This window comes from Ovis canadensis, chromosome 12 (genome assembly GCF_042477335.2).
Source record: "Ovis canadensis isolate MfBH-ARS-UI-01 breed Bighorn chromosome 12, ARS-UI_OviCan_v2, whole genome shotgun sequence".
NCBI lineage: Eukaryota > Metazoa > Chordata > Mammalia > Artiodactyla > Bovidae > Ovis > Ovis canadensis.
In genome coordinates this window covers 52189577-52331168 of record NC_091256.1, presented here as the reverse complement: position 1 = coordinate 52331168, position 141592 = coordinate 52189577, and the positions used below count along the sequence as shown (strand labels likewise).

The 141592-nt window shown below is 49.7% G+C and overlaps 3 protein-coding genes and 1 non-coding gene across 7 annotated transcripts; 3 read left to right on the top strand and 1 right to left on the bottom strand.

Moving 5' to 3' along the window:
* Positions 1-41720: 41720 nt before the first annotated feature.
* Positions 41721-41836, top strand: LOC138416720 (U5 spliceosomal RNA). The gene has a single exon (XR_011247836.1). It is a non-coding gene; the product is annotated as a U5 spliceosomal RNA (small nuclear RNA).
* Positions 41837-62899: 21063 nt separating this feature from the next.
* Positions 62900-69884, bottom strand: KIAA2013 (KIAA2013 ortholog). The gene is made up of 3 exons (XM_069544724.1): positions 67025-69884; positions 64520-65373; positions 62900-63147 (listed from the first exon to the last, which is right to left on the bottom strand). The coding sequence occupies exons 1-3, from the start codon at positions 68055-68057 to the stop codon at positions 63130-63132; spliced, it is 1905 nt and encodes a 634-aa protein (XP_069400825.1). The 5' UTR covers positions 68058-69884; the 3' UTR covers positions 62900-63129.
* Positions 69885-71568: 1684 nt separating this feature from the next.
* PLOD1 (procollagen-lysine,2-oxoglutarate 5-dioxygenase 1) lies at positions 71569-103603 on the top strand. The gene is made up of 19 exons (XM_069544723.1): positions 71569-74074; positions 82612-82703; positions 82864-82994; positions 84011-84174; positions 85304-85416; positions 87121-87184; positions 88134-88231; positions 89538-89639; positions 90194-90325; positions 92236-92357; positions 94255-94359; positions 95167-95292; positions 95594-95735; positions 96655-96768; positions 97749-97814; positions 98444-98548; positions 100010-100156; positions 100979-101104; positions 102714-103603. The coding sequence occupies exons 1-19, from the start codon at positions 73999-74001 to the stop codon at positions 102867-102869; spliced, it is 2181 nt and encodes a 726-aa protein (XP_069400824.1). The 5' UTR covers positions 71569-73998; the 3' UTR covers positions 102870-103603.
* A 6884-nt stretch (positions 103604-110487) lies between these two features.
* MFN2 (mitofusin 2) lies at positions 110488-138106 on the top strand. Of its 4 annotated transcripts, none has more exons than XM_069544721.1 (20): positions 110771-111009; positions 112263-112401; positions 112808-112875; positions 117116-117294; positions 120847-120982; positions 123802-123964; positions 124586-124710; positions 125648-125756; positions 125833-125940; positions 127265-127418; positions 127588-127655; positions 127798-127919; positions 129365-129491; positions 129887-129991; positions 130244-130346; positions 130772-130992; positions 131587-131742; positions 133288-133484; positions 134534-134668; positions 135947-138106. In XM_069544721.1, exons 4-20 carry the CDS (start codon positions 117120-117122, stop codon positions 136014-136016), a joined length of 2274 nt encoding a protein of 757 aa, XP_069400822.1. In that variant the 5' UTR covers positions 110771-111009; positions 112263-112401; positions 112808-112875; positions 117116-117119; the 3' UTR covers positions 136017-138106. The 4 variants fall into 4 exon arrangements, with proteins under 4 accessions (XP_069400820.1, XP_069400822.1, XP_069400823.1 ...); XM_069544722.1 differs by having other exon boundaries at positions 110917-111009; positions 112791-112875; XM_069544719.1 differs by lacking the exon at positions 112808-112875 and having other exon boundaries at positions 110488-111009.
* Positions 138107-141592: the final 3486 nt, after the last annotated feature.

Here is a 141592-nt window from a genome sequence, read left to right as displayed (position 1 = left end):
AGGAAGGTCTGGGTTTGGTAGCCTGGAAGAAAATAGCTATTAACTCTTCCCACTCCACGTCTAGCTTCCCGGTTGGTGCAGTGGTAAAGAATCTGCCTGCCAATGCAGGAGACAAAAGAGACATAGGTTTGATCCCTGGGTCAGGAAGATCCCCTGGAGAAGGAAATGGCAACCCACTCCAGTATTCTTACCTGCAGAATGCCATGGACAGAGGAACCTGGCTGGCTACAGTCCATGTAGTCGCAAAAGAGTCACAGCACAACCGAGCACGCATCCCAAGTCCAGCTTCAACAACAAAACTCAAAGCATCTGACTATGGTTGCCTGTGTGTTGCAGGGTAATAGTGTCTCTCTCTCCCCTTTTCTCCCTGTCTCTCCTTTCTTCCCCTCTGTTTCTCATTGTTATAACCTCAAAAGGAAAAAAGAATTCTGAAAGGGTCACCTTATCCTTCCCCTCACCTCCAAAAAAGGTTGTATTCATTCTTTGTCCCCATAGCTGACATTCTAGTGACATCATTGGGGCCCCTGGACTCAGCAAATCTTGAAGTCAATTTGCTTTCAACCAATAAGTATACCCCTCCTTTGCCTAGACCAATTTAAGTTAAATTTCTATCACTACTGTCTCAAAAATTCCTAACTGACACAGTCCCCAAAAGAAACTGCAAATCTTTTTCTTAGAAGTGTATCTGGAGAATAAGCTATCTCAGCCCTGGGTAACAGCCCAAGGTCTAGAGCCTGTGCAGACTAAAGTACTGAGCAATGTCCAATTTAACTCCCTCCTCTTGTAATATGAGTTAATCCCCATGGTCAGACAAAGCAGAAAACACATTCAATAACTTTCCAAAAGGCTGGAAAGTCTGAGCTGTCTCAGCAGGTGGGAGGGATACAGAAGGAAGGATGAGAGGTACACCCCAGAATCCACACCCTACAAGAGTTCTGTTCTGGCACAGTGGGGAGAGATGGAGGAATTAGAAGGTCCAAAGACTGCCTTCAAGTTGCCTACAGTCTTAACAAGCAGACGGACTTCCCCCTTCAGCAGGTTGAGGAGGGGTCATTAAGAAGCAGGACTGAGGATGTACATGTTGACCCCCACTGACCAGCTGGACATTTGTACATCTTGTGATGCTGAGCCAGAGACACCATGGGAAAGAGGTCCCTCTGCCTCCTGAGGCGGTTCCCTCCCAAGGTTGTCTTGGTCTAGGAATCTCACCTCCTTACCACAGGAGACAAGACAAAGGATTATCTTAGCTCAGAGCCGGGAGCCTGGAAGTGGGTGTGACAACCGTTCTCTGGCCCTGCTAATCCGGGGGGGACACGGGGTCTGCACTCAGTGCCCTCAGTGTTCTCTGCTTTCTGTCTGACCACAGGGGATCAACTCACATTACAAGAGGAGAAAATTAAATTGGACAGTGCTCAGCAATTTTGTCTGCAAGGTTCTAGACCTTGGGCTGTTACCGAGGGCTGACATACCTTATTCTCAAGATACATTTCTAAGAAAAGGTATGTAGTTTCTTTTGGGAACTGCCTCAGTTAGGAATCTTTGAGAGAGAAGTGATAGAAATTTAACTTAAATTGGTCTAGGGGATGCGGCTCTTAACCTCTGAGGGTGGTGACAGGACATTGGCTTCACCCAGCCTGTCTGGTTTGAAGGCTCAAGGTCACCAATTAAAGGACTGGCTTTGGCTTCAGGGGAAAAAGCCATATTGGGGAGCCCCTGGAGAGATGCTCCATGGCCCAATCAGCTGACCTCACTGGGTCAGGAGCTGACCCTGGACAAGCTTGTGCCCTGTCTCTAGGTGGGAGAGTCTGTTCCCAGACCTGGGACTCCCTGATGAAACAAACGTCTCCTCCTGTCTAGACTGGCTGGGATAGAGAGCATTAATGAGCTGAAGAAATGGCAACCCACTCCAGTACTCTTGCCTGGAAAATCCCATGGACAGAGGAGCCTGGTAGGTTACAGTCCATGGGGTCACAAAAAGTCAGACACGACTGAACGACTTCACTTTTTTTCACTTTTTTAAATGAGCTGAGCCCAAGAGCTTCCTCCTCCAGTACTCTTTCAGGAGGGGAATTCCTGGGGGGCACAGCTCAGCCCAGTAAACTGGGGCTTCTTTACCCTAAAATATTAGTACCATGTTGTCTGACACTCAGACTTAACTGGACGTCCTATATCAATCTGGCAACAGGACACATGGAGGGGAGGGTGGGGCTTGGGGGCTGCTCTCTTACCCAGGTTCTTCTGTCTGCAGATAGTGGATGTGGGAATCAAGACAAAGGGGAGCTCTCCAATTTTCATTAGCATCCCCACCTGGTTCCACCTCACTGTTCTTGGATATCCTCCGCCGGCCTTCACTGTGAGGGTCTCCAGCTGCCTGTCCTCAAGAGCGCTGACATCCTGGGTCTGACCACCTCACCGCCATCTGGGGTGAGACAGTGCAGCCCTTGGCTAAGAGGGTGGAGAGGATTCTGCTGCACGACAGCACTGACCCCCAGCCCAGGGGGCTAACTACAGGACCGGACCTCTGCAGCTGCAGCAGGCCAGCGTGCCTCCCAGCTCATGGCCATCATCGGTCAATCAGCAGGCTCCTTGCACCCCACCCCTCCTCCAGTATCAGGAGAAAGAGCACAGGCTCACAAGCCCCCTTCCCACCCCCACACCATCAACCCTGCCTGGTCATTGAGCTTCCGGCTCTGTGCAAGCTGCATCCCCTTGGGGCCTCAGTCTCCTCATCCACCCTTCGGAGGTGGGGCAGAGGGATGGGCAAGATTCCAGCACCCTTGGTGTCAAGAGCTGTGCCACCTCAGGAAAGTCACAGACTTCTCCGCACTGCTATTTTCCCATCCATGAAATAGGAACAGTGTGGACTTGTGGGAGGATTAAGGGGCTTCCATGGCGGTGCAGTGGTTAAAAAATATACCTGTAATGAAAGAGATGCAGGAGACACAGGTTCCATCCCTGAATCGGGAAGGTCCCCTGGAGGGGGAAATGGCAACACTCTCCAGTATTCTTGCCTGGAGAATCCCATGAACAGAGGAGCCTGGCAGGCCACAGTCCATGGGGCCAAAATGAGTCGGACACGACTGAAGGGACTGAGTACCCACGTGTGCACGTGAGGATAAAAGGAGAATGCCAAGCGGATACAATCTTTCAGAAACCTTGGCTGCTGGGCTGGCTGTTTTCCAATCCCTGCGCTCTGCGTTTCCCCACAGTGCCATCTTAGACAATGGTTTTTGGAACTTCCATCCTGTCCTTGCAGGAAAGACCATGGAATCTTTCCCTAGAGATCTTTCATGTTATGACTAAACATCATCAAACATTTATCATACTAACTGTGTTTGGCTTATGTTAGGCTCTTGGTCTTGAGTGGTCCTTTTGCGAGTGAGCATTCTCTAAAATTCCCACAGTCAAACAGCTTAGTTTCTTCTTGGAACTTGATGCCCTTTCTGCTCGGCATCAGATCAAGGTGGAGTTTGCTTTTCCTGCACATTTAGTTCATCGTCACCTTCTTGCTTGGGGCAGAGTTCCACTCCCACTAGGCAGAGAAAGCATCTTAGGTAAGAGCGGAATAAAGAACAGAACGGAATTTAAGTTCATCCTTCCTTTAAAATCCAGCCCAGGTCAGGTCACGGGGGCTTCCTTGTTGGCTCAGATAGTAAAGAATTGACCAGCAATGCAGGGGACCTGGATTTGATCCCTGAGTTGGGAAGATCCCCTGGAGAAGGGAATGGCTATCCACTCCAGTTTTCTTGCCTGGAAAATCCCACCAACAGAGGAGCCTGGAGGGCTACAGTCCATGGGGTTGCAGAGTTGGACATGACTGGGTGACTAATACACACACACACACACATCAGGTCAGGTCAGTCCCAAAGAACCAGGAGCTGTTGCTGCTGCCACTGCAGGGAAATTCTAAGCACCCCCTCCCTCCAGCTCTCTTCCTCCTCCTCCTTTCCCCAGTGCATCTCCACCCTTGCCCTGGGAAATGCAGCCACTGGTCCCTCTCCTCATTTTACAGATGGGAAAACAGAGGCCCAGAAAGACAAAAGTCCCTGTCCAGGGTCACACAAGAAGGCAGTGATTCAACTGATTCAACCATGAGATGGACATGAGGCCAGTATCTGCCCTGCAGGGAGGCTGTAGGAACCCATGGACCAGTCTATACAAAGGAAACATCATCCCGGGTGACACCCACACTCTTGGTGTACTGAAGGCTTTCTAGGGCCAGTTGCTTTTTATTTTGAACTAACTTCCAACCTATAAGGAAGTTCTGAAAATAACTGAGAGAAGTTCCATATACCCCTTACTTGGATAAAACCATTCTTTAATGTTTTGCCACATTTGTTTTTTCACTCTAGGATTAGGTAAAATAGGATGACTAACACACAGGCAACCGAAAAAAAAATAGATGAACTAGACTTCATCAAAATTTTAAATTTTTGTGTATCGAAGGCACTATCAAGAACATGAAGACAGCCCATATTTGAAAATAATTGTGGATTACATATTTAAATGTCCAGAATACATTTTAAAAACTCTTAAAATACAGCAACAAAAACACTAATGACCCATTTTTCAAATGGGCAAAGGATTTGAATACATATTTCTGCAAAGAAGATGTACAAATGGCCAATAAACACATGAAAAGTTGCTCAGTGTCATTAGCCATTAAGAAAATGCAAATCAAATCCACAGTGAGATGTCACTTTATACACTAAGATGGCTCTAATTTTTTTTTTAAAAAAAGGAAGATAGTATGGGTTGACAAGGATGTGCAGAAATTAGAACTCTTACATGTGGCTAGTGGGAATGGAAAATGATGCAGCTCTTTTGGAAAGCACTTTGGTGGTTTCTCAAAAGTTTAATAAAGAGTGATAAATTATATATGATAAATATATGTGATAAATGTGATATTGTTTAATATAAAGTTACCACATGAGAAACTCTATACCATTTCTTGGGAGGGGCTCAAAAGGTAAAGTAACAGAGCTAAACAGCAGACATGTGAGGGTGTTTTGGCTAACATAGTCTTTCCCCCAGAGTCATTCCCTAGCCTTGGTCTTGCCTCCCAAATTCCAGCCAGACAAGTGGAATCAGAATCTAAATGAACACCAGAGTATCACCCAGTTTCAAGTTCCCTTAAGAAAGAGGCTGATTAAGAGGAATGGAGAGGATCAGAGAAGTTAAATTCTACCAACAGCTAGATACCATTTAATATAGAATTACCACGTGATAAATGCTACATTGTTTAGTGTAGAATTACCACATGATAAACTCTATACCATTTAATATAAAGATACTATATGATAAACTTTATACCATTTAATATAGAGTTATCATGTGACCCAGTAAATCTACTCCAATCAATACACTCTGGAAAAATGAAAATATGTCCACACAAAAACGTGTATACAAATGTTTATATTATAGCAGCTTTATTTATCATAACTAAAGAGTGGAAGCAATTCACATGTCCATCAACTGATGAATGGATAAACAAACATAGCCTAGCCATACAATGGGATATTGTTTAGCCATAAAAGAACAATGATGATTCTTGCTACAATATAAATGAACCTTGAAAATAATCACACTAAATGAAAGAAGCAGAAACAAAAGACCATATATTATGTGATTCAGTTTCTATGAAATGTTCAGAATAGGCAAATCCATGGAGACACGGAGAAGATTAGTGGTTGCCAGAGACTGGAAGGAGAGGAGCAATGGGGACTAGCTGCTAATAGGTATAGGGTTTCTTTCCAGGGTGATGAAAATGTTCTGGAACTAGTTGTGATGGCTGCACATCTTTGTGAACATTCTCAATGTGTGGTTAAAAGATGGGGTGTGAATTGTATCAGTAAAAACATGTGAAATTGCCCTTAATTTTCTATATTCTGAAACAATGCAACAGTGGGATTATCTTGACTCTAAAGCTGAGGTAGGATTTCCCCCATGAAATCATATGGGACTGGGTTTTTTCTGTTGTTGTTTTTTGTTTGTTTGTTTTTGGTGTTTTGGTCTTTTTGCAGGAGTAGTTTTCTGCCTCTTCTATGGAAATAGGTTTATTTATAAGTTCATTCTACCTCAGTCACACTGATTTTAGAAAACCACATTCCTTAATAATTTATCTATTTCATCTAGGTTTTCATATTAATGTGTATTGAAATGTACAAAGTAGTGTCTTTTGACATTTAAACTTTCTCTCTGTTGATAGGTACTATTCTTCCAATCATACCCCCAATATTTTGTAGTTTTTGCTCAGCAAATAAATATATTAAATGCTCACCATCAACCTTTTAACCTAGGTTTCCCCAATTGCCTCTTGGTTGGATCAAGCTCATCATCTAGTTTTGTTGTTGTTTAATCATTAAGTCATGTCCAACTCTTTTGCAACCCCATGGACTAAGCCCTCCAGGCTCCTCTGTCCACGGGATTTCCCAGGCAAGAAGACTGGAGTGGGTTGCCATTCCCTTCTCCGGGGGATTTTCCTAACCCAGGGATCAGACCCACATCTGCAGCGCCTGCCTGCATCTGCAGGCATATTCTTTACCACTGAGCCACCAAGAAAGCCCCCAGGACAGAGAGTTCATAAAAAACACAATTACAGGCACATTCCAGGCTGACTGTGCTGTCCTGACTATTGCTGCTGGTGTTGGTGAATTTAAAACAGGTGTTTCTGAGAACGGGCAGACCCATGGGCATGCCCTTCTAGCTTACACACTGGGTGTGAAACAGCTAATCGTTGGAGGTAATGAATGGATTCCACTGTGCCACACTACAGCCAGGAGATTTCTCTGATAGGATGCCTGAGGACTATATTCTTTGAGATCTTCAACCTTTGATACTTGAAGGACAATTTAACTAGATAGAAAGTTTTTACTTCACACTTTATTTCCTTGGTGCTTCCCTGGTAGCTCAGACGGTAAAGCATCTGCCTACAATGCAGGAGACCTGGGTTCAATCCCTTGGTCAGGAAGATCCCCTGGAGGAGGGAATGGCAACCCACTCTAGTATTCTTGCCTGGAGAATTTCATAGACAGAGGAACCTGGCAAGCTATAGTCCATGGGGTCTCAAAGAGTCAGGCACGACTGAGCAACTAGCACTAACACACTTATTTCCTTAGTCTCTTGAAAATGTTGCTCTGTCTGTTGTTGCTTGCTTTGTATGTTGCTCTTGGAATGTCTGATCATAGCCTAATTTATTATCCTCATAAAATAATTCAGTATATTCTTTTAGCCTGGGTGACTTGATCATATTTTCTAATAATTTTTATCAGTGTATATCTTGGAGTTGATAGCCTCAGGTCAATTCCTCTATTTTCTGGGAATTTGTATATTTTTTAAAAAAATCTTTGTGTTTTATATTGGAGTATTGCCAATTAACATAGTTGTGATAATTTCAGGTGGACAGCAAAGGGACTCAGCCATACATGTGCGTGTGTCCATTCTTCTCCAAACTCTCTTCCCAGCCAGGTTGCTATAACACTGAGCAGAGTTCCCTGTGCTATACAGTAGGACCTTGTTGGTTATTCCCTTTAAATACAGCAGTATGCACATGTCCATCCCAAACTTCTTAACTATCCGTTACCCCCATCTTTCTCCCCAGCAACCATAAGTTCACCCTCTAAGTCTGTGAGTCTGTTTCTGTTTTGTAAATAAGTTCATTTGTATTATTTCTGTTTAGATTTCACATATAAGGATGATGTTTCTCCTTCACTGTCTGACTTATTTCACTCAGCATGACAGTCTCTTAAGTCCATCCATCTTGCTGCAAATGGCATTATTTCATTCTTTTTAATGGCTGAGTAGTCCATGGGGTCGATAAGAGTGACCAGTCACATGACTGAGTGACTTCACTTTCACTTTTCACTTTCATGCCTTGGAGAAGGAACTGGCAACCCACTCCAGTGTTCTTGCCTGGAGACTCCCAGGGACGGGGGAGCCTGGTGGGCCGCCGTCTCTGGGGTCGCACAGAGTCGGACACGACTGCAGCGACTTCGCAGCAGCAGCAGCATAATCCACTGTGTGTATGCGCCACTTCTTTATCCTTTCCTCTGTTGATGGGCATTTACTCGCTTCCATGTCTTGGCTGTCATAAACAGTGCTTGTGTACAGGACGTAGTATTCCATGTCTACTCTTTCATAAACAGCCCCCTTTTTAAACCTCCTTGAATTATTCTAAGCCTGCTTCTTTCTGCTTCCACCGTCACCAATACCTTTTATCATCACTGTCATGACCATCACATAATGTTTTTGACCTTGAGTGTTTATTCCTCCTGGTTATGGCTGCTGTGTCTGCTCTTCAGACAAGTCCCATGGTTTGTCCAGGTTCTGTCTGGTTGAGATGAGCCCTCTGTGTGAGGGAGAGGAAGGCACCCCAGGCCTGAAAATGAGACAGAAGAAGGCAGGACAGTCACAAGGCCCTGCTGCCAGGGACTTATCTTAAGGCAGCCCTCTGGCCTGACACCTGCTCTCAGCCACCGTCTCCCACTAGGTTTTTAGGATCTGAAGGTGGGAGGGCAACAGGTAACACACATGCCTTGTACCGAGCTCTCCTCCCTGGCCTGGCGAGCTCTGGCCAGCGTCCCCCAGGAAACCACACCCTCTTCCTGATTGGATGGGGCCGCAGAGGGCTTGGAGGCTCTAGATGGCTGCAGGTCAGGAGTGACTGGCCAGTCTCCAGTTCTGCCCAGGACAGAACAACCTCAGCAGTCCGCTTCCTGCCAGGGGTGGGGAGGGCAGGCCAGGCCATTTGGACATGACGAGCCATGTGTTCTCTTTTTATAGCACCTACATTTGAACTGGGCAAGGTTCTAACTCATTCATTCAACAAACATTCATGGAATGCTTACTCTCATCAAGGTGTTCAGGGTATAGCAGTGAACAAAACAGACAAAGCCTTATATTTGGGAAGTTTACGTTCTAATAGAAGGAGATAGACCCATAAGATGAAGTAACTAAAATATATAGTATACTGTGTGTGTGCTCAGTTGCTCAGTCATGTCCAACTCTTTGTGATCCCATGGACTATATAGCTCACCAGGCTCCTCTGTCCATGGGAGTCTCCCAGCAAGAACACTGGAGTGAGTTACCACTTCCTCCTCTGGGAGATCTTCCTGACCCAGGGGTCAAACCCACGTCTTCTGCAATGGCAGGTAGAATCTTTACTGCTATCACCACCTGGGAAGCCCCATTTATTATTTTAGAAAGTGATCACTCTAAAATAAAGCAGAGAAGGAAAATAAAGCAGAGAAGACGGAGGGCTGTGTTAGCGGTTGTTGAGTTGTTGGCAGGAAGCTCAGGAAGCACTCACCAGGGAGGTGATATTGGAGCAAAGATTTGAAGGAGGTAAGGAGGTTGCCTCAATGGTTTTAGGGGAAGAGGGAGCCAGGCAACACTACAGTGTGTTGCAACATGCAAGAATGGCAAAGAGGTCAGCATTAGGGAGTGGAGTGAGTGAGACGAGAGAGAGAGGAAATGGGATCAGAGAGGTGGTGAGGGCTGAACAGAGCAGAGCCTTCAGGTTCAGGCTTGGACTAACTTTACTCCAAGTAAGATGGGGCCATCAGAGTTTAAGGCCAAAGGTGGATATGATCTGATTCATGACCTAACACTCAGCGTGTCCATGTCTGGTCTGAAGAGCTGGCCCCAAGGACTCTTCTGCTTCTTCTCCATCCTCCTCAGAGTTCTGGGTCTCAGCCCCATGGGGCCCCTCCCCCAAGCTTCTAAGTTTTAACCAATTCCGGGGGGCACAGTTTCTTCTTTTGGTATCTCCCTCCTTGACACCTAGTTTTAACCAATGCTGGGGGGCACAGCTTCTTCATTCAGTGTCTCCCTCCTTGACATATAGAGTTCTCATGATTTTTCAGGTTTTCAAGGCTAATTAACAATTTTAGGGGCTTCCCTGGAAGTCCAGTGGTTAAGACTCCACACTTCCGCTGCAGAGGCCAATGGATTTGATCCCTGGTAGGACTTCCCTGGTGGCTCAGATGGTAAAGCATCTGCTTACAATGCGGGAGACCCGGCTTCAATCCCTGGGTCAGGAAGATCTCCTGGAGAAGGAAATGGCAACCCACTCCAGTATTCTTGCCTGGAAAATCCCATGGACAGAAGAGCCTGGTAGGCTACAGTCCATGGGGTCGCAAAGAATCGGGCACAACTGAGCGACTTCACTTCACTCACTTAACTGGGGAACTAAGATACCAAATGACACACATATAATTATATATAATATTCATTTCTTATATAATTTTAATATACTTCTCTATGTTGCTAAAGCCACCAGGGCTTCCCTAGTGGCTCAGAAGGTAAAGAATCCGCCTGCAATGAGGGAAACTTAGGTTCAATCCCTGGGTCGGGAAGATCCTGGAGAAGGCAATGGCAACCCACTCCAGTATTCTTGCCTGGAGAATTCCATGGACAGAGGAGCCTGATGGACGACAGGCCATAATGTCACAGAGTCGAACACAACTGAGCGACTAAGCACAACATGTTGCTAAAGGGCTGTCATATTTATCCTTTTAAATGGCTATTTTATAGCTCACTGAATTTAATATTCTTAATATAATTAACTGTTCTAATTTTATAGTGCCTAGATTTTTCTTATTAGTTTAATTAATGCTACTATAAAAATCTTTAACTATGTAGACTTTTTGTCCTTTTAGATCAATTTTCCTCAGCCTCAGCCCTATAGACAATTTGGGGTCAGACAATCTTCTGTTGGGGTCAGGGGGCTGTCCTGTGTTTTGCAGGGTAGTTGACAGCATTCTGGGTCTCTAGCTCCTTACCCATATTGTGACCAAATGTATCTCCAGACATTGCAAAAATGCACCTGACTGAGAGCCATGGTCTTAGATACTTTACTCAAGATAAACTCCCAAGGGGACTTCCCTGATGGTCCAGTGGTTAAGACTCTGCTCTTTCACTGCAGGGGGCTCGGGTACAATCCCTGGTAGGTGAATGACGATCCCGCATGCTGTGTGGTGTGGCCAAAAACATTAAATATATAAAATAACAAATGCCCAAGAATGAGATTCACTGATAGAGGCTACGAGTCTGTTCATGGGTCTTAATGCCAACCAGTGGCCAACCATCCAGGGATGGCAGCAGTTCACAGCCTCATCACAAGGGTCAGGAGAAGGGGATGAAGGATCCTCGTGGACACCTATGAAAGGGCAGACCTCACCAAGACTGCCTGCCCACTGCTGCTCACACACTTGCAGGGGGTGCCTTTCACAGGGCAGCCCCTGGGAGGTGTCCTAGACTGACCTCATTCATTTGGAGTACAGTGCATGATGTGAACGCAGAGCCTCTAGCTTGCAGTCAAGAGGAAGCACACAGTGGCTTAGATCCTGCAGGTTCTCTGCAAACAGAGCAGAGGAGGGCGGGAAGGAGCAGAGAACAGAGAGAGGACACGGGAGAGGGGAGGGAGCCAGCCCTGCCTGGAGGGCGACACTCATGAATGGTGGAGTGGGGGACACACGTGAGGACGGGCGCATGAATGGCTGGCCCAGAACGTCCACATGAGGGATATTAATAGAGCCGTTCCAGGAGAGGACACCCTGTGCTGGACACGGTCAGACACAGGAGCAGGCCCGGGTGTGCGGGAACCAGGCCCTGTGAGAGTCCCACCATGGGAAGTGGGGGAGGTGCTGGCAGGGTTCTGATGTCACCCTGGTTGGCTCTTTCCCCTGACACTACTCCCCAGGGAAGGCAACCACCCCTACAAAGGCTAGCCACATCCTCCTTGATGGCCTGGACCTGGAGCTGTGCTCCCCCATTTGAATGGCTGTGTGGAGTGATGAGAAGGACTGGAAAGTAACTAGGTGTGACTGGAAAATCAGAAAGGGTTATTGTACTGGGCTGAGCTGCGTCCCCTAAAACTCACACCACCCAGAACCTCAGAATGCAACCTTATTTGGAAATAGGATCTTCGCCAATGTCATTAGCTAAGATAAGATCATACTGGAACAGGAAGGGCCTTAAATCCAACATGACTGGTGTCCTTATAAAAAGAGGAGACAAGGACTTCCCTGGTGGTCCAGTACTTGAGAATCTGCCTTTCAGTGCAGGGGACTTGGGTTCAATCCCTGGTCAGGGAACTAAGATTCTACATGCTTCAGGACTTACATGCACAAGAACTACTGAGCCCATGCACTCTGGAGCCCATAGAGAGAAGTCTGCACCACAACAAAGATCCCCCCTGCCATAACTAAGACCCAATGCAGCCAAAACTAAATACATAAATAAATGAAGAGGAGACACACAGACACAGACAGACATGTAAGGAGAAAGCCATATAAAATCAGAGTCAGAGATTACAGCCACATGTCTACAAGCCAAGGAACACCAAGGAATTCGTGAAACCACCAGAAACTGGAAGATGCAAGGAAGGATCCTTACCTTGAGCCTTTGAAGAGAGCGTGGCTCTGCCAAGACCTTGGTCTCTGACTTCCAGCTTTTAGAACTGTGATAGCATGAATCTCTCTTGTTTTAAGCCACCCAGTTTGTGGTGCTTTGTTGCAGCATCCTCAAGAAAGGACAGGCACATCTAGTATTTGCAAAGGATCTTTGATCTGAACTTCTACATCCTTTTGTTTATGCCTTAGGTCTCTGGGGGACTTAGCCTTTACGGGGCAACACAGTACAGAAAAGCAGAGTTTGGGGTCCAGGAATCAGCCTGTTGGCATTCAGATTTCAGTCCCTCCTCTCACTAGTGTGACAGATTGAACTGTCAAAGAGGGCTGCAGGATCTCCCACCCTCCATGCTTCTCCTACAATGGGACTTGACTCTCCTCCCGTTGAAAAGGGGGTCCATGTTCCCTCCTCTTGAATCTGGATAAGCTTGTGAATAAGGCAGAAGTAAAGCCCTGTGACTTCTCTGGCTGGGTCATAAAAGGTGGAGGCACTTCTGTTTAGCTTGCCAGCAGAACACTTGTACTGAAGTCCTGAGCTGTCATGTAAAGAGTCCAACAGCCTCGAGACTGCCATGCTGTAAGGAAGCCCAAGCTAACCCACCTGTCCTGAGGCCACATGGAGATGGATGTTCCCCAACTATACCTGCTCCACCACCATCTGACTTCTGGGACAAAAGACCTTGAACTAGCCCTCCTCATATTCCTGACCCACAGAAATTGTAAGAGAGAAGAAAACATTTTTTAAGCCCCCAAGTTTCAGGGTGATTTGTCATGCAGCAATTGATAACCAGAGGCTAGCTTTCACTTTTCACTTTCATGCTTTGGAGAAGGAAATGGCAGCCCACTCCAGTGTTCTTGCCTGGAGAATCCCAGGGACAGAGGAGCCTGTTGGGCTGCCGTCTATGGGGTCGCAGAGTCGGACACGACTGATGCGACTTAGCAGCAGCAGCAGCAGCAGCAGCAGCAGCAGCAGCAGCAGCAGCAGCAGCAGCAGCAGCTGTATTCCAGGGAAAGCTACTACAGCCTCTCTTTGCCTATTGATAATACTACCTGACTCATGAGGCAGTGGAACAATTAAATGAAATATGTAGAGTGCTGATCACAGGGCCTGGCACAAAGTTAAGTACTCAACACAAATTAGCAATTTTGCCCATTATTATTATGATTACTATATATAACTGCTTTATATACAGTTACTGTATATACTTTCCAGAAGAAACCAGTTGTGCAGAGAAAGACAAGCATCACATGATACATGTGGAGTCTTTTTTAAAATGGTATAAATGAAGCTATTTACAAAACAGAAATAAATTCACAGATGTAGAAAACAGACTTACGGTTACCAGGGTATAAGGGGGACTGAGGTGAAGTGAAAGTCTCTCAGTCATGTCCCGACTCTTTGCGACCCCATGGACTATACTGGGGTGTAGTCAAATCCAAGACTCCCGTATTGCAGGTGGATTCTTTACCAGCTGAGCCACAAGGGAAGATAAATTGGGAGACTGGGACTGACACATACATACTACTATATATAAAATAGGAATTCTCAGGTGGTGCTAGTGGTAAAGAACCTGCCTGCCAATGCTGAGTATGTAAGAGATGAAAGTTCAATCTCTGAATTGGGAAGATCTCCTGGAGAAGGGAATGGCAACTCACTCCAGTATTCTTGGGTGGTGAATCCCATGGATAGAGGAACCTGGTGGGCTACAGTCCATATGGTCACAAAAAAGTCAGACACAACTGAAATGACTTAGCATGCACATACACACATATATAAATTAGATAACTGGTAAGAACCTACTGTAGAGCACAGGGAACTCTACTCAATACTTGTAATGATCTATATGGGAAAAGAATCTTAAAAAAAACTGGATATATATATATATATATGTATAACTGATTCACTGTGTTGTACAGCAGAAATTAACAACATTGTAAATCACTATACTTCAATAAAAATTAATAAAAAATCAGTTGTACCTATTCTGGGGAGCAGGAACTGATCTTCCAGCTCCAGTTAAGCCTGCAGACATTGCAGCCCCTGTTGACATCCTGGCGGTGACCGCAGGAGAGATGGGCCAGAACCACCCAGATTCCTGATCCACAGAACCTGTGGGATTATAAATGTTTGTTTTTCAAGTCATTGCATGCATGCTTAGTTGCTTCAGTCATGTCCGATTTCTTTGTGACCCTATGGACTGTAGCCCACCAGGATCCTCCATTAGGGTTCATTTGTTATGCAGCAGTAGATAACTAATACAGGTAGGTATTGCTCTATTTTACAGATGAGGAAAGTATGGCATTCATTCACCCCTCCAACAACTACATTTTGGGTGTCTACTATATGCCAAGCACTGTCTAACTTCTGGGACCTAACAGATAACAAGGAATACAGAGCTCCCCTCCTCACCTAACATAGGACACATGCAGGGTAAGTGATGTAGTCTCAAGTCACAGTGAAATGACAAAACCAGGATTCAACTTCAGTCTACCTGTCTCTAATTCTGTGACCCCAACACCCAGGGCTTTCCTCACCCCACAAATTAATTTCTTGGGGTCTGATGAGCTCATCTCCCACTGCCCAGCCCCTAGAGTAATCTAGAGAGAGACATCCCAGTGGAGGTACAGATCTATGCGGGGTGCAACTGGTGAAGAGGGCAGGTGGTGTGCCCTCCCTTGCCCCCTACTCTCAGAGCTCTGCTGGGTGCTGGCAAGTCAGGCACTTGGGCCCCAGAAGAAACTCTGGGGAGGGGAAGAGAGTGGCAGGAATGTCCCCAGGTTGGAGCACTCAGGGAATAAAACCAACCAACTATAATGTCCCTTCTCGGCAATCAACTTACTAAGATCATTTTTTTACATGGGGGCGAGGTAGTTTTTGGATAGACTCCCACGCCTTTTAAAGATCATTTAAAATACTCTTTGTTCATGGCCAACAACAGATGACGCCTGCTCTCGGGGTCCACCGGTCTGTTTCAATCTGTCTGGCTTGGAGGTGAGGCTCATAATCTTTTCTTCTAGAACCACACAGTCCCCACGTCTTCACCCCATCACCAGCATTGAACTAAATCTCGGTCTTCAGCGGTGTCTGCTAGTGTGAGAGTGGGGTAGGACCCACCCCTGGCTGAGTGGGTTTAAGTTTCACTGGACTCCTGATCTGCCGTGTGTGTGAGCAGTCCAACAGCCCTGAGACTGCCAGGCTGTCAGGAAGCCCAGACTAGCCTGATACCAGTCAGGGTTCTTGACCTTCCCCAGTCAATAGAAACTGATAAGAAGCCAGACAAGAAATGCAGGCAAGGCTTTACTGGTTCTTGCTGCAGCAGGGGGACACAAAAACAGGTAACAGGTTCCCTTGCTCATTCCCCAAAGTGAGGTGAGCTGGTTCCTTATATAGGGTAAGGTAGGGATATGTTTAAAGAGCTTCTTGATCAGGGTGAAAGAGGAGAGTGAAAAAAGCTGGCTTGAAACTCAACATTCAGAAAACTAAGATCATGGCATCCGGTCCCATGACTTCATGGCAAATAGAAGAGGGAAAGTAGAAGCAGTGAGGTTTTATGTTCTTGGGCTCTAAAATCACTGCGGATGGTGATTATGGCCATTAAATTAAAAGACACTTGCTCCTTAGAAGGTAAGCTATGACAAACCTAGAAAGTGAAAGCGAAGGTGTTAGTCTCTCAGTTGTGTCCAACTCTTTGCAATCCCAGGGGCTATAGCCCACCAGGCTCCTCTGTCCATGGGATTCTCCAGGCAAAAATACTGGAATGGGTAGACATTTCCTTCTCTAGAGGAGCTTCCCAACCCAGAGATCGAACCCAGGTCTTCTTCAATGCAGGAGATTCTTTAGGACAAACATAGACAGCATATTAAAAAGCAGAGACATCACTTCACCCACAAAGGCTGCTATAATCAAAGCTCTGATTTTTCCCAGTGGTCATGTTCTAATGTGAGAGTTGGACCATAAAGAAGGCTGAGCACTGAAGAATTGATACTTTTGAATTGTGATGCTGGAGATTTTCAAGAGTCCCTTGGAGTGCAAGGAGATCAAACCAGTCAATCCTAAAGTCATCCTGAATACTCATTGGCAGGACTGATGATGAAGCTGAAGCTCCAATACTTTGGCCACCTGATGTGAAAAGCCAGCTCACTGGAAAAGACCCTGATGCTGGGAAAGATTGAAGGCAAAAGGAGAAGGGAGGGGCAGAGGATGAGATGGTTAGATAGCATCACTGACTCAACGGACATGAATGAGAGCAAACTCCAGGAGATAGTGGAGGACAGAGGAGCCTGGCCTGCTGTGGTCCACGGGCTCGCAAAAAGCTGGATACGACTTAACAACTGAACAACAACTACAGGGATGTGTCTAAGGGTGGGGCTGGAGGGGTAGCTTAGGGGGTCTGCCCATCTCTTTGGTGATGTGTGCAGCGGGCATGCACAGCACCCTGCTTTTGCTCCCAACACCCTATTTTTGCTCCCAGCTCTTCAGAAGTGGCAGTTGAAATTTTTTTTGTTCATTTTGTATCTTGTTTTCCATAATTTGCCCCCAACTGATTAGGCACACAGTTACTTTTAGTCCCTTACAATTTGTTCGTATTTTGTTGCTCCAGGAGAGTTTGTCCACGTGCAACCATGCAGCAAAGGGTCCCAGATCCCAGCCTGTCTCAAGCCCACCTGGAAAAGCCCTGAGCCCACCTGAAGAGAGGGAAATACCCCTAGCTTAGCCCCTGTTGCTAAGACAGCTCAGCTGCTGTAGGCCTTAAAAACAAACAAACAAGAATGAAGTGGACTTTTAAAAATTATCCATTTTTCATCCTCTTGTTTAAACAGAGAAAGAACCAAGGCCCAGAGAGGGGAAGCTAGTGTCCAGGACACAGAGCCAGCTTCCTGCCTCTGTTCCCCGCTTACCTCCTGTGCTCAGACACACGCCCCAGGAGCCTTGAGAGCCCCGTGGACTAGTTAACATTGACTGAGCACATTCCGGGGCCCTGTGGCCATGGGATGCATCTCACTTATGGGAGGAGAAAGTGAGCAGAGCCCGGCTCTGCAGGGCAGGTGAGGGGTGGGAGAAGGAGTTCAGATTTCATTCCTAGTGCATCATCTTCCCCACTTCTTCCCTCGTTGACTTCCTCGCCTCTCTCTCTAATGGGCCCCAATTACACCCCACCCGTTTTTAAATAATTCAACTTGTTTCCATAAAGAGCCATCAGCTTTGAAATTGTACACACATTTTTAAGTCTGTGAAGGCAAGAAAAGTGGGGAACAAAGCAAGCCTCTCTCATCATCTCTTTCTTTTCCTCCTTCTCTGCCCCATCCTCTCCTCTACTGTCCCGGCAGCGTGCACCTCCCGCCCTGTAGCGGGAAGCCAGGATTCTGAGCAGAAGTTGTGCTCCACCGCCGGCCAGGCTCCTGGCTGTCAGCACCCATGGCCAGCAGGATTGTTGCAAACCCTGTCACTCTAACGGCTGATAAAGACCCACAAACCGCTCGCCTGCAGCCTGGGCTCCTGGTCCTGATAAGTTGGGCCTGTCAGCACTGCGTCCACACCTTCTCCTGGCTCAGCGTCCCCAGGCCCATCCCTGCTCTGGGCTTCCTGTTGCCTGTTTACAGCCAAGCCCTGGCCACCGTGCCTAGGCCAGGCCACAATCACCTTGAGATGACCCTAGGGAGCCAGGCTTGCAGCAGCAGTTTGGGAAGGACAATTTGCTCTGGATATGGAGGGGGTCCAACTGTGATGGACACTTTCTGCCCCGAGTACTGTTCAGGCCCCTATTTCCAGACTGGGCCATGTGGGATTCTGACTGTCTGAGGCAGTTCAGCACCCTCCTAGCCCTTCCTAAGGCAGCCAGCTAGACCAGGGCTATGATCTTGACCCCAGGAAGACTTGACCACAGCTTCCCTGGTGGCTCAGCTGGTAAAGAATCCACCTGCAATGCAGAAGAACTGGGTTTGATTCCTGGGTTGGGAAGATCCCCTGGAGAAGGGAACAGCTACCCACTCCAGCATTCTGGCCTGGAGAATTCCACAGACTATATAGTCCACGAGGTCGCAAAGAGTCGGACATGACCGAGTGACTTCCACACAAACACAAGACAGTACTGGTAGTTGTAACTATGGAAGGGGTACCATCTGCTTCTAGTGGGTAGAGGAAAGGGATGCTGTAAAGCACAGGACAGCCCTATGTCAAAGAATTATCTGACCCCAGGCTTCCCTGGTGGCTCAGTGGTAAAGAATCCACCCTGGAGACATGGGTTTGGTTCCTGATCCAGGAAGATCCCACATGCTGCGAAGCAACTAAGCCCGTGTGCCACAATTATTAAGCCTGTGCTCTAGAGCCTGGGAGCTGCAACTGCTGAGCCCATGTGCCACATCTACTGAAGCCCAGACGCCTAGAGCCTTTACTCAGCAGCAAGAAAAGCCACCACAATGAGAAACCATCGCATTGCAACTAGAGAGTAGCCCCCACTCGCTGCAGCTAGAGAAAAGCCTGAGCAGCAAGGAAAACCCAGCACAGCCAAAAAAAGAAAGAATGACCTGGCCCCAATTGCCAACAGTGTCGAGACTGAGAAACCCTGAGCTGGACACCTCAGGGCAAAGCCTGGAAGTGGGGTCTGCAAATGTCTCACCCACAGATGCAGAAGCCAAGCCCAGGCACTGCCTGGGAGCCAGGCAGAGCCCTGTCCTTAGGTACCAAATGACTTGGGACAATTTAGACTAAGGCAGCATCTTCCCAAGACTGGCCCCACCAGGTCCTGCCCTTCCCTCAGCCATCATATTCAGGTACATCCTGACCTTGCAGCCTCTTATCAGAGCTCATCCTAGGAAGGACATAGGAAATAATAGCAGCTGTTTTCCTGAGCTCCAACTATGATGTGGGCACTGGGCCAGGCATTTTATTTCCTCTAACGTTTCTACAAGGGGCTTCCCTGGTGGCTCAGATGGTAAAGAATCTACCTGCAATGTGAGAGACCTGGGTCCGGTCCCTGGGTCAGGAAGATCCCCTGAAGAAGGAAATGACTACCCACTCCAGTTTCTACACAGCAACTCCAGGAGGGACGGGTTATTACCTACCATCCCCTTATAACAGACAAGGAAACTGAGGCTCAGAGCTGTTACCTGATTTACCCAAGGTCACTGTTATGGCCATATTGAAGTCCCAAACCCTAGTGCTTGAGAATTACCTTATTTGGAGGTAAGGTCTCTGTGGGTGCATGCTAGTCACTTCAGTCACGTCTGACTCTTTACTACCCCCATGGACTGTAGCCCGCCAGACTCCTCTGTCCATGGGATTCTCCAGGCAAGAATAACTAGAGGGGGTTGCCATTTCCTCCTCCAGGGGATCTTCCCAACCCGGAGATCAGACCTGTGTGTCTTATGTCTCCTGCATTGGCAGGTGGGTTCTGTACCACTAGGGAAGCCCCAGAGTCTCTGTAGAGGTGAGCAGATGTAAATAAGGTCTTTGGGGTGGGTCCTGACCCCATAAGATTGACCTCCTTATAGAAGGGGGAAATTTGGACAGAAATGTGCACACACGCAGACCTAAAGGCAGAGATCGGGGTGATGCACCTACACGTCGAGGAATGCCAAGATTGCCAGGAAACCACCAACAGCCAGGGCGACACGAGAGATTCCCTCACAACCTGCTGACACTGTGATCTTGGGCTTCTGGCCTCCAAAACTGTGAGACAAGAAACTTCTGTTGCTTCAGCCAACCAGTCTGTGGTGTTTTGTACAATAGCCCTTAGGGGACTAATACAGTCACACAGCTGCTAGGCGTGGGCCCCTGGTGGAGCTCTGAACTGTCCAACTAAAGGCAGCCTCTGACCACGTTTCTATTATTCCTTCTGGGCCAGGTGCCCTAGCACCCAGCAGGTCCTTTAAAGCAAGACTTTTGCTGACAAAGGTCCATCTAGTCAAGGCTATGGTTTTTCCAATGGTCATGTATGGGTGTGAAAGTTGTACCATAAAGAAGACTGCGTGCCAAAGAATTCATGCTTTTGAACTGTGGTGCTGGAGAAGACCCTTGAGAGTCCCTCAAGACCCTCCTTGGGGTCTTGTCCCTCGTTGGGGCAAGGAGATCAAACCAGTCAGTCCTAAAGGAAATCAATATTCCCTGAATATTCATTGGAAGGATTGATGCTTCAGGATCAGCCACCTGATGTGAAGAGTCTACTCATTGGAAAAGACCCTGGGAAAGATTGAAGGAAAAGCGAGAAGGGGGGGACAGAGGATGAGATGGTTAAATAGCATCACTGACTCAATGGACATGAATTTGAACAAACTCCAGAAGATAGTGGAGGACAGAGGAGCCTGGAGTGCTACAGTCATGGAGTTGCAAACAGCTGGACATGACTTAGCAACCGAATAACAACAACAAATTATGATTATTCCTGTGGTATGACTCTGTCTTATGGTCCCAGGAAGACGGAGGGTCGGGCTATTGACGATGATGAAATATCGTCTCTGGGCCCCCGTGCCCTGTTTCCCAGCACCCCATCCTGCTTCTCAGAGGTGGGAAAAAGAGGACCTTGGAGATTCACCATTGGGATGCTGGGGCTCGCCCGGCAGGCTTTCCTTCACACGGGTCCCTGAGGAAGTCACGTGGTTGATCACACACAGAGCGTCAAGTGCTATCAGCAGCTCTGCCACGTTCCAGGGATTCTTCAGCCCTGTGTGGGACCCAGGGGAGTGTGCAGTCTGACGAGAGCCTGGGCTGCCATCACACAGCATGGCTTTGCACCCCACCCACCTCCCATGCAGAATAACCTACCCCCGTTTGGGCACATCATTCTCGAATCCTACATCCCAGCAAGTGCCCTTGCCAGGCCCAGGGCTGCTCCCTCCAGAACCTGCTGCCAGATGGAGCATGTTTGCCTCCTAGTAGGAGGGCAGGACAGCTCAGGATGGTCACCTCTAAGACGTCCTCCCAGCCTCCTGCTTCCGGGAGACAGATCAGGTCCTCCTCCATCCCTGGGACTCAGTAAACATCTGTCAACACCCACCACGATCCTGACACTGTTGTAAAGGAGCCCCCGAAACGTCCCTGATTTCAGGGAATTTGTAGTCAAGAAAGAGAATGACCAATTCATTTCTTGTGGCCAGATCTCACAAATTTTCTGGCCAAAATCCAGAAATAAGTGGTAGAAAAATAACCAAGGAGGGACTTCCTTAGTAGTCCAGTGGTTACGAATCTCCTTTGGCATGCAAGGGATGTGGGTTTGATCCCTGGTTAGGGAACTAAGATCCCACATGCCGCAAAGCAACTACTGAGAACACACAGCACTCTGGAGCCCGGGCACCTAGAGAGTCAGTGTGCTGCAACAGATAAATAAACATTAAGACAAAAAATGAAAAACAACCAAGAAGAACTCCCTATACCATAAAATCAAAACTAGAAACACAGACTGCGGGGAGGGGCTGGATTGGGTGAGGAGTGGCATGTGACCAGCCTTTTGTTTTCTTTAAGTTTATTGTTTGAGAAAAAGTAACACATGCCCACTGTGATAGGTAAGAAAATCGGGATAACTAGTGGGAACCTACTGTATGCACAAGGAGCCCAGCCTGGCACTCTGTGGTGACCTAGAGGGATAGGATGGTGGGGGCAGGAAGGAGGGGACATATGTATGCCTATGGCTGATTCATGTTGTTGTATGGAAGAAGCAAATGTGTATGTGTGTTAGTCTCTCAGCTGTGTCTCCTTGCGACCCTATGAACTGGAGCCCACCAGACTCCTCTGTCCATAGAATTCTCCAGGCAAAAATACTGGAATGGGTTGCTATGCCCTCCTCCAGAGGATCTTTCTGACCCAGGGATTGAATCCATGCCTCTTACACCTACCTGCATTGGCTAGTGGGTTCTTTACCACTAGTGCCACCTGAGAAGCCCAAATTATTAAGCTAGTCAATTAGTAAATTAAATTACTGGGCTTCCCAGGTGGCACTAGTGCTAAAGAACCCGCCCACCAATGCAGGAGATGTTAAGAGATGCAAGTTCAATCCTGAGTTGGGAAGATCCCCTGGAGGAGAGCATGGCAATCCACTCCAGTATTCTTGCCTAGAGAATCCCATGGACAGAGGAGTCTGGTGGGCTATAGCCCATAGAGTCACAAACAGTCAGACGTGACTGAAATGACTTAGCGCTTATAGACCTGATGGTATAATCATGCAACATAAAGTCCACACCAGGACGCTTTTGAGCATGAAACTTGGTGGAGTTAAACCAGAGGGTGGACGCTGACTGGACAGCCTGGACACCATGTCTTAGAAGGAGTCATGAGAGGGGACCAGATAAAGCTGAGTTGGACATAGATCAACAACCAAACACATCTTTCCGAGTGTTTCGTGTATTTCCAAGCAGGTGATGGGAGGCCTGAGGCTGGGAGACACCTCAGTTCAGGCTCTGAGCTCCCCCGAGCTCTGAGCCATCAGCCTTCACATCTGAGCGACTCCTGGGGTTCAGAGGGGACCAAGTTCCCAGGCTGTGGGGAAGACTCAAGCATCCCTCTCAAGATTGTCTCCTAGTTTTGCTTTGAAAATTCCAGCAGAACCCTGAGCAGTGATTCAAACTCCATCTGCTTGTTTGTTCTGGTCTTAGAGATTCTCCAGAAATCCAGGCTACAGAGCAAGGACGGGCTAGGAAGGCCAGGTGGGCGGGCCGGTAGGAGACGAGCCACCCCTGTGAGGGAGCCCAGCAGAAGCTGCCCGCTGCCCCACTCCAACTGCACCCTCCCCCACATCCCCTTTCGGCCTCCCTCATGGCCTCCATCCTCCTTTACCCGAGCAGCCAGTCTGCAGAGGGATATAACCAGTTCCCCAACTTCCAGGATCCTGCTGTCCAAGAGCGACCAGGGCACTGCCCTCTCAAGTTCCACATCAGCTCGACTACAGGTGTTTCGAGCACCTACTCTGCGTTGGAATTTGGAATCACAGGAGCAGCAGCAGCAGCAGCAGCGGTACTATAGCCCAGTTTACCTGGGCTTCCATCCCTGTGGGGACCACAGGCAACGGGCGTGATGAGTGTTAGCAAAGGAGAGAGAGTCACAGAGAGAAAGGAGCCTTGAGCTAGTGTCAGGCTTTTCTGAGGAAGTAATGTTGAAATGGAATGCTTGAGGCTTAGTGGGGCAAGGAGGAGAGATGAGCCGGTGGCAGGCCCCATGGGAGGAACTCAGGGAGTTGGAGAACGGGAAAGAGGCTGTGAGGTTGGGTATGGGGTGAGAGGTAGGTGGGGCGGACCCTGTGGGCCTTCTAGACTGTGTGCCAAGAAACGTGTGTGTGTGCTCCGTTGCTCAGTCTGACTCTTTGCAACCCCACAGACTGTAGCCCACCAGGCCCGGCTGTCCAAGGGATTTTCCAGGCAAGAATACTGGAGTGGGTTCCTCCTCCAAGGGATCGCATCTCTTGTGTCTCCTGCATTGGCAGGCAGATTCTTTATTTCTACGCCACCTGGGATAGGGCAAGAACCACGAGCAATTGTTAAAGGAATTCAGACAGGTGTTGAGATAAGATCTAATCTGCCACCTTCCCTGCCCTAGAAAACAGCTTGGGACAAGAGCAAATGCAGGTGACAAAGTCCTGTATCCCAGGCCAGGGCACTGGGGAGGGGGTGAGAGAAGCCATCTCAGGGCCTGGGGCCCACTAGAATCCATCCCTGGCTTGTTTAGCAGCCATATCACCTAGGTTTGGAGTGAAGCCTCAGGACTGAGGGAGGAGACAAGGAAAGAAAGCTCAGAGTATCGGCTTCCCTGACCTGCAGGCCCAGGCCCTGCATTGGCTCATACTCCCAGTCCAGGCCTGGGAGCCCCAGCTCAAAGACGGTCACTTCTGAGCACTCCCCAGTACGCTCCCCTCAACACACACCCCCAGGATGGAACAGAAAGAATGCACTGGAGGCAAAGAGACAGTCAAAAAAGGAAAAATGCAGCCAGGTGGCCCCGGGACTGGGCGGTTTTGCCCCCTCGCCTTCCTGCGCGTGCACTGGGTGCAGACAGGAAGCAGCTGGAACCAGCTCCAGAATTTTGCAGGTGGGGTGGGTTGGGGAGAGGTGCCCGTGACCACCAGCCATCGGGCGGTGCCGTTGGTCCCGCGGACTGACCTCACTGCCCAGGCCCGCGGAGCCCCTCCTGAGGTCACATTCCGCACTGGAGAGCCCCTCTCCAAGGCCTTGGATGGCGCCAATATCTTTTTAGGAACCAAGGGTCTAATTTTAGTGTCCCAGCCTTCGACACCTTCCTGAAATAGCTCCCTGTTTTCCCTCCCGGCCCTGCCCCTTCCTTGGAGAAGGTGAACCCCCTGCATCCCCGTGATCCGGGCGGGTGAGCGCAGGCCCACGGCCTTGTATGGGTCTTGGTAGAGGGACTCGTGTCTCTGTAGTCTGTTCCTGGTGACCTGACCCAGAGGGCTCTACTGGGGAGGGCAGCTCAGCACCCACCAGGCCAGGGGTCCCACGGAGCTCACCCCTGCCCTCTCCCTGTCCACTGGCCATGCTCAGGCATGTCACAGGCCTATGGGGCCCAAACTCAGGTCCCCAGCCCCCTGGAAATCAAGCCTGCTGGGCCCCAGCCTCTGCCTGTGGGAACAGTGGGTCAGCAGACACCTTGACACAGCAGAGCTTCTGTTTTTCATTCCGTATGTTCTGTGCCATCCTTGTATCAATAACTCTTAGTAGCAGTATTTTCTGAGCACTTACTAGGGTGTCAAGTGCTTCTCATGCATGATGTCATTTAATCCTCTCAACCACCCTATGAGATAGGTACTATTACTGTCCCCAAGGTATGGAGCCAAGTTGGGGGGGGCGGTGCACCTGAGATTGGAACTCAGGGGATCTGACCTCCAGCCCCCTGCTTTATTGTTCACATGGCATCTCCACCCAAACACCTCCTTGGACCCTCACAACAGCCCTCTCTCCCCTGCCTTTGTCCCAGGCACTTCCTTGGAGTACTCCATTCAGATTCTTCTAGGCTTCCTAAGCAAGCCAGAGAGGTCATCTTGCCTGTGAGAAGTCACACAGCACACTAGTGGTGGATGAAGATTCAACCTCCAAATTCTAAGAATAACAGGGCGTTTCCTGAAGGAGGCTGCAGCTCCACTAACAGCTACAGATATGTTAGCCGCATCCGGACAAACAAGGTGGTCCCAGTAATCGCTGGGTGTGTGCATCTGGGCCGGGATGTTTTCACCAACATCCCACTCCCTAAAAGGCCCATGTGCTCATCTGCAGAAAAGCTTCCTACAGGGGCCACCAGCAGGCTGAATGATGGGTGGCCAGGAAGCATGATTCACCAGGCATCCAGAGACACGCCCCTGGGGACATATCATCCTGCTAGAAAGTGGACACATCAAAGGAGAAAAGCCAGAGTGGCCTTCTCTGGCCTCCTCTTGCTGCAGTCAGAGCCCAAACCCCACACCTACGGGTGTCTGCGAGTGGCAGCAGCTCCCTCCTGGGGCCCCGAAGCCCGGCTCCCTCCACGGGCTCCCGCCCGCCTTCTGACCAGGCTCAGCAGTGACCAGGGTGGGGTGGAGGGAAGAGCAGTGCAGTGAGTCAGGCAAGATGAGCTGCTCCCACCCAGGAGAGCACGTCAGGACCTTGGGAAGTGGGAAGCACCTTCAAACCCCACACCATCCGGCTTTGTCCAAGCAGCCTTTGACTGTCAGAATAGGAAATGCAATTATTGTCTGAGTGGATAAAGAGTCACTCTTCTGAAACCAACAACTCTCCTTACATGCTGCCACCTCCAGAGTCAGGGCTAGGGCCTGGCAGGTGGACACACTTGCAGGGGGCAATGGAAGAAGGGGGCTGTTGCTCACGTGCCAGACTTTGAAATGGCCAGAGGGACTAATGATCAAACACTTGTAAGTGGGTGATGTAAGGGGCGTAAGTAGCAAGCCAGGTGACAAACAGGACCTGACCTTTGAGCTAGGTGCTGAGGATGTAACAGGGCATGTGGAGGACTGTGGGGGCCTTGTCTGAAGGAGAAGCTCAGTGCACCTGAGTGCCGTCTTGGGGGCGAACACCTCTATCATCCTGATGCAAAGAGCCAACTCACTGGAAAAGACCCTGATGCTGGGAAAGATTGAGAACAAGAGGAGAAGAGGGTGACAGAGGATGAGATGGTTGGATGGCATCACCAATTCAATGGACATGAACTTGGGCAAACCCTGGTAGATGGTAAGGGACAGGAAACCCTGGCACTGGCAGTCCATGGGGTCACGAGGAGTCGGACATGACTTGGTGAGTGAGCAACAACAATAACAAGCTCTGTTTTCAGGTGAGGAAGTAAATTCAAAGTCTTCTGAAAAATCTGATTTTTAAAAATCTTGGCCAACATAATACCAGTAAATTGTTTTATATTTATTATATCATTAATAAATAGTATATGATAAGGTATTATATTTTATTTATTTTTAATTGGAGGATAATTGCTTTACAGTGTTGTGTTAGTATACGTATATATACTCCCCTCCATCCTGAGTCTCCCTCCCACCCCTCTAGGTTGTCACAGAGCACTAAGCTGAGCTCCCTGTGTTATACAGCAGTTTCTCAGTAGCTATGTATTCTACACATGGTAGTGTACAAATTATTATTACATTTATTTTATTATATTATTAGTATTTATTTGTAATGATTCCCTGAAAGCGTTAGTCGCTCAGTCATGTCCCACTCTTTTCGACCCCATGGACTATTGCCCGTCAGGCTCCTCTGTCCACAGGACTTTCCAGGCAAGAATACTGGCATGGGTTGCCATGCCCTTCTCCCAGGGAGCTTCCCAACCCAGGGATCAAACCTGGGTCTCCCGCATTGCAGGCAGATTCTTTACCATCTGAGCCACCAGGGAAGCCCATTAGTAATGATAAGAAATTATTGTCATTACCATTATTACCACTGAAAGTTTCTAACAAAAGGTGTCTGCAGCCCTGGAGAGGTCTGGGGAGACAGCCTTTGCTGTGAAATTATGCTCTTCTTATTTACAAAGTACATTGTCTGGTGTAATTGTCACCCCAAGCCTGGGAGCAGCCTAGAAACATCTGTTGTGCCGACCTGACAGATTAGGGAAACCAACGCCCAAGAACCAAGTGGCAAAGCAGACACTTTGACTCAGGTCTCTGATTCCCAGAGGGTGAAATCTGTGTACTAAGGGAAGGTAGTGGGGCTGCCCTTAGAAATGGGGGCCACTGCCTGCACTTTCGCACCGGCAGAGCTGACCCCACTGGGTTACCTGAACTTCCGGCTCCCTGCTCTCAGCACCCCGAGAAAAGCTAAGGGTGGAGATAAGGTGGCCGAGGTGCTGATGCGCCATGTGACACGCAGATTTTTTGCAGCTCCAAAGCCAGCCCCCACCCTCCCGTCTGGCCAGAGGAATGCAGACGAGAAGGTCAGGTGATGGACAGGGCGTCCATGATGGGCAGATTCCAGTGTCAATCCCAGGGGCTCCGGGCTGAGACCTGCCTCACTTTCGAGGCCACCTCCCAACTTGTGCATTTCCTGTGTCAGACCAGCCCTGGCTCCTCGACTTCCAAAGGGTCCTTCCATCACTGGGGCTCGCCTGCCTCTTGGGGTCCCACAGCTCTGAGGTCCCCGATGCCTCCCACTGGACTCATCTGTCCTCTACAGCAGGCAGGAAGCTTGCTGTGAATCCTGCCTTCGAGACCAGATGGCATTACTGATGTCCGAAAGGAGACCCCAGAGAAGCTACTTGGAATCCCACCAATTCAACCCATCGATGCGGGAGACTCCAGCCGCAGAACACCCAAGGCATAGATATTCCTCTGAAACACCTGTCTAGCAGTTTCCCTGGCTCTCTGCCCATCCTCCCTAGTGTAACCACTCACTGCTCTTCCCCGGGCTGGCAAACGTCTGTCCCAAGTGGATGGAACTCTGACTGGCCCCGGACATTCTGCTGCGCCTGCTCAGAAGCAAGCCCCAAGCCCCATGGTTTACCAGTGGGCCAAACACAGCCTTTTCAAGGGAGTGGAACTGAACCCCCATCTCTAGGACTGTTGTTTTTTCAGAAATCCCTCATCTTTTAACTTCCTATATTACCACTAATGATGTTTGCCTTAAAACATCAAGGTTTTTTTTTTCTAGAAAGCAATGATTTTTTAAGTAGAGTTTTTCCCTCCAACTTGCTGTGAGAGAAGCAAGAGTTATTGAATGGGACTTCCCTGGTGGTCCAGGGGTTAAGACTCTGTGTTTCCACCACAGGAGTCACAGATTGGATCCCTGATCTGGGAACTAAGATCCAGCATGCTGCATGGCCAAAAAAAAAAAAAAAAAGTTATGGAAAAGTTATTGGAAAATCAGGGTGATGCACCCAGGTCTCCCAGAGTGGGGACAGACATGAGTGTGGCCAGTAGTGGGCTTGAGGAAGCAGTTTCTGGGACTTTCCTTGCTTGGCCCCTCCGTTCCATCTTACCAGGAGCTCAATTCTATCCTTGCTCAGGGAATAGCATAGTGTAGCAAGAAATATAGGCCCCATGCTGGGCTCTGGCTGCTCAAGGGCCACCAACACAAGGCCTAGGAATGGAGAGAGAACCAGCTGACCATTTATTAGGATTTGGTGCTTTTGCATCCTGACCCATTTAATCCTGCCACTAACCTGAACATTACCTCCATTCTGGGCTTGCCAGGTGGTGCTAGTGGTCAAGAACCTGCCTGTCAATGCAGGAGATGTAAGAGACGTGGGTTCGATCTCTGGGTTGGGAAGATGCCCTGGAGGAGAGCATGGCAACCCACTCCAGTATTCTTGCCTGGAGGATCCCATGAACAGAGGAGTCTGGCTGGCTATGGTCCACAGGGTCGCAGAGAGTTGGACACGACTGAAGGGACTTAGCACGCACACACCCCCATTTTACTGGAGAAAACTGAGGCTCAGAAAGATGAAGCAAGTTGCCCACAATCACATAGCCCATAAAATCAGAACTGGGATTTGAACTGAGGTCTATGTAACTACAAGGTCTCTGCCCTTTCAAGGCACCAGGCATGACTCTCAGGGAAGACAGAGTGAGATTGGTTTTGACTACTGTGCAGCTGATCCCAGACCAGAAGAGAGATGGGGCCTTCTGAACTGTCTAGGAACTCCCACAAAAGAACTAAGATCTATCTCGTTTTATATTTATTTTATTAATTTATTTGGCCGTGTTGCGGCACATGGGATCTTTTAATCGTGGCATGTGGGAACTTGTTTCCTGACCAGGGATCAAACCTGGGCCTCCTGCACTGGGGGCATGGAGTCTTAGCCACTGGACCACCAGGGAAGTCCCTAAAATCTCTTGTGAGTTTCCCTAGTCGGCAGGCCTTGGACAGAGCCACTGCTCTGTGTTCCTACCACCTGGCGGGCCTGCTCCTTCCCAAACTGAGGACCAAATGAACAGGTGAACAGAGAGCCTTCAGCGCCACCTGCTGGAGATACAGTAGCAGTATCTCTAGTGGACCCTGCATCCCCAGAACACGTCATCCCTGGCCACTGAGGAAACTGGGGTTGGGGAGGTATGATGGACAGCAGGGAGCAGGGCAAGACTGCTTCTCAGGAGATTAGTCCTATACTTGATCCTACAAACGGGTATGGGTTCCTCCTGCCAGAAACTTAGAAAGCTGCATCTGGCGCTCAAAATACACCTGACGTTGCAAATACAGATGGCTGGATGGAGGCATGTCTGCTGCTGAGGGCCAGGCTAGGAGGAAGGCTAGATAATTGCTGTATCATGGAAACAAGGCAATTTTAGGCAATTTTCTGCACAATGCCCTGGCTGTTTAAGTCCAAAGAGATGATTGGAGAGGCCAGCTGGAGACTCATGTCAACTCTACTTCTGATCAGCCTGAAATTTTCACAACAGTCATGACTATTAATGAGCCTGTGGCCGCTGCCACCATAAACCTCCCCTATCTTTCCTCTCCCAGCCTGAGTGTCTACAGCATCCACTGAGCAGGAGGCTGGGGTGATTGGCCCCAGGAACCCAGGAGAAGCAAGCAGCTTAGCCCCAGGGAGGGAAGGGAAGAGATCCAGGCTGTTCCCCCACAGCTAACATCTCTCAAGTGTGTCCTTGGTGTCAAATCATGCGCCTACACACTACATACCGGGTCTCATTGACCGTGGCTGTGACCAGTGAAGAAGGAAGGTTCATACCCAGAGGTATCCACACTAGTCTCTGCCTAGATGGAGGGCCCCATTACCCAGTCCTGCTGACCGCTTTCTGCTGTCCAAGCCACAAAGGAGGAAGCATGATGGCATGGTCAGGAGGCAGCCTCTTGAGCCAGACTGCCAGTCCTGGTCCTCACCGACCAGCACTGTGATCTTGACCAGTTACTTGACTTCTCTGAGCCCCACATTCTCTGCCTGTGATATAGAGGTTGTAACAGCACCTACCCAGGTCTCCTTATTCCCTAGCTGGCACAGCCGGTGTCAGTTCTGACTGGTGACTCTGCCATATAGTTGTTACATTGTTTTTTTATTAATTATTATTTATTTATTGACTGTGCTGGGTCCTCACTGCTGCACAGGCTTTCTCTAGTTGTGGTGAGCAGGGGCTCCTCTGGAGTTGCGGTGTGCAGACTTCTCATTGCAGTGGCTTCTCTTGTTGAAAAGCAAGGGCTCTAGGCGTGCAGGATGTGGTGGTTATATTACAACTCCCAGGGTCTAGAACACAGGCCTAGTATCTGTGGCTCATGGGCTTAGTTGCTCCATGGCCTGTGGGATCTTCCTGGGCCCGTGGTCAAACCTGTGTCTCCTGCATTGGCAGGTAGATTCTTTACCACTGAGCCACCAGGGAAGCCCTTCACTCCACATTTGATGTGTTAATTTTATTAGCATTGAGACTGCAAAATAATTCCTAATTTCCCTCTTGATTTCTTCTTTGGACCATGGGTTATTTAGAAGGATATTGTTTAATTATCAAATATTTAGGGCTTTTCTAGACTTTAAATTTAATTCTCTTGGGGTCAGACAACATATTCTCTAAGATTTTAGTGTTCTTCCTTTAATTCTGTCAGTTTTTGCTTCATTGCACTTTGAAAGTCTATTATTAAATAATCATTTAGGATTCTTATGCCTTCCTAATAAATTGACACTTTTATCATTATGAAATATCTCACTTATCTCTGATAACATTCCATGCCCTAAAATATACATTGCTTCATATTACTACAATCATACAAACTTTATAATACCTGCTAAGTCACTTCAGTCTTGTCCGACTCTGTGCGACCCCATAGACGGCAACCCACCAGGCTCCCTCGTCCCTGGGATTCTCCAGGCAAGAACACTGGAGTGGGTTGCCATTTCCTTCTCCAATGCATGAAAGTGAAAAGTGAAAGTGAAGCCACTCAGTCATATCCGACCCTCAGCGACCCCATGGACTGCAGCCTTCCAGGCTCCTCTGTCCATAGGATTTTCCAGGCAAGAGTACTGGAGTGGGGTGCCATTGCCTTCTCCTTATAATACCTACTAATGCATAATTTTCCATCCTTTTAGTTTCAACTATCTGAGTCCTTACATTTAAAATGTATTACAGCAGCAACAAGCTGAGTTTTATTGTCTTCATCCTATTGGATAACCTCTGGCCTTTCCTTGGAAGATTTCATTCATTTAAATTTAATGTGATTGCTGATATGGTTGGGTTTAAGTATAGCATCTTACTATTTATTTTCTATTTAGTCTACTTCTTTGTTACTCTTTCCTTGACTTCTTTTAGGCTAATTGAATAATTTTATATTCCACTTTATTTCTTTTACTACTTTTTAGCTATACCTTTTTATATTGCTCTAGTGAATCTATTATGCATTACTGATTTCCCAGAGTGAACCTAGAATTAATATTTTAGTACTTCCGGTAAAAGGTAAATACTTTAAGACAGTATAATTCCATTTAACCTCTTCCTTTGTGCTCTCAGTTTTATATATTTCACTTCTAAATATGTTACAAACTCCCCAAAACAAAATCACTAGTTTTGTTTTTAAACAATTGCCTTTTTAACAAATTAAGGTCATGAAAGATAGTTTTCTGTTTGGCCCTATGTCTGCCTTTTCTGGTGCATTCTTCCACAAGCATCAGTGTCCAAGTCATTCCTTTCAGTTTGAAGTACTTCCTTTAGCACATCTTGGCATGCAGTTCTGCTGGAGGAAGATTTTTCTCAACTCTTTTCTTGTGTGTCTGAAATAGTCTTTATTTCACCCCCATAGTTGAAGGATATCTTAGCTGGATACAGAATTTTGCATTCACAACTTTTTTTCTTTCAACACTTTAAAGTGCCTTCTAGGCTCTTTTTTTTTTTTTTTTTTTTGATAAGTCCCCAGTTATCTCCAAAATGACTTTTTACCATTAACTAGCTCAAATCACGGAGAAGGCAATGGCAACCCACTTCAGTACTCTTGCCTGGAAAATTGCATGGGTGGAGGAGCCTGGTAGGCTGCAGTCCATGGGGTCACTGGGAGTCGGACACAACTGAGGGACTTCACTTTCACGCATTGGAGAAGGAAATGGCAACCCGCTCCAGTGTTCTTGCCTGGAGAATCCCAGGGACGGGGGAGCCTGGTGGGCTGCCATCAATGGGGTCACACAGAGTCGGACACGACTGAAGCAACTTAGCAGCAGCAGTTCAAATCAAGATCCAAAAAGGACCCTCATATTGCATTTTGTCATTATGGGGTTTCTTTTGTCCCTTTTAATCTGAACAGCTTTGCTTCCCAACACTGTGTGTGTGTGTGTGTGTGTGTGTGTGTGTGTGTGTGTGTAATTTTTGAAGGACTGGATCATTGTCCTAAGGAATGTCCTCATCATGAATTTGTCTGAATTTTTCCCTCGTGGTAGGTATTTCTCCCTCCAAATTTAATTTGTTCCTGTATCCTCTAAGCTTCTTGTAGACTGGACCTCAGACCTATAAGATTCTAGACCTGACTAGATTCAAGTTTGTCATTTATATTTTATATTGTCTGACATTAAATATATTGAACAATCTCTCTCCATCTGCCTCATAAGGTTGGCAGGGGGATTAAAGGATCATAAAGCATCAGCACCTAGCTTAGAGCAAGTGCACATAAATGCTAGCTAATGTCATTATTATCATTCAGTTAGTTATGCCACTGGGTATGCTGCTGGCAGCCCACTGATTAAATGCTGACTACAGATGTATCTGGTCTTACTTTTTAGTTTTGAATTAATTCTCAATTTTTTTAAGTGCTGGAAATTTTAAATCAAATTCTAAATTTATAGCTTCTCTGGAAAAATGAGAAATAGCAACACTGGGTCCCTCTTTCTTCATAGCCTTGATCAGTTCAGTTCAGTTCAGTCACTCAGTCATGTCAAACTCTTTGCAACCCCATGAACCACAGCACACCAGGCCTCCCTGTCCATAAGTATTGGAGTTTCAGCTTCAGCATCAGTCCTTCCAATGAACACCCAGGACTGATTTCCTTTAGAATGGACTGGTTGGGTCTCCTTGCAGTCCAAGGGACTCTCAAGATTCTTCTCCAACACCACAGTTCAAAAGCATCAATTCTTCGACGCTCAGTTTTCTTTATAGTCCAACTCTGACATCCAAACATGACCACAGGAAAAACCATAGCCTTGACTAGACAGACCTTTGTGGGCAAAGTAATGTCTCTGCTTTTAAATATGCTGTCTAGGTTGGTCATAACTTTCCTTCCAAGGAACAAGCGTCTTTTAATTTCATGGCTGCAATCACCATCTACCGTGATTTTGGAGCCCAGGAAAATAAAGTCAGCCACTGTTTCCACTGTTTCCCCATCTGTTTGCCATGAAGTGATGGGACCGGATGCCATGATCTTAGTTTTCTGAATGTTGAGCTTTAAGCCAACTTTTCCACTCTCCTCTTTCACTTTCATCAAGAGGCTCTTTAGTTCTTCTTCACTTTCTGCCATAAGGGTGGTGTTATCTGCATATCTGAAGTTACTGATATTTCTCCCGGCAATCTCGATTCCAGCTTGTGCTTCCTCAAGCCCAGTGTTTCTCATGATGTACTCTGCATATAAGTTAAATAAGCAGGGTGACAATATACAGACTTGACCTACTGCTTTTCCTATTTGGAACCAGCCTGCTGTTCCATGTCCAGTTCTAACTGTTTCTTCCTGACCTGCATACAGGTTTCTCAAGAGGCAGGTCAGGTGGTTTGGTATTCCCATCTCTTTCAGAATTTTCCACAGCTTATTGTGATCCACACAGTCAAATGTTTTGGCATAGTCAATAAAGCAGAAATAGATGTTTTTCTGGAACTCTCTTGCTTTTTCCATGATCCAGCAGATGTTGGCAGTTTGATCTCTGGTTCTTCTACCTTTTCTAAAACCAGCTTGAACATCTGGAAGTTCACGGTTCACATATTGCTGAAGCCTGGCTTGGAGAATTTTGAGCATTACTTTGCTAGCATGTGAGATGAGTACAATTGTGTGGTAGTGTGAGCATTCTTTGGCACTGCCCTTCTTTGGGATTGGAATGAAAAGTGACCTTTTCCAGTCCTGTGGCCACTGCTGAGTTTTCCAACTTTGCTGACATATTGCGTGCAGCACTTTCACAGCATCTGGACCTAAACTATGAGTGTGACTCTCAGAGAGGGCCCATTTACCCCAGGTGACAGTCATTGCCTCTTGTAATTCCTGGTCCAGGCTCATCCCATTTCTTGTCTTGAGAGCTGGGGCCATTTCTGAAGTCCTTCTCCTGTTGTTTCAGTACTCCAGTCTTCAGGGAGGCTGTGGCTGCCACTGCTGAGAGAAGTTCCGTTTCAATTCAGCAAATGCTCATTGAGTCCTTTAACCAAGCAATCAAAATAATTAAAAGCCATTCTCAGCAACCATATTGTCAATATTCCAGGGCTTTCCAAAGGTTACTATCAAGGGCCAAGTGAAATAACCCCTGGGGGGAAAAAATTAACTCTATCAGTAAAGTATTCCATCTCATGCTAAAAAAATGGACAAAACTACCAGTTGACCAAAGGTGGGAAAATAGGAAGGACTTGCTATGATTCGTGGAATTTATTCTTTGTATAAAATAAGACCAAGATAGAAGTGGCATCAGCATCATGATGGAGTGAGATGCACTCTTTGTCTCTCGCCTTCAATGTACAACAAGTAAAACATTCACAGCTCAGCAGAGATGTCTCTGCCCAACTCACCTGAGATTTCCACACATTTGTACATCTAACAGGGATGGACTAGAGCACACAGAGGAGGTGGAACTAGGGGAACAGTAGAGGTGGCACCTGCCATCCCAGACTCCCAGTTGGGACGGCTGAATCTGCAGCCCCAGAGAATCCAGGAGCAGCAGGGGCAGGGGGCGGGGGGTGGTATACACAACTCCCGCCTCCTGGCCCTATATGGCAACTCCCACCTCCTGGCCCTATATGGCAACTCCTGTGGCATACCTCCAGCTGTAGAGGCATCCACGACTCTGGTCCCCTGCCCCCACCCCTAGAGGTGAAGCTTAAACCTGACTGTATGACAGGGTGTGTGTGTGTGTGTGTGTGTGTGTGTGTGTGTGTTAGCCACTCAGTGATGTCTGACTCTTTGTGACCTCGGGCTCCTTTGTCCATGGAATTCTCCAGGCAAGAATACTGCAGTGGGTAGCCATTTCCGTCTCCAGATGATCTTCCTGACCCAGGGATCAAACCCAGGTCTCCTCCATTACAGGCAGATCTTGTATTCCAGGCAGATTTTGAGCCACCAGGGAAGCCCTAGACATATGCATGACGAGGTATACGCACCCACAATCTGGGTTCCCCCCCATCCTTCCCCTTTCAAATGCAGTGGAGCCTGACTCAATGCCCACCATCCCGTGTCCCAGTGATGCCAGTGACACCAGCAGCAGCAAGGCACCAGTAGCCTCTAGAGGCACAAGCAGTGATAATGATGGCGCTGGATACAGAGGCAGTGGAGGATGGAAAGTGCTGACTCTCAAATATAATCTGAGAGAGTGAAGTGAGTGAAAGTCGCTCAGTGGTGTCTGACTCTTTGCGACCCCATGGACTATACAGGCCATGGAATTCTCCAGGCCAGAATACTGGAGTGGGTAGCCTTTCCCTTCGCCAGGGCATCTTCACAACCCAGGAATCGAACCCAGGTCTCCCTCATTGAGGGCAGATTCTTTCCCAGCTGAGCAACCAAGGAAGCCCGAGGGAGAGCAGCTAACAAAACTAAAAAAAAATAAAAGTGCTATAGCGCCACCTGCTGCTGCTACTAAGTCGCTTCAGTCGTGTCCGACTCTGTGTGACCCCATAGACGGCAGCCCACCAGGCTCCCCCATCCCTGGGATTCTCCAAGCAAGAACACTGGAGTGGGGTGCCATTTCCTTCTCCAATCCATGAAAGTGAAAAGTGAAAGGGAAATCGCTCAGTCGTGTCCGACTCTTAGCGACCCCATGGACTGCAGCCTACCAGGCTCCTCCGTCCATGGGATTTTCCAGGCGAGAGTACTGGATTGGATTGCCATTGCCTTCTCCGATAGCGCCACCTACTGTAAAACAAAAGAAAGAAAGTGAAGTCGCTCAGTCGTGTCCGACTCTGCGACCCCTTGGACTGTAGCCTACCAGGCTCCTCCATCCATGGGATTCTCCAGGGAAGAATACTGGAGTGGGTCGGCATTTTCTTCTCCAGTAAAACAAAAGAAAGCCCTCTAATTTCTAATCTGTTCAATTGTTAGAATGATATTTTTTTTTAAAGCTTTATGGGAGTTCCTTGGCAGTCCAGTGGTTAAGACTCTGCACTTCCACTGCAGGTGAGAAGTTCAATCCCTGATTGGGGAACTAAAATCCCACCAGTAGTGTGGTGCGGCCAAAAAAGTAAAAAGAAAAGAGAGATTGAAATGCTGTAAAAGAACCAAACAGAAATACTGGAGTTGAAGAGCTCAATAAACGAGATAAAGAATGCATTAGAAAGCATCAGAGATGAAGAAAGCGTTGGAAAGCAATTTAAATAGAGCAGACCATATGGAAGAGAGAATTAATGAGCTCAAACATGAAAATCTAGAAGCGACACAAGTAGAAGAAAAAGTAAGCCCACCACAGAGGGGGTGTTGAATAACATCCTCTGAACTGAAGAGGAACTTTGAGACTGAAAAACAGAGCAGGCAACTCCATAAAGTGCAATTATGACGTTTATTGTAGGTAACTGACACCCAGGCAGGAGATTACCTGGAGGCATTTGTAGCTACACTTTGCACCAACAAAAGGGGTACAGGGGGATTAGAAGAGGCCAAAGCTAAAAATAGAACCACTTCTAAAATAAATAAAAATAAACATCTAAAAATAGAAACATGTCTGCATAGGGAGGACCCAGGAACGATTCCTCCCTCCCCACCCCCACCCACCCACCCCCCCTCCTCCGCGGGGGATCATGTGACCATTATTCCTAAGGGCCATTAACCATCTGCATCAGTAAAAGGCATTCTTCCAGTTTCCTATCAGATAAAGACAAGGATTAAAGTTGGTGAGGAGCTTATCTGACCTAGATGCATTCCTGGTGAGTAAGTGAAAGATCAGTCTTGCAGAAATGGGTCTGTGGTTCTATTAATAAGGTGGAGCTGACAAAATGGAGTGAGTGTAGTTCAGCCACACAGATAGCCACCAGCCATCTCGAGTGAAGGGGCCAAGGAGGCTGGCCACCAGTAGCATGCTGGCTTTCAGGCTGACAGTAAGAAGGCAAGGCTGCCCCTAGACCAGGGCCAGGGGAGGGAAGGGTTGACTTTTGCCCTCCAGAAAGCCTGAAGTTGCTCAGAAACTGCCAAGTATAGCCAAAGTGGTTGGCACTGTGGTACCTGGGTTCCTCCCCACCTTGGAAGCAGCTGCCAGGCCTAGAGTAGGAACATTAGGGTCACCACAGCAACCAAGCCAGAGCTGTGAGGGATTCCTTCAGGGTCTTCCAGGAGCTTAAGCAGCTCAGGAATGATGCCTGAGAAAGGCAAGTTGGGCTCAGGAGCTGTCAGGAGCCAAGGGCACATTGGCGGGGGGGGGGGGGGTGCAGCGGGGGCAGGGGGACAGTCCCTGCTGCCATAACCACTTGTTGCTCACAGACTAAGTCTGATTTTCCCCCACCCCAGACATGGTGGGCTCACACCCTCCCAACTCCACCTGACAGAGGGCCTCCATCCTCTGGGCATCAACCTGCCCAGAACCAGAGCGCAGCATCGCCCAGGAGGTCCCAGCAGCAGAGGACCTGCTCTGCTTGGAGGAAGCAGATCACCAAGGCTCAGAGAACAGGCCTGCAGGACAGAGTCCCCAGTGGCCTGGTCCATGGCTGCCTTTGGCCCAGGCTATTCTTCAAGTCCTCAGTTTCAAGATGACAGCCCCCACCAAGGTCATTGGAGAAACTACACAGCTGGCCAGAATCCACATCTGACTGGCTCCAGGGATGAACAGGAGGCATCTGAGGATGGAAAACATCACTGAGATGCCCAGGGATGGGCTGCTGGATACTTCAATGAGGCCAGGGAGCCAGGAGTAGAAGAAGGAGAAGCTAATGATTTTATAGTATTTTCCAGGGAGGGCAAGGATGTATGGAAAAGTCAGGAGCCCACATGAGAGTCAGCAAAGGTCACAGATCCAGGACTATATCCAACGTGATGGCCCTGACCAAGTGACATTTCCTCATCTGCAAATCCCTAATGATGGTAGCATTTATCCCATTAAGTTGTGAGAAGAAAGGAAAGGATATGCGCCATGGGAGCGGCTCAATAAATGGGAGTCTGTAGATTACGACTGAGAGAGGGCAGTGTCATGGTTAGGGGATGGACTCTGGGAGTCTCCTGGATTCACATCCAGCTCTGCTACTTACCACCTGTGGGCTTTCACCACTGTGAGCCGGTTTCCTCATTTGTAAAGTGAGGATGTACTAATGGTACCAAACTCATAGGGTTAGTTTAAGGATTAAAAGAGTTAAAAGAACTCAGGATGATTAACACTCATGTGGTCATCCGAGTGTCGACTCATCCTCTCTTGATCTGAGGGTGGGAAGTTACCAGCAGCAAATTTCTTTTTTTTTCCCCTAATATTTACTTATTTTACTGAATCGGGTCTTAGGTCGTTGCCCTCAAGATCGTTGCAGCACGCGGGCTTCTCTCTAGCTGTGGCACGTGGGTCAGCGGTTGCAGAGCCCCGAGACACATGAGATCTTCGCTCCACTGACCAGGGATCAAACCCGTGTCTCCCACGTCTCCTGCTGATTCCAGATTTTTAACCACTGGGGAAGTCTCCCAGCAGCAAATTTCTAATACTAGACCCTCCCTCTCTTAAGCCATCTTCTGAGAAATGAAGAGGAATTCTCTTATCTCTGAGTAAACCAAATATAAAGAGGAAACGAAACTACTACAGGGTTACAGCATGTACTCCCAAGCCAAGGCAAAGCGGTTTAAATTCCTTGAGGTTTTTGTTCTGCCCGCTCTGTCGGTGTGGGTGATGGAAAGTGAACTGGGTTAGTAGGTGGGAGCTGGGGTGGGCAGGGAGTGGGGAAGCAGTGAAGTGGGAGGAAGCCACCTTTCCCTGGATGCCCAGGGTCAAAGTCAGACTAAGAGAAGCACAGGTGGAGCTGCAGAAGAAGCGGCCCCCTCTCCCCTCCCCACAGCAACAGCACAAGGTTCAGGCCAGAGACTTGAACGCTGCAGATTTCCCACCCTTAACCAGGTTTTTATAAAAATAACTTGGACTTCCCTGGTGGTCCAGTGGTAAAGAATCCACCTGCCAATGCAGGGGACAGTTCCATCCCTGGTCTGAGATTTCACTTGCCGAGGGGGCAGCTAAGCCCTTGGGTTACCACTACTGAGCCTGCGCTCTTGTGCTGTGCTGTACTTAGTCGCCTCTGACTCTTTGCAAGCCCATGGACTGTAGTTGGCCAGACTCTTCTGTCCATGGAGATTCTCCAGGCAAGAATACTGGAGTGGGTTGTCATGCCCTCCTTCAGGGGATCTTCCCACCCCAAGGATCGAACTCAGGTCTACCGCATTGCAGGCGGATTCTTTACCATGAGCCACCAGGAAGGACCAAACTCTAGAGCCCCAGAGTTGCAACTACTGAGCCCCCACGTGCTGCAAGTACTGAAGCCCCTGAGCCTAAAGCTTGCGTTCCGTAACAAGAGAAGACACCACAGCGAGAAGCCCAAGCACTACAACGAAGGGCAGCCTCCCACTTGCTGCAACTAGGGAAAGCCCGTGAGCAGCAATGAAGATCCAGCGCAGCCAAAAATAAAATAAAATTAATTAAAACAACTCTTACTTATGGCCGGAGAAGGCAATGGCACCCCACTCCAGTACTCTTGCCTGGAAAATCCCATGGACTGAGGAGCCTCCTAGGCTGCAGTCCATGGGGGCGCGAACAGTCGGACACGACTGAGCGACTTCACGTTCACTTTTCACTTTTATGCATTGGAGAAGGAAATGGCAACCCATTCCAGTGCTCTTGCCTGGAGAATCCCAGGGACCGGGGAGCTTGGTGGGCTGCCGTCTATGGGGTCACACAGAGTCGGACACGACTGAAGCGACTTAGCAGCAGCAGCAGCAGCTTACTTATCGCTGGGAATCAATTGTTTATTAACATTTTAATGTTTATTCTCAAGCCATTCATATACACACACATCTTTTTTCTACCTAACTGGAATATACTTTTGTATCTTTCTTTTTAACTGAAAAAATGGTAAATATATTCATATATTATATATTCTTTGGAGAAAAACATTTTAGTGGCTTCAGAATGGTGCATTTTATTGACCTACCACAATGTAGTTAATTGCCTATTGCTAGCTGTTCATGTGATTTCAGATTTTACTTTCATTGTGTAAAGTACACTTTTTCCCCAGGTATGATTTTCTATATTTGATCATTTGGGTCCATTTTTAAAATACTTTTGCTTGGCAAAAATGATAAACAGAAAATATTCTATGGACAGAGGAGCCTGGCGGGGTACAGTCTACGGAGTCGTTAAGAGTGGAACACGACTGAACGCTCATGCCCCACCCCACCCCCGCTTCACACCTAAAAGTCTTTTTGTAGCTGAATCAGGCTCAGGTCTCTAACCTTCTAAGTCTCTCCTCGGCTCTGCCCTCTGGTGGTGGTCTTTGTCCCTCACAAGAGGAATGAACTATTTAAGGAATTTCCGGAAACAGGGGCGTGACGACTGAGTCATATTTGCATACCCACAATGCACTGCACCTAGGACAATTTTTCGATCTAAAAGTGGCTATATTCTTCTTTTTCTTTGAACTATTTTCCCCAAGAAGTGAGAATACTTTCATAGAATTGTCTGAGAAAAGAAAGATACGAATGGCTCTGTAAGTCAAATAATCACTCTTACTGTGTTAGGAGTAACAGTTACCTGAGCAATGCGTGCCCCGAACTCAAGGCATACTCTGGTTTCTCTTCAGATCGTATAAATCTTTCGCCTTTTACTAAAGATTTCCGTGGAGAGGAACAATTCTGAGTTTTTACTCAATTTTTTGAGGCCTTGCTTTTGCAAGGCTACCTGTGGTGTTAAAAAAACAGACCGAGCTTGTTATTGCTTAGTTTTGACTACAGACTATGGAGTAGATGAGTGAAGTTTAGTGTATGTTCAAAACGAATAAAAGAAACTTAGGTAAGCAGTGCTGTTAGGTTATTCAGTCGGTGATATTTCTCCAGCCATCCCAAGACCGATATAGTACTGCTGGTAAGTCGCTTTAGTTGTTATCCGACTCTGTGCAGCCCCATAAACGGCAACCCACCAAGCTCTGCCGTCCCTGAGATTACTACAGGCAGTACACTAGAGAAGTGGGTTGCCATTTCCTTCTCCAGTGCATGAAAGAGAAAAGTGAAAATGAAGTTCTCTCAGTCGTGTCCGACTCCTAGCGACCCCATGGACTGCAGCCTACCAGACACTCCTTCGTCCATGGGAGTTTCCCGGCAAGAGTACTGGACAGACAGATATGGGTGCGTTTAAAATTAAATTTTAAAAACTGTAAACTCATTGCTTTTCCTGTAGTATATTTGTGGGTTTTTAATGATGAGATAGTTTCGTTTTAAAACTGGGAGACGAAATTTTAAACCTATTTGTTTAAATTTAGGCGTCAAGAAAGAATTTTTTGATGGTGCTTATAATAGACTTAGCAAAACACGCCAGGAAGTAAGTTGTTTAACCTATCTCATTCGCCAGAACTGAGCTTCCTGTTCACAGCTTAGCTGCAAGGTAGGCTGGGAAATGTAGTCTTTCCCCTAGGCAGCCATGAGCTTTGCGAGATTTGCGCTGGCGGTAATAAACACGCCGGCAAATGCAGGAGACTTGAGACACGTGGTGGATACCTGGGTCACGAAAATCCCCTGAAGAAGGGCTTGGTAACCCTTTCCAGTAGCCTTGCGTGGAGAATCCCATGAACAGAGCAACCTGGTGGGCTACAAGTCCATAGCATCCCAAAGAGTCCGACATGACCCAATCGGCCTAGGAAGCGTACAGGAGAAAGAGAGGGAATGTTCAGTCGCTAAATGGTGTCTGACTCTGTGACACCCTTCCCGCGCCCCCACTTCCCCCGCCATGACTGCAGGATGCCAGGTTTCCCTGTCTTTCACTGCTGCTGCTGCTAAGTCGCTTCAGTCGTGTCCGACTCTGTGTGACCCCATAGACGGCAGTCCACCAGGCTCCCCCGTCCCGGGGATTCTCCAGGCAAGAACACTGGAGTGAGTTGCCATTTCCTTCTCCAATGCATGAAAGTGAAAAGTGAAAGTGAAGTCGCTCAGTCGTGTTCGACTGTTCGCGCCCCCATGGACTGCAGCCTACGAGGCTCCTCCGTCCATGGGATTTTCCAGGCAAGAGTACTGGAGTGGGGTGCCATTGCCTTCTCCATGTCTTTCACTATCTCCCAGGAATTTGCTCAGATTCATGACTCAACTCAGATTGAGTTGGTGGTACTGGTAAACCATGTCGTCCTCTGTTCCCCTTTCTCCTCCTGCCCTCAGTCTTTCCCAGCATCAAGGTGTTTTTCCAATGAGTCAGCTCTTTGCATCTGGTGGCCAAAATATTGGAGCTTCAGCAACAGTCCTTCCAATGAATATTTAGGGACGATTTCCTCTAAAATTGACTAGTTTGGGTTGTGTTCAGTTCATGTCTGACTCTTTGCAAGCCCACGGACTACAGCCCGCCAGGTTCCTCTGTCCGTGGTCTTTCTCAGGTGTGTTCTTTACCACTGAGCCCCCTGGGCGGCCCTGGCCTTTCCCAAGGAGGAGGGAATTCTGCCCGCAGACTGCCTGAGGATTTTTGAGCTGCAGCATCAACTCTGCCCTGGTTCTCCAGCCTCCTGCCTACCCTGACGACCTTGAAAATTTCATTGAACCTCTCTGAGTGTCCCTCAGTGTGGAGAAACTTTTCATCTTTAACCTAGATGTTTTATCATCGGTGCTGTATAGATGGAGAAGTCTAGAGGCTACTGTAAAAATAAAACTGAAAACCAGAAGCAGGAGGCTTAAATCCAAAGCCTGAAAACATTAGAGAACTCTTGAATTCAGGGAACATTAAGCAATAGGAGCTCATCAAATGCCTTCATACCTACACTGAAACCAAGCTCCACCCAAGGGCCAACAAGTTCCAAAACAAGACATACCACGCAAATTCTCCAGCAACACAGGAACACTAGCCTGAGCTTCAATATACAGGCAGCTCAAAATTATTCCAAAACCTTTGATGTCTCATAACCCGTTACTGGTCACTCCACTGCACTCCAGAGAGAAGAAACCCAGCTCCACCCACCAGAACTCCAATACAAGCCTCCCTAACCAGGAAACCTTGACAAGCCACTGATAGAACCCCACCCACAGTGAGGAAGCTCCATAATAAAGAGAACTCCACAAATTACCAGAATATAAAAAGGCCACCCCAAACGCAGCAATATAACCAAGATGAAGAGACAGAGGAATACTCAGCAGGTAAAGGAACAGGAGAGTTGCCCACCAAACCAAACAAAAGAGGAAGAGATAGGGAATCTACCTGAGAAGGAATTCCGAATATTGATAGTGAAAATGATCCAAAATCTTGAAGTCAAAATGGAATCACAGATAAATAGCCTAGAGACAAGGATTGAGAAGATGCAAGAAAGGTTTAACAAGGACCTAGAAGAAATAAAGAAGAGTCAAAATATAATGAATAACACAATAAATGAGATCAGAAACACTCTGGAGGCACCAAATAGTAGAATAACAGAGGCAGAAGATAGGATTAGTGAAATAGAAGATAGAATGGTAGAAATAAATGAATCAGAGAGGAAACAAGAAAAACGAATTAAAAGAAATGAGGACAATCTCAGAGACCTCCAGGACAATATGAAACGCTCCAACATTCGAATTATAGGAGTCCCAGAAGAAGAAGACAGAAAGAAAGATCATGAGAAAATCCTTGAGGAGATAATAGTTGAAAACTTCCCTAAAATGGGGAAGGAAATAATCACCCAAGTCCAAGAAACACAGAGAGTTCCAAATAGGATAAACCCAAGGCGAAACACTCCAAGACACATATTAATCAAATTAACAAATATCAAACACAAAGAACAAATATTAAAAGCAGCAAGGGAAAAACAACAAATAACACACAAGGGGATTCCCATAAGGATAACAGCTGATCTTTCAATAGAAACTCTTCAGGCCAGGAGGGAATGGCAAGACATAATTAAAGTGATGAAAGACAATAACCTACAGCCCAGATTACTGTACCCAGCAAGGATCTCATTCAAATACGAAGGAGAAATCAAAAGCTTTACAGACAAGCAAAAGCTGAGAGAATTCCAGCACCACCAAACCAGCTCTCCAACAAATTCTAAAGGATATTCTCTAGACAGGAAACACAAAAAGGGTGTATAAACCTGAACCCAAAACAATAAAGTAAATGGTAACGGGATCATACTTATCAATAATTACCTTAAACATAAACGGGTTGAATGCCCCAACCAAAAGGCAAAGACTGGCCGAATGGATACAAAAACAAGACCCCTCTATATGCTGCTTACAAGAAACCCACCTCAAAACAAGGGACACATACAGACTGAAAGTGAAGGGCTGGAAAAAGATATACCACGCAAACAGAGACCAAAAGAAAGCAGGAGTGGCAATACTCATATCCGATAAAATAGACTTTAAAACAAAGGCTGTGAAAAGAGACAAAGAAGGACACTACATAATGATCAAAGGATCAATCCAAGAAGAAGATATAACAATTATAAATATATATGCACCCAATATAGGAGCACCACAATATGTAAGACAAATGCTAACAAGTATGAAAGGGGAAATCAACAATAACACAATAATAGTGGGAGACTTTAATACCCCACTCACACCTATGGACAGATCAACTAAACAGAAAATTAACAACGAAACGCAAACTTTAAATGATACATTAGATCAGTTAGACCTAATTGATATCTATAGGACATTTCACCCCAAAACAATGAATTTCACCTTTTTCTCAAGTGCTCATGGAACCTTCTCCAGGATAGATTACATCCTGGGCCATAAATCTAAACTTGATAAATTCAAAAAAAATCGAAATCATTCCAAGCATCTTTTCTGACCATAATGCATTAAGATTAGATCTCAATTACAGGAGAAAAACTACTAAAAATTCCAACATATGGAGGTTGAACAACACACTTCTGAATAACCAACAAATCACAGAAGAAATCAAAAAAGAAATCAAAATATGCATAGAAACTAATGAAAATGAAAACACAACAACCCAAAACCTGTGGGACACTATAAAAGCAGTGCTAAGAGGAAAGTTCATAGCAATACAGGCATACCTCAAGAAACAAGAAAAAAGTCAAATAAATAACCTAACTCTACAACTAAAGCAACTAGAAAAGGAAGAGTTGGAGAACCCCAGAGTTAGTAGAAGGAAAGAAATCTTAAAAATTAGGGCAGAAATAAATGCAAAAGAAACAAAAGAGACCATAGCAAAAATCAACAAAGCCAAAAGCTGGTTCTTTGAAAGGATAAATAAAATTGACAAACCATTAGCCAGACTCATCAAGAAGCAAAGAGAGAAAAATCAAATCAATAAAATTAGAAATGAAAATGGAGAGATCACAACAGACAACACAGAAATACAAAGGATCATAAGAGACTACTATCAACAGTTGTATGCCAATAAAATGGACAACGTGGAAGAAATGGACAAATTCTTAGAAAAGTACAATTTTCCAAAACAGAACCAGGAAGAAATAGAAAATCTTAACAGACCCATCACAAGCACGGAAATTGAAACTGTAATCAGAAATCTTCCAGCAAACAAAAGCCCAGGTCCAGACGGCTTCACAGCTGAATTCTACCAAAAATTTCGAGAAGAGCTAACACCTATCCTACTCAAACTCTTCCAGAAAATTGCAGAGGAAGGTAAACTTCCAAACTCATTCTATGGGGCCACCATCACCCTAATACCAAAACCTGACAAAGATGTCACAAAAAAAGAAAACTACAGGCCAATATCACTGATGAACATAGATGCAAAAATCTTCAACAAAATTCTAGCAGTCAGAATCCAACAACACATTAAAAAGATCATACACCATGACCTAGTGGGCTTTATCCCAGGGATGCAAGGATTCTTCAATATCCACAAATCAATCAATGTAATTCACCACATTAACAAATTGAAAAATAAAAACCATATGATTATCTCAATAGATGCAGAGAAGGCCTTTGACAAATTTCAACATCCATTTATGATAAAAACTCTCCAGAAAGCAGGAATAGAAGGAACATACCTCAACATAATAAAAGCTATCTATGACAAACCCACAGCAAACATTATCCTCAATGGTGAAAAATTGAAAGCATTTCCCCTAAAGTCAGGAACAAGACAAGGGTGCCCACTTTCACCACTACTATTCAACATAGTTCTGGAAGTTTTGGCCACAGCAATCAGAGCAGAAAAAGAAATAAAAGGAATCCAAATTGGAAAAGAAGTAAAACTTTCACTGTTTGCAGATGACATGATTCTCTACATAGAAAACCCTAAAGACTCCACCAGAAAATTACTAGAGCTAATCAATGAATATAGTAAAGTTGCAGGATATAAAATCAACGCACAGAAATCCCTTGCATTCCTATACACTAATAATGAAAAAGCAGAAAAAGAAATTAAGGAAACAATTCCATTCACCATTGCAACGAAAAGAATAAAATACTTAGGAATATATCTATCTAAAGAAACTAAAGACCTATATATAGAAAACCATAAAACACTGATGAAAGAAATCAAAGAGAACACTAATAGATGGAGAAATATACCATGTTCATGGATCGGAAGAATCAATATAGTGAAAATGAGTATACTACCCAAAGCAATTTACAAATTCAATGCAATCCCTATCAAGGTACCAGCCATATTTTTCACAGAACTAGAACAAATAATTTCAAGATTTGTATGGAAATACAAAAAACCTCGAATTGCCAAAGCAATCTTGAGAAATAAGAATGGAACTGGAGGAATCAACTTGCCTGACTTCAGGCTCTACTACAAAGCCACAGTCATCAAAATAGTATGGTACTGGCACAAAGACAGACATATAGATCAATGGAACAAAATAGAAAGCCCAGAGATAAATCCACACACCTATGGACACCTTATCTTTGACAAAGGAGGCAAGAATATACAATGGAGTAAAGACAATCTCTTTAACAAGTGGTGCTGGGAAAACTGGTTAACCACTTGTAAAAGAATGAAACTAGATCACTTTCTAACACCGCACACAAAAATAAACTCAGAATGGATTAAAGATCTAAATGTAAGACCAGAAACTATAAAACTCCTAGAGGAGAACATAGGCAAAACACTCTCAGACATAAATCAAAGCAGGATCCTCTATGATCCACCTCCCAGAATTCTGGAAATAAAAGCAAAAATAAACAAATGGGATCTAATTAAAATTAAAAGCTTCTGCACAACAAAGGAAAATATCAGCAAGGTGAAAAGACAGCCTTCTGAATGGGAGAAAATAATAGCAAATGAAGCAACTGACAAACAGCTAATCTCAAAAATATACAAGCAACTTATGCAGCTCAATTCCAGAAAAATAAACAACCCAATCAAAAAATGGGCCAAAGAACTAAATAGACATTTCTCCAAAGAAGACATACAGATGGCTAACAAACACATGAAAAGATGTTCAACATCACTCATTATTAGAGAAATGCAAATCAAAACCACAATGAGGTACCACTTCACACCAGTCAGAATGGCTGCGATCCAAAAATCTGCAAGCAATAAATGCTGGAGAGGGTGTGGAGAAAAGGGAACCCTCCTACACTGTTGGTGGGAATGCAAACTAGTACAGCCACTATGGAGAACAGTGTGGAGATTCCTTAAAAAATTGCAAATAGAACTACCTTATGACCCAGCAATCCCACTGTTGGGCATACACACCGAGGAAACCAGAATTGAAAGAGACACGTGTACCCCAATGTTCATTGCAGCACTGTTTATAATAGCCAGGACATGGAAACAACCTAGATGTCCCTCAGCAGATGAATGGATAAGAAAGCTGTGGTACATATACACAATGGAGTATTACTCAGCCGTAAAAAAGAATTCATTTGAATCAGTTCTGATGAGATGGATGAAACTGGAGCCGATTATACAGAGTGAAGTAAGCCAGAAAGAAAAACACCAGTACAGTATACTAACACATATATATGGAATTTAGAAAGATGGCAATGACGACCCTGTATGCAAGACAGCAAAAAAGACACAGATGTGTATAGCGGACTTTTGGACTCAGAGGGAGAGGGAGAGGGTGGGATGATTTGGGAGAATGGCATTCTAACATGTATACTATCATGTAAGAATCAAATCGCCAGTCTATGTCTGACGCAGGATACAGGATGCTTGGGGCTGGTGCATGGGGATGACCCAGAGAGATGTTATGGGGAGGGAGGTGGGAGGGGGGTTCATGTTTGGGAACGCATGTAAGAATTAAAGATTTTAAAATTTAAAAAATAAAAAACTAAATAAATAGATAAATAAATAAATAAAACTATTAGAAAAAAAGAATTAAAGATTTTAAAATTAAAAATAAATAAATAAATAAATAAATACAAGAGAAATTAACCTAAAAAAAAAAAGATAACAATATCAAAAATACTTCTAAAACTTAAAGAGCAAAGAAAGGATCAATATTTTTTCTATTGCTGTCCTATCCTAATCCCCTAAGACAAGAAATATCTTTGAAATTATAAGATTCTGGGTTTGCAAGATTTCAAAGGAGACCAATCTTGGTGGTACCAAAAAAAAAAAAAAATTGACTAGTTTGATGCCACTGCAATCCAAGGGACTCTCAAGAGTCTTCACCACTGCAATTTGAAAGCATCAGTTCTTTGGGGATCAGCCTTCTTTATGGTCCAACTCTCACATCCGTACATGACTACTGGAAAAACCATAGCTTTGACCAGACAGACCTTTGTTGAAAAGTAATGTCTCTGCTTTTTAATATGCTGTCTAGGTTGGTCATAGCTTTTCTGCCAAGGAGCAAGCATCTTTTAATTTCATGGCTGCAATCACCATCTGCAGTGATTTTGGAGCCCAAGAAAATAAAGTCTGTTGCTGCTTCTGCTTTCCCCCCTTTTATTTGCCATAAAGTGATGAGACAGGATGCCACGACCTTAGTTTTTTTAAATGTCGACTTTTAAGCCAGCTCTTTCACTCTCTCTCCTCTTTCAGTCTCATCAAGAGGCTCTTTAGTTCCTCTACTTTCTGCCATTAGAGTGGTATCATCTTAGAGAGTGAATACTGGAGAAGAAAACCAGCCCTGTCTGCCCCAGTAAAGGAGGGAGAGAATCCATCCCTAAGTTCATTCCTTGGGCTCCATTCCTTTGCTTTCCGGGCTCCTCCCTGTGGTCATGTGCAGGGAGCCTCTCTGAGGCTGAAACAGGGTTGTGGGGATTACCCCTTTCCAGGGCCTTTTGATATTCTTTTGTAGAGAACCAGGACACCAAGCACAGGGAGCCTAAGGGAACTGCCCACAGTCTAGCCCTGCTCCACTGGGGAGGGTAACTTACTTTCCTCTCCCTTAGACAAACTGCTCCTCTCACAGCCAAATCTGTTTAAGTAGAACTAAATGCTGGTGGCCAGTGATTTCTTGGGCTCCGAAGGCTGGGTGTCTACCTAACACGGGGATTTTAACTTGCTTGTTCAACTTTGGCAAAACAAACAAACAAACAACCCTGTTGTAATGAGCGCTTCTAGCACCCAGATTACATTCTCCAAACACCATTCTCGATTGAAAGCTGTCTCCTTGGAGAAATGGCTGTCTGGTTCTTGGGAACCTCTTCAAGATGCTATGTTTCCTGGCTCATGGCTGGAGTCAGCCATGCCCAGACAGACCTAGACAATCAGCTGCTAAGGTCAGAGAAAGAGAGAACTAGATATTCTATGCCCCCAGGTGAAAGAGCGTTCTGCTCCCATTAAGTAATCTTGCCAGGAAAAATTGAAGTTGAATCTGATCAAGACTAGATCTGACTACCAATTAACAGAAGAGCAGAGCACAGTGGAGCTTTTCTGCAGCAAGTGGGGCGGGGGGGGGGGGGTGCGGAGGATGGATGCAACCAGCAAAGTCCTTACTGCAAGGAGCTGTTTGGAGCAAACCACCAGATTTCTTCAATGAATAAATTGCAAGAACAGAGAGAGAAAAAAGGGAAACTTATATGTTAAAACAGAGTTAAAAGCAACCTGTCTCACTGTGCAGAACTTAATGGGATCCTGGTTAAAACAAACAGTATTTTCAAAATTTATTATATTTGTGAGATGTCTTTGTTTTTTAATCTTAGTGGGTCTTTGATGATTCTAAGGAATTATTGGAGGATTTTGGATATGATTATCATATTGTGGTTATGGTTTTTGTTGTAACCTCCTTAGAAGTACATACAGAAATATCTACAGATGAAATGAAATTATTATATCTTGGGTTTGCTTCAAAATTATAGGACTGCAAAAATTGTGCCCCACAAAAATATTATTTATGAAAAAGGTAATAATGTGAGTGGGAGAGAAGCAGTTGATGGTTGTTGGACTTGATGATGGGCACACAGCTGCTTAGTCACTTCAGTCGTGTCCAACCCTGGGGGAACCTATGGACTGTAGCTTGCCAGGCTCCTCTGTCCATGGGGACTCTCCAGGCAAGAGTACTCGAGTGGGTTGCCATGTCCTCCTCCAAGGGATCTTCCCAACCCCGGAATCGAACCCTGGTCTCCTGCACTGCAGGCAGATTCTTTACCACTGAGCCACCAGGGCACACAGAGTTTCTTTATTCCATTAGGTCTACTTATGTGTATGTTAAACATGATTCATAATTTTAAAGGTTTGAATAGATTTTTTAAAACAAATTTGTGATTGGTAACACATGTGCCTCTGTATTAATAGATGAAATACTGAAATCTAGAGGCAAATCTCATGACTGCCATAATTTCAAAGTCCATAATGAACATGAACAATATTTCAAGGTGCTTGCCACCCCTGGGCATGTCATGAATGTGTCTGTGATGACTGACAATGATGCAAATGCCAAAGTTAATCATGGAAGGAAAGGCTGAATTTCAGTTAGAACTTAGTGAAAATATTTTTTTTTCAATCCAGCTTTGCAGATCTCCTGAATGCTATCCCTGGAGCCCATGTTTAGAAGCCCTGATTTACATTCCCTTGTCTTCAGGTACACTATACAAATGATTCCCCCTTGGGTATGGAGAAGGTTTCTAATTTATCAAAACACTTTCACATAGTCATTTATTTCATGGGAATTCCTAACTGTCTTCCAAAGCTGAAAGGTTTATTAGACCCATTTTACAGGTGGGAACCTAAAGTGTATATACTTAACTCACTTGTTGAAAGTTACACAATGATAATGACAGACCTGGAGATGGAACACAGGTCCCCTAACTCCCAGCCCACTCGCTACTTTTCCCACATCCAGTGCCCACCCCCCAAAATGCTGCTTAGTTGCTTTTTCTCAAAGTTTTCCTTTGAGATAGGCCACAGCTTTTCTCTCCTGAACTCACCCACTCAGTCTCATCTGGTCATCTCTCAGGAGTCTTCCCCTGCTCAGCCCCACCCCATCCCACCCTGCCCTGGCCACCAGCACTCATGTTGATTCCTCTGGTGCTTGCAGGCAACTGGGAGCTCTGATTTCCAGCACTCCCCTTCACATACTAGCAGAGGTGATAATTAACCTTCCAGTGGGTGAGTGTGTCAACGCTGCAAGGTTTCAGTGACTTCTGGCAAGTCTCTTTCACTGTGTCTGTTTCTACTTTTGTAAAACAGGGTCGTGAACTGTCCTCCTTGGTTTTGGGGGAAGCTGTGAAGACTGGATAAAGTTATGATGGTAACCAGGTGAGAGAAAGTGATCTATCCATGGGAGGAATTACTGCCTGTAAAGTTATCATTGCCATGGATTAGGGCCAGAGCCCATCTACCCCCTTGCTTTTTACGGGTCAGTGAGGTGAACCCTCCCTCCTCTGCCTCCTGTACGATGTCGCAAATCTCCATCCATAGTTCTTCCGGCACTCTATCAGATCTAATCCTTTGAATCTATTTCTCACTTCCACTGTATAAGCATAAGGGGTTTGATTTATGTCATACCTGAATGGTCTAGAGCTTCCCTGGTGGCTCAGACAGTAAAGCATCTGCCTACCCAGGTTTGATCCCTGGGTTGGGAAGATCCCCTGGAGAAGGAAATAGCAACCCACTCTAGTACTTTTGCCTGGAAAATCCCATGGACGGAGGAGCCTAGTAGGCTGCAGTCCATGGGGTCGCAAAGAGTTAGACACGACTGAGTGACTTCACTTTCTTACTTTCTGTCTTTTGAATAGTCTAGTGGTTTTCCCCACTTTCTTCAATTTAAGTCTGAATTTGGCAATAAGGAGTTCATGATCTAAGCCACAGTCAGCTCCCAGTCTTGTTTTAGCTGACTATATAGAGCTTCTCCATCTTTGGCTGCAAAAAATATAATCAGTCTGATATCAGTGTTGACCATCTGATGATGTCCATGTGTAGAGTCTTCTCTTGTGTTGTTAGAAGAGGGTGTTTGCTATGACCAGTGTGGTCTCTTAGCAAAACTCTATTAGCCTTTGCCCTGATTCATTCTGTACTCCAAATTTGCCCGTTACTCCAGGTATTTCTTGACTTCATACTTTTGCATTCCAGCCCTCTGTAATGCAAAGGACATCTTTTTTGGGTATTAGTTCTAGAAGGTCTTGTAGGGCTTCATAGAACTGTTCAGCTTCTTCAGCATTAGTGGTTGGGGCATAGACTTGGATTACTATAATATTGAATGGTTTGCCTTGGGAACGAACAGAGATCACTCTATCATTTTTGAGATTGCATCCAAGTACTGCATTTCAGACTCTTTTGTTGACAATGATGGCTACTCCATTTCTTCTAAGGGATTCTTGCCCGCAGTAGTAGGTATAATGGTCATCTGAGTTAAATTCGCCCGTTCCAGTCCATTTTAGTTCACTGATTCCTAAAATGTCCATGCCATCTCCTGTTTGACCACTCCTAATTTGCCTTGATTCATGGACCTGACATTCCAGGTTCCTATGCAATATTGCTCTTTACAGCACAGGACTTTACTTCCATCACCAGTCACATCCACAGCTGGGCATCGTTTTTGCTTTGGCTCCATCTCTTCATTCTTTCTGGGGTTCTCCACTGATCACCAGTAGCACATTGGGCACCTTCCAACCTGGGGAGTTCATGTTTCAGTGTCTTATCTTTTTGCTTTTTCATAGTTAATGGGGTTCTCAAGGCAAGAATACTGAGGTGGTTTGCCATTCCCTTCTCCAGTGGACCACGTTTTGTCAGGGATCAAGACCATCCCCAAGAAAAAGAAATGCAAAATAGCTGTGAAAAGAAGAGAAGCAAAAGGCAAAGGAGAAAAGGAAAGATATACCCATTTGAATGCAGAGTCCCAAAGACTAGCAAGGAGAGACAAGAAAACCTTCTTCAGTGATCAATGCAAAGAAATAGAGGAAAACAACAGAATGGGAAAGACTAGAGAGCTCTTCAAGAAAATTAGAGATACTAAGGGAACATTTCATGCAAAGATGGGCACAATAAAGGACATAAATGGTATGGACCTAATAGAAGCAGAAGATATTAAGAAGTGGTGGCAAGAATACACAGAAGAACTGTACAAAAAATATCTTCAAGACCCAGATAACCACGATGGTGTGATCACTCACCTATACCCAGACATCCTGGAATGCAAAGTCAAGTGAGCCTTAGGAAGCATCACTATGAACAAAGCTAGCAGAGGTGATGGAATTCCAGTTGAGCTATTTCAAATCGTGAAAGATGATGCTGTGAAAGTGCTGCACTCAATATGCCAGCAAATTTGGAACACTCAGCAGTGGCCACAGGACTGGAAAAGTTCAGTTTTCATTCCAATCCCAAAGAAAGGCAATGCCAAAGAATGCTCAAACTACTGCACAATTGTACTCATCTTACACACTAGCAAAGTAATGCTCAAAATTCTCCAAGCCAGGCTTCAACAGTATGTGAACTGTGAACTTCCAGATGTTCAAACTGGATTTAGAAAAGGCAGAAGAACCAGAGATCACATTGCCAACATCTAATGGATCTCCGTAAAAGCAAGAGAGTTCCAGAAAAATGTCTACTTCTTCTTTATTGACTATGCCAAAACATTTGACTGTGTGGACCACAACAAACTGTGGAAAATTCTGAAAGAGATGGGAATGCCAGACCACCTGACCTGCCTCCTGAGAAATATGTATGCAGGTCAGGAAGCAATAGTTAGAACTGGACATGGAACAACAGACCGGTTCCAAATAGGAAAAGGAGTACGTCAAGGCTGTATATTGTCACCCTGCTTATATAACTTATACGCAGAGTACATCATGAGAAAAGCTGGGCTGGATGAAGTACAAGCTGGAATCAAAATTGCTAGGAGAAATATCAAAAACCTCAGATATGCAGATAACACCACCCTTATGGCAGAAAGCGAAGAGGAACTAAAGAGCCTCTTGATGAAAGTGAAAGAGGAGAGTGAAAAAGCTGGCTTAAAACTCAACATTCAGAAAACAAAGATCATGGCATCTGGTCCCATCACTTCATGGCAAATAGATGGGGAAACAGTGGAAACAGTGACAGACTTTATTTTCTTGGGCTCCAAAATCACTGTAGATGGTGATTGCAGCCATGAAATTAAAAGATGCTTGTTCCTTGGAAGAAAAGCTATGACCAACAACAAAGGTCTGTCTGGTCAAAGCTATGGTTTTTCCAGTGGTCATGTATGGATGTGAGAGTTGGACTATAAAGAAAGCTGAGCACCAAAGAATTGAAACTTTTGAACTGTGGTGTTGAAGACTCTTGAGAGTCCCTTGGACTGCAAGGAGATCCCACCAGTCCATCCTAAAGGAAATCAGTCCTGAATATTCATTGGAAGGACTGATGCTGAAGCTGAAACTCCAATACTTTGGCCACCTGACGTGAAAAACAGACTCATTGGAAAAGATCCTGATGCTGGGAAAGATTGAAGGTGGGAGGAGAAGGGGATGACAAAGGATGAGATGGTTGGATGGTATCACCGATTCGATGGACATGAGTTTGAGTAAACTCCCGGAGTTGGTGATGGACAGGGAGGCCTGGCATGTTGCATCCATGGGGTTGCAAAGAGTCAGACACTACTGAGCAACTCAACTGAACTGAGGTGAACCCATAAACCCTAACCCTCTAAACTTATCACTACTTTCTTCCCTTCATGGATTGTATACTCCAGACAAACTGATGTATTACTATTCACTTGCCTCCCTAAACTTCCCCATTTCTGTATGCTTACCCATGCCCTGCCCACTGCCTGGATGGTCCTCTCACACCGCTTCACCTAGCAAACACCCATCATCCTTCAGGAAGCCATCCCTGAGCCTCTAGTGGTGGTTAGATGTGCCAGCCCTATACTTCATAGCCCCAATCACAGTATAATTGTCCACTTTCTTATCCATCTCCCCTTTAGACTGTCCATTCCTCCAGCTCAGGGTCTGTATCTGACCTCTTTCCAATCAACAAGATTGCTAAGGGGATTTGGTCAAATACAGGGACTGAGAGCCCCACAGCAGATAAACAGGATTGGACGTGAGTGTGTGCGTGCTCAGTCACTCAGTTGTGTCCTACTCTTTGCGACCCCATGGATTGTAGGCCGCCAGGCTACTCTGTCCATGGTGTTCTCCAGGCAAGAATACTGGCTGGAGGCAAGTACAGTTGAACCTAAAGTCTGCCCAGAGAGACTTTTTGATTAGAAAACAAAGCATCCCTGCATAGAAGAAATTAGTGCAGCTTTGAGCAAATATGTAAGCAGTTATTTCCAAAATACATCCACTGTGACTTGGCCAACTGGTAGGAGCCTTTAGTTTTGGAGCTGGCAGACCTGGGACACATCCCAGACTCCACAATTATGTGACTTTGGCCTAGTGCCTTATCATCTTGGGGCCTCACTTTCCTCATCTGTAAAATGGGAATAAAATTTGCCTTCCAGGGTAACCAGAGGCCTGTGCTTTGCTGCCAGGCATCTATTTCCCCTCCTTCCTGACAAGAAAACTCCAAATTTCTTTTAATGAGTCATTCCTCTCCTGTGGGCTTCCCAGGTGGCACTAGTGGTAAAGAACTCACCTGCCAATGCAGGAGACATAAGAGACACAGGTTCCATCCCTGGGTCGGGAAGATCCCCTGGAGTAGGGCACGGCAACCCGCTGCAGTATTCTTGCCTGGAGAATCCCATGGGCAGAGGAGCCTGGCAGGCTACAGTCCACGGAGTTGCGGAATCGGACACGACCAAAGCAACTTAACACACGAGCATGTACATACGCGTTATTCTCCGTGCAGTGGCTTGAGATTGACCCAGTGCCCAGCTCTGAGGTGGCCTGAATGGTCTAACCTAGTTAACATATCTCTTGCACCCTGGTCATGGTAATTGGCTCAGGCATCGGCTGTCCAATCGGAGGTGAACCTCAGCACTTTGGGTAGGAATGCTGGGACTCGGACTCTGCTGGCCTCTTTAAGAGGGCAAATGGCCATAACTGTGGCCATTTTGTTTCCACAAGGGTGGCCCATCTGAGGATGGAAGCCAATTATACGAAGTAGAGCTAAGAGATGGATCCTACTGAAATTATTTGATTCCTGCCTCAAGCCATTCCTGAAGTCCTCCTGGACTATACTGTTAAGGAACCAGTACTTGTCTTTTGGTTTAAGCCAGTTAGAATTAAGTTTTCTATCACTTGCACCCCCAAAGTCTTAACTGAAACACCAGGATTGAATGACATAAGGCATACAAATGTAATTCAACAAGTATTCTTTAACCACCCACCCTGTGCCAGGCATTGTGCTAGGCTCTGGTCCATCCAGAGTGAAAGACAGGTATAGCCACTGCCTTAGTGGACCTTGAACTAGTGGGGAAGTGCCCAGCATGCAGATGTTTGTCAAAGGTAACCATTCCCCCTTTTGCACCCAAGGGCCAGATATATGCATGCCCTGCTAAAAGAATCACCATGAACATTTACTGAGTCGAATGACTTATTTGAAGCTTCCATTGGTGAAAGTCCAAAGGAGAGGCTCCAGGAAGCAGGATTGTGAGACTAGGTAACTTGTTCATGGTCAGGCTGTTTGTGCAACTGTGGGGGCGCTCCGCAGAAAGAGAGAGGCAGTGGAACTTCCCTCAGCAAAGCCGAGGGGTCCCGAGGATAGGTGAGCCTGCTGTCCGCCGAGCCTGCTGTCCGCCAACCCAGCCCCTCGGCGAGAGAGAGACAGTCACACGTGACAGGGGATCCCGTCTAAGCAGTTCTGCTTTATTGCCACAAACTCTTCGTTTATATAGGCAAGCAGGGGGTTTTGCGAGGGACTTTCTATAGTTGCACCAATCACGTTAAAGGTCTAATCGTCATGTGCCTTCATTATAACAGGAGTCTATGGTGATCACACGCTGTCCAAGTGCACGGAAATCAAGAGAGCCAATCAAAAACTGTAACATAGACCACGCCCCTATCTCTTCCACCAGGTGCCATCTTAGTTTCCAACCGCAAAGCTAACCCATCTTTTTTAAGGTTTCCCATTTAGGGCCCCACATGCAACCACCACCTGCCTGCTGAGATAAGCCTCCTTTCTGCAAGGTGGCCAGTTCCCTCAGCAAGTGGGGTGATCAGCCCAATCACCAGACCCCTAAGGAGATGGCAGGTCAGACCACTGCTGCTTCTTGAGGTTTGTGGGGAGCTGAAAACAAGACCCCAAAGTGCAGAGTATTTGTTCTTACAGGCTTTTTTTTAAAGGTCAGGAATCCTTTCAAGAATCTGAGGGAAGCTACAGGAACTCTCCTTGTGAAAAAAAAAAGAAAATATATACATATATATATATATATATATATATACATACATACATACATACATTTTGCAATTCTAGGGATTCACAGGTCTCTTGAAGCCAGGTTACAGACTCTTAAGCAAAAATAACTCTAAGAATTTTTTAAATCTAAGACCCTATGAATGTTTGTATTGGCTTATTGTCACCTTGAAAAGTTGCATTTCCCCACTGGAAGAATATGCTTGTCTTAGTCCATTTGGGCTCCTGTGGCAGAATACCACAGACTGGGTGGTTCATAAGCAACAGAAACCTATTTCTCACAGTTCTGGGAGCTGAAAGTCTGAGATCAGGGTGCTGGCATGATCAGGATCTGATGAGAGCCCTCTTCTGGGCTGGAGATAGTTGTCTTCTCTCTGCGCCCTCACTCAACAGGAAGAGGACGGGAGAGCTCTCTGGGTCTCTATTATAAGGGCACTAATCCTGTTCATGAGGGCTCCATCCTCATTACCTACTCACCTCCCAAAGGCTCCTCCTCCAAACTTCATCACATGGGGGGTTAGGTTTCAACATATGAATTTGGGGATCCCCAACACTCAGTCCATAACAGCACTCACAGGAGAATTCAACTTCCCCTTGGAAAAATTGTCCAGAGCTAATCATGGATGCTAATCATGGACCTCATGATCAGTGTCTTACTGAAGCAAAACTCATGTGAAGGCAGCTGATCTAGGAAGAGCTCCCAGGGGACAGCAGAGGGAGACTGGGAGGGGGTAAAATGGGGAAGCAAAAGCAAATCAAGGGCATCTTCCTGAATTCCCCACCACTGTGGAGAAGGCAATGGCACCCCACTCCAGTACTCTTGCCTGGAAAATCCCATGGATGGAAGAGCCTGGAAGGCTGCAGTCCATGGGGTCGCTAAGAGTCAGACACGACGGAGCGACTTCACTTTCACTTTTCATTTTCATGCATTGGAGAAGGAAATGGCAACCCACTCCAGTGTTCTTGCCTGGAGAATCCTAGGGACAGGGGAGCCTGGCGGGCTGCCGTCTATGGGGTCGCACGGAGTCAGACACGACTGAAGCGACTTAGCAGCAGCAGCAGCAGTGGGCAGCAGGGGCCTGATCCCATCTGAGAAGCAGTTTAGGAGGTCTCAGAATGGTCCACCCAGGGTATGGTGGAGGGAGCACTGGCTCCAGCTCCCATGGGAGAAGGGCTGCCCTGAGCAGTGTTACCCTTGGCCTGCTTCGAGGCTACACACATGCTGAGCGCACAACAGCTTCCTGAGGTCAGAGGGAAGCTGAGGCCAGCTGCTGCCAGGAACCCACCCCGGGAAAGAGCTGGTGGCTGCAACCATGGCAGGAGTGAAAAGTAGCCTTCGAGGACGCGAGCTGGGGCATGAGATGCTGAGGAGCCTGTCGGTCTTCAGGGAGTTAATACCTTTCCAAGCCAAACTTTTAGCTGCTGGGAAGTGCTGGATAGTATGTGACTACATTTTCCATACCAAGTGTCTGCCCCTGAAAAGCAACTTGACCTGGCCTCTTTGGATGGCATCACCGATTTGATGGACATGACTTTGAGCAAGCTCTGGAGTTGGTGATGGACAGGGAAGCCTGGCATGCTGCAGTCCATGGAGTCGCAGAGTCGGACACGACTGAGTGACTGAACTGAACTCTGTGTGTCCAGCCCAAGAAGAAAGCTCCGGTGCGTTACTGGACCATGGGAGGCAGACCCACTAGGGTTATAGATGGCCTGCTCCCAACTGAGGCCAAACTGGAGGCACTGTAGAGGCTCATGGCAAAAAATGCGTTACCCCACTCCATCCCACAGGAGCCATCAGAGGAATTTGAAGGGAGAGATGGGGTGTAGGGGCTGAGAGAGGCTGGGCCAACAGCGAGCCCCAGCTTACATCCCTGCTTGAGCTGTGCGGCCTTGAGCAAATTATATTTTTAAGTTTTATTTACTTTTGGTTGTGCTGGGCTAGGTCTTCGTTGCTGTACTGGGTCTTTCTCTAGTTGCAGTCTTTTGTTGTGGAGCTTGGGCTCTAGAGCGCAGACCCAGTTGTGGCACAGGGGTTTAGTTGCCCTGTGGCATGTGGAAACTTCCCAGACCAGGGATGGAACCCATGTCCCCTACGTTGGCAGATAGCTTCTTTTTAAATTGTATTATTTTGGCTACTCTGGGTCTTTGATGCTGCACGGGCTTTTCTCTAGTTGCAACAAGTGGGGGCGTCTCATCACGGTGGCTTCTCATTGCAGAACACAGGCTCTAGGGCACACAGGCTTCAGTAGTTGTGGCGCACAGGCTTAGCTGCTCCACAGCATGTGAGATCTTCCTGGACCGGGAATCAAACCCCTGGGTCCTGCATTGGCCAGGACATTCTTTCCCACTGAGCCACCAGAAAAACCCTGGCAGGTGGATTCTTAACCACTGGACCACCAGGGAAGTCCTGAGCAAACTATTCAGAGGTCATTTCCTTATCTCCTAAATTGGCACCTTAGCCCTCAGCAACCTCCTCCCCACATGAGGCTGTGTTGATGTAAAATACCTAACACACGTCCTCACTTCAATGAGACCTATAAATCAGATACTTGTCTACTGAAATTAAAATTGCTAGGTCAGTTTTTTCCAGGCACAGGTACGTAGGCTCATTTTGACATGTACAGGAGCCCACACCGTGCCTTGCTGCAAGTTAAACAGGAGGAATGGGAGCCATGAAGCACTGCTTCTGTGGCCAAGTGGCTTCCAGTTTAATGCAGTGACTAGAGGCCACGTCACTCTGTGAACTGCAGTCTACCTCGCCCCCCGCCAGCCAAGGGTCCCCTGGCTGGAGTTGGGAGGCATTCAATGCTCTGCACCCTGAGAGCAGGAGAGGATGGTACTCAGGACTGAAGCACCTGGTAAACCAGGGCTACTCAATGGCAACCCACTCCAGTATTCTTGCCTGGGAAATCCCATGGACGCAGGAGCCTGGTGGCCTACAGTCCACAGGGTCGCAAAGAGTTGGACACGACTGAGCGACTTCACTTTCACTCGTAGAAGAACCTGAGGCACTTGTTTTTTTTTTTTCTCTCCCAGCTGCCTGCTGGGGGCCAGACCTTTGGGACCTTGGCACCGAAACCAGCTGAGTCAAGCTGCTCAAAACACACACCTAGGAAACAGGGTGATGGTCCCCAAGGTGGACTGCCATGCTCAGCACGGCCCCTTTGCTCCATTCTCCCCACAAAGGATTCAGACCTTAGCTTCCAGAACTGGCAGGCGGCCTGCGTCCCAGGTGGCTCAGCGGTAAAGAACCCACCTCCCAATGCAGGAGACTTGGGTTTGATCCCTGGGTCGGAAAGATCCCCTGGAGTAGGAAATGGTAACCTGCTCCAGTATTCTTGCCTGGGAAATCCCACAGAGGAGCCTGGTAGGCTACAGTCCATGGAGCTGCAGAGTCGGACACAACTGAGTGAATAGCAGCAGCAGTCCTACGGGCAGCAAGACCAGGGCAGGCAACTCCAGGCTCTTCAGGGCAGGCTGGGGGTGCGGCACCACAGCAGGGAGGGACCTCGGTGACGCTCCTCGAGCAGCCCCTCTGCCAGGACAGGCAGCAAACCCTGAGGAGGGTGGCAGAGGCCACATCCACATGCTCTGAGGGGCTCTTCTGAAGGGGAGAGGACGTGGGAAAAGAGCACTGTCACCACGGCAGGGCCTTGTGCTGCGGATTCTCCCCAAGTCTGGTGACTGAGGAAGGTCTGACGTCTCCAGAGGTTTTAACCACACACAAACCGCTCATGGAAGTTTGAAAGAGATTTATTTAAAAACAGAACGACAAAAAAAAAAGCTTTGGTATTCCAAAACCCAACAATCAACAGTCACTGGAAAGTTAAACACCTCCCCTAAGGCCCAGAGGTACAAAACCACGGTCTCCACAGGCTCATGGTAAGGACACGATGTGCAAACTCGAGGGTGACGGAGACCCGCCCCTCCACACAGGCAGCCTACGGGGCTCCAGACCTCCCGGAAATCACCACCAAGATTCACTACCCAAGAGTGGATGCAAAAGCCATCCGGCAAATCTCAACAATAAATTATTAATAAAAACTCATTCAAGAAAAGAGCACATTAAATTAGGAAAAGAACACATTTTTTCCTAGACAAGTCTTTTCAAAAGAGGGTCTATTTCCTGGGATAGAAGAAAGGGGGAACGTGGAAGGAGTGAGTTCAATTTCAAGTATTTTCCATACAATTTCATTTTATTGAATCAAAAGCTTACAAAAAGTCCGTCGGCCCCTCCCCTCCCCTCCCCGATGCAAACTCCTGAACATCCACACGCACTTCTGAGTCACTGGTGTCCCCCAACAAGGCACAAAAGGCTGGGTGCTTTCACAGGATCCCTTGTTCGCAGCAGCAGGACTTTCAGTGCTGGGCATCTTGTGCAAGTGGCGACTGAAAGCAGGACTGACGTCAGACACTGGGATCTTCCTGTTCAACCAACAAGACAGGACGTTACTGCGCATGCCAACCCCAGGGGACAGCTACAGCAATCTCGAGGGAAGCAGGTGATGGGAACACCCTGCTGGCATCCCACCCTGGCTCACAGCCGGCTGGGATGATGGCGCCCAGCCCAGAGACAGGCTACAGCCATCCTGGACTTGGGGCCTGGGTGTCTCCTTAGGCGGGTGCAGCGAGTTCACAGGCTCTGCTCTGGCCAGGCCTGGCTTCAGGGGTGGGAAGTCACTGGGCAAGATCTGAGAAGACTGCCTGGCCTGTCCCCCTGATCAGGTAGGAACCATGGGTGGATGGGGCTAGGCCAGATTAACAGCAGAGAAGTCCACCACCCAGCAGGGAGAAGCAGCCTGCCCACCTGCTTCACTGAGGCTGCCAGACCCACGCAATGCAATGCAGCCCGTGACAGACACCCGGGAAGGCCATATGCACATTTGCCTTTGATCTGACTTCTATGTTCCTCACGCTTGACAAGTTCAGACCTGCCTCTGACCCTCCTCCCACCCCTTTAGGTCAAGTGCTACTTCCTTCTCTGAACCAGAAGCCACTGGGAGCACAGACCTGGAGTTAAATGTACCCTCCACCTACCCTCCACCCCACTACAACCTAATGAGAGGAATGGCAGGCGGCCTCCCCCTGGGACACCCATCCTGAACTCCAAGATATGTTTCGATGAGAGTCCGACAGCCACCATGGCCCAAACCATGTCTTCCTGGGAGCAATGATGTTTCAGGAAACAGGAGGGAAATGATCTTGTCCTGGCTGATGAGACGACTGCCTGAGGCTGGCTCACCGCAAGGGACTGACCTCTGAACTCGGTAAACAGGCTCTCAGCGGTGGGGGTGAGGGTGAGGGTCTCATCAGCGGTTTAGGTAGAGGCTTCAGGTCCATCTAGGGGTTTGTGGCACGTATTTTTAACTGTTGAGATTTAGGATGGGGTGACAGGACTGCCCACATCCCTGGGAGGCCAGCAGACATATCTACGTACGCCTGGATTCCACAGCTGCCCTTCCAATGGGCTCCTCTAAGAAGGTACTTTTAAATGTCCTCTCAAAGCATACCTGCTCCCCTCTGTGATGAGGACAGAGGACACTAGCTTAAAAAGACACTTCATGGGAGGAAGGTTCAAGAGGGAGGGGACATATGTATACCTATGGCTGATTTATGTTGCTGTATGGCAGAAACCAACCCAATGTTGTAAAGCAATTACCCTCCAATTAAAAATAAACTAAAAAAAAAAAAAAAAAGGATACCCCCCCCCCCCACTCCCCCAGCCTCACCCTGTCCTAGACTTGGGACAGAATACAAGGCTGGCGCCCTGGGTGCTGGAGACACAGGGGCTTTCTACCTTATTCCTGAAGAAGGGCTTGGCACCAGGCCCACAGTACTCATTGTAGATGAGCTTGAAGAGGAAAAGGTGGAAGAGGGTGATGAGGGAGGCCACGCTGAACCAGAAGAGGAAGGGCAGCCCCGGGTCCTGCTGGGCCATGTGCTCGTCGTGGGCCAGGATGGCCTTGAGGTGCAGCGTGTGCCGCAGGTCTTGGAGGTGCGTGAGGTCGGTGGAGATGTAGAGCAGCGGCGTGATGGGCTGCGTCACCATGACCGAGAAGGTGTGGCCCTGGGGCGCCGAGGTCAGCTCCACAGGCTCGTCCAGGCAGCCCGCTTCGCAGGCGTAGATCTTGACAAGCTGGCCTCGGGACTCTACAGACACGTGCAGGTACGGCTTGCCCTCAGCGTCCGCAAGCACAGCCAGGTTGATGTGGTCGTTCTTATAGCGGATGCCGTGGAGGGCGTAGCTGTTGTGCAGCACATCAGGGTCGGCTTGGAACTGGAGGTGGTTCTCGGTGAACTGCAGGCCGCCGAAGCTGAGCACCATGCCCTGAAGGATGCCGGGGGCGCCCGCCCGCACCAGCCCCTTGCAGCCGCGCTTCTGCAGGGTCAGCCTCCACAGGTCCCAGAGCTGCAAGATCTGCTGGACGGAGGACAGGCGGCCTGGCCAGAGGTTCTCAGCGTGCATGGTGGCGTGGCCACTGAAGCAGTGATCTTCATAGTTGAGCGTCGACTCCATCTGGTCCCGCTCCCTATGGCTCAGGTCGGGGCTGAGCAGCGGGGCTGGGGAGCAGGACAGCATGTAGTACAGCGTCAGGTTCACGGTCAGGCCAGATGGAGTGTGGGCATCAGTGATCTTCTTCATTTCCACACCTGTCATGCCATAGAGGTTGCATGTTAAGGAGGACCAACACAGCTGGGAGGCTGAGGTTATGAAACAAAGATCAAGAGCAGCAGAGTCGGGGACTCCCCTGGTGGTCCAGTGGCTAAGACTCCGTGCTCCAAATGCAGGGAACAAGGGTTTGATCCCTGGCTGGGGAACTAGTTCCCATATGCTGCAACTCAGTGTGTGCTGCAAATAAAGAACCCGCATGCTACAACAAAGATCAAAGATTCTAAGTACGGCAACCAAGACCTGGTGTAGCCAAATAAATATTAATAGCAACAATAACAACAAGAGCAGCGGACATGAAGTTTTTGTCCTTAGGGATAAAAACAGCAGTTCCAGTATCCCTAGGTTCGGGGGAACATTATCCTGCCTGGCTTCCTCACAGGACCACGTGGAGCCCTGAGGGCCTGAAACCTGCCAGTGGGGCTCCTGCCAGAGCCCAGAAGAACACCGACTTAGCCAAGCCTATGACGTCAAGTCAAAAGGCCAGTCCCCTGTCTCCAGAACGGTCACCTATGCCCTGGCCGGTTGTGGGCTGCTTCTCTCTCCTGGGCTCGTAGCCTCAAACAACATCTTATCAGAAGAGCTCCCAGATTTGTATGAACACTAGCCTCAGACAGCTAACCGCACATGTGGTGTCTCTACCTGGATGTCTGACAGGCATTTTGAACCTGACAAGGTTTGAATTCAGTCCCCGACTAATCCTTCCTTAAATCATCTCCAGACACCTACTGGAACCCTCCCCATAAACTCAGGAGTCACCCTCACGTTCTCACTCTCCACTGCCAGTCCACTGAAAGCCCCAGTGGCTCCAGCTCCGAAAGTATCAGAGTCATCCACCTCGGCCTCCACAGTCACGGCTGTGGTCCCAGCCACCCTCCTCTCACCTGGTCTCCACACTCTACTGCAGCCCCGCCCCCGCTTACTGTCTATACCCTGAGACAGCAGCCAGTGGACCCTTAAAAATGTGCACCAGGGACTTCCCTGGTGGTCTGGCAGTTAAGAATCCACCTTCCAATGCAGGGTACAAGAGTCTGATCCCTGGCTGGGGAACTAAGATTCCACATGCCATGTAGCAACTAAGCCCATGGGCTCTGGAGCCCATAAGCCACAACTGGAGAAAACTGCATGCTGCAACAAGGACCTGGCTCAGCCAAAAAATAAGTAATTTTTTTTTTAAAAAAGAGGCCCACGCCTGTCACCAGCTGAAACTATGGGGAACTGAGGAAAGAATCTGGGGACAGGCCAGGCTCTTCATTTATCCTTTACCAACTGATCCTCCCCCCAACCCCCAAACCACTCTGCTCAAACCAGGCTTCATCTACAAGTACAAATAACAATAACACCTGCCCTTTACGCACTTCTCTCATAAGACTCTGCTAAATGTCTTCTGAGGTAGGCATTACTATTATTTTTGAATACAGGCCAAGAGAGAGTCAGCGACTGGTTCAAGGTCACGCAGATAGTAAGTAGTGGAGCAAAAGAGTCAGCCCCAGACCCAATGCCAAGCCCAAGTATGAGCCACCCCAGGACCCTCCTGCAATGTCAGCTCTGCTGACTTTGCAGAGGCATCCCCAGGGTGGGCTGTGCTCACCCTGCTACAAGGAGTGGAGGGCAGACAAAGCCGGACCTCACCTGGACTGAAGAGCTGAGCCCAGAGGCGCTGGTGATCCTGGAGCAGCTCAGCTGCTGGCATCTCCAAGAGCTCCAGCATTTCCTTCCGGGCCAAGTCCTGGAGCACCTTGAGCTCCTTGGCTGCTTTGCTTTTGAGCACCTGGGGGTTAAGAGGGCCGGAAACGTGCACCACCCACAGCACAGTCTCATCCAGCTGCGTCCTGGGAGCCACCTGGAGACGGTCCACTAACTTCTTGGCGGCCACCACCACCAGGTGCACCAGCCCCGTGGGAACAGGCGGGGACCGGCCAGAGTAGAGGAGGAACTGATGGTCTCCGACCTTCTCCAGGGTGCTGGTGAAGGCCCTGGGGGCCGGGCCGGCAGTGGGCCCCACAGTCTGCAGCGCGGCCACGCGATCCGTGGGGTTGTTGAGCTGGATGCGCTGCAGATAGACGTGGGGTCGGCCCCGGTGAGCGAGAAAGTCCTCCTGCAGCAGCACGCAGTCTCGGCCGGATCCCGTAAGCAGGCCGGAGGCCGAGGCGGGGCCCGGGCCGGCGGCCGCAGGGCCGGGACCCGAGGTCCCCAGCTGCAAGCAACGTACTCGCCGCAGCAGCCCTTCCCGCAGAAGCAACACTGACTCCCCAGCTTCAGGGAGCGCGCTCAGCGGCCGCAGCTGCACGAAGGGCACGAAGTCCGGCGCCACGGCGGGCTCCCGCTCCCCAAGGGTCACCCACAGCCGGTTGGCGACCACGTCCAGGGCCAGAAAGCCGTTGGCCACCAGAGACGGCACTCCAGGGCCCAGGGGCACAGCCTCGCCCCGCTCCCGCAGGCTGCGCCAGGCGTGGGTGGCCGCCTCCAGACAGGCAGAGGGCTCGGCAGCGCCCGGCTCGCCGTGGGGCCAGGGCAGCAGCTGCATGCCGCCCGCCGCCCGCCGCGCCCCAGAGCCTGCGAACCAGAAGAGCAGCACCAGGAGGCCGAGCAGGCAGAGTAGGCGGCGGGCCCAGCTGCTCGACAGCAGTCCCGGCAGCCCCTTAAGCCGCTGCTGCAGCCACATCGGGCCGCCAGGCGCGGGCGCGGCGCGGGGGCGGCCGCCGGGCCCGCCGCCCAGCCCACTGGCCCGGCCGCCCGCGCCTCACTCCAGGGCCCGGACCGCAGCGCCCACCCGGGCTCCAGTCGCAGGCGCCGCGGCCGCCACCACAGCGGCTTCCTCCTCCTCGGTTCCCTCCGGCCGTCAAACAACACCGGCCGTCAAGCGCCGCCGAATCTTTTGCGACAAATGGAAAAGAGGCGGGTGGAGGAAGGGGAGAGAGCGGGCCCTACAGGAGGCGGGGCCCCAGCGAGGAAGGGGCGGGCGCCGCCGGGGGATGGGCCACGGGTTCTTCAGTTCTGCCAAGTCCGAGAAAGAGTCCAGAAAGAGCCCGATAGGGTTCTGTGGAAGACTGGAAGCTTCCAGCTCATGGAAGAAAAAAAAAAAAAAAGCCACGGCGCTAGCCAAACCTAACACGTGTTGGGCCCCATCTGCTACTGATGGATTCAACAGCCCTAAGATTTTTTAAAAATAATTTAAAAACTTTTCTGTGAAAATGATCCTCACTGCAAAAATACTTAACAACATTGCAGAATAGTACCCCCCCCCAAAAAAAAAGAAAGAAAAAGAAAAGAAAGTAACCACTGTCAATCAGATTTCCTAGGATATATTTTGTTGACACTTTTCCAGACCAGTCTGGCTGCATGTACAGTACATGAGACACAAACCAGTTCCACAAACCACTCCATTTCTCTACCATACCAAGTCATCTTTTTCTTTTAGATAAGTAACTTCCAATTATTTATTTATTTGGCACGTGTCAGCATGCGGCCTCTCTAGAGGGCTTACCTGCCCAAGGCATGTGGAATTTTCCCAGACCAGGGATCGAACCCACATGCCCTCCATTGGAAAAGAAAATGAAAGTGATAGTGGCTCAGTACTGTATGACTGTGAGTCCATAACTGTAGCCCATCAGGCCTCTCTAGGGAATTCTTCAGGCAAGAATACTGGAGTGGGTTCCCATTCTCTTCTCTAGGGGATCTTCCCGATCCAAGGATGGAACCCTGGTCTCCTGCACTGCATTACTGTCTGAGCTGCCAGGGAATTCTTAACCACTGGACCACCAGGAAAGGCCCCTAAGTCATCGTCTTGATGTCAGCTGTGAGTTTTAACTTATTAAATAACATAAAACACTAAAGCTGCATGCTTTGAAAATGCTTTTCAATCGTGAATTATCAATGCAGAAGAGAAATTTTGTTTCTGGGGGAAAAAATTCAATCTGAGCACAGGAGCAGACAATGGGACGATTGTTTCCGTTTTAGTTTCAGGACATTCCAAAGTCAGACAGTGTGCTTCCCAGTTGTTGAAAATTATATGGTCATTTGAGGTGGCTCCTTGTGAGCTGTGTGCAGACACAGATGTGTTTGCTGAGTTCTAGGGCCAGCACCCTAAGAGAAGGCGACTCTCCAGGTGATCCTTCAGTATGCTCACCTTTTTACTTTTTTAAGATCATTATTAAAACATATACACAGAATTCTTAACTCCCACAAGGATTTCACAAGCCCCACAGGACAGCTTCATGAATGTGCAGTAATCTGGAACCTACAGTTAGAGAGAGAGAATCCATCCAACCAACTCAGCAAGGCAGAAATACTTGGGAGGGACAGTGAAATGAGAGCAAAGGACTAAACCAAGCTTGATCCCACCTGTAAAATGGGGATGACCAGAGAAACTGCCTCTCAGATTTCTGAGGAATGAATAAGCTAATACAAGCAAAGCAAGCAAGGTGCAAGTACACAGTACATGTAAACCCATGTAATTGTTTTTGCTATTACAAACATCTGTGTGATAGACATATAGGTTGGTCTACTTTTGAGATTGTTTCTGGGGGAGCAATTTCTGGAAGTAGATTTCTACATCAAAGAGAAGGGTCATTGTTGGTGCTCTTAACTCCCTTGTTGTAATTATTGTTGTTTAGTCGCTAAGTCATATCCAGCTCGACTCTTTGTGACCCCATGGACTGTAGCCTGCCAGGCTCCTCTATCCATGTGGTTTCCCAGGCAAGAATACTGGAGTGGGTTGCCATTTCCTCCAGAGAATCTTCCCTACTCAGGGATGGAATCCTCATCTCCTGCATTGGCAGGTGAATTCTTTACCACTGAGCAACCAGGGAAGCACCCCCCCCCCCACCTCCCCCCCCCCCCCCGCGCCTCTTAACTTCTTATCACTCTCAAACACCCCAGGGAAAGGAATCACAGGGTCAGCAATATAGCCACAACAAAGAAGGTCAGGAGAAAGGACCCTGGACTTCCCTGATGGTCCAGTGGTTAAGAATCTACTGGCCAGTGCAGGAAAGATGGGTTCAATCCCTGGTCCAGAAGATCCTACATACTTCGGAGCAATGAAGCCAGTGAGTCACAACTACTGAAGTCCAAGGCTCTGGAGCCCATGCTCCACAACAAAAGAAGTCACTGCAATGAGAAGCCCATGGACCACAACAAAGAGTAGCCCCCTCTTGCCTCAACTAGAGAAAGCCAGCGTGCAGCAACAAAGACCCAGCGCGGTCAAAAGTAAATTAAAAAAAAAAGAGTGAGGACCCTGGCATGAGGCTACCTGGGTTTTGAATCTTGGCCTTGCCCCTTGCTAGCAAGTCAACTAACTTCCTTGGGCCTCGGTTTCTCCATCCATAAAATCGGGATCATAAGACAACGCTGGATTGGTCTGAGACTTAAGCTGGACAAACAAGTTAAACATTTAGAATATTTCCTGGCTTAAAATATGTTCCCCAGTGGCTCAGTAGTAAAGAATCTGCCTGTGATGCAGGAGACGCGGGTATGATCCCTGGATTGCGGAAGATCCTCTGGGAGTGGCATGGCAACTCACCCCAATATTCTTGCCTGGAGAATCCCATGGACGGAGGAGGCTGGAAGGGCTACAGTTCACAGGGTTGCAAAGAGTCAAACACAACTGATTGACTAATACACACACACTCACTGGCTCAAAAAATAACACTTTTTTTTTTTTGCTAGGAAACAGAAAACACACGTACATGATACAAAATTCAAAATATACAAAATGCATGGACATTAAGTCTTCCTCTTTCCGGGAGCTCCAGCTAGTTAGTTCCTCTTTCTAGGTGGAACCACTGCTTCTTGTTCCTTGGATACTTTTCCAGAAACTCTGCTGCTGCTGCTAAGTCGCTTCAGTCGTGTCTGACTCTGAGCAACCCCATAGACGGCAGCCCATCAGGCTCCCCCGTCCCTGAGATTCTCCAGGCAAGAACACTGGAGTGGGTTGCCATTTCCTTCCAGAAACTCTATTCACTAACAAATACATAGACAGAGATCTATATTTTTTCCTTCACAGAAATTATAGCATATGATATACACTTGCATATTACTTTTTTCATTTAAGAAAACAGCTTGGAAATTCTATTATTATTATTAAAGGGAGTGGAAGCCAGTGGGACTTAGCATATTACTTGCATGTTACTTTTTTCATTTAAAGCAACAGCTTGGAAATTCTATTACTATTTATTATTATTATTATTATTATTATTATTAAAAGGAGTAGGTACCAGTGGGACCAGCTGATGGCTGTAAAGGGGGCAGAGGCTGAGAATCGGCTGGTAACACAGAGAATGTAGCTGTTCACTGAGACTATCACACCTCCTCAGGTCAACAAAAGAAATGATAAAAATGGATAAAAGCAGAGAATGAAAGGGAGAAAAGCCTCTTGTGGCACCAGACCACCACCCTCTAGCCCAGCTATCCTTTCTGTACCTTCCCAAAAAAGCAGAGTCCTGTTCCTTTAAATGTGCACAACACGTGCAGCACGTACGGGAGTAACATCTGGGCTGCTGCCACCCCTGGCTGCTTAAAGAGACAGGCCTTCCTTTCCGATGAAGCTTGGACAGAGTTCAAGTTTCAGCAATTTAGTGAAGGGGGTTGGGGGGAGAGAAGAATGGATATCGAAATTGGGGAGGTGGGGTAGGCTTCACCAGGGTGATCCTTTCTCCAAGGGAGGCCACCAGCCTCCAAGATTGATTTCCCCTACTGATTTGCAATAACTCTGGGAACCCCACTGCCCTAGGATTTTTTTCTGTCCAGAGTACATCACCATCATCGAGATTCTTCTTGGGCCCAAGCAAAAGGGAAGTTAGAGAAAAGTTGCCTCCCTTTCTGTGATCCCACGTCAGCTGTGTGACTTTGAGCAAGTTGTTCCACTTCTCTGAGCTCTGGTTTCATCATTTCACAAACAGGGGCAATACTGCTGCCCAAGTGGCAGGGCTCTGGGGAACGGGGCATGAGCCAGAGCTTTGAAAACTGAGCCAGTCAACACATGCTCCTTCTCTTCCCCTCTGCTTATCCTTCCATTTCCTCCTCGAAGGAGCTGGAATTTCAGCCTGCATCCTCCTGAATTCAAAAAACATCCGGTGGATCCTGGCATCAAGTCCTGTCCCCAGCTGCAGAAACTCCCCGCCATGGGTCCCAGGTCCTGTTTGGCTGGCAGAGGACCTGGTTGGCACACATGCCTCCCTTCACTTGCCTTTCGACCTTGAGCTTGCTGTGGGGGCCCCTGGCCCTCACTTTTATCATCTTTACCATGAGTGAATCTCCGTACAATGAGATGATCTCCCAGTTTCCCAGGGACTGTACCTACTTTCTAAAAGAACATGTGGGATTCCCTGGTAGTCCAGTCGCTAAGACAGAGCTCCCAATGAAGGCGACCAGGTTCGATTCCTGGTTGGGGAACTAGATCCCACAGGCCACAAAGAGAGTGCGCGTGCTGAAACTAAAGTGAGTGATTCAGGGATGATCGTTGAAGATCCCATGTGCTGCAGCTAAGACCTGACGTGGTCAAATACATACATACATAAATAAATAATGTGTTGACTTTGTTTGGATTGTACAAATAGTATATATTCATTGTAAAATGATTCTAAAAACAATAAAAAATATAAAAAAGAAAATAAAAACTGCCTGGGAATAACATACACATGTTCCCGCTGCTAACATACACATTTCCTAAAGCTGGAAATTACGACAGTAAACGTTTGGCTGCCATTTTCTTTTAGCATCATATCTGTAAGGATATATTTTTACTGAGTGGGGCCATAGTGTATATACTGCTTTCCCCTCATGACATTCTATCAGTGGTGTATTCCTCATGCTGAAGCAGTCCCACATGCTTGAAGCACTCACTTCTGTGAAAGACCCTAAACAATTTCATTCATTCATTCATTCAACAATGACCTCAGGGACAAGACCATTCTAGGCTTAGAGGTTCCCTTTACCTCCCAGAGACAAACAGGCAGAGTTAAGTGAGCCCTTATTGTGGGTCGGTGATGCGCTTTCTACATGTCCGTCCAGCAGCCAGGAGGGTTCGCAAGGGTGTGGGTGCCTCTGAACACATTCCTGCCGGCCTCGCCTACTCCAGGCTCAGACCCTCACGCCCACTTTCGCTTTGAACAGGACTAATGAAATCTGAAGGGCTGAGATGTACTGAGAGCTTATCACGGAGCTGTTCTAAGTGCCCCGCTGATAACGTCACTAACTCGTGCAAGATCCAATGCATAGCGGCCATCGTAAACCCGACTTTTCAAGCGTGGAAACCGAGGCTTATATTGATCGTTACCATCAAGGCTTGGCGCAGTGTCCTGGGTATAGAAACTGTTGCCTCGCCCCGTCTCGCCTCCTTTTCCCGGTCGGAATGAAGCCCCGGGAGAAGAGAAGGAGCAGGCCGGCGGAAGGACCCGGGAGGCGCGGGAACAGGCCGCAGGGAGCTGCCTGGACTCGGAGAGGCAGCTGGTATGGGTTAGTCTGCAGGAAACCCTGCCCCCAGGCCGCGCGGCGCGACACCGCCCCCGGGGCGGGCCCAGTGCGTGGCAGCGGGATCGCCTACCCCATCGCGAAGTTTCCAGCCTGCGAGCGCCACTGGACGGGCCGGACGTTCCCAGACCCCAACCATGCGGCTCCTGCTGCTCCTGGCCGCGCTGGGCTGGCTGCTCCTAGCTGAAACGAAGGGTGACGCCAAGCCGGAGGGTGAGGGCTCCGGGCGGGGGCTGGGGGGTGGTGCGGGAGGAAGGCATTAGGGGCTGGAGCGGGAGGATGGGGGCAGGAGGGCTGGTCTAGGGGCTGCCTCCGTTAGGAGCGGTCTGTAGGGAAGTCGTAGGCTTCGGAGGGTTTTTGGGTTCAGGCTGCTGGTCCTCTGACTCGCTGGTGACTTGGACAAGTCACTTCTTCTCTTAGGGTTGCGGTTCCCACTTTCATGCCGCTGGAGGGGAAGAATGACCGCAGTCCCGTTCAGTACTCGAGGGTCAAATAATAATAGCACTCATAATAATAACAGTAGCTACCACGTATGGAGCACTGGCCACGGCTCAGACGTCAGTTAAGCCGATGCCAAGCTGAAGCCCATCCTTCTATTATTCCCATTTTCCAGCTGGGTAAACTGAGTTGAGTTTACCCAGAGTTTACTCTAGAGTTGAGTCACTTGCCCAAGGTCATTCTGCTTGTGGACTTTGGAACCTGGATTCACACCTAGGACTCACAACCATGCAGTGAGGGGCCCCTGGGCAGGGTCAGGGGTGGAAGGGGTGGCTCAAATGTCAGAACCGTTGGTACTTGCCTCTGTCCTCTGTGGTCTGGTCTGCCCCTGCAAGGTGAGTCTTAACTCTCTTTGGGTTGCACATGAGGAGACTGGGGCCCAGACAGGTGCAGTGACTGCCCAGGGAGGTCCAGCCTTGGAGTGGTAGGTCTCAGATCTGCTGGATTCTGGGTCTCGTGCTCCTTCTACATCCCCAAGGCAGATTGGATTTCAAGGTGTCCCACCATCCCAAGTGGGTGCTATGCTCCTCCTCAGCTCTACCTGGACCGCCTGCCCAGTGAGCATCTGAGAGCCCCCAGGAAGACGCTGAAGGCTGTGGAGGCAAGCCCGGCGAAGCAGAGCCAGACTGGCCACAGCCTCCATCATCCCTGTTCTTGGTCCACCCTCTTAGAGAACCTGCGAACACAGGATGGTAGTTTAGCAGACTTGGGCCAGGAGAAGGGGTGGGAACCACCATTTCTTGAATACTTCCTTTGTGTCAGGTTCTACCCAGGGCCGCATGTCTCCCATGGTGAAGCAGTTGCTTCATCTCCATGAAGCTTGGTGTTACTAGCCTGCAAAACAGGAGTGGACATACCTCAGTCCCAGAGCTCGAACAGGGATTCCATGGGTTGAGCCCTGTTGGTGAGAGTTCAGCTCAATGCCCAGGCCATCAAGGCATTTTCTTCCTTGGGCCCAGTGCTACTTTCTGGAGTACCCCGCAGGACAGAAAGACCCATCAAAAAATCCAGTGAGGGCGGTGCTAAGCACAGGGCTGGGCTGGTGGTATGTGCAAAGGGCCTGTGGCCGGGGTCTAATTGCTGGCCTTTTTTCCCCCAGAGTCTCTCTTCCTTCTGCTTCTACTGATGTAGGCTCCCTCTACTTCAGACCATCCCAGGAGGGAAACCCCAACCACCTATGATGAAGCCTGGGGGGGGGGGGTGAGTTGGAGAGACCAAATTGAGGACAAGGCTGCAGGTGCCCCTGATCCCCAGGAGGAGATGAGAGGGGGAAGAGTAGGTGCAAGGCAGCCTCCACAGAGTGTGCAGGATTCTAGGTGTTGCTGAGATAATCCAGGTAAAGCACCTGGTAGATAAGCAGGTCCCCAGACATGTGGCTCATATCAGGCCGCTCTCAAGTGGCTGCCCTGTGCTTCCCTTGCTCCATTCAGACCTTTTTGATAGTGTAAGTAATCATTGGGCCCATTTTGCAGTTGGGAAGACTGAGTTCCCTAAAAGGTTAGACCCCTGGTCTCAGGTTGCCACAGCTGGTTGGAGGTGGCATCACTGACTGCAACTCAGACCTTCTGCTCGTTCCTGCTGACCTCTACCTTTGGCTAGAGGGGTGTCCTTGTCGGGATATGCCGCTTTGAAGAGTCTCTCCAGCTCTCCCAGACCCAGCTGGTTGAGACCCCTCAGTCTGCTGGCTAAGAAGACAGCGGAGGATGGAAGTTTTTTCTCTAGGCCTTGCTCAAGCTGCATACTGGCCTCCCGTCGAGGCCAGCTCCTTCCTTCCCCTGGCTGGGCGGGGACGCCCAGCCCAGCACCAGGTGGCCAGGATGGTGCAGCTGCAGAGGAAAGTTCCATGGGGCAGGCGCAAGCACTGGGCCAGATGTCCCTCGGGGGTCCAGCAAGGCCTGAAGTGGGGCCAGGAACTTGCTGTTTTGGGCTTGGGTGGTAGGGTGGAGATTCTCTCAAGAGCTTGTCCACCCTTCGAACACCCAAGGATTCGACACAGGGAGGGAAAGATGGATGGTTCTCACTTTCAAGGTGCTCCCAGTCTGAGGGGGGAAGACACAGAGCTCCTCACCACAGTGGACACCCAATCTGGCAGGGGAGACAGAGCCCTCTGCGCCCTTCTGTGCCTGAGGGAAGAGAAATTGGCCCCTCCTGGGGGAGCCCCCGGACTGATGGGGGGGACCAAAAAAGGCCTTCAATAAAGCAGGATCCAAACAAGCAAATTTGCACAGAGCTGAGGGACCGGGAGAGTCCCCAAAGGCAGCCCTGTCCTTTCTGCCTTTTTTCCCTCTCCCTTCTCCCCAGGCTCACGCCTTTCCCTGCAGGCCTTCATCTGGCCACAGAGAAGGGAGGACCAGCCCGATCCCCGAAGTCGCTGAGATCTGAGGCTCCAGAATTACCAGCTAGGCTTGGGTGGGAGCTTCAAGTCCTGCTGTGGAACAGTGGGAAATGGAGAAGGAGGCAGACCCAGCTGGTTGGTGTGTGTGTGTGTTGGGAGGGGGGAGTCTGAGGAGACCTAAGGGTGTGAGTGGGAGGCCAAACCCCTGGGGAGAGGCAGGATTGGCTCTGGCCCTGGGAATCCCCATCTCCCGGCTCTGCTTCCGTTCCAGCCTCAGGTGGGCGTTGGGGATGGGGGAGGAGTTTTCATTCATTTCCACCTCCCTAGGGAGCAGACCAGGCTTGTCCTGACCACGCCTTGAATCTAAGACACACAGACCGTCTGCCCCCTTGCCTGGGCTGGCATTGCTTGGGGCGAGGAGTTGGCATACCACGGAGCACAGCTGAACTGGCCTGAATCCTCAGCCTTCTCTTGGGATCCCAGAGAGATGTCTGTACTCCTGCAGGCCCCTGGCTCAGTCTTTCTGGTCATTCTTGCTCTCAGAAAAGCAGCTCCCCTCCATCCTGGTCCCCCCAGCACAGCTCCCTCTGTAAGGGGAGGTTCCCTATGACAAAAACTCCTGGGACTCCCCAGCCAAGCTCATTCAATCCTCACAAGAGTCTCTGGAGGAAGGTGTTTTTTTCTTTTTCTGGCTGCACTGTACCGCTTGCAAGATCTTAGTTCTGTGACCAGGGATTGAACTTGGACCTTCAGCAGTGAAAGCGAAGAGTTCTAACCATTGCTAGACTGCCAAGGAATTCCCTGATACTATTGTTACTACTCCCATTTTGCAGATAGGAAAACAGAGGCACAGAGAGGCTAAGTTACTCTCCCAGCAATCTGTCTTTCGCAGTTTGCCACTCCGCTCTGCTGTCTGGTTTATCTCTGCTGACCCTGGATCATGGGTCATCATCTTTCCAGGGAAACCACTGCTGGACTTGGAGCAGCAGGTCAAGGGGACCAAGAGCCCTGGATGGCCGGCCTCACGTGGGTCTTGGCCTCAGCCTGTGGCAGCTGGCTAGACCAGACAGCAAGAAGGTGGGCGGGTCCCTGGTGTTCATGGAAGGCGAATCCTCCATGTTGTTACCCTGTGGGCTGCCCAGAGCTCTGGCTGCGTGATGAGTTGGGAAGGGACCTTACCGCGTGACTGGAGCTGGGTGCCCACACTGGGGAGGCCTGAGAGAAGGCTGCCGGAAAGGCTGGATTCAGCTGGCAGCTGGGATTCCCAGCATTCCAGGATCTTGGACAGGGAGGTGAAGGGCATGGACGTGTGGGATTCCAGCTCATTCCTGTCCTGTACTTCAAGGTTCTGTGACCTTGGGCAGGTTATGAAGCTTCTCTGTGCCTCAGTTTCTTCACCTATAGAAGGAGAGTAGAAATATCACCTATCACATAGGATGGTTTTTTAAAAAATTATTTAATTGGCTGTGCTGGGTCTTCATGGCTGCCTGTAGGCTTTTCTGTAGTTGCGGCAAGTGGGCTTCTCCTTGCGGTGGCTTCTCTCGTCGTGGAGCACAGGCCCTGGAGTGCAGGCTCAGTAGTTCTCGCGCACAGGCTTAGTTGCCTTGCAGCATGTGAGATCTTCCCAGACCAGGATCAAACCTGTGTCCCCAGCATTGGCAGGAGGATTCTTAACCACTGGACCACCAGAATAGTCCCTGCTTAAGATGTTGATGGTTAAGTTTGATAACAGACGTCACATGCCTCAGGCAGTGCATGGCATCGAGTCAAGGCTCAGCTGGTGCTAGTGCCTACTAGTCACTCCCCACAGGGCTCCGAAGGCCACACTCTGCACATCAGGCCCAAGTCACACTCAGTCCCAGCCTTGGGGAGTGGGTGGGGCACCAAGGAAATAGACACATTGGGCTCACCATGACAAAGGGAGGACGAGCAGGTTTGTACTGTTACTGCACTTGCTGGGCACACTGAGACTGCTCCAGCTGAGGACTGATGGATAAGGGGATGAGATTGAGGAGGGCTTCCTGGAGGTGGTCTGGGGAAGGAGCGAGTTTTGCAGGCAGGACAAAAGAATAGGGTGCCGGTTGGATTCATCAAGGCAGTTTCATGGGGATGTTGAGAGCTGGTGCCAGGGTCCCTTAGGGCAGGAGCCTGCCTTGAGTTCTCTTGCTGTGAACCACCTCCCAAGCCCCTGCACGGGAGCCTAGAGTCAGAGGACCAGGGGATGGGTGGTCCTATCCAGTCAATCCTAAAGGAAATCAACCCTAAATATTCATTGGAAGGACTCATGCTGAGGCTAAAACTCCTATACTTGGCTACCTGATGTGAAGAGCCGACTCATTAGAAAAGACCTTGATACTGGGAAAGATTGAAGGCAAGAGGAGAAGGGGACGACAGAGGATGAGATGGTTGGATGGCATCACTGATTCAATGGACAAGAGTTTGAGCAAACTCTGGGAAATGGTAAAGGAGAGAGAATCCTGGCATGCTGCAGTCCATGGTGTCACAGAAAGTCGGACATGACTGAGCGACTGAACATCAGCCTCCCAGGCCCTACATTGGAGCCTAGAGTCAGAAGACCAGGGGATGGGTGGGGCCGGAGGTTTCTAAACGTGGCTGACATCAGAAATCACCAGGGAAGTGGAGGAAGAATCCAATCCAGCCTCCTGGCTCCATCTCAGATTGCTGCTCCTGGGACCCAGGAGTGTGGATTTCACAACCTCCTTTGTGATGCTACTATGCAGGCAGGTTTGGGACCTCCTGTACTGGGCGATTGTGGCCAGGAGAGTGGACATTGTGTTGCCCAAGGAATATAGGATTTGTAAGGTCCCCTTGCAAGACCCTGACGAGGAAAACTGAGCAGAGACAGGCTGAGCAGGTGGAAGGGGGCATACGGGGAGGGCCTGGCTGGACCGTCTCTTTAGATGGAGACAGACGCCTGGCCACAATCCAGGCCTGAGCAGGGCATGCAGAGTTAAGAGAGGGGCCTTTAGAGCCAGATGTCTGCGTCCACATCATCGTGCTGCCTTGGGCAGGTTACTGTGTCTGAGTCTTCCCCCGGCCCCGCCTCCTGCCGCCTGACTTCAGGAGCCCTTGCCAGTAGAGAATCCAGCATCTCACATAGATGCACACACTGGCTTTTTCCATCCATGAAATGTGACACTCTTCCTGTCCCCAGCAGTCCCTGCTGTCGACCAGAAGGCCTCAGAGCTGAGGCTTTGGCTCTCCTTGCCTGGGGGCAGAATTAACCATCCAGACAGGAGTTGAGGGGAGTCCTTCCCCTGAGTGTGAGCCACACCCCTCTTCCCTGGACCCCAGGATCAGATGGTGAGGCCTCCCCTCTCCACACCTGCCTAGTGAATCCACCCGTTTCGGCCCCAAGTCTCCAGACCCACCCTCAGTGGATTCTTGCCAATCTTGGCCGGGCTGCCTGGCGCCAACCCCCTGCTCTGGGACCAGCAGCCTGATCCCAGAGCAGGGGGCTCAGCCGGCTTTGCCCCTTTGTTCTTTTAGCCCAGGCTCCTCCTGACTTCTTGGGGAGGTCAGGGTGGGGGGGCCTGACCTACCTGTGCTGGCCTGGCCACTTGGAGTGGCCATAGAAGTGCTAAGTCCTGGACCCCAGAGAAACAAGACTCACCGAGTGAATTGATGAGTGCCGCAAATGATGGAGGCCTGCCTCTGAGGGCAGGAGAGAGGTCAAGAGAAATCCAAGAAGGCTTCATAGAGGTGGAGGTAGGGAAGAAGTGTCACTGGCCCCGAGACCGGGAGGAAGGTTAGAGAAAGGGCAGAGAGAGAAAGCCCTGGCAGGAGGGAGGTGCCCAGCAAGGTGAGGAGCAGGGCCTGCTTGGTGGAGGGAATGAGGATGTCAAAGGCCAGTGGGCAGGGGCCCTGAATGCTAGGGCAAGGCGTTTGCCTCTCAGTGATCAGCACCAAGAATAGCTCTTAGTGTGTGCCAGCATTTCAACAAGGATTTTCCAGGCCTGGAAGTGAAATGGGCTTCCCTGGTGGCTCAGATGGTAAAGAATCCACCTGCAATGCGGGAGACCTGGATTTGATCCCTGGGGTGGAAAGATCCCCTGGAGGAGGGCATGGTAACCCACTCTAGTATTCTTGCTTGGAGAATCCCTATGGACAGAGGGGCCTAGGCTGCAGTCCATGGGGTTGCAAAGAGTCAGACATGACTGAGCGTGTGAAAGTGAAAAAAGTCCTCATGACTGAGCACAGAAAGTGAAAAAGGTGAAAGCGTTGGTCGCGCAGTCATGTCTGACTCTTTGGGTCCCCATGGACTGTGGCCCGCCAGGCTCCTCCGTCCACGAAGAATTCTCCAGTCAAGAATACTGGAGTGGGTAGCCATTCCCTTCTCCAGGGGATCTTTGCAATCCAGGGATTGAACCCAGGTCTCCTGTATTGTAGGTGGATTCTTTACTGTCTGAACCACCGGAGACTGATCTCATTTAATTAGTCTAGCAGCCCGGGGAAGCAGGTACTGTTACCACCCCTGTTTTACAAGGGGGAAACTGCAGCTCAGAAGGTTAAGGACTTGCCCAGGGTCACACAGTTGGTAAGGAAAAGAGCCAGGAGCCTATCCAAGCCAGCTACAGAGTTTTTGTTTTTTTTTTTTTTTTCCCAACCAGAGATTCAACCTGGGCCTCAGCAGTGAAGGCCCAGACTCGTAACCACTAGTACACCAGGGAACTCCCAGAGCCTTTACTTCCCAGAGAATGCAGTCTCAAAGTATGGTCTGGGAATGGTTTGTCCAGGGCTCCCAGAGACGGCATGTGGGTGTTTCCAGCAGGTGCTGTTGTAGAGAGAAAGCCACCCTGCAGAGTCCAGAGTGGTTCCTTGTTAAAAAGGTAGCATAAGTAAGCTCATTTATATCACTTTTTAGATTCCACATATAAGGAATGCCGTAGAATATTTTTCCTTCTCCATCCGACTTACTTCAGAAAGAGACTCACAGACTTAGAGAAGAACTTATAGTTTCTGGGGGTAAGGATGGGAGGAAGGGATAGGGAGTTTGGGATGGACGTATACCCGCTGCTCTATTTAAAACGGATAACAAACAAGGACCCACTGTACAGCACAGGGAACTCTGTTCAGTGTTCTGCGGCAGCCTGGGGGAGAGGAGTCTGGCGGAGAATGGATATGTACGGCTGAGTCCCTTTGCTGTCCCCCTGAAACTATCACAACATTGTTAATCAATTATGTGCTCAGTCACGCCTGACTTTTTGTGGCCCCATGGCCTGTAGCTTGCCAGGCTCCTCTGCCCATGGAATTTTCCAGGCAAGAATACTGGAATGGGGTGCCATTTCCTATTCCAGGATAATTGGTTATACTCTAATACAAAATTTTTAGAAGTTTTTTTTTTTTTTAAGGGTAGCATAGCCACTTGGCCAAAGGCCAGGATTTCAAGTGAATGTCTACTGCAGGCCAGCTCTTCTTGGTTCTCACGGTGTTGGGAGAATCCAAGGCCAAGTGAGGCTCAACACAAAAATGTGTTGAGATCAATCAGCAATGTCTGCCCTGAGTGCAGGCATGGAGAGTGGAGGTTCTTCCCAGGCTGATGTCTGACATTGGCCAGAGAGGTCCTCCTAGTGTTCAACATTCAGAGCGAATCCTTGCCTCTGTCCCTAAATCCAGAGACCCAGTCCCACAGTGCGAGGTGCAGACGCCTCTGCTCTGGGCGCTTCATGCCATGTTGGTCAGTTCCAGATGGACGGAGACCCAGGTCACGTCTCAGCCCTGACATTAACTTGCCGAGTGGTCTTAGGTGTGCCCCTTCCTCCCTGGGCCCTGGGCCCTTGTTTGTGACGGGTTGACGTGAACATACATCCTTTGAGATTTGACACATCCCTTTAGGCAAAGTTACCCACTCCTGACGTCACCTCTCTTCATCCTCTGTTCCCTTCTCTGTCCCTAGACAACCTTTTGGTCCTCACCGTGGCCACGAAGGAGACCGAGGGGTTCCGACGCTTTAAGCGCTCAGCTCAGTTCTTCAACTACAAGATCCAGGTAAGGGGCTCCCTGGGTGGGGGCAGAGACAGCCAAGGGGAGGTGCTGGACAGGTAGAAGTCAAGATGCTCTGTCTGTCAGATGCCTAGGTGGGGCTGGAAATTGAGCTGGCCAAGTTTCTCTTTAGCAAAAGCCCATGTTAAGGGGCCTGTCTCTGCAGGCGCTGGGGCTGGGGGAGGACTGGCCTGGGGAGGCGATGTCAGCAGGCGGAGGGCTGAAGGTCCGGCTGCTGAAGAAAGCCCTGGAGAAGCACGCCGACAAGGAGAACCTGGTCATTCTCTTCACAGACAGGTAGGCAACTGAGAGGTAGAAGAATATTCTAGAATGAGGCCCTGCTGGGACATCAGGGATGAGGTGGGGATTACTGTAGTTAGGATTGCCTACAGATCTAAGGGGTCTATGCGCCCCAGAAAAGACCCATTTCCACTCTTGGTGGAAAGATGGGTGGGGGGACCTGCCCAGGTATGGTGAGCTATGCTTCTTTTAATGCATATATTTATATATTTGTTTTTGGTTGCACTGGGTCTTCATTGCTGTTTGCAGGCTTTTCTCTAGTTGTGGTGAGCCGGGGCTGCTCCCTAGTTACATTTCACGGGGCTTCTCATTACGGTGGCTTCTCTTGTTGCTGAGCACGGGCTCTAGGGCTCTCGGGCTTCAGTAGTTGTGGTGTATGGGGCTCAGTTTTCTCTTTGGGCTCAGGAGTTTCGGCTCCTGGGCTCTAGAGCACAGGCTCAATCGTTGTGGCACGTGGACTTAGTTGCTCTGCGGCATGTGGGATCTTCCCGGGCCAGGGATTAAACCTGTGTCTCCTGCATTGGCAGGTGGATTCCTTCCCACTGAGCCACCAGGGAAGCCCACTGAGCTGTGCTTCGAGTGTGAAATGGTCACAGATTATGGGGACCATGTCTTTGCCCAGGGAGGGGGTGGAAACTTGATGGGCAGGGTCAAAGGTAACAGAGCTGATCTATTTACTAGATGTGGCCCAGGGCAGGCGTGGGAGGAGCAAAGTGTTAGACACTCAGTCGTGTTCGACTCTTTGCAACCCCGTGGCCTGTAGCCCACCAGGCTCCTCTGTCCATGGGATTTTCCAGGCAAAGATCCTGGAGTGGGTAGCCATTCCCTTCTCCAGGGGATCTTCCTGACCCAGGGATCGAACCTGGGACTCCTGCACTGCAGGCAGATTCTTTACCATCTGAGCCACCAGGGAAGCCTGGGCTCCTCCTGCCTGTGCCCTCCTGAGCCCCTGCTCCCCCACCAACCCTGTCTCCTCCCCACCCTGCTTCATCTTCTCCCGGCTCTGGCCGCAGCTACGATGTGGTGTTTGCCTCGGGGCCCCGAGAGCTCCTGAAGAAGTTCCGGCAGGCCAGGAGCCAGGTGGTTTTCTCGGCCGAGGAGCTCATCTACCCGGACCGCAGGCTGGAGGCCAAGTATCCGGTGGTGTCCGATGGCAAGAGGTTCCTGGGCTCTGGAGGTGAGGACCCCGGGTGCGCAGTATGTGGCAGATGGGGCAGGCTCCAGAGAGGTCCATCCACTGCCTTGGGGAGGACCCCTTGGCTCGACATCCCACATGGCTATCACAAGCTGCTGAATGCAGTGTGTCCTCGGAAGAACTCCTGAGTTTTTAACCTTTAAATCAGCTCCACTGCAGTCTTGCTTATCTCATTCAGTAGCCCCCCTGGTCTGCACAGGACAAAACAGGGAGTCACCCCCAATTCCTCCCTCCCCTCCCCCACCTTACCTTCAGCGGGTCACACCACTCCCACTCCGAGAGATCTCTGGAGTCTGCCCTCTCATGCCCACACTCCTGGCCACCGCCTCGCTGGGCTGCTGGCATGGGCAGTAGTCTCCTGACTGCTCTGCCAGCCTCTAGCCTCTCCCCTTCCAGCCCATTCTCAGCACAGATGCGAGTCCACACATATTGCTCAGTGACTTCCCCTTGCACGGAGAAAAAAACCCATATTTTATTCTGGATTCCCCTGTCCAGCCACAGAGGGGGGATCCGCGCCAGCAACCTTGTTTCCCTATTGGCTGAGATAGTTAGCGCAGCCCAGATGGCCTGGCCCTGGCCCAGGGGTAGAGGTGTCCTCGGGGGCAGGGCCCTTTCCTGGCTGCACACCTTCTTTCTCTCTTCCCCTCCCACCAGTCTGCACAGTAGCTAAGGAGCTATGTGGGTTTTCCCCTCTATCCCCTCCTGCACTGTGTGACCTCGGCTCAGCCTCTGCCCTTCTCTGGGTCAAGTTTCCTGGATAACTGTCGAAAAGGGGCTCCAAACCTATGCCCCACCAGCCCTGTACTCCTGGGCTTCAGTCTAACTCATTCATTCCCCACCTGTGCGCTGCCCAGGACCTGAGCTGGTGCAGCTTAATGGACAACAGTGATTTTTCTCTCTGGGCTCAGTGGGAACTTGTCACCAAGTGGCATTAACAGATAGGCTGTTTGCAGCCTATAGACAGTACCTCTCCTCAATCCAGGAGGGCTTCTGAGAGGAGGCAGGGCTTATGAATAAAGAAGTGAAAGGTGGGTGAGAGGGAAGGCTGGGAGGAGGCCCCTGACTCAGAGGCCAGAAGCTGAGTGTCTGTCTATATGTCCCCCACCCCCAGGCTTCATTGGTTATGCCCCCAACCTCAGCAAACTGGTGGCAGAGTGGGAAGGCCAGGACAGCGACAGCGACCAGCTCTTTTACACCAAGATCTTCTTGGACCCAGAGAAGAGGGTAAGTGGCAGTGGGTAGTGCTGCGAGATCTTGACACTGAATCCCCCAGACTGGGCTGCACTGGGAGCAGCCCCTGCCCCCCAGACCTGACCCCCTGGCTTGGGCATTGACACCCCACTTACCTATTCTTCGATTCACCCATTTATTCAGCGGGTATTTTTTAAAAAATTTATAGTATTTACTTTTTTATTTTTGGCTGTCCTGAGTCTTTGTTGCTGGACCAGCTTTTCTCTAGTTGCAGAGAATGGGGGCCAATCTCCACTTATGGTGCTCAGGCTTCTCCTTGCAGTGGCTTTTCTTCTTGCAGAGTCTGGGCTCAAGGGCACTCAGGCTTCAGTAGTTGCGGCAAGTGGGCCCAGTGGTTGCAGCTCCCGGGCTCTAGAGCACAGGCTCGACAGTTGTGGTGCACTGGCTTACTTGCCCCGCGGCACGTGGGACCTTCCTGGATCAGGGATCTAACCTGTGCCTCCTGCATTGGTAGGCAGATTCTTAACCACTGAGCTAGCAGGGAAGCCCCAGCAGATATTTACTGAGTTGTGTGTGAGACACTGTCAGATGTAGGTAATGAACAAGGCAGTTGGCGTTTCTGCCCTCCTGAACCTTCAAACCGGGGAGAGGAGGAATTTACAGCCTCGTGTCAGGTGGTGAGGATGGTTATGAAAGGAACTGACCACCTGAGCTGCCCCTGGCCCACCCAACTTGGAGGAGTTCTAAGGGACTGATGAGATCTTGACTGGACCTGGGCCCCACAAGCCAGGCTTCTGAGCCTGTCTCAAGGCAGGGATCCTTGAGGGGAGTGGAGGTGGTAGAACTGAGCAGGTGTAGCCCCTAAGCCAGCCAGTGTCCTCTGGGCAGAAAGTTAGGGAACTCTTGGGGTGAGGGTCAGTATTCCTGGATTCTGCCCTGCACACCCCCTCAACCCCTGTTTATGCTGTGTTGTGTGACAAAGGGTAGGTCACTTTCCCTCTCTGGGCCTCGATTTTTATCATCCATGAAGTAATGAGGTGAAGCAGTTGGACTTGTGCGGTGGAAACTATGAACTTGACCTGTTGGCTCAGTCTTTCCTTCTCCTTCCCCTCTGCCTCCAGTGACATTGCTCGTAGAAGCCTGTGGTCTAAATCCATAGGGCTGCTCTCTGTGGGATGAAGGCTGAGCCTAGAGTGTCACTTGGCCTGACCTAGGGCTCCTTGAGACATAGTCGCATCTGCAAGAGGTAGCGTTATGTAGTGAACATGGACCTCAGGGCCAGGCTGCCCGTTGACCTTGAGCAAGTTATCCAACCTCTCTCTGCCTTGTTTTTAAATCTGTGAAATGCAATGATGGTGATACTTTCCCACAAGGATGTGCTGTGGATTAAATGAGTGTGCATGTAATACTCAAATTAGTGATTGGCACACAGTTAAGTGCTAAACCAGCATCTGTTATCACAACGGCTGTTGTTGAACCAGATGTCCCCTTAGATTCCTTCCAGTTCAGAGAGCCCCTAGTTCTCTGTGAATAAAGGTGCTAGAGCAGTAAATCCCAGGGGCTTGGCCACTGACCGGCCTTCCCAGGGCTCCCAGCTGCCCTGCTGTGACAGGGCAAAGTGGATGGAGGGAGAGGAAGTGGCAGAAGTGGGAGGGCTGGCTCCCCACACTGGGTGATGGAGCCCTGTCCACTGGCACGGCTTGTTCCTGGTGTAGTCCAATGCCCTCTTTCCTACAGGAGCAGATCAATATCACCCTGGACCACCGTTGCCGAATCTTCCAGAATTTGGATGGAGCCTTGGGTGAGCAGCCCCGACAGGGTGGGGGATCCTGAGAGGAGTGGTAAGGAGATGAGGATTCCAGCCAAGGAGGTTCCTCTCAGCTGTTGTGCTGGGGTTTTGCCTATCTCATCCCCAGGTCCCCAGAGACCACCTGGATGTTCTCTGGGGGCAGAGCTGTGTCTCTTTGGGGATGAAGAAAGGAGGGCCAGGAGGTCAGTCCAGAGAGCCCGCGGGACACCAGGGTTCAGACTGGGAGGAGCTGGGTGATACACTCAGTGGGTACCCCATCCCTGCCCTGTGTCCCTGGTCCTTCGAGGGGAGCCTACATCACCTCCTTCCCCTGCTCTCCCACCTCCCAGTTGAAGACTTCCTGAGCTGGGGGCAGGGAGTTGATAGATGACATAGGAAGCAGAGAGGCCATTTGACCCTTGAAACCACAAATGCTCGTGGCCTGGTCCCAAGTCAGTGGCTGGTGATGACGTTGCTTAGCCACTATTTTGCTGGATGATCTCAGGCAAGACACATACACACACCCTTGGGCATCTGTTTTCCCACCCTTAGAAAAGAGAAATTGGACCAGATCATTGACTGGTGATTTAATGGGGTAAATGGACCCCTTTGAGAGTCTGAGGAGAGCTCTGGGTCCCATCCAAGTGATGTGCAGAGACATCACACCCTTTGGTCTGTGGGTTCTGGAAGTTCATGAGCCTGGGTTAAGAAACTGGGTCCAGACCGCTTCTTGGGTGGGTCAGGGGCTTGCACAGAGGGGCTCCCCTCACATGATCACTCACCACAAAAGGCCTCCCTGCCAAGCGTCTTCTCAGGCCTCCGGGAAAAGGCCCGTCTGCATTTTATAACTGTCAGACAGAGCAGTCCTACCTGCTGTCTTATGTGCAGACTGTCTGGGTCAGAGCCCAGAACTTGGCCTCTGGCCCTGATGCTGGACAGGTCTCTGTTTTCTGACCCACAGATGAGGTCGTGCTCAAGTTTGAAATGGGCCAAGTGAGAGCAAGGAACCTGGCCTACGACACCCTCCCGGTCCTGATTCATGGCAACGGGCCCACCAAGGTAGGGAGGGGCCCCAGCCCCAGGAGAGAGTCGTGGGGGGAGAGATCCAGAATCCGGGGTTGTGCTCTCACTGTGACCCCAAAGCTTCCCCTTGGGTTTGGGGCCGCCTACCTGGGACATGCTCACTGCCTCTGTCCTCACGTGCAGAGTTCGGGATGGTGCTGCCTCTCTGTACCGGGATGGTCAGTGATGCCCTGTCTGTCTCTGCTGGACCACAGAGGAGGCACTGTCCCCATCCAGGCCCAGGCGGGGCTGCCTTGAGTCATCTGTACTCTGCCACCCCAGGGCAGACTTGTTCCTACATTCAACAAACATTGCATGTTTGCACCAGGGCGTGAGGCCTCGCCAGCCCTGAACAGGACAGAATGTTCCCTGTTCTCCCAGAGCTGCAGGAGGGGCAGGGGTACAGGCCAGCCTCCCCTGGCCCTTGAGGAACAGGCCCCTGGATCACATTTCTAGGAGTGTGGTCCTCAACCACTCCTTCAGAATCAGGTGGACGGGAGGGGAAGGGGAGTGTGTTTAAATGCAGATTTCCTGATGCCACCCAAGTGCATGTGTGCACAGTTGCTCAGTTGTGTCCCACTCACTGTGGCCCCATGAGCTGTACCCTGCCAGGCTCCTCTGTCCATGGGATTTTCCAGGAAAGAATACCGGAGTGGGTTGCAATGCCCTCCTCCAGGGGATCTTCCCAACCCCCAGGGATTGAACCCACGTCTCTTGTGTCTCCTGCATTGGCAGGTGGACTCTTTACCACTAGCTCCACCCACACAAGAACTGCAATTTTGAAATGTCTGCGGGGGGTGGGGGGTGGGGGCCAGGAATCTGCATTTTACACGCTCCCAGGAGGTCCACAGGGCTTTCCAGGTGGCACTAGTGGTAAAGAACCCGTCTGCCAATGCAGAAGACGTAAGAGACGCGGCAGATTCAGTCCCTGGGTTGGGACGATCCCCTGGAGGCAGGGCATGGCAACCCACTCCAGTATTGTTGCCTGGAGAATCCCATGGACAGAGGAGCCTGGCAGGCTACAGTCCATGGGGTTGCAGAGTCGGACACGACTGAAGCGACTTAGCACACACAGGCGGTCACAGATGAAGCAGCACCAGAGTCTGTGTCCTCCCTCCGCCCCTCTCAGAGCAGCTTTGGTCATCTCCAAGGGCAGATATACTCTCCAAGACCCACCCCCAACAAAGCCACATTCCTGCCCTCTTTGGGATGGCAGAGGGCTGGGGTGCAGGTCCCCCTCCTTGGTGGTGGCTGGGGCAGAGGGGCTGGTCTGGTTTCACTCATATCCCTCATCTCCTGACAGCTGCAGCTGAACTACTTGGGCAACTACATCCCGCGCTTCTGGACCTTCGAGACGGGGTGCGCCGTATGTGATGAGGGCCTGCGCAGCCTCAGGGGCATTGGGGTGAGGCTGCTGGGCCTCGGGGCTCTGTCCTTGGGGTGGGGGATGAGGAGGGGTTCTGGAAGAGACTCTTGCATCTCTGGTGGGCCGTAAAGTGGTCACCTCCCTCCTCGTCCTCACCCAGGCACCTCCTCCTGGAAGCCTTCTCAGATTGCACATGGCTCTGGCTTCCTGGGAAGCCTAAGTTCTGGTTTCTTCTGCCTGGTCCTTCAGGCGCCCTTGTAGCCCTCTCCCCATCCCATGAACCTTACTCCTCATTCATGGCCCATCTCAGACCTCATGCCAGCCAGGCTCTCTGACAGTGTGCCGTCAACCCGTCCTGGCTAGAGTCTGGACTCACACTGCACCTGTCCCCTGCAAGGACAGCCTCCTGCTGCATCCCTGCTGGTCCCGTCCCCTGCCCCCTGCACACCCTGCTCGGAGCTCCTGCCCAGGCCCCTTTCCTGCTAAGTCCTGCAGAGCCTCTGACTGCTAGTCCCTCTGGCCATCCTCAGGGCTCAGCAGCTGCTCCGTGGCTGGACATGGCTGGACTCTTGTGCCGCCCTCTCTCCCTGCAGGATGAAGCTCTGCCCACCGTCCTGGTCGGCGTGTTCATCGAACAGCCCACCCCGTTCCTGTCCCTGTTCTTCCAGCGGCTCCTGCGCCTCCACTACCCCCGAAAACGGTTGAGGCTTTTCATTCACAACCACGTGAGTAGCAGGCTCTCAGTGGGCTCACCATGTGGTTTGGGTCAAGGGTCCACCCTTGCAAGACACCCTGAGACCTCTGAAGAAGTGATCAAGCCAGGGTTATCTGAGCCAGATGGAAGTGGGCAGTAGGCTGTATTCCCAATCACTGGGTTGATTCTGGAGTCAGAATGGCTGGATTTGAACACCATTATCGCTGCTTATATTAGCTGTGTGACCTTGAGCATCTTATTCAACCTCTCTGGGCTTCAGTTTTCTCATCTATTAGGTCTATTCAGTTAGGGATACTATTAGTGCTGGCCGCATAGGATTGCTACAAGGGTTAAACAAGTTGACCTCTGAAGCATGAAGACAAGCACCTGATGAAGAGGAAGCACATAGTAGGTGCTCTTAGCTGACGTCATTATCATTATTTCCCTTCCTGCTCCAGTCAGTCTTTCATTCCTCCCCTCTTTTTTTTTGGCCAAGCTGCAGGACATGTGGGATCTTAGTTCCCCAACCAGGGATCAAACCTGTGTCCCATGCAGTGGAAGTGCTGAGTCTTAACCACTGGATCACCAGGGGAGTCCCAGTCTTTCCTGATTTGATCTGGTGATAGTTAAATTGGCTTTCATTCCTTGAGTATAATGCATTCTGAGGAGTCAAGGAGCACCTGAAGGCCTGCTACTTTGTGAATCCAGGCCTGGAATAAGTATTCTGAGCTCCCTTCCTTGCCAGCCTCTCCATTCCAGCAGGATAACGTCCCACATCTCAGCTTTGGCTGAGAGAAGCCAGACATGCTCTTAAGTCCTGCCTGCTGTCAAGGCTCTTTGTCTTCCATAGAGTCTTAGCTGTCCTCACTATGGTCACCCTCTTCCGAGACCTCTCGGCCCTGACTGTCTGCACCCCACCTCCAGGGACCTATGGGCCCCGACTTAGCTCAGTTTGTCTGTCTCACAAACATTCAGCTGTCCTTCCTAAAAGCAGGAGGAGGATGTAGACCCTGCCCTTGGGAGGCTCCCAGCTTCCCTGGAGTCATCAAACCTTACACGCATAAATTGTGACTTTGTGTAGAAAAAGAGAATTGTCCCAGATGGTCTTTAAGGACCTACTGTGTGCTCTTGTCTGACTTGTCAACTCCTTGCAGTGACCCCATGGGGAGACAGGATTGCCCTCTCATTTTACAAGGGAGGAAACTGAAGCTGAGACAGGTGAAGTGACTTGTCCAAGGTCATGCAGCTCACTGGAGCAGATCCAGGCTTCGCTCCGAACCCTGGGTTTGTTTTTAAACACCCTGCTCTTCCTTTTTCCCCATGCAAGGGGCTCCAGGTATAAACTTTTTCCAAGTGCCGTTTGAACATTACCTGGAGTGTTTTATAGCAAAGCAGAACCCTGGGCCATACCTTCGACCAGAAGAACTGGTCATCATTGACTGGATGTGGGGCCTGGGGGGTAAGGGGCGTGTCCTGGTGACAGGCTTTAAAGAGGCCTGTAGAAGTGACTTAGCAGCAGCAGACCTAGTCTAGTCAGGGGAGGATGTCAGAGGCTGGCTTCCCAGGTGGCACTAGTGGTAAAGAACCCGCCTGCCAATGCAGGAGACATAAGAAATGTGGTTTCGATCTCCGGTTCGAGAGTATCGAGGAAATGGCAGCCCACTCCAGTATTCTTGCTTGGAGAATCCCGTGGGTAGAGGAGCTTGGTGGGTCACAAAGAGTCGGACACGACTGGAGTGCTTAGCATGCACACACGGTCAGAGGTTGGCCAGGAAGGGCACTCCAGGTAGAAGGTCTGATGATGGCAGAGTTCCAGGGAGCAAGTTCCAGCAGGTGGCTGGGGATGTACCAGCAATGAGAGGGAGCAGCCTGGGGCAGCAGAAGACGCTGTGGTCCCAGGGGGTGGAGCTTCATCCTCAGCCTCCATCCCTTTGCCCCCAGGAGCAGCACCACAAGGCTCAGGTGGAGCAGTTCCTGGCAGAGCATGGCGACGAGTACCAGTCTGTGAAACTGGTGGGCCCCGAGGTGCGGATGGCCAGCGCAGACGCCAGGAACATGGGCGCGTGAGTTGAGGGTCGTGGTGGAGGGGCCGTGTTATCAGGAGCCCCAGGCGGGCAGACAGAGGTTCAGAAGGCTATGTGGTCTCCAGCAAGTCCTGCCCCTCCGTTGACCTCGATGTTCTCATCTCTCAAATGGGGAAATCATTGAGTCAACCTCAGTTCTCCTGGGGAGGGCTGAGCACTGACATTTGAGTTCGGGAAGCAAAGGAGAGACAGAGGAAGGACTGGAGGGCCAGAGGAGATAAATGCTGACAATTGGAGAAACAGCCTGTGATTTTTTTCCTTTATCATGGAAATAAACAAGTTTAATTTGTGTGAACTATAAAAGAGTTAGAAAGTGCAGATCTGAGATTGGCAAACTCCTTATAAAGGCCCAGCTAGTAAATCTATGTAAATTGGCTTTGAGGGCTCTGCCGTGACCACTCAGCCCAGCTATTAGAGCATGAATGAGCGTGCCTGTGCTCCAATAACATTGTCTTTATCAATACTGAAATTTGAAGTTCATATGATTTTCACATGACTTCTTTTGATTTTTGTTTTCCCCACCCGTTTAGAAATGTGAAACTGTTCTTACAAATTTGTGATTGCCACGGGGTGAGAGAGGGGTGGACTGGGAGTTTGGGATTACCAGATGCAAACTGTTATATAGAGAATGGAAAAACAAGGTCCTACTGTGTAGCACAGGGAACTATATTCAATATCCTGTGATAAACCATGATGGAAAAGAATATGAAAAAAATGTATATATATATATGTACAACTGAATCACTTGGCTGTATAGCAGAAATTAGCATTGTGAATCAACTATACGTCAATAAAGTAAAATTGAAAAAAGTTCTTGGGGATTCTCTTAGTAGTCCAGTGGTTAAAACTCCATGCTTCCACTGCAGAGGGGCATGAGTTCGATCCCTGGTCAGGGAACTAAGATCCCGCATGATGCTTAGAACAGTCAAAAAAAGAGAAAAGGGTCAAAACCCCAGGCAGTGAGCTAGATTTGCACTGTGCTCCATAGTTTGCTGAGCCTGGCGCCAGTAAACAAAAAGAACATAGATTTTTAAGAAAATTTTAACTATTATTGATTTACAATATTGTGCTAGTTTCAGGTGTACAACTTCGGATTCTTTTCTATTAAAGGTTATTACAAGGTACTGAATGTCATTATCTTTCTGGCATCTGGCACCCAGTGCCCTGAAAACCTTGGCACTGGGGAGAGCAGGCCTACAGGCAGGTTCCTACACGGCTTGGTGCTATGGTGTTATTATTTACTGTGCTGGACAGTAAATCCTTGTTGTTTATTTTTTGTATATTATTGTGTATCTGTTAATCCCATACTCCTAATTTATCTCTCCCCTTCCCCCTTTTCCACTTTAGTAACTGTACGTTTATTTTCTATGTCTGTGAGTCTATTTCTGTCTTGTAAATATGTTGGTTTGTATTATTTTTTTAGATTCCACATACAAGTGATATCATATGATATTTGTCTTTCTCTGTCTGATTTTACTTAGTGTGAGATTTTTAAAGCTTTTGGTGTAGGTTGTCAGACTGTCCTCTGGAAAGGCAGAGCCAGTTTACCCATAGCACTGAGTAGCGTAGGGGCCTGTCTGTGGCCTGCTCTCCCCAGTGCCCAGGTTTTCAGGGCACTGGGTGCCAGATGCCAGGCTCTGGGCCTTGTCTTGACAGCTTTGTAGTCCAGGGGTTGGGGCTCAGAGTCGGGAGGGACCTCGAGGCGGCTGGTGCCAGCCTGCAGCAGGGCTGACCTGAGCTCCCTAAAGACCCTTGGCTGGTACCTGGTGATGAAAGATGTGGGCAGCGGCGGGGACTGCAGGTGCAGGGATCCTGGGTGGTGGGGAGGCTGGCACCAGCACCCTGACCCCGATGACCCTGTGTTCCCTCCCCACAGGGACTTGTGCCGGCAGGACCGTGGCTGCACTTACTACTTCAGTATGGATGCCGACGTGGCCCTGACCGAGCCCAGAACCCTGTGGCTGCTGATCGAGCAGAACAAGTGAGGCTGTGGGTTGGCCGCGGCTGGCTGGCAGGCAGGCCCGCAGAGCCAGGGCTCACGATGGCCCTGGACCCGAGTCTGGGCTTGGGGTGGGGGCCTCTCCCCTGCCTGTCTCCTCCTCCACATTGGCCTCACCTGTGACCCTGGGCTTTTCCCAGCCTGGCTGTCTTGTGTTTATACACACACACACATATTATTAATTTATTTTTAGCTGTTCTGGGTCTTCGTTGGTGCACATGGGCTTTCTCTAGTTGCGGCGAGTGAGGGCCACTCTTTCTGCAGTGCACAGGCTTCTCATTGCAGTGGCTTCTCTTGTTGCAAAGCACAGGCTCTAGGCGCATGGGCTTCAGTAGTTGCACTCCGCAGCCTCGGTAGTTGTGACTCATGGGCTCCAGAGCACAGGCTCAGTAGTTGTGGTGCTCAGGCTTAGTCCCTCTGCAGCATATGGGACCTTCCTGGACCAGGGATCGAACCTGTGTCTCCTGCATTGGCAGGTGGGTTTCTCATCCACTGTACTGCCAGGGAAGTCCTGGCTACCTTGATTTAGTCTAGGATGTTCTCCACCTCCTGGCTCCAAGCTCCAAGACGTCCCACCCCCTACCCCCACCCCTCCTCCTCTGTGCCTTGCCTGGCTGCTCTGTGAAGGGCGGGGGTAGCTGGCATCAGATGGGCCAGACCCCACCCCAGGCCCTACTCCAGGGAGGTCCTTGCAGGTTGAAGGCGCCCTCCCTCCCCTTGCCCACACCTGAACCTGCCCCACTCTCCTCTCGGGCAGAGGGACTCCCTCTGAGATGCTCCCTTCCCCAGGAACGTTATCACCCCATTGATGACCCGCCATGGGAGGCTGTGGTCGAACTTCTGGGGGGCACTGAGTGCAGATGGCTACTACGCCCGCTCCGAGGACTACGTGGACATCGTGCAGGGGCGGCGTGTGTGAGTACCTGCAGGATGTGGGGACACCCTCCTCTGTCTTCCGCCTGGCCTCGCCTCCCTCAATATTCCTGTCCTTCTTGTGCTCAAATTCCTGCTGAACTGAAGCAAGGAAGACTGCAGTCAGACACCAGAAGGACTTCCTGACAGTTATCCTGGGGCCATGTGCCCAGAGTAGGGGAATCAAATCAGCACCATCCTGCCCTCCCAGCCTGTGACTTCCCTCTTGTCTGACCCCTGACCCCCAGCCTTTGACTCCACACCATTGCCTGTGACCCCCTCCATCTTCCCCTCTCTCCCTTAGGGGTGTCTGGAATGTACCCTACATCTCAAACATCTACCTGATCAAGGGAAGCGCCCTGCGGGCTCAGTTGCAGGAGACAGACCTGTTCCACCACAGCAAGCTGGACCCCGACATGGCCTTCTGTGCCAATATCCGGCAGCAGGTTAGCTGGGCTGGGCAGTCAGAAGAGGCCCCGTTGATGGGGAAGACGAGTTACCTTGTTCCCATGGGCCCTGTGGCTTCTGAGATCCCAGCAGGACTGCTTACAGGCTGCCAGGCCCTGGTGGGGGCACTTGGGGGCCCAGGTGTGAGGGCTGCCCCTCGGGGTCTGTAGGATCATTTTAGTAGACCCAGTTATCACACTGTCTTTCTCTTTTTTAAAATTTTTGTTTACTTATTTGTGGCTGTGCTGGGTCTTCATTGCGATGCGGGCTTTCCTCTAGGTGCAGTGAACAGGGGCCACTCTCTAGCTGCAGTGCCTGGTCTTCTCATTGCAATGGCTTCTCTTCTTGTGGCTCCCAGCCTCTGGAGCACAGGCTCAATAGTTGTGGCGCACAGGCTTCATTGCTCCATGGCCTGTGGGATTTTCCCGGACCAGCGATTGAACCCACATCTCCTGCATTGGCAGGTGGATACTTTACCACTGAGCCACCAGGGAAGCCCTACACAATCTCTTTTATGTACGTTTCGACAGAACCTAAAGAAAACTGAAGTTTCCACCTTTACTCCAAGTAATGTGCCCAAGAGACGCCCTTACTGTTTCCCTGTGCCCCACCCGATACTATTTTGTGGTTTTTTTTTTTTTAATGTGACAGTGGGATGATGTTTTCCTTGTGCCCACAACTCACTCCAGGATCAGAACTCCATCCTTTTCTTTTGCGCGTTCATTCCTTCACTCCTATTCAGTCCTCCAGGAAGTCTTCCTTGATTGGCTCAGGCCTTGGGCACTTGGGAAATGGAGTGACCCACACTGGGTTGTGAATTTAAATATGGTGGGTAGAGGAGGCCTCAGTCTTGCCCACCGCAGGGGTGGGGTGTGCAGGAGAAGGGAGGCCCTCTTCCATCCGGCCTCTTTTCCCCAGGATGTGTTCATGTTCCTGACCAACCGGCACTCCTTTGGCCACCTGCTCTCCCTGGACAGCTACCAGACCACTCACCTCCACAACGACCTCTGGGAGGTGTTCAGCAACCCCGAGGTGAGGCCCCGGGTGGGTGGGCAGGCATGGGAACAAAAGGGACCTCTGTGATCCTGTGACCTGAGGCACCTCCCTCCCAGAGCCTGACCTTGGCTGGGCTGGGACCCCATGGGCCCCCCTGGCTCCCTCCACCCCAGAGGGCTTGTCAGGCAGGATTCCGGTGTGGAGAGGAGAGTGTCTCTAGAGGCAGCGCCATCTGGTGGAGGAGGGACCGGGAGTTACAGGCTGAGGTTTGTGGTCCAGCTGTGACAGTTAAGCCTGTCCACCTTTGGGGCCTCGGTTATCTTTTTTTTTCAGGCAAGGCTTTATTGGGGCCCCCTCTGCAGCAGTGGGGAGTGAGAACTAACGTCAGGTTCCCTTGCTCACTCTCTCCCTGAGGAGGGGTGAGCTTGTTCCTTCTATAGGGTGAGAGTTGGGTTGTGTCCAGGGGTCTGGCCGGAGTAGTAGCTTAGGTATTTTGCCCTCTGGTGTTGAGTGCAGAGGGCATGCTCAGTACGCTGCTTTTGCTCTTGGTTCTTGAGAAGTGGCAGTGAAGGTTGTTTAGTCCTTCCATTATCTTTTGGCCAGAATCTGTGGGGCCTCAGTTATCTCAGCTCTAAAATGGGTGTGCTATCCCAGCCTGCCTCACCTCTGAGGGTGCTGTGCTGATCAGAGGAGGAGGCAGTCTTGACAGCTTCACTAGATGTTGCAAGCCTGTGGCTGATGTGGGCACAGGCACATACCTGCAGGCGGACCTATACACACAGCACACACATGTATACTCACATGCAAACATGGACTCCCATGGACATACTTGTGTGCCCAAACAGCTCACATGACCCAGCAGGCATAGGCACATACAGGCTCCCCTACTCCCACCCCCACCGCTCCTGCACCCCACCGGGCCTGGCGGGCAGAACTCCCTCCTGGAACAGCCCGTGCAGGTGAGTCCCAGCTGGCCCAGGCTGGCCCGAGGACCCGAGCTCCCTCTCTCCCCACAGGACTGGAAGGAAAAATACATCCACGAGAACTACACCAAGGCCTTGGCAGGGAAGATGGTGGAGATGGTAAGGCCCCAGCACCCTCTGTGAACAAAGCTGCTGGATTTACACCCTGCAGCGGCTGCGGGGGACAGACGGCAGAGCAACAGGGCCAGCTGACCTGGGGGAGGAGCAGGAGCCCCCTTCCTATGCTCTGGTGCTGCTTGGGGCGAGGGAATGCACAGTGGGGTGCCCCCTGCATCTTGATGGCACTTTGTAGCTGGAGTCTTCGGGGCGGAGGGGCCTGAGGCATCTTCCCTGGCCAGAGCAGGAGAGAAGAAAATGTCCCCAACTGTGGTCTCTAGACTGTGGGCCTAGAGTGAGAAACAGATGCTTCCTTCTCTGCTTCTCCTGGAGCCTGTGTCCTCTGCTTCCTGGATTTGCATATTCCTTTCCAGGCTTCGGCAGCTCTGTGACCTTGGCTGAGAAGGGCCAGCTCTGAGCTCTGCTTCCTCCTCCCTTCAGCAGCCTGCTGACCTCCTGCTCCCTGGGGACACTTGTGGGGAGATGGAGGGCTCACAGACTGGGGTTTGGGACTGGACATAGGCCACATGAGGGGCCTTGCCTGCAGCAGGGTCTGCAGAGGGCCATGGGGGCAGCGGGAGGAAGAAGTGATGCTTCTCTGGACCCTGTGACCGAATCCCCACCCTCCTCAGCCTTGCCCGGACGTCTACTGGTTCCCCATCTTCACGGAGACGGCCTGTGATGAGCTGGTGGAGGAGATGGAGCACTACGGCCAGTGGTCCCTGGGAGATAACAAGGTGGGGGTCCAGATGCCTGACTGCGATGGCAGGGTGCTGCCCCTCCCCCATGCCTGCCCTCGGGGCTCTTTTCTTGACAAGCTAGCCAACTTCTCTGGAACTCCTGGAGATGGAGGCATTGGCAGGGGTGCCTGCAGACACTTAGGAGTAGAGGGAGTGAGAAATGGGATGGAGTGTTGGTCTTCAAGTTGCCATTGCTGCTGGGTGACTTAGAGCTGCCTTCGTCTTGAATTGCTAGGTTTCCAGTCCCTGGTTTGTCATTAGAATGATTTTGCTTCCTTCCCCAGATTGGGCATGGAGATGGGGGAGGAATGAGATAATGTGGGATGCAGAAGGATTTGGAAGTGACAGCAGGGTTAAGATCACCAGACACCAGTGTTAGGAAGCAAAGGGCATGGTGCATGTGACAGGCTGTGCATTCCCTGAAGGAGGAATTCATGCCTGCAAGCCTCTTAGAAAGTTCAGGCACCATTTTTAAAGGCACGTGAACCCCTGGGCCTATATGCCGCTGGGACAAGCTAACATCTGGGCTAGCAGCTGGACTAAGCACGGTTCATGGTTCTGCCCAATTGACATACTTGGTGCCAGAGCTCATCTCCAGAACCCAGTAACTCAAATAGCCCACATGGGGGGTCTGATGAACCCTTGTGCTCGCTCCAGCGACCCGGCCAGCACTGGGGCTCTAGTACCCCAACTAACCTGTGGCCTCTGTGTTGGTTTTCTGTGCTGTGTAACAAATCACCACAAAGCTTATCAGCTTAAAACAATGCCATTTATTATCTCCCAGTCTCTGTGGGTTGCGAGTCTGGCTCAGCGTCTCACAAGGCTGCAGTCCTGGTGTCAGCCGGGACTGGGATCCCATCTGAAGCTTGGGGTCCTTTTCCAAGCTCATGTGACAGAACTCACATCCTTGCAGCGGCATCATTTCAGGCAGCTTGCTTTATCTGGGCCAGCAGGACACAAAATCTCTGTCTTCCAGACCCTCCTTGAAGGCCCACCTGAGATGATCTCCCTTTGGATAAACCCAAAGGCGGTAGACATTACATTAATTACATCTCCTGAATCCCTTCACTTTTGTCCTGTAACCTAACCTTATCCCATCAGGTTCACAGGTCAAAGGGAGGGGATTTAGACAGAGCATGTACACCAGCGGGGGCTTCCTGGGTGGCTCAGGGGTAAAGAATCCACCTGCCATGCTGAAGACACAGGAGACGTCAAGGGTTCTATCCCTGGGTCGGGAAGATCCCTTGGAGGAGGGCATGCAACCCACTTCAGTATTCTTGCCTGGAAAATCCCATGGACAGAGGAGCCTGGCAGGCTACAGTCCACGGGGTTGCACAGAGTCAGACACGACTGAAACAACTGAACAGGCACTACACCAGGGAGCTGGAATTTCATGGTGTGTGTTGGGGGGTTGGATCTTACAATTCTGCTTACCAAATTCTCCTTGGTCACGTCTAGGACAACCGCATCCAGGGTGGCTACGAAAACGTGCCAACCATCGACATCCACATGAACCAGATCAACTTTGAGCGGGAGTGGCACAAGTTCCTGGTGGAGTACATCGCCCCCATGACGGAGAAACTCTACCCGGGCTACTACACCAGGGTGGGCGCGCCAGGGGTGCAGCCGGGATGAGGGCGTGGGATGGAGTGGTTGGGGCTTGCCGGGGAGGAAGGCGTTCCCGGCTTGGGGGAGAGTTTACTGAATATTTAGTCTCCAGGAGTGGCGTCTCCTCCCTTCAGGGGTGAGGCTAGGCCCCCGGAAGGTGGGGCCTCGGGAGGCGGGGTCCCGGGAGGCGGATGCTGTGGGCGGGGTCTCGGGAGTCATCTAGTTGGTAAGGGGAGGCCATTCTGCCTCCATCCGGGACTCACTTTGCGTCCTTCTCTGTATACTTAAATCCTGCTCCAGAGGCTCCTATGCTAGTCCACCGAACAAGCCCGTTAGCTGGCTGGCATGCCCATTCCTTTAGCTCCTTCCCTTTTGTGTCTGGCTGCCTTTTTTGACTTTTGCCCTCCTTCACTCAGTCACCTCCTCCTTGTTTACCCTGGTTTTCTCCAAACACCTGCTCTGAGTGTGCCAGGGCCTTGCTCCCAAGGAATCACCAGCCAGAAAGAGTCGTGAGGGTTACGTTCATTTCCTCCCTTCTCTTCCTCCCACCCCTGCTCTCCATCTCCTTCTCCCGCTCTTCCCTTCCTCCCTCCACATCCTCCCTTTCTTTACTTTTCCTTCTCTTCCTTCCCTTCCATCCCATGTTTTAATTGAGAACCTTGTCTGTGCCAGACACTGGAGAACACAGCATAAGCAGATGTGCCGTCTTGGTCGACTTTGCAGCGATCGGATGAGGGGTCCCTTCTGTGCACCGCTGCCTTTCCCAGCATTTGGGGGCCTCTCTAACTCCAGTTCTCTTGTCCTGCTTCCTTGGCGCAGGCCCAATTTGACCTGGCCTTTGTCGTCCGCTACAAGCCTGATGAGCAGCCCTCGCTGGTGCCACACCACGACGCCTCCACCTTCACCATCAACATCGCCCTGAACCGGGTTGGAGTGGATTATGAGGTGAGCAGGGGGCACCTTGGGCCAGGGGCGGGGCAGGGGCAGGGGCTGACTGGGGAGTAAGCAGCTCACAGGGTGGCCAGTCAGGGTATGCCAGTGCCAGAGAACCCTAGAGAGAGGGTGCCTGGTGCGTGGAGACGGCTTATTGGAAGAGGTGGGCTCAGAGCACAATTTGTTTGGGGGGAGAAAGCTTTAGATACAACAGAGCAAGGATTCGAGATGTCTGGGGGCCAGACTGGCTGGGCTTGGGTCCTGCCTTCCTCTCACCAGCTCTGTGTAATGTGTAACCAGGTACGTTTCTTAGCATTTCCCTCATATCTTAGATGGGAAAACCTAGAGGACCCCCCTGTAGAATTGTGAGAATTAAATGAGCTCATCCAGGTAATTGCTTATGTGAATCCATAATAAGTAATCAAGGCAAATAATAGCTATTTTAGTAATAAAAAGTTTAGGGTTTTCATCACTCTTGAAATAAGAGGGCAGCTTTGGGAATGGCAGGACAAGATCAGAGCAGGTGTGGGGCACAGGCTTGTGATCAGAGGGGTGGACGGGGAAACCAGGAAGACAAGAGGGTGCGGAGGGAGTAGTTGGGGGCCTCAGGGCCCCAAGGAAGGGCCTCTAGGTGTGATCAGCTAGGGAGAGGACCGTTTATTCACCATTTACTCCTTAAGCTGCTATTTTCTTTTAAAAGTCTTTGTGGAATTTGTTACAATATTGTTTTTACTTTTTGTTTTTTTTGGCCATGAGGTATGTGGGATCTTAGTTCCCTAACCAGGAATCTAACTCACATCCTCTGCGTTGGACAGCAAAGTCTTAACCGCTAGACTGCAGGGGAAGTCCCAAGTTACTATTTACAAAAGCTTCTGGGGACTCAGCCCTGGGCAGGCATTGTGAAGGACACCCATAAAACACCTATCATTTTTTTGAGAGTTTACAATATATCAGGGGTTTTCATAGGGGACAGTGTTCCCCTCTCAGCAGACATTGGCGATAACTGAAGACATTTTCAGTTGTCCCAACTATGAGGGTACTATTGGCATCTCTTGGGTAGAGGCCAGGGGTACCCAGGACAGCTCCCCCATAAGCAAGAATTACCTGGCTCATGTGATGATAATTGTACAGCAGTGTAAATGTACTTATTATCATTGTACACTTGAAAATGATTATGATGATAAAGTTTATGTTATGTGTATTTGCCACAGTTAAAAAATAATTATCTGACCCAACATGTCCATAGTGCTAAGGTTGAGAAACCCAGCCCTAAGCTAGCTCTTACTTGTATCTTCTCATTTAATTCTCACAACCCTGTACAGTTTAATGCCTATTTTCCAGAAGGGCAAACTGAGGTTCAGGTTGGTCACAGAGTCACTGCCCAGTGCTGCCTGCCTCCAAGGCCAGTGCTTCTGATTCCTTGCTCTTTGCAGAGTGTCTCCCTTAGGCAGCTCATGGCTGTCGCTCACAGGGCATCCCCGGGCAGGCTGTACTGAGGGGCCCCTTGGCTGTGATGGCTCAGATGGGAGAAGGGGGGTGGGGGTGGGGTGGGGGGAGGGCCTGTTGTCCCCTTGGGGAACTGGCACTTCCTGTTGGGTAATTGACACTTCCTGTCTCGCAGGGTGGAGGCTGTCGGTTCCTGCGCTACAACTGCTCCATCCGAGCCCCACGGAAGGGGTGGACCCTGATGCACCCCGGGCGACTCACACACTACCACGAGGGGCTCCCCACCACCAAAGGCACTCGCTACATCGCAGTCTCCTTCGTCGATCCCTAACTGGCCGGAAGTGGCCACCACGGACCTTTTCCTCTTGGTCAACAACCACTGCCCAGCAGCCTCCGGCGCCTCGGGGCCCAGGGAACGAGGATCCAGCCTCCAGGCTCTTGACCTCTTACTGCTTTTGAGCCACCTTCAGAGAGATGGGGCCGCAGGCCAGAGGCAGAGCACAGCTCCTTGGCTGGGACCTTCCTGGTGCTCTGGATGTCTTCCCGGGAAAAACTGTTCACTTTCACTGCTTTGTAGCAACTGGTCTTTTCTCACCCATCTTCCTGAAAAACCCAGTCCCACTTCTTCTGCTTCTTCCAGGGGGCAGTGCTTGAGCACAACAGGGGCTGACCCAGCTGCCCAGAGAGACTCTAGGGGTGAGAAGTCACACCCCAGAGCTTCTCCCCAGCAGAGCTGCAGCCTTGGGGCCTTCTGCTCCAGGGTTGACACTGAGACCTGGGTCAGACTCAAGTCCCCACATGACCGTGGGACTGCAGCAGCCCCATCCTCCCTGGCTCCCATCATGGGAGCAGAACACTGTCCCTTGGAGATGGTGACTCAGAAAACCTCCTGGGAGACAGGAAGTACATGGATGTCACAGCTCCATCCTCTGCTTGACCTTTGCTGGGGGTGGGGCAGAGCAGGGAGTGGTGTATCTGCACACTGCACTGCGTCATCCTGTCCTGGATGCCTCTGGAGAGAGGGACAGACAGAAACAGCGTTCCTATTAAAGGTCATTCAAACCACTGAGGGGGAGATGCTGGGGTAGGCGGGTGTGCACGTTTCAGGGCGGGTGTCTGCAGGGAGAGGTTTTAATAGCGAGGAAGGCTGGCTCTGTCAGCAGATTGGGTGACTTGGGTCTCTGTCTCATTTGTACATTTCATAAACCCTCCATATGAGCCAGGCCCTGCTACCTGGGGTGCATGGTGTCATCTCCCAAGATCCAAACCAGTGTCACTCTCCTCTGAAGCCTTTGCTGACCCTCCTTGCACACATGAATATCAGGGAACAGAGAACTTCTGGTGGTCCTGCCACACCCTGGGCAGATTTGTAGCATCCATAACATGTCAAGGCATTTGTTAATGTTATGAAGTGTTAGTTGCTTGGTTGTGTCTGACTTTTTGTGACCCCACGGACTTGAGCCTCTCTCCATGGGATTCTCCAGGCAAGAATGCTGGAGTGGGTAGCCATTCCCTTCTCCAGGGGATCTTCTTGACCCAGGGATTGAATCTGGGTCTCCCGCATTGCAGGCAGATTCTTTACTGCCTGAGCCACCAGGAAAGCCCATTTATTAATAATAAGTGCCAGCCTCTGTCCACCCCTGCTGTGGGCTGGCCATCATGCATGTCAGGCACTCAGCATGCAGTCTTCTGGGGTGGGGACTGACATTGCCTTTCTATAGGTGAGGAAATGTAGGCTTGGAGGGGCCAAGTAATTGACCTGAAGTCACAGAAGTGCGTGCCAAGGATGGGGATTTGAATATGATTTCAGTAGAAATCTGGTCCCTGCCCCACCCCCACCTCCTAGGTACCCTGTAGTCATGGATGGGGACAGAAAAAAAACAAAATGCAGTTCACTGTGAACCCAGGATGATAAATGTCACAACGGCTGTAAGAACTGTGGAGAGCTTAGTTTCTCTAGGTGATTTTTGCCCCCCAAGGGCCATTTGGCAATGTCTAAAGGGATTTGACGTGGTCACAACCTGGGAAGGGGGTTGGAACGCTGCTGGCAGTAGTGGGTCGGGGCCAGGAGTGATCCTAGACATCCTACAAGACATCCCGGCCTCCAACAAAGACTTGACCCCAATACCAGTGGTGCTGAGACTGAGAAGCCTGCTGGTTGTGCTTTAGTCGCTAAGTTGTGTCCGACTCTTGAGACCCCATGGACTGTAGTCTGCCAGGCTCCTCTGTCCATGGGATTCTCCGGGCAAGAATACAGGAGTGGGTTGCCATTTCCTTCTCGAAGCTATCTTCCCAACCCAAGGATCAAACCTGGGTTTCGTGCATTGCAGGCAGATTCCTTACCAACTGAGCCATGGGGAAGCCGAGAAGCCTGCTAGCAGATGCCATTTAAGCTGGGCCTTGGAGGGGGAGGAGGTTTCCAATAGGTAGAGACATTCTCCAGGTCAAGAGATGGAGCTGTCAAGGCATAGGCGGGACTGAGAAGCAGGTTGGCTGGTATGGGTGATGTGGACGGGATCAGATTGCAAAACCCATTTTCTGTGGCTAAGGAGAGTTGGACTTTATTTAGTTGGAGTCATTCAAGTGTTTTTCATATGTGTCCTGAGGAGATAGTGTTTTTTTTTCTAAATTAAAAAAGTTGAAGTATAATTCATTTACATGTTTCAGGTACACAGCAAAGTGATTCCATTATATATACTTTTGCAGTATAGGCTATTGGGCTTCCCTGGTGGCTCAGTGGTAAAGAGTCTGCCTACCAAGCAGGAGATGTAGGTTTGATCTCTGGGTTGGGAAGATCCTCTGGAGAAGGAAATGACAACCCACTCCAGTATTCCTGCCTGGGAAATCCCATGGACAAAGGAGCATAGGGTCACAAAAGAGTCAGACATGACTTAGTGACTGAACAATAACAAGATTATTACAAGATATTGAATATAGTTCCCTGTGCTTTACAGTCAGTCCTTGTATACAACAATAGTTGTGTTATCTGTTAATCCCAAATTCCTAATTTATCCCTTCTCTCTAAAAATAAGTTTTTATTTTAAAATAGCCCATGGTGAAGGGGCTTCCCAGGTGGTGCTAGTGGTAAAGAACCTGCCTGTCAATGCAGGAGACCTAAGAGACGGGAGTACAATCCCTGGGTCAGGAAGATCACCCTGGAGAAGGGAATGGCAGCCCACTCCAGTATTCTTGCCTGGAGAATCCCATGGACAGAGGAGTCTGGCAGGCTACAGTTTATAGGGTTGCAAAGAGTCAGACATGACTGAAGCAACTGAGCATGCGTGCAGTTCATGCACTGTGAATTCAAACAGTGCAAATCTTAATCTCTTTCCCACCTCTGACCCCCAGCTTTCTAGTTCTCCCCGGGAGTGACATGTCTATTCAGTTTCTTGGGTGTCCTTTCTGAACTGGTCTGTGCCATACAAGTGTGTGTCTTAGGGTTGCTTTTAAGTGTTAACCTTTTTCCGATGCCAAATGCAATTCATGTCCACCGTGGAAATGTCAAAATAGAAATAGGTAATGTGGAAGAGTTGTCCTGCAGTTTTACCCCACCCCTGCCCTGTGCCCTGACAATCACACCATCAGCCAAGTGGAGGGAGTCTGGTCATTGGAGGCCTCAGAGCTTGATGCAATGCTTCAGAGAGAAAGTAGGGTGCTGGTTGGAGGCTCCTGCTAGAAGGCTGGGGAAGGATTCCAAGGCTTCTGCAGTGGCTCAAGCAAGTGACCAGCACCTTGGCCAGAGCTTGCAGGAAGGAATGGACAGGAAAGATGCTTAGGAGGGAGAACCTTCAGGCCTCCTCAAAGAAGGGAAATGGAATTTATTTCATGCCCTCGGAGAACGGACAGTTCACTTAGCCAGGGAGTTTGGAGGAGGAAGCAATCAGACAGCTGCTCTATGAGGTAGGAGTACAGGTTTGGAGGCAGGGTCTGGGTGTGGCCTCACAGTCCAAAGTCTGACTCTCAGGAGGGGAGGCTACTAGTTCAGTTAGGACAGAAAGGGTGGAACAGCTCCTTCTGACCTCACTGGGAGCTGATAAGCTGGTCCAGTTGTTATTCAATTGCTAAGTCATGTCCAACTCTTTGCAACCCCATGGACTGCAGCACACCAGGCTTTTCTGTCCTTCACTATCTCCTGGAGTTTGCTTAAATTCATAGCCATTGAGTTGATGATGCCATCCAACCATCTCATCCTCTGTCACTCCCTTCTTCTCCTGCCCTCAATCTTTCCTAGCATCAGGGTCTTTTCTAATGAGTTGGCTGTTCGCATCAGGTGGCCAAAGTATTGGAGCTTCGGCTTCAGCATCAGTCCTTCCAACGAATATTCAGGGTGGATTGCCTTTAGGATTGACTGGTTCAATTTCCTTGCTGTTCAAGGGACTCTCAAGAGTCTTCTCCAGCACCACAGTTTGAAAGTATCAATTCTTTGTTGCTTGGCCTTCTTAATGGTCCAGTTCTCACATCCATACATGATTACTAGAAAAACCACAGCTTTGACTATAAGGACTTTTGTTGGCAAAGTGATGTCTCTGCTTTTTAATATGCTGTCTAGGTTTGTCATGGCTTTTCTTCCAAGGAGCAAGTGTCTTTTAATTTCAGTCCCATGAAAAGTATGAAAAACATTGGTCCAGAGGCAAACAATTTATTGAGGTATCTGTGGCAAGATTATACCCTAGAGCAGTGCAGTCCAGTAGAGACAATGTTGGCTTTCCATACCCAAATACCTATTTGCACATGGAGGGAGCTGTTCTATGCCATTTTATATAAGGGACTTGAGCATCCGAGGATTGTGGTACCTGAGGGAGATCCTGGAACCAATCCCCTGCTGATACCGAGGAACTACTGTATAATATGAACCATTAATCTGAGTGTTTTTCCTTAAACTCCACACAATATTCCACTTATGACACTTCTGGTCACCAAATGTGTGTGGGTTTTCCCCACACCAAGCATCCTCCAATTCTGAGTAGGCACAGAAAGGGTGTCCTACAAATTTAACTCAATTTTGACACTATTTATAAAGAAGGCTGACTGCTGAAGAATTGATGCTTTTAAACAGCGGTCTTAGAGAAAGAGATCAAACCAGTCAATCCTAAAGGAAATCAACCCTGAATATTCACTGGAAGGACTGACGCTGAGGCTGAAGCTCCAATCTTTGGCCACCTGATGCAAAGAGCCGACTCATTAGAAAAAACCCTGATGCTGGGAAAGATTGAAGGCAGGAGTAGAGGACAACAGAGAACAAGATGGTTGGATGGCATCACCGACTCAATGGATATGAGTTTGAGCAAGCTCCGGGAGACAGTGAAGGACAGGGAAGCCTGGTGTGCTGCCGTCCGTGTGGGGTTGAAAAGAGTCAGACATGACTGAATGGCTGAACAACAACAAAGCATCAGATCCCATAGACTAAGGGCTCAGTCCCACCAGACTGTCCCCACTTCAAATGCCAACAGCAAGTCCAAGTTGTCACCTGTGCTTCTGACTAACCATTTATAAACTAGAGATTCCCATGATCCCTCCCCTCTCAAGTTTGATTAAATTTACTACATTGGCTCACAGAATTCAGGAAAATAGTTTACCTACTAGATTACTGGTTTATTATAAAAAGATATCACTTAAGAACAGCTAGGACTTTCCATGGGCTTCCCAAGTAGCTCAGTGGGTAAAAAAAATCTGCCTACAATGCAGGAGACACAAGAGATGCAGGTTTGATTCCTGGATCAGGAAAATCCCCTGGGTAAGGACCTGGCAATCCACTCTAGTATTTTGCCTGGAGAATCCCATGGACAGAGGAGCCCAGCATCCATGGGGGTAGCAAAGAGTTGGACACGACTAAAGTGACTGAGCACAGCATAGCACAGGACTTTCCTGGTGTCACAGTGGATAAGAATCTGCCTGCCAGTGCATGGGACACAGGTTCGATCCCTAGTCCAGGAAGATTCCACGTGCTGCGGAGCAACTAAGCCTGTGTGCCACAACTACTGAGGCTGTTCACTAGAACCCAAGAGCTGCAGTACTGAAGTCCTCATGCCTAGAGCCTGTGCTCTGCCACAAGAGAAGCCACCACAGTGAGAAGTCTGCACGCTGCAACTAGAGAGTAGCTCCCACTTGCTGCAACTAGAGAAAAAGTCTGTGTAGCAACGAAGACCCAGCATAGCCAAAATTAAATAAATAAATGAATAAAAAAATTTAATAAAAAGGACAGCTGGATGAAAGATACATAGGACAAGGTATGTGGGAAGGAGTGATGAGTTTCCATGCTATTTCTGGGTGCACCCGCCTCCCAGCACCTCCATGTGTTCACTAACCTGGAAGCTCTTTAGACTGTAGTTCAGGGCTTTTTATGAAGACCTCATTATGCAGGTATTAAAGCATGCAAGTAGCTAGATATCAGCAGAGAAAGCTCGAGCCAGATGGCAGAAAACCACACATCTGTAATGGTCAGACAAAGAAAAGCAGAAACCTCCAGACTGAGAGGAAACCATACATTTTGGGGTGATAAGTGTACTGGAGGCAGACAAAGAGAGGTGAGAAAAGGTGGGAATCTCTGGTGTCTAAACCTAACCTGTTGCTCATTATGTTCTCATTACAATAAAATCAGCCTTGCAGACAAGAAGTACCCATTACACACTGATGCCACAACACTTTCAATCTAGGCTAAATAAGGACAAAAATCCCTCCTCCCCTCCAGAAGGTGAAGCTGGGGTGAAAATCAGGGAATATGACCCCTAAGCCTGCAGTTCCAAATGAATAGTCCACCCTTTCATTTGTATGTACCACATAACTGGCTTGCTAAGAAAACTCGGGGCAGCTACTTGCCTGTGTCCGCTCTCCCTTTGAGAGCGTGATTGATGAGCGATAGTCGCTCAGTTATGTCCAACTCTTTGGGACCCCATGGACTGTAGCCCACCAGGTTCCTCTGTCTATGGGATTCTCCAGGCAACAATACTGGAGCGGGTTGCCATTTCCTTCTTGAGACTGTACTTTTGCTTAAATAAATTCTTGCTTTTCTTTCTTAACCTCCCTGTATCTGAATTCTTTCTGTGACAAGAATTTTTCTTTTACTGGGAATATACACACAGTTGATTAAATCATTGACCGTTAGCGATCAAGTCAATCTCCAACTCCTCTCTCAGGAGGTGGAGCAGGGTGGCAGGGCTGAAAGTTCCAACCCTTCTAATCAAGAGATTGGGTTTCCCTGGCAACCAGCCCCCATCCTTAGGAGCATTCCAAAAGTTGTCTCATTAACATAAATTCAGTTGTGGCTGAAAGGTATAATTCATAAAAGACAGTCATTTCATCTTTATCTGAATAGCTCTGAAGGTATTTCATAAACAGAGGACAAAACTAAATATAACAAATGATGCCCCTGTGGCTCTTATATAGGTAATTACCAGGTATTTAGGAGCTCTGTGGCAGGAACAGTGAATGAAGATCAAATAGTTATTATTATAAACCACAATATCACAGCAAGCCAGTTGTGTAATTTTAGATTTTTTAGTAGCCCCATTTTAAATAGTAGAAGGGAACAGGTGAACTTCATTTTAGTAGTATATATCATTTAACCCAATTTATCCCAAAATACTATATCATTACACACAACATAACAATATGAGATCGTTGACATTCCTTTCCCTACTGAGTCTTACACATCTCAGTTTGCACTGGCAACATTTCAGGAGCTTGCTTGTGGCACATGGCTAGGGGCTACCATACTGGAGAGCACAGCCTTGGAGCCTTCTCTGCCGTCGCTGAGGCCACCAGGAACCTGTTTACTGCTGTGTCCCAATGCCTGGCACATAATGAGGCCTAGTGAGCTGCCATATGTGAGCTGGGGTAATCTCCCCTCTGAGCCAGCTGGGGCTGCTGTGAAGGTTAGAACGATATACCCTGGGCACCCTGCTCAGTGACTGTTGCTATTCTTACTTCCTCAAAGTCAGGTGAAGGGCGGCAGGCTCAGGCGTGCTTCCTGAATTTCTCTTGAGAGCTCTTCTCTATAATTACCAAACGCAAGCGTGGATTGCAGAGCAGACAGGCTCTGGCTCTTGGGGTCGGGCTCTAGGGCAACAAACGGAAGAGAAGAGCGGGAACCTCTAACCTACGCCCTTGGTTTCTTTTTCCCTTGACAGCTCGTGGCCCCGCCCACCCCAGCCCTGACCGGCCCCTGGCGGAACTACAGCCCCCATGATGCAGCGAGAGTCCCGAAAGTACGTCATCGGTTTGGGAAGCCCTGGCGATGAATAAGAGCGCCGAGGCGCTTCTCTTGGACCTGAGCCACCTGACCCCTGACCCATAAGGGTTAGTAGGGTGGAACTCACTGAGCTCGGAGTCCACCGACTCACGGGGACCAGAACGGCGAACCTGCGACGGCTAGTGACGCGCTCGTCCTCCCTCCTCCTTTCGCCTCTGCTGGGAGTGGCGCTCGTTGGTGACGTCGGGGGTATGATGGCCGCTGGGAGGCTAGGAAGGTGAAGGTGAGAGGGCGAGTGTGTCGGGTAGTGGGGCCCTACCCGGCCCTACAGGGCGAGTCCTGGATACCCCAGCGTGAGCCGGTGGGACGCCGGGTTCCCGAAGGCTCAGGATCTGGGCCAGCGGGCGTCCCCACGCTCCCGCTTCGCCGCCGGGCCCTCCGCGGCCCTTGGAGGAGGGGGCGGGACTCGGGGTTCGGGACTTGGGGGTGGGGTCTCCAGAGGCTTCTTGTCACTCCCCCGCCTTCCCGCTTTCTCACCCTTCCCTGCTAGATTCTGTTCTTGCCCTTTCCCCATTTCTTGTCCAGTTCTCTAAATTTGCCAGCATTTATTCAGCACATGATAGGTGCCCATATTCATCATCGTAGGCGCCTCAGTTTGGGCACTTACTGCCCTGGCAGTTGTCGCTTTACTTGTTTGGCTTGTGGATGGACGGTAAGCTCCGTTGAGGGCAGGGGCTGTTTTTTATCCATCGCTAACTGTAGCGCCTAGCACGCGCACACACATATATGCACACACATGCGTGCACACACGTGCACACACACACAAGGCAGACGGAAAATGTACATAACTAGCTGCTTGGACGCTTGAAGCCAAAACTGCCCATTCCTATTTCCATCTGTTGTGAGCCTTGATTGCCCTATTTCTTTAATTTCTCTATCTGTTCTCTTTCTCTCCTCCCAGAAAGGGCTCTGACTGTCACCCTTGCCATCCCCAAGAGTGAGGTGAGCCCCCTCCATATAACTGAAAACAAGTGAGGCTTGCAGTCAATGGGAGGGAGGCCATATCTCAGTTCCAAGCTTGGCTTCTTAACTCGCAGTTCATAAATCTTTAAATATTCCAAGCCTGTCTTTGCACTGTGGAATTGAGAGTCAAGTAAGACATTTTACAGCATCTGACAGATCGAGGCCTTCAGTAAGTTCCACTTCTCTGTCTCAACTCCACCTTCCTGTCTCTGGTCCTCAGTGCCACAGCCCTCAAGCCTAGTCCTTGAACTGGTTCTGCCCTCTCCTGTGGTCCCTCTGGATGTGCTTTTACCAGAGTCCCAGCACATGGCTGAACACGTGTTTGTGCACACCCAGGCTTGGCCCTGAACCCGTGGGTTGTTTTTCCCCAGGGCACTTCCTCACCTACCACCCCAGTACCTCAGTGAGTAAACTTCCCTCAGGGATGAGTTTGTTTGGCTTTTTAAACCTAACTAGACTTGTTTGGCACCCTTTTTTTCCCCTGCCTGCTGACTTGTCCCTTTGCTTTTCTAGTAACTCGGAACTGGAGGAGTCGTTCAGTAGCCATCTTCAACCTGAGACAGGAGGGAGGAGAACTCAAATTCTTTTCCTCTTTTTGACCCAGCCCGTGTTCATGATGCCTACCCTGTGAAAGTCTCTCACCATCGGAAAAGTAAGTGGTAGCCGAGACATCTGGCACCCTGGAATTGTGGGGAGTGGAAAGGGGTGTACTCTGCTGGCCATCTAGTGCCGAATCTCTTGGACAGGGGTCTCTTGAACAGAGCTGGATTTTTCCAACCTGTGTTGGAAAAACTGTCTCCTTTCACATGATTTTACTGGTTGCTGAGAAAGCCCGTTTAAAGATTGACGGTTAAGAAAATGGCTGGGATCTGGGCTGCCTGAAGAGCGAGTCTCTATCTCCCTCATTTGTTCTCTGCTGTGCTGGCTCCTCTGTCCCCGTCTCTGCCCGCCGGAAGTTGGGTCACTGGCTCCTTATCACAGTTCTTCTAAGAGTCTCCTCTGCCTCTTTACTGCGTATACTCTTTTGTTTCAATTTATCAGCTTTTCCTCTGTTCCAGTTGTACCAGCAGACGATCTGTGGATCCATTTTATTTTCCCTGCTAGGAGTCGCTGTGCATGAAACTGGGTAAGGAGGTGGTGTGGACTCAGGGACTGTGCTTGGGATCTAAACACACCTTGGAGTGAATTTTGTGGCTGCTGTCCCTGCACCCACGGCACCTAATCCTCCTCCACTAATAGCCCAGGTTGAGGCTGAGCTTTTCAGTACCTGCAAGTGCTAGTAGCATTTTAGAATTGGTTTTAGTTTAGTATCTGTTACTACTATGCCCCCAGCAGTTTTTTGTCATGGGAGAAGGCGACTTCTAGGATGAATGAGGCTTTTCCCAAAGTATGATCCTTCTCCTGTTATGTAGAAGGTTTTCTTCAGATAAGTTTGTGAAATGCATCATTAAATACAGTTAAGTGAGAGTCATTACAGCAAGCCTTCCTTCCCAAAGTCTTAGTTGTGCTCGTGTGCTACAGTGCAGGGGGAGACTGTAGAATGTGGTGTTTTACAAATGGATTCTTCTGTGGAGTCCTGTGTGTATGGAACATTGGCTGCATTAGAGTTCTGTGGACCGCACTTTGGAAAATGCTAGTGTTAGCTCTCTGAAACCATGACCTCAGAAAGCGCTTTGAGGCAGTCGCAATAGCTTGATGGGTGCCACTTGGTGGATAGCTGATACTGGAGCTTGACTCTGGCCCAGCTACGCCTGGGGGACTGGCTCCGCATGTCTGCTGTGAGCCCTGTGGTGAAGTAGGGGCTATCAGGGCTTTCCAGAGGAGGATCAGGAACCAGCTGCTTCCCCTGACTCTGAAAGCCTAGGAAGCCAGCTGGTGGAATCCCGAGATAGTGGGACCCAGTCTTGGAGTGTGTGTGTATTTGCAACTGTGGTCCATTTGTGCACATATGTATGCCAAGCTCACTCTTTGGAAGGATTATATCCTGGAATCTGACAGATTTGATCAACTCTGTTGACTCATTGAACTCTAAATACTAAGAAACAGATGCTTTGCCAAAGGCTGCTTTTTAAGAGAAAAGTAAATACATGTATCCCAGGTTTAGAAGGGTAGGAAGGTAATCTCCTTTAGGGGCACTCACTAACTCAAACCATGTCTCTCACAGCTGTGGAGGAGGAAAGTAGAAATGGAAATAGGTCACTGCTCTGTATCAGAGGCTGGCTTTCTAGAAGCTCACAAATTAGATGGTGAGAAAGTGAAAAATCCTGAAAGTCTGGTAAGGTTGCATGGGCTCCATGCAGATGTCAAGGAAGGCTTCATGGAGGAGGTGACACTAGAGTTGGGTCTAGAAGGACAGGAGGCGTAGGCCAAATGGGTGAATAAGGGCAGAGAATTCCAGGCTGAAAGCAGCATGTGTAACACAAACATAGACTCTCAACTCAGGCATGAATAAGGGCAGAGAAATTAGTTTGGAGGGGTTGGTGGTAGGGTGCACCTGGGAGGTTCAGGCATGCAGCTACAGGCTGGGGAATGTGAAAGCAGGGCAGCCCCTGGACAGGCTGCCATCTGAGCAGACCAGGTGACCTTAGAGCACTCGGCTTTAACTCACGTGCATGCTGTTGAATCTTGCACTTACTGAACACTAACGCCTCTGGCGTCATATCCTTTGGGCTTGCAAAGAATGAGCAGAACTTGAAAGCGCCTGTTCCTAAAAGCCCCACTGATACCTGGGAACTTGCTGCCTGCAAGCAAGTCACTTCTGGGGCGGGGCACTACTGAGCCTCACCCCTGAGCAGACCTGTGCCTCGATCCCTATGGTAGCCATGGGTTGGCTGTGGGCGTGCTGATGATGGAATTGCGTCTGCTCACCCCCGAAGGCTGCCTGTTCCAGGGGTAGTCCTGTGATCTTGCTGGTAGAGTTTATTACTGTTGCTGTTTGATAGTATGTAAATCTACCTTTGAGCTTGTGCCGTGTCATCTTTCATCTTCTCACGGACTCTGCGTGATATCTTGTTTGTACACATGACAACTCCAAGGCTCTGAGGTTTAAACAGCCCAGAAACAGCACAATCACGATTTGAACCCAGCTCTCTCTGATTCCAGAATCTCATCTGCAGCGCCAGCTACCTTGTGAGACCCTGTTCTCCTTCTGGTGACTTTCCTCTTCTGCTTACGTGTATCCCCTATGTCTCTAAGAGTCTTTCCTGCTGGGCCACAGGGAGCGTGATAGCAGTGTACTCTCCTTTTCTGCTTTGGAGGAGCCAGAGGTATTTTCTTCCCCTTCTTGGAGCGATGCTGTCTTTCTTGTATTTCTTAATTCTGTTTATTTATTTATTTTTGGCTGTGCTGGGTCTGCTGTGTAACGGCTTTCCTCTGGTTGCAGGGAGCTACTCTCTAGTTGTGGCGCTTGGGCTTCTCATTACTGTGGCTTCTCTTGTTGCAGAGCACAGGCTCTAGGGCTCAAGGGCTTCATTTATTGCAGCTCCTGGGCTCTGGCTCAATAGTTGTGGAGCACGGGCTTAGTTGCTTCTCAGCATGTTGGATCTTCCAGAACCAGGGATAGAACCCTGTCTCCTGCATTGGCCGGTGGATTCTTTACTGCTGAGCCACCAGGGAAGCTCCATCTGCTGTCTTTCTTCCTTATTTTGTTCGACAATTATTTGTTTATTTGGCTGCGTCAGGTCTTAGTTGCAGCAGTGGGATCTTGGGTGTGTCATGCAGGATCCTTCGTTGCAGCGCTGGGACTCTCTAGTTGCGACCTGTGGGCTGAGTTGCTCTGTGGCACGTGGGGTCAAAGTTCCCCAACCAGAATTGAATGTGCGTCCCCTGCATTGCAATACAGATTCTTAACCACTGGACCACCAGGGAAGTCCCTATCTTTCTTACTCATGCCCTTGATAGTAGGCGCCATGCTAAGAAAATCTCACAGCTGTGGTATATTCCTAAGGAGGAAGGCAGAAATGAACACACAGTCACTTCTCTCATTTCTCCAGAAATCTTGAACATTGAAAAGTAACTTGTAGCTTTCGATAAAACATGTGGGTTCCCATTTCCCTGTAGGTCTCTTTCTCCTCACTCTTTGGGATGGTTAATTCCTAAGGGCCGGTTTTCAGTTATTAGGAATGTTTGTTTTTTTTTTCTGCTTCTCAGGAGCTGGTTCAGCATGCTTTGGCAGTTTCTCTGTAGGTTCACTCCTGGACAGTACCCTGTCATCTCCCAGATAGAGTGCGTGCCCGGTCAGGTGGAGAGCAGGTGGCGCTGTGATTAGGGTGGCAGGGGAGGGAGGGATCGACAGGGAAGGGCTGAGTGTTGAGGAGGGCATATCCAGGCGTACACAGCTGTGCACACCGCCCTTTATCCTTGAAAAGGCCTTTTTCCTGGGACTTGCCAGGGTTTTGAGGGCTCTGCTGAAGAAATGGCACTGTGCGTGGTGGGGACTCTGAGGAACTTTGGTTCAGGGACTGCCAGCTGCAACTGGGGACCAGCTTCCCTAGTCTGTCTGCCTCTTTTGACTTTGAGTAAAGATCTCTAGGACTCTGGAGTTAAGCCTCATGGCCCCTAGCTTGTTATTGCCATGTGAAAAAACCAAAACTAGGCCACAAAGTTGTGCATGTGACTGAGGACTGAGTAAGGGCAAAAGAGCTACCACACAAAAACAGACTGGGGTAATAAGCAGCTGTTAACAGTGCCTGTTGTAGAACTGTGAGGTTGTGGACTTTTTCCCCTTTAGTTCCCACGTTTTCTACAGTAGACACATTTATAAGGAAAAGATAACAGTAAACATTTATAAGTATAAATTGTAGAAGTAGACCACGTTCATTTGAGGATCAGCCCTCCTTGCCATCCTCCCCACTGGCAACCAAAGATAAGAATAAAAACAAAGAAATAAAACCTGATAGGATTTAGGGCCATCAGTGCTGGGCAGCAGAGTGGCCAAGGAGGGGGGTGGAAGTGCCTGACCTTGAGCATCACTTTGCTTTCACTGCTCTGAGTGTTCAGTGCCTTTTCTCAGTGGGTGATGTATAGAAAATAAGTGCGATTTCTGTCATTCTTTTCTGGCTAAGACTCAGAGGAGGACATCTCTGTATGTTACCTTGTGGTTCCCCCATCTTTCTCTGAGGTGGGTGAGGCAGGCCTGTCCTTGTTCACCCAGCAGGGAACAACCAGAACTGGACCCGAGGTCCGGGCCCTGGGTGCCCACACTGATAGGAAGATGGGCCCAGGCGGTCCCTTCCTGGTTTTGAGATGCAGGCTCTGATCTCACTGGCCGCAATCTGGTCCTCGAGGGCCCATGTTCTGGACCCTCGCGTTCTTCTGCACCCCAGCAAAAGGTCCCTGGGTTCACTCACATGTCTGCTCTCTCACAGCGCGATGTCCCTGCTCTTCTCTCGATGCAACTCCATTGTCACAGTCAAGAAGGATAAGAGACACATGGCTGAAGTGAATGCTTCCCCGCTCAAGCACTTTGTCACCGCCAAGAAGAAGATCAATGGCATTTTCGAGCAGCTGGGGGCCTACATCCAGGAGAGCGCCACCTTCCTGGAAGGTGAGACGGGCACCCTGCTCAGCCAAGCCCACTCCTGTCAGCCTTAGTATATAGGGGGCAGAATTGGGGACAGGGAGGTACAGCCCTGCCCTTGACAAGCTCACACCCAGGTGGGTTGTCACCTCAGTGGTACTTTGCTCCTGGAATCACGTGAAACTGGACTCCAGGGAGACTGGGCCAGGGAAACACAGGACCCATCCTTGAGAATTCTACAGATTCTGCTCCACTTAATCATACAGTATCCTCACCTGAGGGACAAACAGACTGAGGTTCTGAGAGTCAATTGATACCGTGGAAGTGACACAGTGGACTGTACCTATGCATCTCTTAACTCCAAAGTCCAGGTGCTTTCCTTGGCCCAGCCTGGCTGCCATCAGTCCCCCACCCTGTGTCTGGGTGTTGGTTGTTCCTGATCAGGGTGTTCTCTCTCTGATATTTTTAGATACCAGGACTTTGAATAAGAAACTTGCATCACCAGCACCTTTTACTCTAGTTACTAATTTGAGCCCAACCTTAATCCTCACTCTGTCAGCAGAGAAGGACTGGTTCCCAAGGCCCCACTCAGTCTGAGCACCAACTCCAGCTACTGTCTTCTCAGACTCCCTGCCTAGAAGGCACACCTTGGCTCCAGGCCCTGGGGTTATCAGTGAACAGCCAGGAGCTGTATCTTCCTTGGCCTTGGTTTCCTCATCTGTGACAGAGGAGCTTAGGGGAGACCCGGGGTTTCCTAATTCTAGTCTGCAGAGCTCTAGAAGTTTAGTGGGAATGCCTCGGGGACATGCCACTCTCTGCTTGATGCCTTGCCCTGGAGCAGCTTGGCTTTTGGTTGGCTGACATGTCAGGCTGCTCCTTTAGGCTCCCTCTAAAGAAAGGAAGTAGTCCCAGTACTGGGGTCTGAACATTCGTCCCTCTGTGTTCATGTGTTGGAATCCTCTGGCCCAGTGTGATGGTGTCAGGAGGCGGGGCCTTGGGGAGGGGTTATGTCATGAGGGTGGAGCCCTTGTGAGTGAGATTAGTGCTCTTATCAAAGAGACCCCATAAAGCTCCCTCGCCTTTTCTGCCACATGAGGATATGACTAGAAGCCTCCCACCTGGAAGAGGGCCCTCACTTCACTAGGCTGGCACCCTGATCCAAGACTTCCAGCCACCAGCACTGCGAGCAACACACTTCTGTTGTGTCTAAGCCTTCCAGTCGTCGTGTTTTGTAAGAGCAACCTGAACAGACTAAGCAGGGACTCTTCATGCCCTGCCCTTAGCATGGTGATTAATGCAGGAAAGGTGTTCCCAGAGAATTTGTTCAGTTTAAGATCTGAATTTCAAGGGTGAATGATTGGTAGTTGAAATGATTCCCGTCTAGCATCTGTTTAGCAGTAGTTCTGGTGTGCAGAGATGGGACAGACCAGGCCGCTGTCCCCTCCGGAGCCAAGACTAACCCTCTGTGATGCTCTGACTCACTCCCATGGTTCTATGGAGGAACACGTGGTTCATAATGAAGATGTTTGTGCAATGGCATCAGGAGTGGGTGTTTTGATTTCTCTTTTTGTGGAAACAGGAGGCTTCTCCTACTGATGGGCCTCCAGGGAGAGAAAAGCACTGGGGTGATCCTGAGATGTATTTGGGATTGTCCCGGCCAAGGGAGGGGAAGGCTACTGCCTGGGACTGTTCTCTAAAGGGCAGTAGCAAGAGCTTGTCAGCTGATGGCTTTTTCTTTAAAATTTTCTTTCTCCAGTCACAGGCTCGAGAGCCAGCTTCCTCTGGGGCACATTCCAAAAGCCACACCCATGTGCCCACTTAAGGGAAGAATGTCGATGGTCTGAGAGGGGTTACCAGTGGGCGTGGGGAGGCCGCGTTGGCACCAGCTACAGGGGACACTCACTGGGTGGCTCTGAAATGCACTTGTCGTGCTCTGGGTGCCATGGGCATGTTCTCAGGGCTGGGACCTGTCAGCCCAGTGGTTCACAAGTGCCTTAGTCTGTTTGGGTGGCTGTAACAGAAATACCATAGACTGGGTGGCTTGTAAACAACACAAATTTATTTCTCACAGTTTGGGGAGGCTGGAAAGCCCAAGACCAAGATTTGGTGTCTGGTGAGGGCTGGCTTCCAGCTCTCACATAGCAGCTCATGTAATCACATAGCAGAAGGGGCTGGCTACTTCTCAGATTTTCCTTTCTAAGGACACTAACCCCAGGCATGAGGCTCCGTCCCTGTGTACAGTTGACCCTCAAATAACATGAGTTTCAATTGCACAGATCCACTTATGCATGGTTTTCTTCCCATAGTAAGTACTGCAGTAGTACACAATCCATGGTTGAATCCGTGGATGCAGACTGTGGATACAGAAGGGTGTGCATACAGAAGCTGACTAAAGTAAATGCTGATTTTTGTTCGGAGGATTGGCACCCCCAACCCCCCTGTTGTTCAAGGGTTAGCTGTACCATCACACTGTCATCACACGGGGCACATAAACATTCAGTCCGCTGCAGCCAGGGTGTGCTGAGGGGCGGACACCCGTCTGCAGTCCAGCCAGCTCAGGACCTTCCTGGCGCAAGTGCTGGATGGGAAGGGGACAGGGTCTTTCTCAGTTGCTCCCATCTGTTGTAACGTGTTGTCCAGCCACGTGGCAAGGTTCTTGGGGAAAAGCAATGCAGTGATCTCAGGATCCATTCACTTAGCAAACACTGTGCACCTGCTGAATGTGGGATGTGGGGGTCAGACAGCTAGGCCCTCACGTGGTAGGTGATGCACACAGGTGAGCGGGGCAGTTACCTGATGCTGAGACAAGGGCTAAGATGCAAAAAGTCCAGGGTGTTGCGGGGACGCAAGCCAGGAGGACCTGACTCAGGTTGGTGGGATCAGGTCAAGCTAAGTGAGAATGAGCCAGAGCAGCCTGAGGTGGTGTGTTAGTTCTTTGGAGGGGTAGGGTGAGGAAGCACCAAGCGAAGCCTGGAGCGGTGGTGAATGTGGGCATATGGTGAGGCAGCATGCAAGGTAGAGGTGCCCGAGACCCAGCTGGAGCAGTGGGTGGGGCCAGGTCAGGCAGGGCCTCGGGAAGGTGCACAGTGACCCAGACTCAGCCCTGGCCCCGCTGTCTACTAGCTCTGATGGGCACATGACTCAGATTAAACGAGGCTGTGTTTGACCAGAGCAGTGCGTGGCATATACTGAGAACTTGGTGAGTGTACGTTAAGTACAAATATATAAGTAAATGATGGCAGTCAACATTTGCGTCTTCATCAGATAGCTGCCCCATTCTTGGTACTTCGGTATTTTAATTCAGTTCTCCAGCCACATGAAGTAGGTGCTGTTGTTATCTCTGTTTTAAAGCTAAGGAAATTAAGACCGAGGAATGTTCATTTGCCTGAGGTCATAAACCCAGGAAGAGGTGAGAACCAACACTTGCACTGGAACCCAGCAGTCTTTATTGCACTGGGGCCCACAGGAGTCTGGACCTCCAGCTGGGGAACAGGGTCCTGCGGGGGTGGGTTCCGCCATCCAGACTGGGACTCTGGAACTCTGACGGTGGGCTGAACTGTTTTCAATCTGCACCTGCAGAAACCTACAGGAATGCAGAACTGGACCCAGTTACGACAGAAGAACAGGTTCTGGACGTCAAAGGTTACCTGTCCAAAGTGAGGGGCATCAGTGAGGTGCTGGCCCGGCGGCACATGAAGGTGGCTTTTTTCGGCCGGTGAGTCTCGAAGTCCTCATGCCTTCTTTCTTCCCAGCTGGGAGAGAGGGAGGCATGCTCTTTGTACTGGATCCGACCACCCCAAGGCAGGGAAGCAGGCAGCACACCACAGAATTTGGCGCTCTCCTTTTAATTTTTTTATATTTAGCAGTGGTAAAATAGACATAACAAAATTTCCTATTGTAACCTTTCTTAAGTGTACAGTTCCGTTTTGTTAAACACATTCATATTGTTACGCAGCTGTCACCACCACCAGTCTCCAGAACTTCCCCTGGAAAACGGAAACGTACCCGTTAAGTAACATCTCCTGGTCCCTTCTCCCCCACTCGCTGTTAACCACCCCTCTGCTTTCTGTCTATGAATTTGCGGACTCTGGGAACCTCATATCAGTGAAATCACGTCTTTTTGTGACTGGCGTATTTCAGTCAGTGTAATAGCCTCCAGAATCATCCACGTCATTACATTTGTCAGAATTCCCTCCCTTTTTAAGGCTGAACAATATTGCATTGCATGTATATTTCATATCTTGTTTATCCATTCATCCCCAATGGACACTTGTTGCTTTCCCTTTCTGATGACTGTGAACAGTGCTGCTATGAACAAATATCTATTTGAGACCCTGCTTGCACTTCTTTTGGATACATACCCAGAAGTGGAATTGCTGGACCATATGATGATTCAGTTTTTGAGTTTTTGAGAAGCTGCCCACCATATGGTTTTCCATAGCGACTGTACCATTTTAATTCCCACCAGCAGTGCACAAGGGTTTCAGTTTTTCTGCATCCTTCCAATACTTATTCACTGTGTTTTTTTGACAGTAGCCATCCTAATGGGTGTGACTTAGCAGCTGTTACAGTTTTGATTTGCTCCCCTAATACTTAGTGATACTGAGCATCTTCTCATGTGTTTGTTGGCAACTTGTGTATCTTCCTTGGAGAAATGTCTGTTCAGGTCCTTTGCCTACTTTTAAATTGGGTTGTTTGGGAGTTTTTGTAGTTGTTTTGTGATTTTTTTTGTTTGTTTTTCGAGTTGTAGGAATCCTGAATTTCCTTATCAGATATATGATTTGCAAATGTTTTCTCCCATTTTGTCAGTTACTTTTCCACTCTGTTGACTGTGTCCTGTGATGCACAGTTTTTTATTTTGAAATAGTCCAATTTATTTATGCTTTTCTTTGTTTATACTTTTGACATCATATCTAAGACACTGCCAATTCCAGCGTCATGAGGCTTTTCCCTCTATGTTTTCTTTTAAACGTATTATACTTTTAGCCCTCAGATACCTTTGTTATGCTTTGAGGTCAAGTAGGCACCTCTGGAATGTTTCCTACAGCGCCAGGGAATTGTTCTCCAGTTCTCAGTGGGCACTGACTGGTGTCCTGCATAGTGAACTTGGTTCTGACATTCTACCGGGAGGAGACAGACCCTACAGGTTAAGAACTTGGTGCACAGATAGCCCACTTCAGATGCCATTCGGACACCTGTGCTTCTGATCGACTGGCTATAAATCAGAGGTTCCCACAACCTCCTCCTCGAGTTTAATCTGCTTGAGCAGCATTCACTTAGATTTACTGGTTTGTTATAAAGGATTTTATGAGGGATACAGATGAAGAGGTGCACAGGGGGAGGTCTGGGAGGGTCCTGAGCAGGGGAGCTCTGTCCCTGTGAAGTAGGGCACACTGCCTTCCACCCTGAAGCTCATCAGATCTCACTGTTCAAGAGATTGATGGGGCTTAATCTACAGCCCCCCTCCTTCCTTTTCCTGGAGGTTTAGTGGGTGGGGCTGAAAGTCCCAACCCTCTTATCACTTGGTCCATCCTGAGGCTGTGTGGGGGCCCCACCTCAGTCACCTCATGAGTGTAAACAGGTATGCTCAGTCGGAGCTCCTTATGAGTAACTAGGGACGCTCCTATCACTCAGGAAATTCCAAGGAATTGCCAGGAACTAGGGACAAAGACCAAATATATTTCTTCTTAAACCACAGCACCTTTAAAAAATTAAAGCCCAATATAGGTTGCAAAAAGAGTCAGACACGATGGAGCAACTAAGCACAGCACAGGGGGATAAAAAGGCCTCCGATAGGTTGGATGCTCTGCACACGGTAGCCTGAGGAATAGGCACTCTGCCCCTCTGCCTGTCGTCACCTTGGGGTGTCCTTCAGCCTTCTGGGCTGTCGTTTTTCATCTTCGCCTCAGAACTGTGGCCCTGGCTTTGGTGAGCTAGAGCTGACGAGTTTGTGGAGTGGATCTGTTTTAAAGAAAAAGAAGGTAGAAAAGGCGGTGGCAGGCAGAATGCTACCATAGTCTACCCTGGAGCAGGCCCTTATCAGCTGGGAGTGATGGGTGGGGCTTCATGTTCAAGAGGAACCTGGTGTGAGAAAAGCAGCAAAATTGGCCTTCTGTAGAAAAACTTCGGGGTCATTCAGCTGAGGTCACTTAGACGGAGGAAGACACCCTGGGGTGAGTCAGTGGCTTCTGGTAGAAGAGGAGAAGTGGGTTAGTCTTCCGAGTCAGACAAGTGGTCTCCTGCATGATGCTGAGAGCTTCATGTTGAGGGGGCTCACTCAAGGGCAGGTAGTGTCTGCATGCTGGCATCACACCACGGGAGCCCCTGGTAGTTGCTTTGCCATGATGAACTGGGGCACGTCACATGCACAGGCCACCAGGGTTGTCCATCCATTTTCATAGGCACAGAGCACCCACTCTGCCTGTGTGGGCACTGATGTCACTATAGAGGACAAGGCTTTGGACTTCCAGGCTGTCCCTTCTTAGTGACAACCTGCGATGCAGATGGCGGTAGCTTCACTGGGTTTCCTTATAGGACGAGCAATGGGAAGAGCACCGTGATCAATGCCATGCTCTGGGACAAAGTGCTGCCCTCCGGGATCGGCCACACCACCAACTGCTTCCTGCGGGTGGAGGGCACAGATGGCCACGAGGCCTTCCTCCTCACGGAGGGCTCAGAGGAGAAGAGGAGTGTCAAGGTGAGCGGGCTCTGCCTGCCTGGCTTTCGGCCCTAGTCAGACTGGTGGGTCGAGTCTGGGCTGAGACCAACCAGTGGGTCTGTTGGGCCAGGACCCAAGGTGCCTCTAAGGAGGGACCAGTGTCCCTGTAGTGGAGTTTGGGAAGCCCTGTCCTAGTGTGGCTGTTAAGGGAGGTTCTGGAGCCTGGAATTCATAGTCCTTGTGAATTGCTGGGCAGGCCTTTTCTCTTTGCGATGCAGAGTGTGTATGCCTTGTTCCTGGGGGTGTTGCCAGAGAGCGATCCCTACATTTGCTCTGTGATTCTGATGTTTAAGCTCAGGGCTCGCATGCTTTCATTTTTCTGAGAGCCAGCTGCACTTTGGGTTGGGACCAGATGCTCGTTTTGGTTCATAAAGAATTAATTAATGCAGAGCAACATCCAAGAAAGAAACTTAATGGAGGAGTTAAGGATAGTTGGTTCTTGCTAGCAGCTCCCAACTCTTGACTTTGTATGCATGAAATGAAAGAGGGGTAGCAGATTGGCCTGTGAGCCAGGCCACTGTCCTGGGGCTAGGCTGCACTGGTCTCCAGCCTGGAGGCTCTTCCTTGACCCTGATTATCTTCTGCCTCCACCCCCATCAGACGGTGAACCAGCTGGCGCATGCCCTTCACCAGGACGAACAGCTGCATGCCGGCAGCCTGGTGAGTGTGATGTGGCCCAACTCCAAGTGCCCGCTTCTCAAGGATGACCTGGTGCTGATGGACAGGTAAGAGGGCAGGTGCCTCCCCAGGAGGTGCAGACGGGGAGGGCCCCAGGTTTCCATTTCTGGGTCCTCCAGGCCAGTGTCCCCGAGGTCATGTTGTTGCTCTGCTGAAGTATATTAGTTTTTAAACCAGCTTAACCACATCTTCCAGCCTCGTGGATTTCCTTCAGGGTCTGGTTATTGTATCATCTTGGCAGGCATCAGGGCCCCGAAGATCTCCCAGTGATGGTCTGTGAAGAGGGATAGGAAGGATGCTTGAAACTGGGGAAGGTTCTCGGCCTCAACCCAATGTTAGTATGTTTATTGGAGGAGGGGGTGGAGCTTGTTCTTGATGAGGTCCCTGTTGTGTTTTATTTTTCTCAAGGCAACACTTTGCTCCTGCTTTGTGGACAGGCTATAACTATACCAAGAAATTTGGTATGAGGGTGCTTGCTGGACTCAGATAAATGTAGCACTTCACCTTAATTGTATACCAGCAAAGTGAAATGCAGGGGCTTCCTATGGGTAAAGCACCTGCCTGCCAGTGTAGGAGATGCAGGTTTGACCCCTGGGTTGGGAAGATCGCCTGGAGGAGTGCCTGGCAACCTACTCCAGTATTCTTACCTAGAGAATCCCATGGACAGAGGAGCCTGGCAGGCTGCAGTTAGTCCATGGCGTCACAAAGAGTTGGACACAACTGAAGCGACGTAGCATGCACACGTGCATGCACAAAGTCAAATTCAGATGTCTAGGTTTTCATATGAGTGATAGATGCATATGACAAAAAACACATTTTCAGAGAGTCTGGAAGGATATGAGCTGAAAAATCAGAATCCCTCCAATAAGGGCGATTTCCCTCTCCTCTGTAGCTTTCTCTTCCTTTGCCTGCTGCCTCAGGTCTATTCAGAGCAGGAAGAATAGGGCCCCGGGTCTGATGATGGTTTACCCCTGTCACCTCCAGCCCTGGCATTGACGTCACCACAGAACTGGACAGCTGGATTGACAAGTTTTGCCTGGACGCCGACGTGTTTGTGCTGGTGGCCAACTCGGAGTCCACCCTGATGCAGACGGTAACCGATCCTCTGCCTTTCCCCACACTCCCAAGATCCAGCCAAGCGGTTCACTGAGGTCTTTCCCCTCATCCAGGAAAAGCAATTCTTCCACAAGGTGAGCGAGCGCCTGTCCCGCCCAAACATCTTCATCCTGAACAACCGCTGGGATGCGTCTGCCTCGGAGCCTGAGTACATGGAGGAGGTGGGCGCCTCTTTTACTCAGCAGCTTGGGGAATGCCACCCTGTACATCTGCCTAGACTCCCTTAAATTAGTACTGAATTTCATCACTAAAGTTGTCCCATGAGGTATTTGGGGTCATTGTGGGACCGATTCACTTCTCCCATTCACTTCCCCGGACCCCTCTCCTCGTTTTTTTTTTTTGGAGTGTAACTGTTTTACAGTGTTTTGTTAGTTTCTGTTGTACAGCAGAGTGGATCAGCTGTAGTATATGTGTATCCCCTTCCCCTCTAATCTTCAGAAGGCTTTTCTCCGTGCTGAGAGGCCTCCACACCACATTGGCCGAGCCCTTCCTTGGGACCAGGGCTCTCCTTAGTTCTTGAAGAATGAGTCAGAGGTGTAGCTTTGAAAGGCATCCAGGAAAGAAGCTTAAAAGAAGAGCAAAGAATAACTGGTTCTTACAGCTCAGAATGCTTTACTTTTTATGGGTAACATGAAAGAAAAAGGAGTCACAGGTGCTATGGGATGATGATCAAGTGTGTAGTCAGCAGATGCTGGGCAGTGTGACTGATAAACTCCCTAACATACCCTAACTAACCCAGGTAAATCCTAACCTGTGGGCTGGGTGTAATAGATGGAGTTGTACAGAAGATGAGATCTGTTCACCTTGAGTAAAGGCCTGGCATGTGGAAGGTGTCCACCGGAGGCTGTTATCACTTTGAAGTTCCAGCAGTGGAGCCCTAGGGCTTCAGAGGAGGGATTTTTGGGTGGCACCCTCTCATTCAATGAACAAGGCCAGGGAGGACTCAGCTTGTCAGTACAGAGTCCAGGTGTGGGTTTCTGTGTTTCGTTTTGTTTTTTTAATATATTTCAAATTGGGGGAAAATTGTTTTACAATGTTGTATTGGTTTCTGCTGTACAACAACAAAGTCAGCCATTATCATACATATATCAACTCCCTCTTGAGCCTTCCTCCCTGCCCCCTCACAGGTGTGGGTTTCTTGACCCCCAGCTTCCTTTCCTTCTGGGGCACCAAAGGGAGACTTTTGTAGGCTCTTAACAAGGCAGTCTGGGACATGTGTAAACATTTCTGCTTGTTGATGCCTCAGGTGTCTTGGACAGGCTGCACCCCAAGGAACCCTGTGACTTGGGATTTGGGGGCCCGGTGGCTGGAGGACAGATGGTGGGAAATGATCACTGCATGTGTGTTGATACCTTCTGAATCCTGAGCCGTGTGACTAGATTACCTGTACTCTTAGAAAAGAGGCCACCAGGGGCCATGGGCTCCCTCAGGAGGGCCCCCTCGCGCCCCACCTGGTCATATAATACCTGTGTGCTTGGGCTCCAGGTGCGGCGGCAGCACATGGAGCGCTGCACCAGCTTCCTGGTGGACGAGCTGGGCGTGGTGGATCGGGGCCAGGCTGGAGACCGCATCTTTTTCGTGTCCGCCAAGGAGGTGCTCAACGCCAGGATCCAGAAGGCCCAGGGCATGCCCGAAGGAGGTGATGATGGAACCAGCTTCTTGCTTTTCCCTGACGCTTGAGACATTGGGTCTTGTGCTAAGTCAGCTGGTAGAAATCGCTGTGAGAATGAGGTGGTGAGAGGAACCCTGGGTGAGAAGCTCTTGGCTGCCTGAGTTCTCTCTGGACTAATGTGGTGCACTTCTCCTAGGGGGCGCTCTTGCAGAAGGCTTTCAAGTGAGGATGTTTGAGTTTCAGAATTTTGAGAGGAGATTTGAGGTGAGCATGAGCCTTTGATCCTGTTGTCTGGAGATCCTGTGCCTCCTTGGCGCTCCCTGGCCACGTCCCTGGCAGTTGAATGCCAGAGCCTGGCTCTTGGCTGGTGGCTTCTGCCTCCCTTGGCACCTCTTGTCTGTTCCAGGAGTGCATCTCCCAGTCGGCCGTGAAGACCAAGTTTGAGCAGCACACAGTCCGGGCCAAGCAGATCGCTGAGGCCGTCCGCCTCATCATGGACTCTCTGCACATCGCAGCGCAGGAGCAGCGGTAAGAGCCCAGGAGCAGACAGGCAGAGGGAGCGTAGCCATGACCGCCTCACCCTCATCTGAGGCCGGGCCCAGGGCCAGAGCTCAGCCAACAGAGCAGGGTCTCACAGTTTCCACCAGACCATGTTCAAGCCACGAGGAGCAGCCAGTGAGGAGGTTGTGGGGCGTCTGTCTGTCCCACCGGGTCTGTGCAGTGAGCTTCCCTGAAAGTCTGAGCTGCCAGCCTTGGTCCAGTGCTACACCGAGCACTGCAGCCATTCTCAGGGCCAGAAACAGAAAGCACTTCTTCAGAATACCTTTTTTGGGGACTACCCTGGTGGTCCACTGGTTAGGACTCCGAGCTTCCACTGCAGGAGACGCAGGTTCAATCCCTGGGCAGGGAATTCAGATCCCACATGCTGTGCAACATGGTCAAAAACACATTAAAAAGAGAATTAAAAGATACTCTTTTTTGAGAGATTAAAATATATGAGAAAGTACAGAGAATAATATACCTTGTTTCCATTGCACACAGTTGATAATATTTTTTATTGTCAGAATATAACAAATAAAACAGAAAAAAACTGTTGAATACTCTTTGATTCTTCAGTCCTTGCCCCAGTGTCCCTCTGCCTGCTCCTCAGAGGTAACTGCCATCATGAATTTGGTGTGTAGTCCTGTCATTCATTAAAAAGTACTTTTTATGTAAATCCTAAAGAATGCACAGTGTTGCTCTGCATGTGTTTCAGATGTACAAGTACGGGAGCATGCAACACCTGGCTTCACTTTTCACTCAGCATTGTTTTTATCCTCTGTCCTTGTTGATGCCTATAGTTGGAGGTTAGGAGTTTTCGCTGAGATAGAGCAGTTCTTAGTTTCCTGTAGATTGATCTTTAGATTTCATTATTTCACTGTTGGAGACCCTGCTGCTGTGGACACGAACTTTTGTGTCCCTTGGTGTGCATCTGCTAGAGACTAGCATTAATTTGTGGAGGTGGAGTGTTCCGTCTTGGGGTGTATGCATTTCAGCTTTACCCAGTTTTACCCGTGGCTTCCTGAAACATCCGGCCCTGTCTGTGGTCCCACCAGCAGTATATGTTGGAACGCCCATTCCCCGACCCTGATCCGTACTTCAGACTTGGTGATTTGGGCCAGGCTTCTGGATATTGTTGTACCTCTTTTTCTCTTTTCTTTGTTTACTAGTGGACTTTTTTCTGTATGAATGGCAGAACTTGTGCTAACGTTCCTGAAAAAGCACCCTCCCCTGTCTGTCACCACCACATCCTCCAAATTCAGAAAACTTAAGAGCGAGTTGTTGGCACTGTCTCTCCCTCCTGCCTGGGAATGGGAAGAGCAGGCCCCCAGGGGTGTGCGTGGAATGCCAGGATCACAGCCGGGGCCCACACAGATTTCCGGCGCTCCCTCTTTTCCTTGGCTTAGTTGGGTAACCAGGGCTCTTTTTCTCAGGGTCTACTGCCTGGAAACGCGTGAAGAGCGGCAGGAGCGGCTGAGGTTTATTGATAAGCAGCTGGAGCTCTTGGCGCAAGACTACAAACTGAGAATTAAGCAGATTACAGAGGAAGTCGAGAGGCAGGTGAGAAGTGGAGGAGGAAGGACACTGGGGAGATTCGGACCCCGAGTAGAGGCCAAGCACTCAAAAAGTGAAAACACAGACATCCTATTCCTTGGGGGCTTCTCAGCCTTCCAGGAGAAAGCCATAACCCTGATTCAACAACGTCGTGCTTCCTGGGGTTTGCTGTTCCATCATGCGACTCTGGGCAAGTCCTCCTCCACAGCTTAGATGAGTTTCGGTCAGCCAATCTCTAATACCCCTGAATTCAAAAGCTTTAACTCTGTAGACCATCTGTGGACACTGCAGGTGTGCAGGGAGGCAGATCCAGTCTCCTAGAGCCTGTTAGACGCTCCTGGTGCTGTGGGGTTAAACCACATTCCCTCGGGTCACTCAACAGCACACTTTTTTGGCTGCAGGTGTCGACTGCAATGGCCGAGGAGATCCGGCGCCTCTCTGTGTTGGTGGACGAGTATCAGATGGACTTCCACCCTTCCCCCGTGGTCCTCAAGGTTTATAAGAATGTGAGTCATTATGTGGCAGGTGCTCTGGGCAGGGGCTCCCCATATTTCCTGTTGGCTATGGATGGAGTCACCGAGAGACAGGGATTCAGTCTGAGTCAGGGCCTCTCAGCCACTTGAGCCCCAGGCTTCACTCCACCTGCCTACCGCTGTCACCTGCTGGGCCTTGGCTGAGCAGCCTCTGCCTTGCTCTGGGCTCCCTGGAGGGAACACTGGCAGAAGGTGCCGCTTCCTTTCCCTCTCTTCTGGCTGCAGGAACTGCACCGCCACATAGAGGAAGGACTGGGCCGAAACATGTCAGACCGCTGCTCCACGGCCATCACCAGCTCCCTGCAAACCATGCAGCAGGAAATGATGGGTCAGTGCTGCAGGGGCTCAGGACTGGGGCTCTGGGCTGCCCAAGATCAGTTTCAGGCCAGCCTGCAGAACTAATGACCTTTCCTTATCTGTCCTCTCTTGTGATGAGTCAGCTCCATATCTTGAGATTCTGGGCATGTGTTGTGAGTTCATTCCATGCATAGATTAGGGATGAGCAGGGGAGGGGGCGTCTTGTGTTACCACATGGGACTAGCGGAGGCTGAGAGCTTGGCCTACTCCTTAAATCCACATATTAGTGGGTATGGAGCCTCAATCTGCGTACCCCACCCACATGCCGGCTCATCTGGGCCTGGTTTCTGGGTTGTGCTGCCAGCATCCTTGCCAGTGGCAGGTGTGGTGAGGCTCAGCACTGGCGAGGCACAGGGCTGAGCCGCTCTGCTTGCTCCCCACCTCTGTACCCAACAGACGGCTTGAAACCCCTCCTTCCTGCGTCTGTGCGGAGTCAAATGGACATGCTGGTCCCTCGGCAGTGTTTCTCCCTCAGCTACGACCTCAACTGTGACAAGCTGTGTGCCGACTTTCAGGAGGACATTGAATTTCACTTTTCCCTTGGGTGGACTATGCTGGTGAACCGGTTCCTGGGCCCCAAGAACAGCCGCCGGGCCTTGATGGGCTACAGCGACCAGGCAAGTGGAGTCCCTCCCCCTTGGGCATTGAGGGAGGCTAGTCTGCGCCCTGGGCACCCAAGCCGTTCTGAACGGGGCTCCTGGAGGTCATGGCTGTGGCATGCGGGCCACCACTACGGTCAGGTTCTGCCACAAATCAACCTAGTTTTATCATAGGCACTAATATTTGTGAAAAAGCAAGCTGTATTTTTTTATTAAGCTTATAAGTATGTAATTATTAAATCTAGATGACCTATCTGTCCAGATACCACCGTTTTCACGTTTAGATGTTCACCCTCATCTCTGTACCTCTGGAGGTATCACCTGGGCTGCTCTTGGGCCGCGTCCCAGGCTTGGGGACCTAAGCTGAGGCCTTCCAGGGTGGCCGCAGCTCATGATCTCTGATATCCATGGTGTTTACCTTTGGGCTGGCAGGTCTGTTAGGAAGCCGAAATCCTTGTCTGCTACGTGTGGAGCTCATTTTCTATTTTGGAAGTTGAAGTCATGGCCCGTGTCCCTGTTCTGGACTCTTGGCCCTGAGGGTTCCTGAGGGTTTCACGGAATGAGAGATTTGCTGCCTTCTTCTTCTTAGTACCCCCCTGTTTCTCTCCACAGGTGCAGCGGCCCATGCCCCTGACCCCGGCCAACCCCAGCATGCCCCCACTGCCCCAGGGCTCCCTCACGCAAGAGGAGCTCATGGTTTCCATGGTCACTGGCCTGGCCTCTCTGACGTCCAGGACCTCCATGGGCATTCTCGTTGTTGGAGGAGTGGTCAGTGACAAGCCCAGCACGGGAAGGGTGGGGGCAGGTGGGTGGGACCGAGGGGCAATCTGGTGGTGGTCCCTGCGTCAGCCCGGCACTTTACATCATGATGACTTTTTGCTGTGATATCAGGAGCCATGCAACCTTAGCCCTGAAACATACATTTCTGGACGGAAGTCTCATTCAACATAAGGTGACAGTGAGGTTCCCATTTTACAGAAAAAAATCTGCAGTTGGCTTGCCAAGGATACGCAGCTTGGATTTGAGCTCTGGCCCCATATGACTCCAAGGCCATGTTCTTTCCCCTGTAGGGCTAGTCCTGTAGGTAGGGAAGTAACCTGAGAAATTGACAAACCTGGGTTCTAGAGAGATGGGCATGACCAGGAGTTTCTCATTTGTAAGTGAGGAAACAGCAGAACTTGCAAGGGCTTGAGCCAGAAAGAGGCCAGGTTGGGCTGTGAACCCTCATCTTGCCAGCTGTGGTTTTATGGCCCTTCTCTTCTGCCCCGAGGCCTGAGGTCACAGGCTGCCTTCTTGATAACTGGGGTACTCCCCACATCTTGACCCAAGACACGCTGCAGCCAGAGTGACTTATGCCTTGAATTTTCTTGATGTGGGCACGTGCTCTCTGCGATGGTCATTTGAGTTGTAGAGTGGTGGCAGAATGTAGCTGACAAAGCTGCCAGGAGTTGGCTTCTCAGCTTGGAAGGCCAGGTAGGCTGGAGCTGAGGCCCCGCCCTGCTGGCCTATAGGCAGTTCCTACTCTGGTTCTTTTTTTGTAGATGGTAACCTGGCAGAGGGTCATTAGCTTAGAAGCTGACACTTGACAGTTATGTAACCCTCTTACAATCAGTGTCTCATTTTATCCAAACCACCCTGGGAACTGGGTGGAAGCCATCATTCCTATTTTGAGAGGAAATGGGTGTAAGTAGACTTGCCGTGGGTCACACAGCCAGGATGGCAGACAGCACTGGAGCCTCTGTTTCTGGCTCCAAGTCCCTGCTCTTTGACTCTAACTGTGCTGCCTTGCCCCAAAGTGTTACAGAGCAGCTCACCAGAACTCCACTTGTCATCAGTGTCTGGAGAAGGAAATGGCAACCCACTCCGGTATTCTTGCCTGGAGAATCCCAGGGACAGAGGAGCCTAGTAGGCTGCCGTCTGTGGGGTCGCACAGAGTCGGACACGACTGAAGCGACTCAGCATCAGCATCAGCATCATCAGTGTCACCAGAATGGAATGTCCCTTCAGAGGACTCTAGCTTAAGATGTCTGTGTGCCTGGATCTGTGCCTCTTGTGCTCACAACCATAGCAGTGGCCCCGCTACCTTTGCACAAGTCATGTTGTGTGGGCCACACTCCGTTTCCCTCATTTTCCATAGAGACAATCCATGCCCTTGTGGTCTTAGTGGGGCCCAAGAAGATGTTGAGAGGAGTGTTCTGAGCAGAGGCACATAGACCTTTTGATGCTCCTGGGAAAGTCCTGGCAGCAACAGGCTAAGAATCTGGGTGGTGGGACGACAGAGGGCTGCACCCGCTGACCGCTGTGCCTCGGCAGGTGTGGAAGGCTGTGGGCTGGCGACTCATTGCCCTCTCCCTTGGCCTCTATGGCCTCCTGTACGTCTACGAGCGTCTGACCTGGACCACCAAGGCCAAAGAGAGGGCCTTCAAGCGCCAGTTTGTGGAGTACGCCAGTGAGAAGCTGCAGCTCATCATCAGCTATACTGGCTCCAACTGCAGCCACCAGGTCCAGCAGTGAGTGTCCCCGTCAGCCCGAGGGGCTGGTTCTGCCTCCCGCGGTGCCCTCCTACCCTGACCTGGAGACCACTGGGCCCCGAGCGCTGTCCTACTCTGGCCATCAGCTGTGCAGTGACAACATGGATGTTGAGAGTGGGAGAGGAGCCTCTGGGGACACCGTATGTCCAGGGCTGGGACCAAGTAGGCCTCTGGTCCCCCAGGAAGGAAGTCGGCAATACTAAGGGCATTACTTGTGGCATCTTTAGCGGGTTACCTTGAAGGACTTATGTTGTGGGCATAGCTTTGATGTTCTAAGCCACAGCCCAGTCTTCATGGCATATCTTTGGGCAGGTGGGAATGGTTGCTTCTAGGTGATGGTGACGAAGGTGCTGGCTGCCTGCTTTTTATTGCTGCTTTTTACTGCTGCAGGCCCTCTGTTAGACATTTTGCACCTAATATTTCATTTTCCCCCCAAACACTTTGAAGTCGTTGTTCTTATTGACACTTTCTTTTTCAAAATGAGGAAATTGAGATTTAAGAGGAGTCATGTGTCTCCTATGGGCTTCCCAGATGGCACTAGTGATAAAGAACCCATCTGCCAATGCAGGAGATGCAAGAGATGTGGGTTCGATCCCTGGGTTGGGAAGATCCCCTGGAGAAGGGCATGGCAACCCACTCCAGTGTTCTTGCCTGGGAAATCCCGTGGACAGAGGATCCTGGCAGGCTACAGTCTGTGGGGTTGCAGAGTCTGAGATGACTGAGCAGCTGGACACACACAAACCTGGCTCTTGCACTCGACTGATCAGCAGCAGAACTGGGATCTGAATCCTGGTCTCTTGTGTCCAGGTCAGGGTGTCCTGCCCTGTGCTCCTGGTTCTCGCACTATGGTAATGCTGGTATTTGTGGTGGTTGTGATGTCCACGGTCTCAACAGGAGGTGGGGCAGATGCTGCCAAAGCAGGATAGGTGGTGGCCAGCGCAGGTGACTGGCAGGCTAGCGGCTGCCCTGCCCTGAGTCTGGTTTACCCTCGACACAGCCTGGTTGATCCTGAATCTCTCCCCCTTCAGGGAACTGTCTGGGACTTTTGCTCATTTGTGTCAGCAAGTTGACGTCACCCGGGAGAACCTGGAGCAGGAAATCGCCGCCATGAACCAGAAAATCGAGGTTCTTGATTCACTTCAGAGCAAAGCCAAACTGCTCAGGTGAGGTGGCAGCAGAGGAAGCCCATCCTGTGAGGTTACAGCTCACAGGCACGTCTTTAACTACGGTGTCTCAGCCACTTGATATGTGCTGTCCAGATCTTCAACATCCCTGCAGGGGCCTGTCGTCACCTTCACTTTATAAAAAGGAAAACTGAGGCCCGGAGAGGTGTTGAGTAACCTACCTGGGATCCCACGGTAGGTGGTTAAGCCGGGAGTAGAAGGATCCAGCCTGCTGGGCACCAGCACCCTCTGAGCCTCCTCACGTTACTTGTCCTCTGTTGTCAGCAGGAACACTGGGCTAGACCCACCCCTCACTTCCACCATTTCTCTGTGAGCCCAGGGATGGTGGCCTATCGAAACGCATGCCCACAGGGGAGCCAGCCAGCTCCCCTCTGGGTTTTAGGCGGAGGCAGGCTTTCTGCCATGAGGGGCAGGAAGATAGCGCAGAGGCAGCTGGAGCGCGTGGCTGGCTGAGCCTGGCTCAGAACCCAGGTCTGCATAGAGTCTCCGTTGAAAGTCAGAGCTTCGGGTAGCAGGTTGCTGGAGAGAGGATGGGTCCCCGGAGTCAGGAGTGCTGGCTTCTGGTCCCGGCCCTCACATTCAGGCAAATCTCTGAGCTTCCCCGAGTCTCATTGCTTTTATCTGTAAGATGGAGTGAGATTTCACGACACAGCCACAGAGCTGCGTGCACAAGTGCTCTGTAGAGTCCTTGGCCGCTCAGGCCCAGATAACATCAGCACATGGGGACTCGGGGCTTCCTGCCCTGCCCTGACGTCAGCACAGAGTGGGGCTGCATCCAAGGGCGTCCGTGGGCCTTTCCCTCCCTGCAGCGCAGATGTGCACTCCCGCCCACTGCCCAGGGACACCTATTTTCTGGAGATACACCGCTCATCCCCAGGGGAAATCTCACGAGGCGTGGGTCTTAGGGATGGGCGTCTCTGCTGTGCATCACCTGCAGGGACAGGGTAAACCCAACAAGGACTGCCCCTTGCTGACAGGCAGAACACGGTGTTCCCAACAGTTTGGGAACTTGCCGGTGGGCCCAGCGTGAAGCCAACACAGGGCTTAAGGGTCGGAAAAGCCCGAGTTTATTTCCACCACCAATGAGTCGTGTGACCGTGGGAAGTTATTTAACCTCTCTGGGCCTCATTTTCCTCATCTGTGAAGCGGAGGTTACTAGAGGAATAAAAGTCAGGTGTCCGGTAGCACAGCACTTGGCAGGTGATGCCAGGGCTAGTTATCAGCTCTTGCCGCTACAAGGTAACCTTTTCTCTACAGGAATAAAGCCGGCTGGTTGGACAGCGAACTCAACATGTTCACCCACCAGTACCTGCAGCCCAGCAGATAGTGGGCACCCGGAGCCGGAGCCCCTGTGGGGAGGACAGTGCTGCAAGCACAGGGGGCCTCCCACCACCAGGCCTGCGTGCAGCTCCTGTCCACTGCCGCCACCATGAGAACAAAAGCACCCACTGTCTCCTACCATCTTGAACCCCGAAGCGCTAGTTATTTTCCCCTCCTTTGCCTGCTATTGCAGGAAGACCTTCCAACTTGTGCCCCTAAAGGAGACTTTTTTTTTAAATGAGTCTGGACAGCACGGTACTGGGGAGTTCGGTCTTGTCTTTGCTTTGTCATGCTCTCTTGATTGAGAAGCTGCTGATTGATTGCTTGATGAGCTCTTGGGATTGGCCAGTGTTGCAGAAGGCCTCGCTGGGCCTTTAAGGGTATCAGGCAGATACCGCCCCCTCCTCTGGCCAACGCTTGACACCAACCCCCGCACACTTGCCTTCCAGGTACCCCAGCTCCCGCACACCTGCCCACCTCGCACCCCAGCTCCCCTGCAGAGAAAGGCTGCCTTTGTGGGGAGGCTGCATTTTCTTCCCAGTTTGCACTGGGAATGATTCCAAGAGTCCCAGGAGGCTGTGGCTTTTGTGTCAGTGTGGTTCTTTGGCTTTCGTGCTTCAGTCTGTTTGCAGAGCCTTCCAGACCAGCCTTTCCGCATTGGCAGTGGGCTGAGTGTGGCTTGGGTTTTAGGTGGAGGCAGGCTTTCTGCCATGAGGGGCAGGAAGATAGCACAGAGGCAGCTGGAGCGCGTGGCTGGGAGGGAGGTGGCGTGTGGAAGCTGTGTCCTTCTGTCTGCTGTCTTGGGCAGCCAGTGCCATGTTGGGGAGAGACTTGCCTCCCTTCTTGTTGTGTCCCTTGTTCTCCTTTCGGTCCTTAGCCTTGTAGTCTGGCTTCTCATTGTTGAAAGGTGGTTTGGTCCAGATCGTTAAAGGACGTGGTAGAAGGAAAGATGGTGGACGATGGGGACCTTGGTGGCAGGCTGAGGGAGTGGACCCCACCCAGGACGGCTGAAGGACCAGTAGTTGGCACAAAACAGGGCCTTCTGTTTGACCTCACTCTGGGAGGGGTTCATGGGGTCTGAGAGCCCACCCTACCAGCTTGAGGTTCCACAAGAAACATGTTCCCACTCCTCACCCCTCCCTGGCTCAAACCGCCCTCGGCCGCCAGACCTCTGGATGAAGTCTCTTGTGGCAGCCATGCTGCACATGGCCAGCAGGCAGCGCAGGGAACCCAGCACCCAGCCTCCCACCCTTCCTGACCCTGGAGCCTCCAGATGACACACGGGGCCTCACGCTGATCTTGAGAAATGTTTCCTGTATTGAGTGTGGGGATTGTTACTGGTCACAGTGGGGGCAGGTTCCTGTCTCCATGATGTTAACCGTCTGGGGCAGGCAGCCTTCAGGTGACAGCCTTTGCCGGGCAGGTCAGAGAGCTTCCTAGAAGCCAGCAGTACTGCTCTCCCAGAAAGAGGCAAGCTCAGGCAGAGCAGTGGGGCCTGTCCTGCCCTTCCGAATCCGCCTCTGACTTCAGGGAAACGGCTCAGTGGCCTCTGCTCGCTGGTGGGTATCATGCAGTTGGCGTGCTCTCCAGGTGCCCACTGGTCCTTCGAACCCTCAGTCTACTCTGGTGTGTGGAACAAAGTGATGGACTTAGCCAAGGTTGTTGTGCAGCAGAGGATGGCCAAGCTTTTTGCCAGACCCGGGTGGTGGTCACCTCACAGTATGTCTGGAGAAATCAGCATTGCACAATTTCAATGAATTTTGTGCTTTGGGGTGGGGGGGGAATTATTTAAAATAACTAAACATGAATTTTTGTTTTAATGTATCCCCTGGGATTTTGAGCTTCTTATACAACAAATAAAATTGAGTTTATACCACTGAGGGCGAGACTCTGAAAGAATTGTGGCAAAAAGCACTTTAATTTAATGCTGCTAACTTTGTTCTGTTCTCTGTCTATGTTCATTTGCTGGAGTGCGAGACGTGCTTGACACAGTGAGTTTTTTCTCTGATGTATTTAAGGTGATAAATTTGCCTGAATTACTCCTGTATCAGTGCTGATAATATTGGACACTAAAATAAAACCTAGTTGGAAACCCTTTGTGTTTGTATGTCTCCTCAGTTTATTCTTACGCAAACTCTCTCTGACATGAGAAAGTCTACAGGCTGTATTTTGAAATGATCTTAACTTTACTTAGGGGAAGTTCCCACTGTAACCTGCCTGTGGGTTCCTCCTGACTCTTGGAAGGAATCTGATGCTCTCAGAAGAACAAAAGGCGTAACTGATCTTTAAGAACCAGGAAATCTAGAGTGATTTCTCTACAGATTTCACCATAACTCTAAACCATTCATTTTTCACTTAAAAAGTAATGACTCAGACTGGTCCACCCTAGTTTGCCTTCTGAGAATTTGGTTGTGACCTTTTCTTTCTTTTTTTTTTTTCTTTTTTTTTTGGAAGGGCTCTCAGCAGTGGCTTGGGCATGACTAGTCAGTTTTGCTGACCCTGCACAACTGTCCCCTGGGCTTTGCGCCACCCACTGCCTGCACAGCTCATCCATGTCAAAGGCCTCAACTTGGCAGTGGATGGCATCCTCGTCCTTCCACATTCCTGGGTCACCAACGTGGGGCATGACCTCAAATTCACTGGTCACACATGCTGCCTCCAACCTGTCAGTTTCTGTCTTAAAAATAAACCTTGCCCCTGACTTGTCTGCTCCATCATGGCTGAGCCACATTACTGCCTCTCACTCCCCTTGCCTTCTCACACTTGCTTCAAAGCAGCAGGCCAGTTGACCTTGATGGAGGCTGGAAATAGAACTTAGCTCATGTTTCTTCTTCGCTCAAAATACAATTCTGGCTCCCTGTCTCACTCAGAATCGAGGCCAAAGTCCTTGTGGCCTTTCAGGACCCAAGCTCCAACTGCCCCCTGCCTCCTCTGCTCCCTCTGCTTCGGCCACACTGGTGCTTGCTCGTCCTTGAAACTGCCGTGTACATTCCTCCATAAGGCCTTCACCAGGGCTGACCTGCATCCAGACCCCCACGTGCCCGGGCTCTTCTCTGGCACTTCTGAGTACCCCTCCCCCAAGTCATTATCTGAGTAATACTGTTTGTGTCTGCACCTGCTAGAGCAGAAGCCCTAAAAACATAAGCACACTATGAGATTTTTATCTATTGTGTTTATTGATAAGTGCCCAGCATCTAGACCAGTACCTGGCACAGAATTGGAACTCAGTAAATACTTGCTGAATTAGCAAATCCTGTCCTGATAACACAGTCACACATTTATCAACCCTCAGCACTGGCGGACAGAACTAACATGCTACTGAAAACTTCCTACAGGTAGGCACGACTGCTAGGGGCTTCCATGTGTGTTGTGTATTTAGCGATGAGCATTTTCAACTCCAGTGTGGAAACTGAGTCTCAGAGAGGGAGGGACTAGCTCAGGCCTCACTCAGCAGCTAGAGGGTGATAGAGACTGCGTTAGAGCCCAAGTCCTGATTCCTCAAAGCCTAATGGCTTTTGAACATATTTTTACCCTGACGCACTATTAGAAATTTTTGCAGCTGAGTACACACATGTGCAAGTGAAACCAAAAAACTTAAAGTCAGTCGTTAACCGCCCCCCCCCCCCGCCTTTTTTTTTTTTTTTCATAATACACAGGTATTTTCTCACGGAGAAGTGCTAACCCACTAAATTGCTTACCAGCCACTCTTGGGTCAAGACCGGTAGTTTGAAAAAAAGGTGTTCACCCACTTCACCTCAGTCAGCACCTCCCAGTTCTTTATTCCCAAAGGCCAGACTCATTCCTGTGGTTTCTCAGACTGCCTCATCTGCCCACTGAGAGTTCTGGGGAATCAAAAGCCTGAGATTTTTGGCCCTTCAGTAACAATGTCCCCATTTAATCACAGTATATGTAGCCAGGAATGTACCTCTCTGTTCCAAGCACTGAGCCCTGCTCACGGATGTCAGCCAAGTTCACTCTGAGCTCCAGGACAGGGTTTCCTGTCTCTGAGTCAGACTCAAGCTTGAGATAGGAACAGCCGACTTTTATGGAGGGAGTGGCATGTCAGACATATTTATGCATAGCATCCAATCCTCTCAAAAACCTAGTGATCGATTTTCCCCTTTGTACAAATGAAGTTTCTTCAGCAAAATATTCGAGTGCCTGCTGTGTGCTGAGCGTGGTTCTGGGCACCGGAGATAAGGCAGTGAATTTTGTTGTTGTTTAGTCGCTAAATCAGTCCGACTCTTTTGTGGCCCCATGGACTGGAGATCGCCAGGCTCCTCTGTCCATCGATTTCCCAGGCAAGAATACTGGAGTGGATTGCCATTTCCTTCTCCAAGTGAATAAGGTGGATAAAAAAGCTCTGCCTTGGTGGAGTTCATATGCCAGTAGGGGAAGGCAAACAGCAGGCAAAACTGATGTGTAAAAGACAGTGTATCAGAAGATAAGAGTTACAGGGGAAATGAGGCAGGGAAGGTCGGGGAGGGTGTAACAAGAGTGTGGCTGGGGTAGGCCTCTCTGAGATGATATTTGAAGAGAGACCTGATGAATTCGGTGGGGAATGAAGCCCTGCAGATACTTGGGACAGGGCATTCCAGACAGATGGAGCCGCATGTGTAAAGGCCCTGGGGTGCAAGTATGCCCAGTATCCTCAAGGAACAGAAAGAGACTAGTGTGACTGCAGCAGAGTGAGGAAGGTGGAGAGTAGTCAGAGTTAAGTTGGGAAAAAGACCCAGGGGAGCTTGGGGTCTTGCCAGCCATTGTGAGGACCTTGGCTTACCTGTGAGCAAGGAAGATGCCATGGAGTGATCTGAGCCAAGGTTCTGGGCAGCTGTGGGGAGAGCAGACGGCAGAGAGTGAGGATGGAAGCAGGGGGACTGGTCAGGAGGAAACTGCAGTGTTCCAGGGAAGAGAGGACACTGTCTTGGACCCAACCATTGTGATGGAGGCTGTGAAAAGTGGTCGTTTCTGGAGACCTTTTTTAAAATCTTTTTTTTAAACGTCTTTTTTTTCTTTCTTTCTTTTTGGCTGTACTGGGTCTTCACGGCTGCAAGGGCTTTCTCTCCTTGTGACGAGCAGGAGCTATTCTCCGTTGTAATGAGAGGGTTTCTCATTGCAGGGGCTTCTCTTGCTGCAGAGCACAAGCTCCAGGTGCGAGGGCTTCAGCTGCGGCTCCCGGACTCTGGAACGCAGGCTCAGTAATTGTGGCACGTGGGCTTAGTTGCTCCACTGCATGTGGAACCTTCCCTGACCAGGGATCAGATCTGTGTTCCCTGTGCTGGCAGGCGAATTCTTAACCACGGCAGCCCAAGGGAAGTTCTGGAGACCTTTTGAAGACAGAAACAATGAGATGTGCTGCATGAGTCATGGCTGACTCGAGTTTTGTCCTAGGTTCGTGGTAGGATGGGGAAGCTTCAGTGGAGCAGGCTTGGAGGGGAAGATCAGAAGTTTCATTTTGTTGAACTTTGGGTCCCTCTTCCATAGTTGCATATGTGAACTTAGAGTTCAAGGTAAGTCTGGCCCGGAGATGCACACTGGGGAGTCAGCGTGTGATGGTGCCTTGGCTGGGGTCCCCAGGATGCA

Bases quoted from the DNA above. Each gene is read 5' to 3' on its own strand.
- KIAA2013 (XM_069544724.1), bottom strand. From the start codon at position 68,057: ATGTGGCTGCAGCAGCGGCTTAAGGGGCTGCCGGGACTGCTGTCGAGC. The intron at 65,374-67,024 runs GTGAGGTCCGGC...ATGGCATGACAG, and splicing joins GGCTCAGCTCTTCAGTCCAG to GTGTGGAAATGAAGAAGATC.
- PLOD1 (XM_069544723.1), top strand. From the start codon at position 73,999: ATGCGGCTCCTGCTGCTCCTGGCCGCGCTGGGCTGGCTGCTCCTAGCT. The intron at 85,417-87,120 runs GTAAGTGGCAGT...TCTTTCCTACAG, and splicing joins TCTTGGACCCAGAGAAGAGG to GAGCAGATCAATATCACCCT. The intron at 90,326-92,235 runs GTGAGTAGCAGG...CTTTGCCCCCAG, and splicing joins GGCTTTTCATTCACAACCAC to GAGCAGCACCACAAGGCTCA.
- MFN2 (XM_069544719.1), top strand. From the start codon at position 117,120: ATGTCCCTGCTCTTCTCTCGATGCAACTCCATTGTCACAGTCAAGAAG. The intron at 131,743-133,287 runs GTCAGTGACAAG...GTGCCTCGGCAG, and splicing joins TTCTCGTTGTTGGAGGAGTG to GTGTGGAAGGCTGTGGGCTG. The intron at 134,669-135,946 runs GTGAGGTGGCAG...TTTTCTCTACAG, and splicing joins AGCAAAGCCAAACTGCTCAG to GAATAAAGCCGGCTGGTTGG.